Below are 111,576 nucleotides of genomic sequence, written 5' to 3'. Positions count from 1 at the left end.
ATAATTCGAGTCCAGTCAATTACAAATCAAGAATTAAGAATCTCAAGGTAAAATTCAAAAAAGCTCAAGTGGGCTTCTGAAAAGTGAGATTATAAAGTGACAACCACAGTCACTATACAATGTTCTGCCTATTTCTATAGAATGCAGACACAAGGAGAAAAGAGGATTGATTAAGAAAGTCATTAATAGTAAATTAGCGGAGACCAGAGATGAACAGATGAAGGTCACCAGAGAGGGGGTTCTATTGCACAGTTGAAGGTGCTTGGAAAGAGGAATAGGCTACTGGTGAGTCATGGCTGGTAATAGTGAACACCAATAGGTGACAAAAAAGAAAGAAAGAAGGGCAAGAATTTAAGTGACAACAACATTCGTGTTTATTAGTTCTTAGTAATTCAGCTGGGTCCAAACTATATTTGGTCAAATCCAATCAGTCTCTTTTAGTTGCTTTTTGTCATGTGTTTCCTCATCCAAGTCAAATCCCTATCACCTTTAATAACATGGTATGAAACTATTATTTACTTTCATTTTTTTCCTAGTCATTATACATTTCCAGATTAAATAAGATCTTTGGTTAACACAAGCTGAATCGATTTTTTCCCTTTTTTTCTATGTCAGTAAACACTCCACTGGTGAATGGCCAAGCCTTCTGTTTTTCATAGAAACGGCAGTTGCTATCATTGACTAAATAAGCAACTATCCGTCATCGCGCCGACAAGAGTGCGCCTCTATTTTAGCGGCGATGACGCGCAGCCATGAGACAGTGATGCAGTTAGTTTATATTAGCATAACCGTAGCTTTCTTATTTCTCCCAATTGCATTTGCAAATGGTTTTTATATGTGGAGATTATCCTGCTTAACTAAATGTGTCAGGTATCATAAACAAGTTATTGCCTCAAAGTTTAGTTTCTGCAATATACTGAAATCCAATGTGGACATTTTGAGTAGGGAGCTCTTGTGATGTTGACTTCTGGTTTCACCTACAACAATACGTGATTACTGCACCACTCTATTGTTATGGTGGCAAGTTACCTACTGCCAACATCACCGTTAAACTTTTCATTTATTTGTATTCAAGTCATAATTGTTCTTCTGCCCAGCAGGTCCTATGACCAAAGAGCTTCACACTGTATGGCCACTTTAAAAATATAATTTACTAGAACGTTCTGCCTGTTCCAGGAACTACGTTCCATTGCAAACAAAAATATTTTCAGTTTCATAGATACGCTTTCCGTGATTCACAGATTCACGTTCGTGGTCAGTCTGCTGACGCCTGCATAAGGAAGGACACGGGATCTTCACCCCAGAGACCGCTGTTTGTGTTTGGAATGAAATATAATATTTAAAACATAAGCCTGTTACTTAAATGTAACGCTCACTGCTTTTTTGCCAAAGTGCTGACTTGGGCTAAGACATGAGCTTACCTTGTTCATACCGAACAAAAAAAAAAGTGTTAAAAAAGACTTGCTTCTTACAAATCATAATAGAGAATGCAGTTGTTTTTGACTGGTTACGTAGGTTTTTAGGGAGACACGTATGTCTCGTGTTAATTCCAAATTTAGAAAAACGAAAAGCACAAGAAGACAACAAAGAGGGGAACAGTGGATTTAGATCAAATGTCACATTAGCATCACCTGAGAGGCTTCTCATAGACACCCAGCGCTGATGAGTTCTCCAATCAATTTGTGTTGAAACAGATAAATCATTACATCAGAGGTGGACAATGCTGACTTCAAGATTAGCTCTGGATTTTAAAACAGATCAATACCTGGCTCACATTTCACTCAATCACTGTTTCCTGTGCACAATTTAATTGTGTGTGTATATATAGTGTCGAGACAAACATCTAAAACAAGATTTGTATATACACCTGTGAATAAATTGATTTATTTCCAAATCTCTGGAATGATTTTGTAAAAATCCCTCGTGTTTGTTGTTTTATTTTGAAGGTCTTCAAAGGAAGTCCTGCTACATATCCTGTGTAGCTTGCCAATGAGATGGTTGGAATCCAGTCTTCAGAGTTAATCAGTCTGCTATTACCAGTGAACAGCAGCTCACAGTATGACGCCAAGAAAAGAAAGGAGCACCTGTGGGATCTCTTTTATTTCTACTTTCACTTCACGTGTTATTATTTCTTCTCTCTCAATCTGCTTTATGCTACTTTTATTCTGAGATCAGCTTTAACACACTCTTTCCCTATCCTTGTTCCCCATACACCCATTCATCTTTCCCATATTTTAATCTTCTATGACATTCCCTCACACTATGACTCACAGGGGAGCCCCGACTCGCATGTGGCATGATGAAGATATGAGGTGTTTGTCAGCGTGTTTTCTTACATTTCTATACTAATGAGGACCACATTTCCTCACAAAGACATTGACAAATAAGACATTTCTCCATAGAGGCAACAGGTCTGACATTATACAGGTCCTGCTCTGTGGAAAGGATTAAAATGTGGTTTCCTGAGACATTATATGAGCTTGGCATAAAGACTAACAAGAAATATACCAGTGAAAGCAAAAAATCGCTGAAATGTCTGGCTTCGGGGGAGATTAACAAGATATGGTGTTAATTGGCAAGCTTGAGAGATGCCAGTGGGATGATTTTCTTTTTACCTTGGAGTGAGCCAAGCTTGCCTTTTCTTCTACTTCAAGACTTCAAAAAGACCAGTGTGTAGGATTTGGGTGAAATATTAGCAATATTTAAAAACAAATACTTGTTTTTTTTTATTGTGTTTTCATTAGTGTATAATCTACTAAAATTAGGAATCATCTTGTTTTCTTAAACTGAAAATGAGTTGTATTTACAAGTGTTCTTTCAAGGATAATTTATTTTGATGATGCAACACAGGCTTGCACAAAGAAATGTGGCATTATTCCATTTATGCTACACAAGAAAAACACAACTAAACAGAACAACAAATCATAGTCGGCCTCTGTGTTTACAGTAGCCTACAACTGTCCAATGCAACAATGACCAAAAAAAGGGCATTTAACATGTTCACGTTACCTGAAGGCCACAATAGTTGATAGGGGCGAGCGGGAGGGTGTTCGATGTGTTGCTATCTACAACCTCACCACTAGATGCCACTAAATAATATAAAGCATTCCTTTAATCTAAGCTAACAGACAAGACATAACAATTGTCAAGAAATAAACTATTCCGAAAATGTTGAACAAATTCCTAACATGAATAACCTCTTAACATACGTGTTAACAAACATCTAAAAAAGAGTAAGAATCTGAAGTGTTAAAGGCAGTTAAAAGCTAAGTGAGTTCCCTGAAAATATAAATAAATACAATGAATTAATTATTTAAGAGTCAAGGTTGTGCTTTGCATTTTAGTTTTGGGACTGAGGACTACAATTAGTCCTCGATGTTCCTCACAAGTACATAAATACAAACGTGTGTGTGTGTCTGGGGGGAGGATGGCAGGAATATTGATTCCACTCTCTTCATTAGCATGTACCTATGGGGCTAATGTCTCTATGGGGTTCTGGCTAGACAACCTTACACCGCTGCTGTCCCTGTGGTGAGAGACTGGCTCGCTACTCCCCACCTGCACCCCTTGACACTTTGGACTGAGAGAGAGACCAAAATAGAAGCAGTAAAGACAGAACCAGAGACCAAAGAGGAACACAGCTCTGGCATCTATGGCAACCATGCAGAGGAAGATATAAAGCCTCAAATGTGTTCACACATTTTATTGCTTCATAATTCATTACACTCCCAATTACTCATAATGTTAATATCAAATATTTTCTCTCCGGTTTGATGTATGTCCTCATCTCAGCTTTTACGCTGTAAAGCCATTTTAATTACACCACATTGAGGCTCTGTAAAATATAACATTTGATGGATTGAACATGAAACAGCTCAATAGAAAAAAGGAAAAACAAAACTATCAGGTTTAATGAGAGGAATGTATCCCTTCATTTGGCTAATTTGTTGCTTGAGGCAATACTTCCGAGTCCAGGAATTTAAATCACAGGATGTTTTTTCTCAATTGTTTTGGTTTTGGTAGCAACATTTTTCTTATCTATTGAAACATATCTGCATTCATAAAACTAACATTCAAGAGTGGCTCTAGTTTTATTTCCTGCCAACTTTGCAAAATACTTGTACTTTGAATCTTTTAAGGCAGTAATATTTCACGGTTAAGCTTTTTCCCTCCCAACACATACCTGCAGTGACGTTTTCGTTTTTTGGCAGGATGTTTACTCGGTCACAGCCGCTGTCCATTGATCGGTGAACCACCTTGGTTGAATATCAACCCAATGTCTACAGTATATCAACAACTATTAGATGGCCACTTTACCTCCTGAGCCAGCTACCCCAAAAGCTAGCTTGGTTGAGAGGTTATCTACATCCCCTAGCTTAATACCCCTTTAATATCACATTCTAAGGAGAACATATGATCTCAGTAATATTTTTCAATGTCAATATGTTTAAATAACCCACTCACAGCTTATAACCTTATGGTATTATATTCGTTAAAACCTACGCCCTCAAGTTTGCAGGTAAGTTCAAGGCTTTTTATTGGTCATGCGTACATAACTACAGTGTAGTTATGACAATGAAAATCTTAGACGGATAGCAACACATAAACAACAAATGAAAAGCAATAATACAACATTATATGTACTTGTACTTCATTTTAAAATGCCCCTCCCTTGCAAATGCAAATGAAGTACTACTTTTCATAAGGATTGCGCAACCAATAGCCAGCCACCAGATAACACAATTGTTTTTCGATGCCATGTCAATCTTTCTTCATCCTTATTAAATCAAATCGGATTTAGTGGAAGGTAAGAGTTAACATTGTCTACTCTGTAATTACCCGCTGTACAAAATGGAAATCAAACCCTGAATAAAGATACAGCAGGAACCTGATAACTATCGAGATGAATACAGTTGTGAAACAAAGAATGTAAGTCAATAAATAATCAAATATTATACTTAGTATTCTCCTCATGTCTGCACAGTTTGAGACTCCTGCCAAATGTGAGATAATCATTTATTGACTGACAGCAAATAATGATGGAGGCAAAGCTATAAATATAAGCAACTTTCATTTTGACATTTCAGACTGATAAGTAGGACATATTATTTCACTGTGTTAATATCCCGAGTGATTAAAACATAGGGTACATGACATTTCAATTTTATTTGTTATAATCTAACTCAAAAGGTCGGATGAGGAGACAGTAAACCTAATTTGATACTGACTGTGCTCTCATAAAAAATGAGTGCTCACTGCCAGGTCTGGATGAGAGTAATTATGTCTTATGAAGTGAAAGTCACTTTAGCAATCATCAAATTTGTCTTGAATTATTATGAGTGATATTTAATATCAGTTTGTTTTGTAACTTCACGTTTTGCTTTATTAATGTGTTTTTGCCGTTTTATTTAATGTAAGTCTCCCCCTTTTTTCTTTATCTTAAATGTCTGTTAGCTGCTTTAAAGCTGTAAAAGTTGTAGAGGATGTCTGACTGAAAAATGGGGAGTTAAATACAAGCAGAACAAATTAGGGGATAAGGTGCAGGTGGTTGCAGGGCTAATTGGGAACAAGTGGAGTTAATAAGGCCAGGACAATCAATAAAGGCGGGAAACACACAAAGACAGGAAATAGACGTGAAACAGGAGGAGAAGACTTTGAAAATAAAACAGGAAACTATTAAAAAATAGGAACAGGAACATGGTTGTTTTAAGAGAACTGGATTTGAGCCCCGCCTCCTGTTTGCTAATCAAATGAAAAGAGAAGGAACATTTGACGACTTTTAGACCCTAATGATTTAAATAAAGGCTATTCAAGTTATTGTAGTGGTAGCTCCAAAAATATAATCCTGGTACACAGCTATCTCCTTCCTAATGTAAGGAAATGTCACTAGGAAAGTATTTTTGGGCGTAAAATGACGACACAGACTAAAACGTGTAGTACAACCGTTTGGCCACTATGAACATTTGCTTCAACACCCGTCGCTCTTCAGTGAGAACAAATAAAGGAAGAATGTAAAACGAAAAAATAAACTATAAGATGTATTATCATATTTACAATACATTGAATGAGTTTTGAACTTCTTCTTGTGTAATAAGTGTTTGAACTTCTTCTTGTGTAACCTAAACGTAAAATAAACCTAATTTAAAAAAAATATCCAAAGGGACAAAGTGACAGGCAGCAGTGTCCCTCCTCATCCCTCCCCTCAACGAAACTCCCTACCACTGTCCCAGAGCCTGGTGGCGTGGAGCCTCAGGATCACAGGCATCTGGCTTACATCGTAAATGTTGCCTGTACTCACGCAGAGATTGTGCAGACAGGCAGCAGAAGCAACAGAGACAGAAGGCTCAACATTTGGTTTCACCTCCAAGGCCTCTGAGAAAACAATCATGCCCTCCTGCGTTCATCTTCCCAAAGGTCTTCTGTGACTGGAGTGAGCCCTGGGACGGGGCTGGATGTACAGTGTTTGTGTCATGATGGTGTACTCAGTACATGCATACAGAATGTGAGCCTCGCACATTCCCTGTATATGCTGCACATTTCTGCTCAATGCTAACTCTTTCTAAACTGCACAGCTCTTCCCCTTTTAGATTCTGATGTAGGCTACTGCACATATTTGTTGTCATATTGCTATTGTATTTCCTATTTCTATGTAGTCCTGGTGGAAAAAGTCATATTTAAAAAAAATAGTTCTCTATTAGCCACCATTTTACAAACTCATTTATTTTACAGTGTATATATTTATAATTATACAGTATGTAGCCCTTTCAGAAAAAAGTAAGGGATTGAAATAAGAAAGTTCCTATCAAGTTGTATGAAAATAACTCAGAAAGGCAATTCAACTAGTAATTTACTTAAATAAAATTCACATTTTTAAATGATTAAGACATTTTAATCAAAAACAAAGTAATATGTAAATGGTTTATTAAGTATTCAAGGTCATTCTAAACGACATTGGCAAACAAAAAAATAACAATTTTAAATGTTTAATGTTATAATAGTTTTTTAATGGTTCATTTGCCACCATTTTATAAATGTATTCCTCTTGCTGTGCTTATATATCCACGGATAGATCTTCACTAGCTTATTCCTTCCTTCTCTTGTGTACATAATCTGTCATTACGTATCACAAACTGTATGCATTGAGGCAAAAAGTGAGAAATGTTCACATCCATCATACCTTTTACAAATCCGTATAGGCCTGTCCCTACCTCGGTGATCTCGTGCACCTCAGCGGGGTTAGATAAGGCCTCGCATGCTAGGTTGTGTGACAGCTGTCCTTTAAACAAACAGTAGCACGTCCAGCTAGAGGGGTTAAATCAGGTTGTTCATCCACACTGCGAGCAGTCATAAATCTGCTTAAAGGTCAAGCTGCACAGCAAATACACAACACAAAAATGTCTGGCTTACTCCTTGGCAAAATGTCAAATCTTACTTGACATTTTGTAATTGCTGTGGACTCATAAGAAATAGTTCATTTTAGAATGGTTGGAAAAACGGATGTCTGTTTTACCATTGGAAAGATGAACTCTTGATGAGTTTTTTAGGGTTTGGTCCCCTATAGGGTGGTGTAGGAATTACTCCTAAAACCAGGAAAGGAGTTAGCATTTTCCACTTCGGGTTTCCTCTTCTCAAAGTCAAAGTTTTTTTTAACGGGATTTTGGTTAGATAACTGAAATGAGTTCTGTGGTTAACACAAGCTTACGAGATTTACGATCTATTTCTAGGACATAAAATATGTCAGTTAATACCCCACTTGCGAATCTCCGAAGCCTTTATGTGTCATAAAAACAGTGGTTGCAACCAAGTGACTAATGAGACTACTCCATTTCATCCCCCTAACACAAGTCCACCTTTAGCGAAACGTTAGCTTTTAACTACGGACAATGCATTAACGCTTCCAAAATCAGCGAGGTGTATTAATATGTGGAGATAATCATGCTAAACAAACCATGTTAACTATCAAAAACGTGTGTTGGTCACAGAGCTCGTTTGCTGCAATATCGCAAGATCCAGCTGGAAAAATACCACTGCTTTTTATTGAGGGAGGGTCTACAACAAAATGTAATCACTGCACCATTCTATAGCATTATACATGAAAATGGTTAATGGGTATACGAATTGGGTAACCAATATTACCAAAGAAGTACTCACATTTGGTAAATTCACAAGGTTGTGACTTCTCCTTCTAATCACCCTTTTTTTAGCCATCTGTAATTTATCATCTTATAACTGATGAAAAAATGATAAATGCTTTCTGGAATCAATTGGGGTTAAGGTGTTATTAAGAGAATAGTTTGATAATTTTCTTGCAGATTTCGAACACGGACAGCACTCTGATGTCTGAACAATAAATATGATGCTGGAGCCAGCAGGTGAGGTTAGACCGTGAGGTTGCTATGCAACCAGCCGTGACTCCGGGTTGTCACTGGTCCTCATTAGATAGGAAGGGATGTACTCAGGTTGGACAGAGCCAGGCTAGCTGATTCTTCTTGATTTATGCTAAGCTAACCACCTGATATACAGTATATATATATATATATATATGGATACAACATATGTGTGTCTTTGAACAAAATACCATACAGGGACTTATTTTCAGAATCCTCTCAACCTCCACAATACAAAAGAGCAAACATTAATCTGTGTGTTTTATTAATAGGAGAATTTGCAATAACTCTCAACCATTAAGTATTTCTGTTTAGCTCTTTGTATTATTTTAGACCAACTGCACAATTTAATACTTGGCCCATAGGGAAAGAGATGCATGGTATTAAACGCTTTATCATTGGTTCAGCGCCTGTGACCTAACCACACCTGCAAGGAATATTGCAATCTTTTCCTGTGTTGTGGGAGGCGAAATTGGTCAGGAGAGAGCAGCAAAACCCGGTGTCTGCCTGTAATAACAAGCGGCTGGGTGATCAAGACGTGTAATGAATTCATTGTACCACCAGTATCTGGTAAAGGAGAACACGCAGGCAGTGATCAGAGGATGAGGATTCAAGGCCACACAGCTATAAACAGGTCATAATTGGAAGGGCATGAGAACAGGCTGAGCCTAATGTGAATAAAATATGCAGCGTGTCAATGTGATAAGTGTCAAATGTAACGCTTTAAATGCTTTGCTTGCTCAGTGGAAATGTGTTTATAGAACAACAAGATACGAACATTAACATAAAAGAAAATAGAACCCTTGTTAAGAATTGCTTCCCTATTGCAACAGTGTTTGTAATGACTTTAAATGTTCATTATCCTGAGTTAAGCTCCCAAAATCGTGTCATTTCAGCTGAAGTTATGTAACTCAAGGCAGAATTCGGTACTATATGAGCCCTCAGAGCAGCAGTTAAACGAAAAAGTCAATTCTGTGCATTAAATTCACACAACACAATCCTTCATCCACTCACACGCACAAATCATGCACTTGTTTGGAGAATTACTGAGAGATAACAACCACAAAGAAGTGACAAGTGTCTCCGAGGTGGGCGTTGAATTGTTGGAGGCTGCAGCATTTGGGTGAATGCAAGCCAAGTGCACAAAGGTAGCAACAGACTGCAAAATAGTGAGGCATTAAAAACGAGCAGAAGACACAAATGAGGATGTCGACAAACACTTGTGCCTGTAACTCACTGGAAAGCACAAGGATATGTTATCAGAAACGTGGAAAACATGGTTTAAAATAGGCTCTACTACTGTATATCTTGATAGGCTTAATTAAAGAAACGATGTACTTAAGTATAATAAATGTCTGTTGGTTTGAATAAATACATATATTTATCTATTTAAATGAAGGACAAAAAAGCGTAGTATAACATTACACTTGTTTTCAGGTGAGGGCTTCCTTCTGAAGACTCATATTAAATATGTAGTTTGTGCACTCTTGCTGGTACTGGTGCTGGAGAGAAACAATATTTTGATGGACATCCATGCTTTTTCCACTAAAGTAGCATTAATGTAGCTGGATCCCTAATAGGGCAGTAGTGGCCTCAAGGATGGATAATCCACTGGCCGTTGTGAACAACATAATATGTTTCTAGGCTTTTTATTGCATGCATATAGTGAAGTATTATTGACTAAAGTCTCACATTATTTCCTCATTTTCTTCTGTCACAAGTCTCTCTGTTTATTTTTAATGTATTGTGCACCAACTCTCCAAGGGAGGGATCACTCTTTGAAATAAATCTCAGAGGGTTTTCCCTATTGTTTTAAGCCTACTGGGATGATAGTGCGTTCCAATTATTTGATATATACGAACTGTAAACACAATGCACCATATGCTAATTTTCACGGTAGGGTGTTTTGAAGTTAGTATATAAAAAATCAAGTTTAATCAAATCAAGAAATAATGGATGTAAATCAAATCGCAATTGTCAATCAAATTTCCGGAAGAGAAGGCTCCTGTTTTTCAAATATTGAATATGTATCTTTTGTTTTTATATATATTTCTGTCCACTGCCTGCACAATTGAAAACATTTGTTTGGCTTATTTATTTCCTTAATCCATTGGATGGTGGGAAAACAGAATGCTCAAAGCATGTTTAGAATATACTTTTCCAGCGTGAACACACTACAAAATCAGAAGTTTAACTGGTATGAAGTAGGCTTACGGAGTTTATCCACATGGAACACAGCATGTATGAATAAGAGGCTGAAAGCTCCTGTATTCCAATCACAGCACCAGTGGGAAAACGATGTGCTAGGCAGTGTTGTAGTCAAGTCACCAATTCACGAGTCCAAGTCACTCTCGAGTCACCACTCTTCGAGTCCGAGTCCAAGTCCGAGTCACCAAGGGAGAGTCGTAGTCGAGTCCGAGTCCAAGTCTGAGTCACCCAAGGAGTGTCCGAGTCGAGTCCGAGTCATCATTACTTGTGTTCGAGTCCGAGTCCAAGTCCGAGTCAACCAAGGAGTGTCCGAGTCGAGTCCGAGTCACCATTACCTATGTTCGAGTCCGAGTCCAAGTCCGAGTCACCTAAGAAGAGTCCAAGTCAAGACGAGTCACAAGTCTTCATGTATTAACCTTCGTGGATATATGTGTTGAAATGTAGCTGCTCCTCTACATTGCTTTTATCCTGTCATGTTATACTAATCTGTCTATTGAACTGCTGTGAAGCGAGTTTGGCTACAATTCTTGGAATAGGTGCTATACAAATATAAAGCTTATTAATAATATTATTATTATTATTATTATTATTATTGTAAATTACCTTTAATATGTCTAACTATATTTAAAATGAGTTCCCTTTTAGAGAAGTGGTTATATTTGTATGCCAATAAAGTTTTCGTTTTGCACTTTTATTTTGATAGTAATAAGATCAGGACTCTTATGTTGAAGGAACTTTTACCGGTTAAATCGGTTTACTGATAAAGATTTAGCCCCAGAAAGCACATGGCTACTTAGCATGCAAACTGACGTCATTCTGCATGTTAAGTAGCCATGTGCTTTCGTGTTATCGGCTGAATCTTTATTTATTGATTAGATCACGTTACTCTGATGATAGTGTTCGAAAGCCATGTCTGAACTCGATCCTTAGAGTAATGTGTTACGGAGCCTTCTCTTCAATATTGTTTCCACATAACGAGCATTTTGCGCTCTTTTCCAATGTGGAAGTAGAATGTGTGAAAGCATACAGCACGATGCGGGGTGTGTCTCTAGTCTAGACATCTCTAGACTGGAATAGCGGGACCCAGTCCGTGAACTCGCCTCACAGGTGCACATGCCAGGATAGAGGACATCAGACTCCAAAGAAAACTTGCTCGAGTCCGAGTCCAAGTCAGAGCGTCAATGTAGAGTCCGAGTCATCGTGGGGGGAACAATTCACGAGTCCGGGTCCAAGTCAGAGCGTCAATGTACAAGTCGAGTCCGAGTCATCGTGGGGGGAAAAATTCACGAGTCTGAGTCCAAGTCAGAGCGTCAATGTACAAGTCTATTCCGAGTCACGGCCCATCTACACAGCAGCGTTAAAAAAATCTTCCAATGCCCATTCACTTTGAATGGGGGTGACGTCACTTTACCTCGCTTTTCACCGAACTGCATTGTGGGGAAGCAAAGCGAAGATTTCCAGGATTTCCAGGATTTTCAGGATTCAAAAGTTGAGCAATGTTCAACTTTTTAAGCTAAGGTGGAAGCGTCAGCCAATCAAATCCCGTTTATGCAAATCTGACAGTACAAGCGCTAGCCAATCAAACCACGTGTAATCTGGGAGAGACATAGTTCATTTCCTCATATTCCAAACGAGAAATTACGGTAGCAAATCACCCGGTTCTTTACGACCAGTAAATATTTACCGGGATACAAACCGGAGGAACCAGGCATGGAGGGAGGTGGCCAGGGGCGCCTTAAGGGGGTGAAAAGTTAGGACGATTCTAAGGGCCCGTGAATGACAGGGGCCCCAAAAATTGTAGAACATTAAGAAAAAATGTTTAAGTAGCCTTTCATCCATCATCAATAATTAACATTAATATAACATTATATTGATAATATACTCACTAAACTTACGATTCATTTCACTTTTTTTGTTCGAAAAGTTAATTATCCAAAGCCTCTGTATACCCCCCTCTATTTACATGTAATGGTTTGGTCCTGTCTCCAAACGCTGTGCGGCACCGCTCTTTCTAGCAGAGTGAGAGCATGTGAGGCAGGGATGCGAGTACTTACGTGTGTACGATCTCTCAACGTCTAACAAAGTCAGGCTTTCAAAAAAGAAAAGAAAGGAGAGAAAGACAAGAGAGAGCGACAGTATGTCACCCAGTTTTGCTCTGATTTAGCACCACCATCAGGCCTTTTCATTTCCATTTCCGTTTTGTTGTCCATTCACACTTTAACACCCGCTTATTTTGTAGTTGGTATGTATATTTAATTAGATAATCTGCTGCTTATGTTATTAATTTTTTGTGATAGCATTTTTATAAATGATAATATTGGTGTTAATGTTCACTTTGTTTTAATTTAAGTGGTCATGTATATTTAAGTTATATTTATTTTGATTTATGAAGGTTCCATTAAAAAATGTTATTAAAAAGGCATGTACACCATAAAAGATGACTATTGAGGTCTATTGTCAGGAGTGTTAGTGTTATATCAAATAGTGAATTCTACTGCAGAAGAATGTTGCAGTAGAATTTGCAGTCTGCACAGTGTTATATGTTCACAGCTCAGTGTCAGTAAATATTGTGCAGTTAGTATTGGACTACAAGATAGATGCAAGCCTGTACAGGTAGAGTTATTTAAAGCATAAATGAGTGGGTTGGGTTCTGGAGGTGTGGTTACAGCAATTGTGCTTGGTTTGCGTGGCCAGTGCCTGGTGGTGGGGCCGTGATATATTTCCATGGGGCCCAAAATCCCTGGCGGCGCCCCTGGAGGTGGCAGAGACAGTGGGTGAAACTGGTAGGTTTTCGCCTGTTTGGGGAGTTTATATACTGTATATATTGCTCGCATAAAATCCCCGGGGTTTTTTGCTTTGTATGTCGGGGGCAGGAGATTCATGTGATTGGTTGTTGGTCGCGTTGGTCGCAAAAAATCCCCAAGCTTTCAGACACGCCCACCTCCAAGATTTTTTAATATTTTTTTAACGCTGCTGTGTGGACGGGCCATCATCGTGGGGGGGAAATTCACGAGTCCGAGTCCAAGTCAGCGTACGCGAGAATTCTCAAGTCCAAGTCCGAGTCGCTTCAATCAGTGCGCAAGTCCGAGTCAGTCACGAGTCCCGAAAATCGGCACTCGAGTCCGACTCTGGAAAAAAAATATGGAGTTCCTCTCAGCTTGTGGACCTTTTGGCCACATTTTAAGCAGACATGGAATTAATTTCCATTGTTATGCTGATGATACTCCGTTGGATGTGTCTTTATGTGTTGATAATCATTCCCAAACTATGGTTAAGTTAAACCCCAAGGTCCCGCAAGGTTTTTTTTTTTTCACGACACTGTGTCTCAGAGCATCTTAAAGTCCATGAAATGTCCAAAATAAATGTTATTCTGTGTTAATAAATCGCTTCATCACTTTCCACTGTTTCATTTGAAATATCAACATCAATGATTCTTTCCATAAATACCCCCCAAATAACATGAAATGTGTGCCACTTTCCCGTGTTATTCCGCTCCGGTAGCAAAAAGCTTGCCAGCCATTAACCCAGCTGTGTGACGTCACACGTGGCAAACACCAGCCTCGTCTGGATTGTTTGTTTTGTATCCTTCCGCTATTTTCGCTCAACATATGTGTAACCGGACCTCGCTAAACTTTTTTTATCTAACAATTCATGATGGGGAAGCGATGTGTAGTTGTGAGCTGTGAATGTTTTCTGATTGCTATAAACATTGATCATGGGTGCTGGAAGATTGTGCACAAAACTCGGGTCAGAATTAAGTTACTACAGGTGTTATGCCAGCTTGAGCTAAATGTCACCAGAGTACAGTGAACTTGCCTAGTGACTGAAATATATAAAAGTTGAAGTGAAATAAGTAAGGCCAAAAATGAATTACGTCTGAATATCTTTATTATTTTTACCACTTTTAATTATTTGTGGGCTCGCACATATACCAAAATAGACTAATGTACACTGCAATAAAGATCAAATGTTACAAGTGAAAAATTAACAAAAGAACCCTTTTTTATTTATCAAACAGTAAATTAATACAATCTTACAAATTTGTGATTTGGAAAATGTTGTTATATTTACATGTTTCTTTGGAAAAATAATATTGTAAATGATGTACTTTGTAAATTATTTACATCATGCGAAACCATTTTAACCAGTTCAGCTGCATGACTTATGTCAAATTACAGATTTGGCCATTGAAATCCCTGATAGCGGCCTCCCGGTTCAGGGTAAGTCTTCCGTATCTCGGTTACAGCACATGCAGGCAGCGGGACTCTGATTTTTGGGCCGAGTACACCCCAGCACCAACGTACAAACTGTCGATAAGATGTATATCGATGCTTCCTAATGAAAAAAAAGTATACAGATTATAAATATATTTGGAGAAAAATAAAATGTTATGTAGTACTATTATGTAGCAATGGTTACAAATTGGCTTATAACATGATATTTGTATTTTACTTGTACAAAATAAATATGAGGTTATACATGACTGCTTGACAGAATCATAGACCTCTTATATATTTCCTCACCTGTGTAGTTGTTTCTTTTCCCAAGCATACATTGAACTTGCATACACAGAAAAAATAAAAGCCAAGCTGTTTTTGACTGCTTGAAAGAGTTTAATGGTATCTTTAAAAGTGTACCATATCTGTAGCGACTAAAAGTATTATATGAAAGCAAAGCTGCAATAGGCAGTTGGGTCAATCAATATTTACTTACTGGTGTAGTGGGCCATCAACTGCTCTGTGTTGTTGTTTGTATTGAAGATACGCTATTTTCAGTGTCCAAACACTGAGACAGCCTTCTCTAAAGCCTGGGTGGATAATAATGCACCTTGGTTTCTCGTCGGTGTCTTCTATCTGGCAGAGTCCTGCACGGGTCTGATTTTCAAGACCCGCTCCCACCCCGCACCCGTGAAGTGCAGTACCGAACCCGCCCCGCTACCCGCACATATTGCCAATTAGTTCCGCAACCCGACCCGACCCGCCGGCACATGATCCGCAACCCGACCCGAACCCGCATATAAGCAGTGACAACGTGCAATTATTAACACACGCAGTTGCATATTTGGCTCAAAAAGCCTGGGATGTTGTTTATTTTCTCCATCTAGGATGACACCAAAAGCCTCCCAGACGTTGGATTTCGCTCTTGAGGAAGAGTTATTGAAAATGCTGTATTCTCCGCTAGAGAGCTTCACCTCTTCACGCTCAGCAGCAGATTGATGCGCTGCAGAGGTTATGATTATGCTCGGTACCGCGGAGGAGAGGTCTGAGGATTTAAACATTAAACTAAATTATTATTGTTTAAATATATTTATTATGCAACACCCGCAACCGGACCCGCATCATCTTTGTTTTACCCAGAAGCGAACCCGGAAAAAAGCGTTTGAAAAAATACCACCTGCAAATCACCTTTTTTGCGGGTCACCCGTCGGGTACCCGCGGATACCTGACCCGATGCAGGACTCTGCTATCTGGTCAGTAGGTTGCAAACTGTCTATTTGTTCCATCACCTGCCAGATCTCTCTGCAGCATACACATTCATCTGCAGTGGGCATGCTTTCACAGCATTGACATGTACACCTGAATATTGTACATAACATTAAAAAACAAAACAATATCTGCCGGACGTGTGAGGAACAGATGACAAATTAAGATCGACATTTAGTGCAGGTCAAATTAAATAAAACAGAATTTACCATTCAGTATTGCCGACTCGAGTCTCGCCGGCTGCGGAATCCGCTTCTCTTTCACAAGTTTCTGCCTCGTTGTTCGATTGCTGGGCAGGAGGCTCGTACTTATAAGGCAAGATGCCTTGAAGTGAAAGGCTAGCTGGTTCACTCTCTACTTCTGTAACTGAATCCAGATAACCCACTGAATCTGAGCTTGAATGATCGCTGTCGCTGTCGCTGTCTGAAGTTATCGCGTTGCTTGCCATTTGGACTGATTTGATCAAATGGCAATGTTTGCCACGTGTGACGTCACCGCTCGTTCGGGAGTGATCGGGGGCGTACTCGGCAAACTTCGGAACCAACATCGGTTTTTAACGTATATGTCATTTAATTATGACGAAACTTTAAACATTTTTATTTATTTTCATTCTGGTGATATCTAAACTACATGTTAAAAAACACCTGTGTTAGATGCATTACATGGCCTTTAATATTTAAGAACCTATTAATGTGTTATACCAGATTAACGAGAAGAATCTCAGCTAACTGACGATAGAAACCATTTTTACCAAAATAAAACACAATTCTCATAAGAAGCATCTAAATGACCTCTTAGCGAAAAATGCTAACGGACTTTGGCACAGAACTCAAGATAAAAGTACCCTTATTACTTATCGTAGCTGCACATACAAGATATCCGATTAAAGCTGAGGTTCCACAGATTATTTAGGTATATAGTATCATCACTGAGTCATCCGAACTCGCGACAGTGGAAGCAAACACTGACATCAAAACACGTACCTTTACGGAGCTTCTAGGGAGATCGTCTCACCGTAGGTCAATCTGATCAAAAGACGTGTTCAATGGCATTAAAACGAGAAAAAACGCGGCTGAATCGGTTAATCCATAGGTTGATAATATATCTGTGTAATAATTTGTTTAATTTATAATCCATAATTCAATTTGTATGTAAAAATCGGAGGGCAAAAGTTAGCTGCTAATGGTAGCCACCAGAGTGGCTGCTGATTACGGTCTTGGCTATGCGGCAGTCTAACACACACACATGACCAAATAAGGACTGTGTGGGAGTTCCCCTCGATTCCATTGGCTCTGACGGTTAGAAAGAGATGACACATTTCAAAATCCAGCAAGGGGGGCCAGAGATATGGAAAACCCACCCAAATGGCCCCAGAAGAGGGTTGTTTTTGCTAAATCTGTCTAAAAAGGTCAAATATCACTTGTTTTGCATCAATCTTGATACAGGGTATTTATTATATGTTGTACTTTGGATTCCTAAAGCTTTTAGTCTACTAACCCATCATCCAAAGTTAGTTTTCACTATAAGTACAAAATATATTTTGGACAGACACTATAATTTACAGTTTTTTACCATGTTCAATCTGAATTTTCTTTAAAATAAAAAACATCTATATTGATTCTGACTTTTCTACATCCAACTCACAGGTTTATCATTACTTCGAGAAAAAAGATTATTAATTTAACCCTTTTAGAAGGGAGGATATGGTCATTTGTTCTGGGAATGTCATTTTCGAGCCTGAAACCTGAAAAACAGGCTCGGGGTTTAACAGGTTTTTAACTCATTTGTGTTGGGTTACTGGTCACCAATGCAGTGTTTCCTTCTAATACTACATACATGTTTTCTGACGTTAGATATGGACTGGATTACTTCAAGGCTCTGGTCGTGGCCCCCTGATTTTCTTTCTCTATATTTCCAACCCAGTCTCCTCAAAAATTACATCCCCACAGAACTAAACTGCATTGTCAATTACGTTTAGCTAGAAACTTATTTTCTCCCACATTACGTTTGTTTTGGACGTAACTCAAATATATTTATCTACATATCTTTGCCATTTATTCTCTTGCTTTCCTACGCTGACCACGCACGGGGCTTCTTATTAATTTGAACAATCTTGCTGGCCTTTATTATTATTATTATTATTATTGTTATACGTTTATACAAAGAGAAAATAATGTTACAAACTCATTTTACAGTGATATCTGCATTACTCATCAACTCAAAAACACCAGATTATCCTTGTTACACAACATTGATTGGTTTAAATTGTGTACAATGCTTTTGTGTTTTTCCCCTTCGATTCGGAGAAACAAATAGTTTTTTCGGAGTTTAGGAGAGCCGAAGACACTACACTATCCAAAAAATTGAGGTAAATGTGTGATTTGTTGGGGTGTGTTATGAGGTGCAAATAGAACATTGTTTGCTATCACGTTTATCAATTCAATGTTCAGCTTGATATGCTGCTTCCAAGTGGCCATAATGAACTGATTAACGCAGTTTAGGACTTTGGCTTCAATTCAAATCTATAGACCCTCCTCTGCACAGTAATCTAGGTTGGTAGTCATTTAACACTGTCACCAACACATCGTTTTTTCTGGTACATTTCCTGCTTAGTATGTTTCTTGATCATAATTACATGTATTCATTAACACAATTTTGAACCTTGCCAGTGGATTGTGGGTACAACAGAATAGTATGAAATTACATTTTAGGAAAATATTTGCCTCAATATGTCTAACACAAATTGAATATGACTACTGAATCTCTCAAGCTCATTTATCACAAATGAATGAGGCAGGGAGCGCACATGGGGTTATTATTACCAGGCAATTTAATACATAACTGTGAGTGCAAAGACTGTGAAAACGTCACAAAAGGCTACTCTAATTAATCTCCAGTTTACGTCAGACCTTCCAACTGTGACCTCGCCATCCTTTGAGGTTAGAAAATGCAGAGCTCAAATTAACCGTTCCACTTTTTTAATCGGAAATAACTACATTTTGTTCCATGCTTTCTTTTCAAAGCAGTTGTTTTTCCATCCTGTGTTCAAATGAGGAATACTAACTACAATTAAAAAGATAGATAACCAAAATGTGTGGGGACAATATTGACAACCGCTGAAGTAACTAATCACCGCGTTAATTACCACAATGCCTACTAAATGTCAATTCTTCAATTAGTAAAGAAAACAAGGGTAAAGTGTTTTTTAGCAACAATTAAATGAGCAAAAGTCACAAGATGAACCCATGCCAAAGGATATGGGATATAACAAATGGCTTTAAAACCTGAATTAAGTTAAAGTATGCGAGTATAATCAGCTAAATGTACTTTAAGTATCAAGTAAAAGCACTCATTGTGCAGTGAAAACTTGAGAATAGTCTGGCATTTTGGAATAAAACTCACTTTCTTGTGAAGAAAGAGAAGACATCACTCTTATATTTTTCTGTTTAAAAATGAGGTACTACAGCTAGCAGTTGGATAGCACAAAGACTTGTAGCATGCTAACCAAAAACATGTGTTTTACACAAATTAGGTACACTTGTTGGTGGTTGATTACTGAGGTTTTTTAAATGTTATTTTAGAGTCTGAAAGAGCCAGCATAGTTTTGTCCCCGCATGTCATCATTGTGCTAAATTGCTACTTAGCTAACGTCCGCTAGCTTTAGCCGCATATTTAACAGACAGAGTAGTATCAATATTTTAAACAGACCGAAGTGAAAAATAAGCATATTTCCAACAATGTCAAACAATTCCTAAACCAGTTAGGCCTACTGACAATTTAGGCTTTCAGAGTTTCTATATTTGTTCAAGTGTGCATTAAAGGAGAACACAAAGTTAGAAAGTCGCTCAGGGCACTGTAAAGCTCCCTCAGGGTTGAAATAACTAGGTTAACCAAGAAGTGCCTTAAATCCTTAAAGCATCAATAAAATGATCAAATCAATCCCCCGCTGCAATTGGAGCTATGTGAAGCTAAAATTCGGATAATATGGTGTTTCTTCATAATTGTCTGTCAGGAGTTGAGCTTTATATACAGTTCATACAGACAAGTGTACAGGGAGTTTGGATCAATGCTTTTAAAAGCACACACCATTTGTACAATGACTACTTTAGACTGCACTGTTGTGTTCTTTGTTATTGCATTGATTGTGTCTCATCGGTCCTCCTACGTATGTAATGTATATGTTATCCGAGCGTTCTTGGTCGCAAGTATAGGCTTACTGCCTCTCTGATTACCTTCCCCATTCATTTAATCTGGGTTAACAAATCCCACCATTGATCCTTTTACTACTGGGAGAGGAATGAGCGCCCGAGTGGACCCTGGGGAAATTGATCAGCCATATACTGAACGTTAAGCTGATAAAACACTCGGCTTCACAAATGGACGCAGCTCAGATGTTGATACACATTGTAATTTCCTAATTAGCTGCAACATACGCCATGGTACACATTTCTTTGCTCAACTCTGCCAGTAGTACTTACACATAAAAAAATCCTTCTTGATGTTTTATGATTTTGCTGATCGTCTGAAATTCCCTCCTCACCTCAGCACACAAACATTACATTTTCCATCTTGTGTCGCCACCTAAGTTAATTTAGTTTCCTCTGAATTGTGAGCTGCCACCATCAAAGCCCCAGATAAGAAAAACCCAGGCAGACAAACAAGACCACATTGTAATCCACACAACACTGAGCGCCTAAATCACTGCCTTTCAAGTTGAAAGCCTGCAGGATGTTGACTTGTGCTGTCAACAAATCCATCCCTGTTACTGCCTACTGGCCTTTCAAGCACCAGTTTAAGTTAAATGGGGTTGCAGCTCCCTCCAGTGTAAAGTGATGGACAGCAGTGAAATGATTACCTATTAAAACCTGCCTTGAGTCTGGACAAAATGCCCCTGAGCAGCCCTAAAACAAGTCAGCCGGATACATATTTCAAAGTAATAATGTTTGGTTAAGGCTCTGTGTGCTTTTCTGCTGGATTCAGGTCGGAGTTATAACTCAAAATCAGATTACGTTAGCGACACATTTTCTTTCGGAAAGTCTATTCTGATTTTAGCTTTCATTTAATATTTCCCCTCCTGGATTATGTCCTTCTGCCCGATGGATTTGACCGGTTATCTCGAAATCAGGGGTCTGGGATTTCAATAAGTGCCTCTGATTGGAACACAAGGAGGTCCTGCCTGTGGCAACTGAGGCCGACTGGAGACCGAGAAACTGTGCTCAATTCAATTTACCACATTGATTGCATTCATTGCTGCCAAGGTTAGTCTGTAACCCCATCTAATAAAGTGACCGTGTCAGTGGCCTTGTGTTTACCTGTCTGCACAGGTAATGGTATTTTATTAGTATTCACAACAGAGAGCTGGGAAAATATTATATTCACCTGTGTTGGTGGATATTTTTGTATTCAATGCAAAGTGTGGACAAACCTGCATTTATTTTTTTATGACGGTTGCAAAATGAATTTCAGTTGTACATTTCTAAATTGTACTCCGGGAATGCAACTTTACAACAACTGTATTTTTCTGATTGGTAATGTTTCTTTTTTGTTTAGCGTGGTGGAACAGCACAGGAAAGTTCAATATGTTTAAAATATGAGAAAAAATTACTATAGCTTTGATGAAAAGTCAACATGATATAGTAATTCCAAAATGTAGTATAATATGTTGAAAAATCTACAACATGGACATGGTATGATATGTCAAAGCCATGCCACCTTGTTACGCAATGACAACAAATTATCCTTGAATTATTTAATTATAGGCCATATCTTTACAAATAATACACTGGATAATTGTATTTTTTATTATAATAAGAAACAGTGCATCATGACATTGAGAGTTCATTGATTGAATATGTGTCCATTGTATTTATATTAGAAAGTTGACTAAATATTAGACCCCCCCTTGGTATGACGCAATTCAACTTTACCACAAACTACAGCCTTTAAATGGACAATAAAGTAGAGTATTTCCAGCTTTAATATGTTCATAATAACAGTTATGCAGATACACTGCATTGAATAATTGAAAGGCCTGCGTATTAGAATGCATTACCTGTAAATATATTAATATGATGAAATAATAATGTAGAGTATAATGCACTTTTAATGAGCATTTACAAATAAATCCATTATGTATCCATTCTGCATTTTTACGATACACATTATTTGAATATTCAAGGGTTTACTACATTAATTATTTGAGTTGGTGTATTTTGGTTCGCATTATTCATATTTGTAATTTTGTGTGCACTCTCATATTGCTTTTACTTTGTTGCTTTTATTGTCATCTCCTTTGTGATATCAGCTCTGAAGGTGCTATAAACATGAATTCCCTCACTGTTTATCATTCTCATGCATGCTTGCCAAGGATCTTACATGATAGATCAGCTGGCCTTTAAAGGTTACTAGCACAAGCATTCCATATCTTCCAAAGGAACCTAATGAATCCTCAACAGTCACTTAACGCTTCATCACATCAACAAGGATCTAGTTGGGGATGCTTGTGCCTCCTGGCTTAAAGAATGCCGATGCTGAGGTTGTGATGGCATTTGTCATGATGTAATGACATTTTTAAAGGTGGCAATGAACTGAGAAAGGAAACCAATGTTGCCCAAAGTAACCTTTTCTTTCAGGGTTCTTTTTAGACTGACATTTCAAGAGATCCTGGGATGATGGGTTGGAGGTGGGAAGGTTGGGATTCTGGCACTTGAACGCTGAACCCTGAGCTATTTGGAAGCTGAAGAAGGGACTTTCCTGTTTTCCTGAGATTCAACACAAAAATTGAAAAAAGCTAAATAATAAGCCCATTTTGAATGTGTTTATGGTTAAATGCGTGACATAACAAATGTGGTTTGCACAAGCTAAAGCTATAAAATTACCTCGTGAAATTCTAAAGCTTCTGGTTCTTAAAAATGAGACGCCATTTAGTTTAGCAGTAGTGACGTGAATTATTACGTTACATTACATTGCATTTAGCTGACGCTTTTATTCAAAGCGACTTACAATAAGTACATTCAACCAGGAAGATACAACCTTGAAGAAAACAGAATCATATAAGTACATCAGGTTTCATAGAGCCAAACATTTCAAGTGCTACTCAACTGGCTTTAGATAAGCCAGTCCTTTATTAGTATAAGTGCTTTGTTAGTAATTCTATCGCTCAAAGTGGAGTCGAAAGAGATGAGTTTTCAGTCTGCGCCTGAAGATGTGCAAGCTATCTGCTGTCCTGATTTCAATGGGGAGCTCATTCCACCATTTTGGAGCCAGGATAGCAAACCCACGTGTTTTTGCTGACGGGAACTTGGGTCCCCCTCGCAGTGCGGGTGCAGCGAGCTGTTTGGCTGATGCAGAGTGGAGTGCACATGCTGGGGTGTACGGTTTAACCATGTCCTGGATGTAGGAAGGGCCAGATCCATTCGCCGCATGGTACGCAAGTACCAGTGTCTTGAAGTGGATTCTAGCAGTTACCGGAAGCCAGTGAAGGGAGCGGAGGAGCGGTGTGGTGTGGGAGAATTTAGGAAGGTTGAAGACCAGACGAGCAGCTGCATTCTGGATAGCTGCAGAGGTCGGATGGCACATGCAGGTAGACCAGCCAGGAGGGAGTCGCAGTAGTCTCGGCGTGAGATGACGAGAGCCTGGACCAGAACCTGGTCGCTTGACCTGCGTCGCTTTCTGGGTCAGCTGGGGACGTATCCTCCTGATGTTGTAAAGCGTGTATCTGCAGCAGCGGGTTGTAGCAGCAATATTTGCAGTGAAGGAGAGTTTGTTATCTAGGATCACACCCAGATTCCTTGCAGTCTGAGTCGGGGAAACAACAGAGGTGCCGATGTTGATTGTTAGGTCAAGAGTGGGACAATCTTTTCCCGGAAGGAAAAGCAGTTCAGTCTTGTCAAGGTTGAGCTTGAGATGATGAGCAGACATCCACTGAGAGATGTCAGCTAGACAAGCAGAGATGCGTGCGACGACCTGGGTCTCTGAGCGGGGAAAGGACAGAATTAATTGGGTGTCGTCAGCGTAGCAGTGGTATGAAAAACCATGCGGCTAATGACAGATCCGAGCGAGTTTGTGTACAAGGAGAAGAGGAGGGGACCAAGAACAGAGCACTGAGGGACCCCTGTAGTTAATTGACAAGGGTCGGACTCGGACCCTCTCCAAGTAACTCTGTAGGTGCAGTCTTTGAGGTATGAGGTGAGGAGGGAAGTGCAGTGCCAGAAACTCCAAGTTCTTGGAGAGTGTGAAGGAGGATCTGATGGTTCACCGTGTCGAATGCAGCAGACAGGTCCAGAAGGATGATTACAGAGGAGAGGGATGCTGCTTTAGCAGTGTGCAGTTCCTCAGAGACAGCAAGGAGAGCAGTTTCTGTTGAGTGACCTGCCTTGAAACCAGACTGGTGCGGATCCAGAAGGTTGTTCTGATGGAGATAACAGGAGAGTTGTTTAAAGACAGCGCGTTCAAGTGTTTTTGACAGGAACGGGAGGAGAGAGACAGGCCTGTAGTTTATAACATCAGACGGGTTGAGAGTGGGTTTCTTTAGGAGAGGGTTTACTCTTGCCTCCTTGAGACTGTTTGGAAAGTGACCAGAAGTTAGAGAAGTGTTGATGAAATGGGTGTGAAACGGTAGAATATCAGGAGCAATAGTCTGAAGGAGGTTAGAGGGGATAGGGTCCAGAGGACAGGTGGTAGGTCGGGCAGAGGTGACGAGGGTAATAGCCTCATTTGGAGAGAGAGGGGAGAAGGAGGTCAGTGTGTGGGTGAAAGGAGGGTCTGGTGACCCAGCGGTGAGTAAAGGTGAGTCAGAAAAAGAAGAGCGAATATCATCAACCTTTTTTTCAAAGTAGTTAACAAGGTCGCTTGGCCAAAGGGAGGAGGGGGGAGGGGCTTTGGGGGGATCCAAGAGGGTGGAAAAGATTGAAAATAGTTTTTTGGGATTGGAATAGGAAGATTGGATCATCTAATTATAGCTAATGTGATGTAATTTGCTAGCCTAGAAACATTTTGTTAGGACACAAATAGTTTATACCCCACTCGTGAATGTCTGAAACTTCTGTGACTTATAAAAACAGAGGTTGCAATGCTAACAAGGGACTCAATTAAATGATGTCATAATTTCAAACATTAGCTGTTTTTAGCTTAGCGCTGATGACAGGGGTCATGTGACTGTCATGGAGTTTGTTTACGTTAGCTTTTTACTTCTTGTAATAGCATTTATGCATCAACAATTATAAAACTGTTAATATGTGGAGATGTTCCTGCTGAAAATATGTAAGTATCATTAATGTTTGTTTGCCACCGAGCTTATTCTTGGCCATTTTCAATGGAAACAACCAGTTGCAGGAGGCGCCCATGCAACGCTAACTTCCAGTTAGACATAAAGATATCCTACCTGCACCACTCTATTCAGTCTCCTTGAGTATTATTGTATTGTCTACAGTGGAAATGTAGACAATAAGGAAATATGATAATAATACAAGTATTACACAATTGAACAACTAGTAATTGCAAAACCAATGTTTTAATTATATTAACACACAAAGTGAATATGAGTCATGAAATACTTTTTTTAAAAGGTTGATTACGTGCAACAGTTGAAGGAAAAAAAAGAAGCATAAAACAGAGGTCTAACAATCTAATCATATGCAGGCAAATTAATAATAAATTAAAAGGCTTTACAGCAACCAGCAGTGCTGTAGTAAAAGGGAGAGAAATGTACTCGTTTTCCTCGTATTTCAGGATTCCCTGACATTAAAGGAAAAAAGGAAACTTTCTTTAGTAGAGTATGCAGCACTCTAAATCTCATTCACTATTAATCCCTCTTATTGTTAGTGTTTTGATATACTCATGTTCTTCTGTGTGTTTTTACAAGTGGATCAAGTTCTGGGTATGTTATGGAAACATTTGGCACGTAGGATTGGATTTTTCTTTCTTCCAGATTGCATTCGGCAGAGTCTTTGCAGCGCAGTAAAAATATGAACCAACAACAAATAAGACAAGAAAAGGAAAGAGGCACATTCTCAAACAACAAATTTGTTCTTGGTGGTTGAACCACTTTTGGTAGATGTATCTGCGTGAGATTGGAAGCCGATTGTCATCTTCATGGGAATCCCCAAGCGCTCCTTGTAAACTCTCCTGTTGACGGTAAATGACACCATTAGAGGATGTGAAAGATGCCTTCAGCTGCAAATATGATTGTAAATACTTTAAAACTGTATACCAGCCTCACCCAATGTGTGTCACAGCCTCCCGGTTCTCGTAGTCCGCTGTCCACACAGCGAGTTTATCTCCTTTTGTGCGGATGTTGACCACGGCTCCGCAGACCTGATCGCTGTGGTCATCAAAGGCCTCTCCGACTAAGCACAGGAGCTGGTTTGAGGATAGGAAAAAAACTAAAGTTTAAATCCAACCTTCGATTTGACTTGAACTATAAATTCTCCAATTTCTAATAAAGGAGCCTGGACCTGGGCAGTATTAGCTTTCACCTTCATGACATTTACAAGAAAGCTTTTGCTGCCATTTCCTGAAATTCATGTTTTAAGTTCAGTATGGTAGTAACAAATGTGCTTCTTAAAGAGTTTATTACATGACGAATTTCATTTTTAAGTACAAACTTATAGAATTGTTGGGAATATATAGCAAAATATAAACTATACAAATATAAAGTAACTATTTTAACAGAAATCATTGTATGCCTCACCCACTTTTCCCCTTCATTCTTTTAAGAATTCTCATGTTTATTTCTTCCAAAATATTGCCTGGACCGTGGTAGAAAATGTAACACCGTCTGCCATTGAGGCAGGAGGCTTATATCATATACTTATCAAATATTACTAATCTAATCAAGCATTTCTCAAAAACACAAAATCCATGTAATAGAGAAGTAAAGGAATGTTTCCTAAAACCTGGAAATGGGAAAGCATTTGACTACTTCTGGTACTTCTTGTCTTAAAGTCAATCTTTTTTTGGTTGGAAGCCCGAAAGGAGGTCTATGCATGCTTAACACAAGCTTAAGCTTTTTCAGCTTTTGTTCTTTGACATAAAATGAACCGTCATTAGCCTAGCCGTGGTGACGTCGTGAAGACACAGGAACGTGATGTAGTTCGTTTATAGGCTAACTTTAGGACTAAATACCAAAATCCGGTAATGAGTTATCATTTTTGCAACAACCAGTTCTCGAATTTAACTGTTTTTGGTTAGATGCCTGAAATAAGGTCCTTCAACAAAAGCTTAAGATTTTTCATGTTTTGTTCTGTGACATAAAATACGTCAGTAAAAAACACTTTGCGTCATAAAAAATACAATTGCTAGTCTAAACGAGACTACTACACGTAATCGCAATATGTTATGTAATCTTTTCAATTTACACACGCCATCGATTGCACATCTGTCCGTCCTGGGAGAGGGATCCTCCTCTCTTGCTCTCCCTGAGGTTTTTCCCATTTTCCCCTTTAAACTGTGGGGTTTTTCTCCGGAAATGTTTTTCCTTGTACGATGTGAGGGTCCAAGGACAGAGGGTGTCGTATTGTCATACTGATATTCTGTACAAACTTTGAAGTCCACTGAGACAAATGTAACATTTGTGATATTGGGCTATATAAATAAACATTGATTGATTCATGTAAAGCGTTCTAATAAAAAATGTAATGAATTATTATTATTGCACCGAACATTAGCCGCCTTTAGCTAAGCGGTGGTGACCTAAGTCATGTGACCGTGATGTAGTTTGTTTGCTTTTTACTTGTGGCAATTGCATTTACGCTTCAAAAATCATAAAAGTAATGTGAATATGCAGAGTTTATCCCGCTGAACAAAAAGTGATAGTATCAACAAGTGTGGGGCCACATCAGGGCGCCTTTTTCTGCAATGTTCTTAAATCCAAATTAGAAATCCCATTGTATTTTGTCGAGGGAGCCCACCGGTCAATATGCAGTTAGAGATCCATGCAACTGTTGAGACAATCATTACATCAACAGTGTCATTAACAAACAACATTACCCCCTTCCCCGTAGAAACACCAGTAGTAAAAAGCAGTAAAATCAGTGCTGTGTGCAAACTGGTAGGTCACGGCTTTCTTGACGCCTGTATCACTGTCAGTGACCTTTAGAGCTAACACTGTGTGGACTGCAGACTTAGCAGCAAGCAGGCCAATTTTCAGCTGCTCTAGTTAGACTTTTCATCAGCTCAGCATAAAGTCAAGGCCACAGTATATAGTTTCTAGATCTTTCTGACTCACTGCAGGTATGACAGGATCTGGTGATAGAAGTGGTATGTAGGTAACAAATGTACTAGAGGCTCAAGACATGAGTAATAGCATCACAGATTTAGTCAAACGTACAGTTTCCAGCCAGAAGCGGTCCAGGTCTAATCTCCTCTGCTGCTTGTTGAGGGTGAGGAGCCAGCGCCCGCCACGCTTGTTCCTCTCGTCCTCCCACATGGGTTCAATTCCATCCTGCAGCGAAGGTTCAAATTGTCAATACACATCCCAGGCCACTGCACCAAAACTTCAAAACAGCCTTTTTAGTGAAGTTTCAGCATGATCTCAGCACTAACTGCAAGACATTCATCTTGTACTCTTTAATAATCCCAACAGAAACTCTTAAAATGTGATTGCAGGTGGAATACTTAAAGTGTTTTTTCATCATTCCCGCTTAACATTCTGACCCACCCAGCAGGGTATTGTAAAAAAGCTGCATTTTCTAAGAATACAATTAATATGATACACCTTATGTATCTTACAAACTCCCCTGCTGTGAATATAAGGTGATCTTTGCCAGAGGTGATCATGCTAATGATTTCAATAAGAACACACTGATTATAGACTGCAGTGATGATAACTACCTTCCCATTCATTATAATGTCTCACACGGTATAATTAGTGGCTGCAATTTAACTAGTAAACTAAATAATAGCCGAGTTTGACACAGGGAGAAAATCGTGTCTACACTCCAGTAATGATGATGTTTATATTTCATCAAGTCTTTTTTCCTTTTTATTTTGCGTTTTTTCTCATTGCATTTACATTTGTATTTTAAAAAACTGCAACAACTTTGATCACTTGTAAAATGTATAAGGTATTCTTTGCGTGTTATTCTCTAATAGCAGGCTGGTTGGGCTATAATAGTGTATACATTCTGTATGTTTTTGTTGTGTATTCTGAGACTCAATGGATAAATATACATTTGAACTGTTGCTATTTATATATTGATTGCTTATATTTTATTTTTCATTTGTATGCAATGGCTAGTCAACATGCTGATATAACATAACAATTCTCCAAATTGAGATCCATTAAGAATATATAATTATATCTAGTCAAATTTACATCATTTTGATGTTACAATCTCGTTTTGGGGGATTTCTTGTGAACTTGTGATAGGACTATTTTATTCCATGTTTTAATTAAACTATTCTCACAAGGATGTACATTTGAAACTAAATGAATTGAATTTTGTTAGTTAGCTTGCAACATAATGTCTAATGATGTAAATGTAGTCTCTGACTCTCCTATGGTCCTTTTAGTTTCATTGAGAAGAAATAGGGAGAAAACACTGCTGTTAACCTACACTCAACGCATAGTAGACACTGGTGTGACATTTTAAGTATCTAAGCACAAGAGAGGGTATAGGCATAACAATATATTTTAATGAGGACATATTCTGTTAATTTTCAGGTTCATATTAGTATTTATTTTCCTCATACTGCATGTGCTGCAGCACCTCTTTTCACCCTCTGTCTGAAACCAGAGCCCAGTCTGCTCTGATTGGTTAGCTGGCTGTCTCTGTTGTCATTGGTCAAGCACTTAGAGATGTCCCGCTCCCTTAGCCTATCACGTACAATGGGTTGGAGCGCTAGTCAATATAGTGCCACAGTGACACGTCCTAAAACCCGGAATCCGATTCCTTCGACCATAACCCAATGCAATTTCTCCATAGGATTTGGAATAGATTGAAATAAGGTCTGTGGTTGACACACATTGAAGAGACGGATCATGTTTTGTTCAGCCGGATAATCTCCACATGTCTACCCTACTTTTATAATTTTCTAATCATAAATCTAGTCGCCAGAAGCAAAATGCTAACATTATGCTATAAACGAACTACAGCAGGGTCGATGCTTTAACGTCACGCCAACTTAAGATCCATATTCAAACATACAGATTCTAAATGGTAAAAGTTGAAGCGTTTGTTTTAACAGTTTGCAGGAGGCAGGTAGTTGCTTTCAAGCAGAACAGGGCAAACAAACTTAGCGGGAGTGTTTACGTGTTCGGCGTAATGACGTACAACGGCCTTGAAAACTTCTGTAGTCCTATTCAGCCACTTGTCAACAACCATCGTTTTTCAGGCACGTAAACTCTTCAGAAATCACCAGTGGGGTCACTGCTGATGTATTTAATGTCGTAGAACAAAACTTTATCCGTCTCTTCAATTTTTGTCAACCACAGACCTTATTTAGAGCTATTTTCCAAAATCCTATGGAGAAATTGCATTGCTTTTTGGCGAAGGAATCGGAAATGGTAAAATGCTAACTTACTTCCGGGTTTTAGGACGCGTCACTGTGGCATTCTATAGAAGTGCGGGTGTTACATATTGATGTCACTATGTTACGGAAGTAAACAAATGAGTCGAATGAAGGTGTTTCAGGCGGGGGGAGGTTTGTGGGAGAGAAACTCCCTCTGGAAGGACAACAGGGATTTTAGCCTTTGCAGACCATTTACATCCTATAGAACACACTACAGGAAGGGGACATCTCCAAAAGGCAGAATAGGCCTCTTTAATCTGTATTAGAACGTCTAAATCTCATTCACATACATGGTAAACAAATCAAACGTACCTTAAAGAGGGAGTAATCACAGCCTGACATGAGGTTGCTTGACAACTGGATGTGGTTGTAGAGACTGAAATAAAGAAAGCGTAGCATTAACAAAACGGTATTTCCAACACAGAATACAGTGAAAGGAAAGGAGTATGGAGAGATGTATTGCCACTTACGCCCAGAAATCTTCAACTGTGTCGAACTTGGAGATGAGCCGCAGGTTGGCCTGCCATGTTTTGCTCTTGTCATTCTTGAAGAACCACAGGGACCAGCTGTTGAGGTGAAAACAGAAAATTTAATTTGCATAATTGTAACAAGCCCCTCATTAAACACGAGGTAAACAAAAAGTAACCAAAAGCTTTTGATGCAACGTGTGACACAAACTGTTCCATAAATCATGTCATCACTGTCATGGTCGATTAATTGTAAACGCTTTGTCATACTTGTCCGACACCGAATCCTCTTATAGCTCAGCAAGTTCTTTATTTTGAGGAATGATAAAGCAAAATGTGGTTGAAGACACTATTATAAAGCAATAAAAGCAGTTAGTCTAACAGTCGAAAGCACAGTCCAAATAAAGGCAAGAAAATTAAATACTGATACAAATGTAATTCTCTTGAGTGGCATTGTATGAGTACAACAGAACATTAGTTGGGCACATATGACTTAGTTTATGATATTTGTGTATTATATTTAGCTTATTTGACTGTTAAAATATTTAAATTTTTGATTATGGGTTATAATTTAAGGCAGCACATATTGTATAGTCCATTAGACGGAGCTTTACAGGGTTTCTCTTTGCATTCTAATGCGTGCTGGGATATCCTCATGCACAAATGACCCCATAAAGAAATAATAGGCAGAATTCATATATCCTAATGCTGTTTATCCTCACTAATTTCAATCATTTAAAAAGTTCAACTTGGGGTTATAGTTGCCATTAGAATGCTACTGATGCATTTCAAACGGTCATACTTTTCTTTTAGCTGGCTTTCAAGTTGAGTTTGTTTTTTCTATTTGACCCTTTTTGGACTTAAATATCCCAGTGGAATTTAAATATATATAAAATATTCAATTGTTGCTTATTTGTATTCAACACAGGAGGGACTCTGAATGTTTCGGAGTAAGGATGGAGAAGAAAACATTGAAAAACTCTAGACAGGTCACCAGACCATCACAGACAATCTAAGTCTAACTGTGACCGGGAAATAAAGTCTGGTAACACCCACAGGAACTGTAGGCACGACATTATAATCATTAAATGGCATATTTATACATAATAAGTAGCTAAAACCAAATTAAAACGTAAGAAATTATCTAAATGTAATTAGTCTTATATATTTTATTTTCATATAACTTTACTTATATATTTGAAAACTGATTTTTGCTCGTGTTTATTCAACAAAATTTAGCCAGTGCACTGCACAGACAATACTAAGACTAGATTAAGTTGTGTGGAAGACATATCAACCAGTTTTAGCCATAATTAGAGATCCTTACATCACATTTTGTTCCTTGAATTTGATTTATACATTCAGTTTTTCAGCTTGACATTGATCTAGTTTCCATATATTCACATTTGGAAGCAACCCATATAAACCAGTAGGTAAACAGATAAGTGGTGTACCTGATCAGGGCCAATATACAGCTCTGTACACAATTAAGAGACCACTGCAGATGATCAGTTTCTCTGGTTTTGCTATTTATAGGAGTACAGTTATTTTTTTGTTCTATAAACTACTGACAACATTTATCTGTGATGGAATTCAACTAACATTGGAATTAAATGGCTGCCATATATGAAGGGATTGAGGTTTAAAAAATGTTGGAGTGGTCTCTTTTTTCCAGGGCTCTATGCTGATTCTCTATTTTGCCTCATAAGTGAAAGTCCAAACAAATATCAAATGTTTATTTAAATTACATTCTGACCTACATTTTCAATCAAAACCCTGTACATATACCAACGTTTTACAGACAAAACATTAATTTTGTATTCACAGTTAATTAGTCAAATATTTCATTGATTAACCAACAGTTTTTACATAAAAAAACATGTAAAAAATTCCCATGACAAGTCCTGAAAGCCCACTGTGATGTCTGTAAACATTGACACTTCTTAGCCAATAAGATATTTCATTTACAATTATAAAATGTTGAGAGAAGCAGCAAATATCTAGATGTTTTTGCTTGGTTTGAATACAAAACAGAATTAAATATAGCTGTTGTTTCCGCTTGTTCTGTAGCACTCACACAAGTTGATTCTTTGATGTCACAAAGTTATTACCAGTTTACTTGTTCAGGGAGTTCTTATTTGACATTATACCCTCCATAACTTAATAGTGTGTGTCTATCTCATTTTAAATGCAGAGCAAACCTGTTCTGGAGGGGGTGTTTGATGTAGGACTCTGGGTTCACTAGCTCCTGTCCCGTCTCCTCAACTCCATCTTCATCAGCATGGGGTGCAATAGGGTTGATTTCCTAAATAAAAAGAATGGTAAAGGTGAAATGCATGGGAAGTGGCCTAGGCATTTTGATTTATATTCTCGCTGCAAATGACCACACAGAATGTTAAACTGGAGAGACACTCCTGTAACAGTCACATGTAACTACTCTTTTCCCAGTTATCAAGGCAGGGTAACTACATGCTGTTACACGTAAATACAAGTCAACATTTTAAAAGAGCCAACTAAATAAAACAATATTGTTGTTTTTTTAGGCTGGGGTTTTGACCTCAGAGGGATCGGCATTCTTCTGAATACATTTTAAATATGGTTGAAAACATTTGTTTTAAAGCCGTGACATCAGCGTTTACTAGTGAAACCCGATATGAACATCTGTTACACATTTCACTTCTATGAGAAGCTAGTTTGGCTAACTAAAGTGGACTCTACAGCTAACATTGCATACTTTTGGTGGCAACTAACTCCAAAAAGTGTTAATATAATTTTTTTAACGATTGTATTCTGTCCGAATATGTTTGTTTGATAAACGAAAAGAACACAACGCAATTCCCATTCATATAACGCTACTCATCTGCCATGTTAAGTTTCGCTAACGTTACTTGCTTACTTTGTATAAAAGTTCCGCTATGGCATGACCTTACAACGAACCATCTGGACAGTCTTGAATTCGCCTAGCAGTTCGTTTACCACATGTTTTATATCAATAAGAAAAACACTTTTGAAACTACCACTCTAGCTTTCCATCATTTAACATTAGCCAAGTCAACATTAACCTCAACCACCAAAGTGGCCAACGCTGCATAGTAGAGGTCAGCATCGAGCCCTGTCAACCAAGTTTGACAGCTTACATTTTAGCTGCAAACACCCTATTGTAACTTGAAATGTGGCTTATATTACACGCCGAATTAACTGATATCTACTAATTATTATAACTGTTTAGAATAATATTGACTCAGGTATGTACTTGTATGCAGATAACCTAGGTAATAGAAAACTCATTCGTAAATGAAACGCGGTTTGGCTCTCCTCGCTAACTTGAACGGCACGTCGGTTAGCTGTAACGTCAGCCTTAAAGTAGGGAGATCTCCACACACAAGCGTTCGTCTTATACGCTCATGGCACAGAAGACAAATTTGAAAAACTAGTCCTAACAGCACGTGTCATTGTAACAACTATCAATATACTTTTGGAAACTAATGTTTAAAGTTATACATAAACTTTAACTGTAATTTCGCCCTGTTATAGCGGCCAGAAGCCCCCGAAACGTTTTGCTATGTTCTTTAGAGAAAGTGCTCACCGGTTCGGCGGTCGCCATCTTACAAATCTCTGTTGGAAAAGTTTCTGTCTCATTGGACCGGGCAGCTCAACGTGACGGCCCTCCGCGGACATGCGCTGTGTGCCGGCGGTGTCTGGATGCTTTTCCGCGACTCCACCCCTCCTGCAGACGAAGGCATGGCGAGCACCGAAGCTAGAAGGGAGTGTGAGACTGAGGGCTGCAGCGAGGACGCCAAACTCCAGTGTCCCTCATGTATCAAGCTCGGTATTCCAGGTTCCTATTTCTGTTCACAGGTACTACTGCTTTTTCGATTTTTCCGGTTTAAACGTCCGCTGGAGCGTCTCAACGAGGCCCTCTGTGTCATCACGAGGCTGCTAACTGTCAAGCTACGTACACATGGTGATTCGTTAACCGCTAATAACGTATTTGTTATACGTTGTGGTTTCCCCTTTGGCTGTGAAATACTATACAAATGGCAGTATCCATACAGTCATTGATTGTAATTGATGCTTAAGTCATACGTTAACTGTAGGCCGAGGGAGCTAGCTAACTATTGGCTGATTAGCTAGAGTGAGCTAAAATAAAAAGCGTTTATTGGGGTGTTTTTTTTGCTGACAGGGCGAACTGTATTGAATACTTTATTGTGCGTAGGAATTTAACATGTATAGTTATTATCTAGCAATAAACTGCAAGAAATGACAAGTGACACAGAGTTAATGTTGCGTATCAGAGCAGTCAGTGCCACGATGTTTGACCCTCACCCTGGTACTTGTCCCCCCAGACCAAACCCCATTCACAATTCTGTCAATTTAAAGATGGGTTTCTTTATTCAAACTTTATACTCTGCTGATACCCTAAATGGCTTAACAGAATCTACTTTACACTTCCTTTGGATCTGTTCAGCTGAGCGGGATTTTGTCTAAGCAGTATGAGAACTTAAACTACTGTCAGATCTAATTTGACTACAGTTGTACAAGCAGACTTGTAACAAATCACATTTATATCATATTCATACAGAGGCTTGATTCCTTTCTTATTGTTGCTGATCCTACATTGGACATGTCTGTCAATAAAGCGTTAAACGTTAATATACAGCAATAGCTATGTCTGCAGAAGTTTTCTGCAATGTTCTATTAGTCAAAAGCTTTATAAATAGTAAGGTTGGGGGGGGGGCAGTTATGCCATGGTATGTGACCACAGAGCTTGAGCTTGGATTGCATTTTTGTCTGCAACTTGACCATGCTATATATATATATGTATATATTTTTTTTCTGTCTCTATCTGCTGTCCAATTAAAACACCATTGGATCTAGCAATACATGTTAAGATGCTCATGTACGTTTGTAAAGTTCTTTGGGCACTTTCTAGAGTGCAATATCTGTCACAAAATGCAACTAACGTTTTTGTTGATGTTGAATTAGTTTTGCATACTGTATCAGCTTTTTTACATCCCCATTTACATTTTCATCTGTGTTTCTATTCCCAGGAATGTTTCAAAGGGAGCTGGGTGTCTCACAAGTCGCTGCATAAAAAAGCAAGTAAGTACTACAGATCATTGTCTTTTCTGTACTGTGACTTAATCTCCCTCGTACTTAGTTGAGGTTTTTAAAAACAAACAGTTGAACATTGTAGCATATACAGTGGGGCAAAAAAGTATTTAGTCAGCCCCCAATTGTGCAAGTTCTCCCACTTAAAAAGATGAGAGAGGCCTGTCATTTTCATCCTATGTACACTTCAACTATGAGAGACAGAATGGGGGGAAAGAATCCAGGAAATCACATTGTAGGATTTTTAATGAATTAATTGGTAAATTCCTCGGTAAAATAAGTATTTTGTCACCTACAAACAAACAAGATTTCTGGCTCTCACAGACCTGTAACTTCTTCTTTAAGAGCCTCCTCTGTCCTCAACTCGTTATCAGTATAAAAGACACCTGTCCACAACCTCAAACAGTCACACTCCAAACTCCACTATGGCCAAGACCAAAGAGCTGTCAAAGGACACCAGAAACAAAATTACAGACCTGCACCAGGCTGGGAAGACTGAATCTGCAATAGGTAAGCAGCTTGGTGTGAAGAAATCAACTGTGGGAGCAATTATTAGAAAATGGAAGACATACAAGACCACTGATAATCTCCCTCGATCTGGGGCTCCACGCAAGATCTCACCCCGTGGGGTCAAAATGATCACAAGGTGAGCAAAAATCCCAGAACCACACGGGGGGACCTAGTCAATGACCTGCAGAGAGCTGGGACCAAAGTAACAAAGGCTACCATCAGTAACACACTACGCCGCCAGGGACTCAAATCCTGCAGTGCCAGACGTGTCCCCCTGCTTAAGCCAGTACATGTCCAGGCCCGTCTGAAGTTTGCTAGAGAGCATTTAGATGATCCAGAAGAGGATTGGGAGAATGTCATATGGTCAGATGAAACCAAAATAGAACTTTTTTCACTAGATGTGTTTGGAGGAGAAAGAATGCTGAGTTGCATCCATAGAACACTATACCTACTGTGAAACATGGGGGTGGAAACATCATGCTTTGGGGCTGTTTTTCTGCAAAGGGACCAGGACGACTGATCCGTGTAAAGGAAAGAATGAATGGGGCCATGTATCGTGAGATTTTGAGTGACAACCTCCTTCCACCAGCAAGGGCATTGAAGATGAAACGTGGCTGGGTCTTTCAGCATGACAATGATCCCAAACACACCGCCCGGGCAACGAAGGAGTGGCTTCGTAAGAAGCATTTCAAGGTCCTGGAATGGCCTAGCCAGTCTCCAGATCTCAACCCCATAGAAAATCTTTGGAGGGAGTTGAAAGTCTGTGTTGCCCAGCGACAGCCCCAACACATCACTGCTCTAGAGGAGATCTGCATGGAGGAATGGGCCAAAATACCAGCAACAGTGTGTGAAAACCTTGTGAAGACTTACAGAAAACGTTTGACCTCTGTCATTGCCAACAAAAGGTATATAACAAAGTATTAAGATGAACTTTTGTTATTGACCAAATACTTATTTTCCACCATAATTTGCAAATAAATTCTTTAAAAATCAGACAATGTGATTTTCTGGATTTTTTTTCTTCTCATTTTGTCTCTCATAGTTGAGGTATACCTAGGATGAAAATTACAGGCCTCTCATCTTTTTAAGTGGGAGAACTTGCACAATTGGTGGCTGACTAAATACTTTTTTGCCCCACTGTACATATACATTCAAATTACTGTGAACTAACACAATGGTACCAGATGCTTGAGATACCTTCTCCTGTGTTTTGTTAGAGGACGACAAGAACCAGAATGATTCGAAAAACTGTGTGGAGAATGACATCAACACAGACCCATGGCCAGGCTACCGCTACACAGGAATACTACACCCTCACTACCCACTGGTATGTTGCTGTTAAAAAAAAAACGTATTTATTTTGCGTCTTTTGCCATGTTTGATTCCTTAAATGGAAAGAAGTCTCAAGTGCAGACATGCATTAGCAATGCCACCCTTGCCTCCAACTTCTTGTACTTCTTGTGATCTGCCTCTGGGAAGAGACATTTTAACTTTTTAATGTTTTAAAACACATTTTGTCGTAACTTTGATTTCTCTACCCTGACATAATTGTTTAACTTGTTGGTTAAAGAATACCCATTCAAATGTATGGTTTCATGCTTTGTAGTCATTCATTACACAACCATAAATGTGAAACCATGAAAAATCTAAAACATGATCAGAACAGTAATGAACAGTAATATCTGTCATCTTGGATTTTATTTGATCATTATTGTTTTTTTTTAATATCCAATCTTCTACAAAAAATGAATGTGAAAACAGAACTAGATTTTCATTTGACTTTTCTATAACTAATCTGTCCTCTTCTTGCCCCCTGTCGCAGACTCCCATGAGGCTCGTGCCTGGTGACATCCAAAGACCTGACTATGCTGATCATCCCAGAGGTAACAATGCTTCTCTTTTAACAAGGACATTTGTTTTTTGTGAAAACACACAGTTTCATATAAAAAGCAAAAAAAGCCAGTATTTTAGCATTGTTTGTTCCTATAGAAATGTATATGAACAACACAAAATCCTTACTATGTAGTCTTACATATTATTTACCTGGAAGCACAGCTAAAACAATCTGGCATCTGCAAAAAATAAAATGTCATGTGAAAATGCACGCAGAAATGTAAAATTATGGTATTTACATTCACCCGATGCTACCTTATTCCACTGGCAAAGCTCACCTTTGACATTCACACTGCAGTGTAATTACAGAGGAAAGCCATTGTTATCCAAAATGCTGTGTTGGCACAGGGCAGAGTTACTGCCCCCTGCCATAGTTGGTTGAAGTTTTGTGAAAGTGCTGCAGTGTGTGTTTGTCAGCCAGTCTAATTTGTTAGCGCTACGGTTCGCGCTTTTGCTAACATTAGTCACAGAGTGGTTATTCCGTATCCTGCAAAGATTTGTCATAAAATCCCAAAATCTCCCAAACTGTTGCCTTCTTTGAGGAAACTGTTGAAGCCTTCTCTCACTGTGACAATAGCAGACAAAGCAGTAATGCATGCATGGGTTATCCTGTAACTGTATGAAAGGTTTTGCATCACTTCACAGATAAGCTGATATGTCTCGTGCTGTATGCTAAAGATCTCTGTGCACGTCATGTGACTTGAATTTCGAATTGAGCCGTCCCTTATAGATACTATCTCTTTACGTATGCACACCAGGCTTGGATTTTCGTCATTTCAGGGGCAAGGCCATTTGGCCTTTGGTGTCACACATTTTTTCAGGGCGGAAAGGCCACATGCCAGGGCACAAAGGCCATTGAGGGAAAAATTAGGATTTGGAGCTTACAAATAAATAACTTCACTTTCTGATAAGAAAAAAACACGAGTAACATGAAAAACAAATCACTTTTTTAATATCAATAATGTCAAACATTATATCATCATATAGGCCTATGCCTCCTTAGTATTACCGTATATAAAATGAAATACTTTACTTTGAATAATTAGTGTTTGGTATGTTTTCCATCTACTTCTCCCATTCACAAATCCAAAATCAAATAAAAAAAATCTAAAATTCTAATAATATGTAACAAATATATTCCATTTCAGAGCGGAAGAAACTCTTCAAGGGTCAAACTCTGCACATACATCATTCAGCAGTGCACAGTGAAATACAAAAGTGTGTGTGTGTGAGTCTCTAATCAACTCCTCACAGCTCCTCAAATCTGTTCAGAAACTGGACACAAGTTAAACATGTACAAACCACAGACTGTCTGTGTCATGGCGAATACAGTCGCTGCTTTAATTCTGTCTTTAGGACGTTGTTGTGAGTTTGGACGGAGCAGCTACAGGTTAGTTTAGCCTGATCGATCCGATCTCCATTCAGAAAACACGCATTTTAAAAGGTTTTTCGCCTTCCGTCTTGTCTGCACACTTGTCAAAGCATTAAAGCATGGTTTTTACTAACCATTATCAGTATTTAGTTACTTCGGCATCATTTTGAAACATGTATCACAATTAAATCATGGTAAAATAGGTTAATTGTGTCGTAGTTGGTTTCCACCACAGTATTTACATGGATATAAGCACCGCCCCCTCTCCCGCGCGTTCACAACGTCCGTTGTGAACGCAGCATAATGCAGTTCAGAAACCACTGTTCTGACGCTTTTAAAGCAACTTCAAGATTTTAACAGTATCAGCCATGGTGGCCGTAGGACGTACGATTATTTGTGGGGCATAACAGCCAGACCAAGTGGTTACGACGGCCATGGCCGCCTTGAAAATCCCACCCTGATGCACAAACACACAATTTTGAATTGCGCTGTCCCTTATATATATATATATATATATATATATATATATATATATATATATATATATATATATATATATATATATATATATATATATACTATCTCTTTACGTATGCACACACACAATCACATAATCCCACCAGACTCCTTTGCCCCTCCAACAGAGGGAAGTCCTTTTTCCTTTTCGTCATTTCAAACGATAAAAACTTGCGATCTTCTCTCGAATATTTTTTTTTGGACGCACTCGGCTCGAGTTCAGGGCATTCCGAGCTGAATAAGGGCATCAAATGACGGCAAGACGCCCGCGTAGTGGAAACGCTGGCTGACAGCTGCGAAGTGAGGTGTTGCATTCTCTGTAGATATGGTAAAATAATTTCACTGGATTTAAATTAAATCAGTATTACTATGAACACTATTGCTTGATTTGGGCTTTTATATAATTTCCGTTTTTTGCATCGATATTAAAGAGGCCTTATAATGCTTTTTGGGGGTGTCTTTCCTGTCTTTTTTTTATATAGGTTTCTGTGCATGTAAATGGTCTGCAAAGGCTAAAATCGCTAAGTTCCGTCCAGATGGAGTTTCTCTCCCACACACTAAGAAACAGTCATGCTTGTATTGGCTAGCGCTCCAACAAATGTTACGTTATAGGCCAAGGGTCGGACATTTCTCAGCAGTTGACCAATCACAACGGAGACGGCCAGCTAACCAATCAGAGCAGATTGGGCTCTGGTTTCAGACAGAGGGTGAAAAGAGATGCTGCAGCATAGGCAGTATGAGAAAAATAAAGAGCTTTTTTAACATTAAATCATGGAGACATGTCCCAGTAGAGATACAAATATGAACTAGAAAATTTGCAGAATATGTATTTTAACATTTTATTCAATTCCTTAGTTCTTTTAGTATTTGAACACGTAAGAATCATTCAAAGTTATCTTTCCCCTGATGATATTTCTTTTAAACCTTAATCTGGGATCAGTTTTGTTCTGTTAAACAGCTCATCAATCTCCCATTATTGGTTTCAGATTCATCGCAGGTTAAATAACCGGCATTATGTCACACTCAGTTTTTATGACCAGTTTTATCTTCTGTGTTAATAACCTCATTGTAACCTTGTGTATTTACACCTGTTACTCTGGGCTAGTCATTCATTTTGCAACCATGGCAACCTCTACACCCATGATATCTGACTGCATAGATCCACACTCAGGTAGTCATGGTTACAGTCTCCTCTCATTCTCCTGGGATGCCTACTCAGGGACCAAAGCACAATTGTTGCAGGCTAATGTTTTTTAAACACTGTGCTGTTGGTGAGCTGAAAGCTATAGAACTGTTAATATTTTATATAATTTACCTTTGATATTACTTGTAATCTAATGAACATATAAGGAAATGGGCCCTACCATTATAAAGACGTTATAACATTCAACCTTGGGTCTCTGATGGCTTTCCTGTTTTCTGAGCGGCTGTATCAAAGCGTGAGTAAGTCTGATTGATCGCTGCACTCAAGTCAGCGCTGCAGCTGCAGGTCAAGAAGACCACTGTCTTTGACTGCTACACAAACCGGTTGTTGCTAGGCAACTGTTCAACCAGCAATCATCTTGAGTAGATAAATTATACATCAGTGAATTGTTGATTACTCCAGTGCCTTTATATACTGTCCGCTATGCTTTTCAGTTTAACAAATATTGTGTTTAAATTATAGTGAAAATGCAGGTAGTAAATGTGCTGCTGACTGCTCTGACACCTGTGCTTCTGTCCTTCTCAATGAGAGTGTCTTTAAAGGGAAAAGTACTGTCGCGTTGCAAGAAGCCTTTATATTGTTAGAATATGCCATAACAGAACAATGTTTCGATGTATAGAGCATAACAAAAGCCTTAAGTTAGAGATGATTTTAGATGAGGGATTTAAAAGACAATGTTGTATGCCGAAAGCAATCTCGTGAAAGACATCGGGGTACTGCTTTTCCCGGTCTTTAGCAGAAATTTTCGTCGTGTGAGTTCCACACGTTCACTCTACGGTGTTGTTTACCTTCTGTGATACTTCACATCACAGAAGGTCACTTCACGTCAACACGAGTTCACTTTTTTTTCTTCTCAACTTTGTGTGGAAAAATGCGGGAATTATGCAGCCTTTTGATAAATATGCGGCCTTTTAAAAAATCTGTGCCATTTTGCTGATTATGCTGTCGATTCTGGGATCGCAGGATCGCGTTTTTCTGGAGGGTCTAATATAAACATTGTGGACACTTATTTTCAAGTTACTTTTTTTTACATTCATATTATGTTCACACATACACAGAATATACATAAGCACCATATGTTCAGGTGTATAAGTACACAAATGCACTCATATACACCAATACAAATATTACAAGGCAATTTCCAGGCTGAAATAATAATTCAACCGCATCACGATAAAAATAAATAAGAAGGAACAAATAAATAAAAAGTAATGTAAACAATATTAAATAAATAAACAAACTGAGAAGTTATTATTTCCCCCCAAAAAATGTGTTTCTGGGAATACCCAATATTTGTTAGCTGGAGTAATCTGCAAATATACATTTTTAGAATTTAGTTTGGAATTGCTGATGAGAAGTGATACTTGACAGGTCTGGGTGAAGTCCATTCCACGTTCTAACTCCCGATTATGGATAAGCTGTGTGATTTGATGGTTGTTCTACAGGGCTTGCTACACAACCAGTTAGGATGCCTAGTTGGGTATTTCCTGACTGTGGTTTGGAACTGCTTTTGAATGTTATTAGGCATTTTGTTATGGAAAATGTTGTGCATAATCAGTACTGCTTTGAGCTTTACTATGTCAACACATTTTAATAGATTGAGTTTTTTTAAATATGGGAGTTGTATGTTCATATTTACCAACACCAATACTTTTTTTGGGATTTTATTTTTTGTAGATTTGTTGAGTACGTGTTTCCCCATATTTCGGAGCAGTAGTAAAGGTAAGGGAGAAATAGACTGTTATAAAGAGTTCCGAGTATTTTTTCCTAGAGAATGTTCTTAGTATGATACAAAATACCTATTGTTTTTGACAGTTTAGTTTGTACATAATTGATATCGTGCTTCCAGTTGAGTTTTTCGTCAACAAGCAGTCCTAAAAATGTGCATGCACCAACTTTTTCAATCTCGGTATTGCAAATCCGTATAATGCAGTCATTTCTACTCTCAGACTTTGTATTGAATAACATGTAATTTGTTTTGGCCACATTAAGGGATAATTTATTAACTGCAAACCAGTTGCATAGTATTTCTAATTCCGCATTCACAATTTTAACAAGATCGCCAAGATTATGATGGGAGCAGAGAATGGTGGTATCATCGGCAAATAAAATGAATTTGAACAGGTCCGAGGTGTTGATAATGTCATTAATATAAATCAGAAACAGTTTTGGACCTAAAATTGGTCCTTGTGGGACTCCACATGTTATAGGAAGCTTGTTTGATTTCGCCTCGTCTATATCCACATATTGTAGCCTATTTATCAGATAACTCTTGACCCATTCTTTTAGCTTGACCCCTTATGCCATAATGCTCTAATGTGTGTAGCAGTATAGTATGGTTCACAGTATCAAAAGCCTTTTTTAAGGTCAATGAATATCAGTGATGCAAATGAGTCGCTTTTCGGCGCCTCCCGCTTTTTTAACGCTGATTTGGGTGACTTGTGTAATTCGTGGAGAACCGAAGAGTTTTCGTTTTGACTCACGGACTGACGGAGAACTTCTCACTTCAAAACATAGACTCTACGTGGGCGGGCCGCATAGCCTATTAACGGCCGCCAAAGTATATTTTTGTATCCATCCGCGAGCACGACTAGTGGACAATGATCCCTCGCTCCACGCCTCCTGTACCTGTTCTCTTTGCTATCGCGTGAAGGGTCTGCTAACAATAGACCAACAGAAGACAAACAGAGCAGCAGCAGCACCAGTCGGTTGCGTAAAGCAGTAAAGCAGTTAGTAAAGCAGATGTAAAGCAGTAGAAACACTTTCGCAAGCAGAGAAGAAGAAGAAAAACTGAAGCTCTTAAAGTCAAAAGTGTATAAATAATAATAAAAACCCTGCTCCCCCGGACCCCCCTGGAGGAGGTGAGGTCCCCCCACAAATAAACAGGTTCATATGGATGGGATACTAGATAAGTTTGCACACTCATTATATATAATGATAATATATATGTTTCATTGCGGAGGACCCCCTGTTTTGTGACCCCCACTTCTTAAACAAAAGTTACACCCTTGATAATGTCTACCTGCAAATAATAATACAAACCCTTGATTTATAACTTAACATCTCTGTCTCCTATTGATCTGAGTATATTACAAAGAATAGCCAGTTAATTGAAGCATTATAGCACAGGCCTTTGTCAGATGGCATATTACGCTGTTTTTTTTCTGTTCTCTCTTTTTTCACCATACCTGTGTTTGCATAGAATATACCAGCTGTAATAATTTTTTTCTCAATGTTGTTGGTAATTTCTTCAACCAGTTAAATTACTGCTGAAGAAGTAGAGGAATTTTTCTGAAATCCATATTGGCCATAGTATATTAAATTTGCTGAGGAATGACTCCATAGGGTTGTTGAAGAGTTTTTCCAAAATTGTGGTAGTAAAGAAAAGGGTCTATAGTTATTAAGACTTGATTTATCACCAGATTTGAAAACCGGAATCACCTTCTCGATTTTCATTTCATTGGGGAAAATACCTTGTTGGAACGATTTATTGCATATATTTACTAGGGGGGCTACAATGTTTGGTGCAACTTGTTTAACAATATTCATACTTATTCCTAAATAATCCTTGGACTGTTTACTGTGTTGAGTATTGACAATATCAAGCAGTTATTTATTTTCTGTTATTTGGTTCAAGAACATACTATGTTTGTTGCAATTTTTCAGGGAATCATCAACTTTACATGAAGTTGGACTGATTGTACTCGCCAAATTGGGGCCAATTTCAGTAAAGAACTCATATTTGCAACATCTGTTGGGGTTTTTCCTTCGATTTGGAATTTCTTAAATTCATTTCTGTTGTCATTTATTTTCTTCTTAATTATACTATTTATTACCTTCCAAGTGGTTTTCATATCTCCTATGGCATTTTCTAATTTTTCAGAGAAGTATCATTTTTCACAGTTCCTAAGTATTGTAGTCAAATTTGTTTTTATACAATTTATAACGACTTTCATCCTCAGTGCTTTTACTTTTCAAATATTTCCTGTAGAGTGCATTTTTCTTACAACAGGCGTTTTTCAGTCCATGAGTGAACCAGGGTTTTGAGTCATTATTATTCTTTTACAAATCTTAATTTATATATATGGACAACATTCGTTCATGTTTTGCTTGAAAATCCTTACAAACTCATTATAGGATTTGTTTACATCTTGAGTCTCAAATACTTCTTGCCATTTTTCCTTTGTTAAGTTCATATTTAATGTATTTAGAGAAATGTTATTTAATTTCTGCTTGGTCATGTATGTCGTTTGTTCTTTTTTATAAATCCACTATTTATTTAACTTTTCATGTTCAAAATGTATCATCTTATAGCTTAAACATCACAAGTGTGGATAAGAAATGTATGCAAAGCCAAACACTGACTAATTTACCATTTTACATTTTGTTAAACCTAGCTCTCAGACAATGACATATTATCAACTGTCACTTATGATTTTAAAACTAAATCAATGAGTAGTATGTTAGGGTTTTAAAATGTTAATCAATACGACTATTATTTCCTTTTTTCTCCTTCATAATCTTGGCACATAAGTGACATACTCGGTATGGGAGGATCCCCTTCTAGGACCGCTCCCTGGTGCTAGCATCTCCAGTTGTGTCCTTACAGCACCTCTCTCCGTTAACCGGCCCTCTGACTTAAAGCTGGCTGCGACCTCTCTCCCTGCGGTGAGGAACAGGGATGATCAACTTGGCGACTTTCAATGGGGAACCCTAGATTACAAAGAATCTGGCTCTGATGGTCCAAGTTGCTTCTACTTTTAAAAGAGGATTGAATTACAGCAGCAAGGTCCTAGAGTGGTTTAGGAATACGTCTTCAAATCTGGAAATGAGTAAGCATATTGCCACTTCTGGAAAAATATGTCAATAAAATCCCCATTGGGAAATTTCCGAAGCTTCTATGTGGTTGCTAAAAAATGCCCAAATGAGACTACTAAACGTCATCACACCAAACGTTAGCTGCTTTTAGCTTAGCGGTGGTGATGTGCAGCCGTGCGACCATGAACTAGTTAGTTTATAGCATCATTTTTACTTCTGCTGATTGCATTTACATGAAATTCCGTTAATATATGGATATTATCATGCTGAACAAAACGTGTATCATAAACCTGTGTTTGCAATATTTAAAAATACCTGACTGTCTGTCCTTGTTTCCTTTCCTCAGGGATATCTGAGTCCGAGCAGTCGCTGAAAGGGACGTCACAGATCAAGTCCCTTTGTCCTGAGGACATTGAAGGCATGAGGGTAGTGAGCAAGGTAAGACTTTACTGTTGCTGTTCTTATGATGTTGCCATGGTATGCATTGTTAGTTTTTTGTTTAATTTAACTATGTTATTTGCAGCTTGCACGAGAAGTTCTGGACATCTCTGCCTTGTTGGTGAAAGTGGGGGTTACTACAGAAGAAATCGACCATGCTGTACATCTGGTACACAAACAAACTTATCTTAACCAAACACAAAAATTTTCTTGTCTTTCTATATCTGTAACTAACATGCCTTGTCTTTTCAGGCCTGCATAGCGAGGAACTGCTACCCCTCCCCTCTCAACTACTACAACTTCCCTAAATCCTCCTGTACATCTGTCAATGAAGTCATCTGCCATGGAATCCCGGACAGGAGACCCTTACAAGACGGAGATATCCTCAACGGTATGCCAATAATGTAACCAACAGCTGTTTCCTCATGATTGCTTCACTATCAGGAATCTGTTAGAATTAACAAAAGATAACTGATGTTGGACTTAAAATAACGAGTTTCTTGACCATCCTGAACATCTTTATATGAAAGATCTCATCAAACAAACAAACACTAATCTTTCCTTAAGTTTTTAAATGCCCACATTTTCTTACTTTTGTAACATTTTGTATAAGAAACAATGTCCTATCAACAGTAAAACTAAGTTAGGATGAAGGGAAATGTTTTATTAAAGAGAGTGGGGGGAAAAAAACGATTCCTCTGCCTTGACAAATGGTTGTACCAGCATCCTGAAATGGTAACAGCAGGAGTTTGGCCAATTTTAGCCTCTTTATGAATATTTCTGCGAAGGCGATGTCTTCCATCCGCCACTCCCCTCAGAGTGTCTGATGGAGCGCTGGCCAACAACTCATCTCTCGCTGCATGCGCCGACGAGACAAATTGTTTCATCAACCTTTAGCAGTGGGGATGTGCTTGTCAGATCCTCTGCTCTATATTTCCGTGGGAAGAGTCCCAGTTTGTCCTCTAGCAATTCAATTTCCATCAGTAATTTTGCCTTGCAAATAGAATGATGCAGGAATGAGTCCTAAAATCTGGAAATGATTTAGCATTTAACCACTTCCTGTTCCTCATCTCAAAAGTAGTGTGCTGGTAATCTTTTCTGTTTCCTGTAAACTGGGGACATGCTAACCATAATCTGCCGTAGGTAATAGAGTGGTGCAGGAATGAGTCCTGAAACCAGGAATGTTACCACTTCCGATTACCTCGTCTCGAAGACAACGTGTTTTTCTATGTGTTTTGCTTAGATGCCTGAAATTATGTCTCTGGTTAACGCAAGCTTTTGTTCTATTAACATAAAATATGTTCATATATACCCCCCTTGTTAATGTCTGAAGCTTTTATATGTCGTAAATAGTAAATAAATTAAATAACTAAACATCAATGGCCAAATATTAGACGCCTTTAGCTTAACGATCCAATAGAAAGATCCCAATACATCTGTCGAGGCAACACTTAACTAACTTCAGGGTCGGCCTAAAAAAAATAGGTCTTCACTGCACCACTCTATTGGTCGATGCCTTAAAAAAAAAACATGGTCACCCATTCATACCATTACATCTCAGGTTATTCATGACAGTACTTTGTTTGTGTCAAATATAATGGAATCCAATTGGTCTTGTAACACAATGGCGCTCATTCTTACACAGTGGACATCACCGTCTACCACAACGGTTTCCATGGTGACCTCAATGAAACCTTCTATGTGGGCGAGGTGGAGGAAGAAGCGAAGAAACTGGTGCAGACCACGTATGAATGCCTTATGCAAGCCATCGACTCCGGTAGGAATTCCAGCTTTCTTATTTTTTAACCCATGTGTGCAGAGAATACTGCTCCAACAGGGAGACGGAAGTAAACCCACCTTACTGCATTTGTATAGGGTCGTGCAGTCTGTGTGGAGTATAATAAGATGTCGGTATCAGCATATATGTCAAATAACAAGGTTGCGGTTCAGAACTGTACATTTCTAAAAGGTGTCGCCCTTACATAGTTTGGCCACAAGAGAGTGCTGATATGCCAGAAGAAGTTGAGATTTAAAGTTGTTTCTGAACTTTGAAACGGTATTTAACTGTTTGGGACCTGTCTCCAAGAGTCACAATTAACTTTTAATACCAACTTTTATAAAGTTTACATTGAACAAATTCAAGTAAAAGTTATTGGTCGTCATAAATGTTGTTTTTCCAATTGGTACACTCATTACAAGTGTTAATTGTCAGCCTCAGAATTGTTTTAACTACAGTTACGTTTTGTTAGGCTACAGGAATAGTCAACACTTGTTGCAGCTCTGACAGCTGGACTTGAAAACTATCACAATTTTCCGACATTTTATATACCAAACAATTAGTCTAGAAATCTGCTGATGAACCAATAATCTAAATGTTTTTGGGTTTTATTGCATCCCTACCGATAACCCACATGCTAACCTTTTTTCACAGTGAAGCCTGGTATCCGCTACAGAGAATTAGGGAACATCATACAGAAGCACGCTCAAGCTAACGGCTTCTCTGTGGTGCGCAGCTACTGCGGCCACGGCATCCATAGACTTTTCCACACTGCTCCCAATGTGCCACATTATGCCAGTGAGTAGTCACACACCTGCCATCGTACATGTCTTAAATGTATTAAGGTTTTTTTTGTTGCTTGCTCTCGTACAAAAGAATGATTTATTTATTCAATGTTTCCAAGAAAACAAAGCAGTGGGAGTTATGAAGCCTGGCCACGTGTTCACCATTGAACCCATGATATGTGAAGGTGAGTGGTACTGCCTTTGTTTGAGTAATGTGAACAATTATGATAATTGTAACGTCACAATGTGCTCAATTGTAGCAATTATTTGAAACAAATATTGAAGAATAAAGGGTAAACATAAACACGCTGTCCTCCAGAAAACCTGATATGTAGGCTTTCATAAGCAGGGAAAATGATTTCAGCTTTGTCACAATGCATTTTATACATATATTATAAGGGTTTTATATGGTCTATTTGTCTTTAGAATGGTAGTGAAATGAACCTTTCATTCTTCAGGTTGTATGAATTTTGAGACACATTTTTTAGGATAGACATATAACAGTCTCATGGCAAGTTAGTTGGTAAAACAGACTAATCTAAATTTCTTATAATCACAATACTTTAATTATACTGTTTTCTTGCTCCACTTTAGAATTCTTTTTTTATTAAAATCAAATATATTTATATAATCACAAGAAGATAGAGAAAAAATTAGCCATGAATTGAAATGGAATGATCATAGGAAGATGAGTAGAAATGTGCACATTATTCTACAATATTTAACTAATAAGTGAAAATGTGTATATTATAATATATATATATATATTATATAGAGGTTTCTAAGTTATAGTAAAGATATTGACGATAAAAACTAACTAAAAATATATTATTAGGATTATCACAGTTAGAAGTATTTAAAATTGACAAACAAATTGTAATACTTTTAAGTACATTTGGTTGTTAATACTTCGGCTAGTATTTAAAAATAGAAAGGATTCAATAGTTTTTCCACAACAAGAGGTTTAATGTGTAATTCAGCAGAGCCAGCCATGCTTTAAATCACCCTCACAGGTGTCCAGTGAGTCAGGCTCCAAGTGTTAGTTTCGACAGCTTTGTTTAATTGATGCTGTGTAAGCTAAATCTGTGAGTGTGTCATGTCTCAGGTGGCTGGCAAGACGAGACGTGGCCCGACGGCTGGACGGCGGTGACCCGAGACGGGAAGCGCTCTGCTCAGTTCGAACACACCCTGTTGGTGACGGAGACCGGCTGCGAGATCCTCACCCGCCGCATGGAGGACAACGGCCGCGCTCACTTCCTCAACCAAGTGTAGACTCGCACGCATCCAAGGACTGGACTTTTCCAGAACACAAGCCACCCTCTGGGCCTCACACACACACACACACACACACACACACACACACACACACACACACACACACACACACACACACACACACACACACACACACACACACACACACACACACACACACACACACACACTACAAACAAGAAGCACCACTCCTAGAGCTCAGTTTAACTGCCGCTCTCATTGTTCTTTGAATTAAATATCCTTGAAATAAATGGAAGTACTTGAATGTGTCTTATATCAAACGCTTTATTATTGAAAACTGTATCCTCTGAAGGAACGTATTTATGAGATATGGTTTTGCTTAGTGGCCTGTCATGTCACCCAGAGTTTGTTACTGGCTGGCTAGTTGTTGTCTGTGGTGTGTGTGTGGTGCTCAGGGCAGATACACTAGTAACAACATGCTTCTTTTCTCTCTCAGCCTCTGCTCACTTCACACTTCGTACGAATCCCCCAGAGATGGACCGAAAATAATCAGCAATACTAGAGACCGAGGAGGGTTCCCAGGGTTAACAACTCTCAAAACCTCAACAACTTATTTTAGATATAGAAAATAACTCCGGGCCATAAAGCGTACTATTTTTAGTTTAGAGTACAGGCAACAAAAGTCGTTCTCTGCCAAGAGCCAAACAGCCTAAATGTAAAGCAGTAGTTTGATGTTATAAAAATACACTTGGCAGATTTGGGGAAAACCAATACACCTTGGTGTCCATTAAAAATGTAGCAACAGCCAGGAGACGGTTAGCATAAATACTTGAAGCTGGAGAAAACACCTGGACCAGCTCTTTAAAACAAAATACCTTCCAGCACCTCGAAAGCTCAGAATTTAATCAAAAAAACTTGATTTGCGGTTTTTACAATTGGTTTTCTGTTTGGATTAAACAAACAAGATGTAACATGTTAATAAGTGATATTTTGATGTGCTGGTAGGTGGATTTTGTCAACAACAAAAAATTGCATATAAACTCATTTCTGTACTGTTTGTAAAAGTACAACCATCAATTGACTTATTGCGTCATGCCTGCTTGCTGGGTATTCAATCTCAGTACCAGGGAAACACTCACTGTCTTATTTACCTGGCGACGTGTCCACTAGAAGCTCTCAATTGTTACGTCCTGAATGTGGCTATTATTAGTGCAGTCGGAACCTTTTCCAGTAGATTACGTCAGCCACGGTTGCTAGGAGAAGTGTGATGCGACCACAGAGTATCTTCATAGATATCGAGAATGAGAGAAATTACATTGAGCACACAGTTGTTGAAGCGCTGAGTTTGTTAATCTGAGGAGAACTCCTTTAGTGTCTCGTGTTTTCTAGAGCCCTGCTGTAGCAAATCGAGCCTTAATGTGTGAGTCTAAGAATTAAAACATGCTGGATATCTCACGGAAAGTTACCTGATGTTTCCCCTTGTCTCTACGGTCACCATTCATCTCAACATAGGGGTTTTCCCGTTGAGAGCAGCATTCTTTCTATTTTCAGAGGACTAATGTGATCACAGTTTCTCTGCCATCTTTGTATTTCTTCTAATGGAGTAATAAATGACTTCTGTAGCTCTTGTGTGCGAGTTTATCCTTAAATGGTCTAATAGCTTAATTATTCATGGCTTTATTACTGCCTTTTTTTCTTCAGTGAACCATTTTATTCATAAAGTCAAAATGAAGGTTCTCTCCTGCACACATACGATTCTTTAGGCCCATTTTAGTATGTAGTTTGCAGTGATAAATACATTACATTATTGCCCCGCACAGTAGTAAATGGTAGTTTCAGTGCAAACAGCTGTGCTTTCAGCAGAATGAATTAGTAAACTGCTGTTAGATTATAAATCAGGACTGCCAAAGGACCTCAACAACAATGGTACAAAGTATGACGATTGATTATCATCCTGAGACGCAAAGATGGCATAATGAGACAACGTGAACCAGATGTTTCACAAGTAGCCGGTTTACAATGTTTATTTTTTAGCTGATCGAAAGCTAAATTATTGTCAGACTAAAGCCAAAAGTACCTAGAGTGCAATAACGGGAAATGCGTTCCGCCTCTTTTGCTCTCCGCACAGATTATTTACCCGTGTTCAACCAAATCCCGCATGAACGTGATTGGTCAATACTTCTTATACTACAATTGGAAGTCTGAACGCTCCTTCTAACATATAGTATCATCGATCCTAACTTTACAAAAAACCTCACCTCATATCCAACAAATGGAACATCAAAGTCAAAATGTGTGTTTTGAAGAAATACATTTAAAATCAGAATTACTTTTAGGTCGATCAAGCAAAAGGCCCATTGTCCATTCCAACATAATGTGTCCTTTTATACATCTGCCCAACAGACAGCACACATTGTTCTTCACCACAAACAACTGAGGAGGAACACTGACTTTGGCTCTGTGTTCTAGCTACAGAGCAAGAACTGAGCTGATGGGGAACATGTTCCGCCTAACTGAGTCCGACATGGCTGAGTACAAGCTGCTGTAGCTATTCTCTCAAGTCCAACCCAGTTGAAGTCTACATTTTGGAAACTAAAGAGCATCACCCAAGCTTGGGAGGGACACTAACGTTTACAGTGAAAACTTTTAAAGCAGCCTAGTTCTCAAACCCCACAGGGAGAATAATCAAAGGATGTGTTGCGGGTGTTTCAGAAGGCTTGTTTCACTTTCCACAGCTTCATCGGGCCTTGATGTCCAAGCTGCTATTGCAAAGATCCACTTGAAGAATCATCATAGATTAACAACCTTCAAACACTGATGCCATTTGGTTGTTTGTAGTTGTATAGTCTTATTATTCATTCAGTCTAGATCAAAGAATAATCTTGTTTCGTTACCTCTCTTTTTCCTTTCCACAATGTTCTCTCTCGTGTGCGTGTTCTTTCAGGGGCGAGACGCTGATCAAAGAAGTGTCAGAAGTTGTATTGTTCAAATAAGACACACATGAAGAGGGAACTGAAAGATTTATTCAACAGAGCAGGGTAAACTTGGAGTGCGATCATGGTTTCCTGGGCTTCTGTGCATCTAGAGCTGAAGAACGACGCGAATGCTGAAAAGATTAAAATTGGATTAGATTGTGTCCTATTAAGGCTTAAGACATTTGTGATTTAATTAGCACTCCTATTTGAAAAGAGACCTCTCATGGTGCAATCTATTATGAAACCCTGTCATCACATCTCAGCTTTGTCCTCAACAGAGGGCAGCAGTGATGCATTACATTCTCAACAGACAAAACCCAGAGGGACACTAAGGTGCTGTTTACACGGGAACAAAACGGGTTGTATCTGCTAATTTTCTCTTTCGTATAGCCCCTTCACACGAGGCCGTAATGGAACCGCGGAAACCGCCTCCTAAAACGATAACGGGTCCCAAGGTGGGGACGTCCTATACGATAATTTCCCTGATAACGATGAAGCCATAGCCCCGCCTCTCCCCACCTCTGCTGCTCACTGCTGCAGCATGGTCAGTAGCTACTGCTACTGACCATGCAACAGATATTAGTGCAAAATCTACAGCTCCTCTACCACAACCATCAGCAACAAGTGGACATGGAGAACTACATGAACTACATGTTGCTAAATCCACCGCGGAGAATAAACAGGAGGGCTGCCAGGCAACAATGGCAACCATGCTCGGGGTCTTCTTTGCTGCTTTTGGTGTATTTTGTGGCGGAAGTACAGCGCCACTGACAGGCCTAGCATATGTGCTGCAGCGTCTTCAGCGGGTCGAGCGGTCTCGTGTGAAGGGACACGTTTATTGAGCCGTATCCATGTGAACGGAATACTTTTTTTATATCGAATTCGGTTTGTTTGCGCTTGGTTTGCGTTCCCGTGTAAATGGGGCCTAAATCCTCACGTTAACAGAAGAAACAGATTCAAAACACATCTTAAACTGAGGCTTACCATTTCCCAGCATGCATGAGATCAAACCCTTCATTGATCTTCTCAAAGGGCAGAGTGTGAGTCACAAATTCGTCCACTTTGAGCTTCTTTTTCATGTACTCCTCAACAAGTTTTGGAACACTGTCGACACTCTTGTATCCTGGGAAAAGTGTGAAATAGCTCATTAAAGTACAGAAAATAAATGCAGGGGTTCCATCACTAGAGGCTATAGACAGGGCAGATCACAGAATGTCATTTCTTTTTCTCACCTGTCAGAACAAGTGTTAATGCTTAAAGCAGCAAGACAAATTAAATTAAAAGCAGAACTTTTCTAACAACTTTCTAGGCTTATGAAAGACATTCTTTCCTTTGTCGTACTTGCCATGAACTGACATGTAAATCAAGTTCCAGCCTCTGACGTTAACTTCTGAAATATGTTACCCTTGACTCTTTACTCTTGTCGTTAATGCAATTAGATAACTTCTTAAACAACGTTCTACTATACTCCAACAACTTGCTACTCTGCAATGTACTCGCCATACATTTTAGTTGCCAACGTGAATTAAGCCCCATTCTCTGATTTAGGTCTCCGATATGCAGCTCTTGGCTTATCTCAGGCCCCCAAGCTTAACTAACTTTTGGGGCCAAAGGCCGGCACCTCTGCAGTGGTAACTAGGAAGACTTTTTCTACATCAGGATCTGGCCATGGGACTGCCTCGTTTGGAAAAGGGTATATGAGAACTGTTTGTGACTGTAGTGCCAGGTGTCCGTTTGGAATTTCAGGCGACGCATTTTTGTCGAATAGGATGAATTAGAAACCCATTGACATCAGCATCTCAAGAAAGATCAGTCTAAGAACAAGCAGCTTGTTACCCCCAAAAGCAGTTCCTTTCCACGTGCGTCCGGTCACCAGCTGGAAGGGCCGAGTTGAGATCTCCTGTCCGGCTGCTGCCACCCCGATGATGACGCTAGTGCCCCAGCCTTTATGACAGGCCTCCAGGGCAGCTCTCTGCAATCAAGACACAATATCAGACAGACAGTATGAACTCAACCTGATCCAAGCCAAACCAGACTGCTACCACAACATCACCCTAATTTATCTGGACATTGCCAAGAATATAATTGTATTAAAAAGACACTGAATCTGAATTCTAAATCATATTTAATAGAAGTATTTATTGTAAAAACGAACAGTTTTCACACAGAAAATTGAATTGCTTCTTCACCTTCAAGCCTAGCAACTACCAATATTACAGGAAACTCTCCATTTTGTTTTCGGCAGTTACTCTGGTTGTTCAGCCATCTGCTATTGCAACTACAGGGGATAGTAACTCCAAATAACATACATTTTTTATATTTTATAAATACAGGCTTGCGAAGCGGAATTATGAAATCTGCTTATGTGTTTTATTGTTGGTCTACAGACTATACTGCCTGAATATGCTTAATAAAAAGACAGGTTTTCCTATCAGAGAGCAGAGGACATATTTTTGTTACAGAAAAATCTAGTTGTTTTCTTTCTAAGGTTACATTCTTATGTTTTCTTACATAATACACTTAAGTAAAAAAAATCTTATTTTAATGTATTTCTCTTTTATTTATTAGCACTGCCTTTGATATTGAGGTCATCCAAAAGTAATGGGACTTAAAATGTGTACTTGTCTGTCTTTATTAAAAAATTGCAGATAGATGGAAATATGTTTTTTTATAAAGCACTGTCAATAAAGCCATATTCAAGGATTCCTGTGTTTACTCAGCATGCAGAGATGAAGGGAAAAGGAATGGTCAATAATATTGTATAATTCACCATTATTGCCACATTGCCCACGCATTCAAAGGAGTAGTCCACGCCTCCATCTGTCATCTCCACCAGGACCTCTTGGATCGGCCTGCTGTGGTCCTTCGGGTTCACCACCTCTGTGGCACCAAACTCTCGAGCAGTTTTAAATTTGTCCGGGTTGAGATCCACTCCAATAATCCTGGCTGCCCCGGCTGCATTACAGCCCATAATAGCTGCAAGACCCAGCGCCCCCAGGCCAAACACGGCACAGGTGGAGCCAGCCTCCACCTGCAGGGTGAAGGAATGGGGAGGCAAATACAGGTCAGCGCCTTTCCGAAAATCACAGCAAAGATAAGATGTTGTACAGAGTACCTTAAAATGAATGCTACCCAATGGTTAGAACGGTTTTGCATGTGTTTGCTTCTTTAGGCTTTAGTTGCGTTTTAACCAGCTTCAGATATAGGTTAAAAAAACAACAGATGGACATATTAAATCCACATTTAAAATCCTTCAAGCAGATCTGGGAGTCTGTACTTAGGCAAGGGATTCTTTGACCGAATTGCTAAGTATTCCAATATGCTAACAATGAAAATATAACATGCTGATATAGCATTTAGTATCCCATTTTGGTGTGTTAGCCTGTTAGCACATATTGATAGCACAGCAGAGGCTGATGGAAATGTAATTATTTCTGCATGTATTTGGACAAAATTGAAGTATTAGACATATTTTGTTTTAAACCTGCACCTAAAATCTTAAAATGTAACTGTAAAAAAGAATACATATTTTTGCGACACGGTTGTTCAAAATGTTTGCCAATTTAAGAAAGTTGTTGATATTTTACTAGGTAATGACCCTATGGCTTTACTGCACTGCTGCTATTAATGATGCCTCTGTTGTCTTTACCCTGAAAAATAATTATTTGCAGCTCTTTAAATCTATATATTATACTATAAGCTATATCGTGCTGTAATATACTTAATAGACTGTTTAATTTCCTCAAATGTCTTATTACTCCAGTAAAACCGTTTTTGTAAAAAAATGGATTGAAGCACAGAATCCTTTGTTAGCATGATTGCATTGATCTATTTTACAAAAATGTGGGTCAGGGTTAAGGCTTTGGAAAATATCGGAAGCAGGATATTTACTTTGGAGCAAAAGTAATGTGTTATTTTTCCTGGGAATTGGAGAATTAATACAGTCACTGGCTTTCATCACAGCACAGTGACAACAGACTGACCTTGGCAGTGTTTACAGCAGCTCCATAGCCTGTGGTGATGCCACAGCCCAGCAGACACACCTTGTCCAGAGGGGCCATGGGATCCACTTTAGCCAGGGAGATATCAGCCACCACTGTGTACTCAGAGAATGTGCTACAGCCCATGAAGTGGAAGAGGCTCTTGCCTTTGCAGGTGAAACGGGTTGTTCCATCTGGCATCAAGCCTTTGCCCTGAGTGAGCCTGGAGAGTAAGACACAAGAGCAGATGTGACAGCTGACCAGCAACTATGGAGGTAGATTTGTTTCAACATTATGTGTTTGAAGAGTCAGTGTAGTGTATAATCTTCAGATGTGAAACACATTCTACAAATACTAAAAATCGATGTTTGAGAAATATAAATATAGAACTGGCCTGAAAAAAAGAAATCCCACAAATGAAAAAAATAATTCTGTGAATACTTCAAATTGATTTACAAGTAAATGAAAAACTTTTATCAAAAATCTTTTTAAATGGAAAGCTTTCGAACAGGCAATAGGCAATTATAGATCTGAAGTCTATGTTTACTGATTTGCATATAACACACACAGGGTTTTAAGACAAACTTAAAACACAGAAAGAATATCTACGTGTTGCTCAGCCATTTTAGATTGTAAATACTGCTAATGATGGGTTCCCGCATTTACAATAAGAGCACAGTCTGGCTACTTCCAACCCGAAAACAAATGCATAAAAAGTCTGTTGGTAAAAGCACTTAACATGTTATTAGTAGTGTATCCTTACTACTGTAGCAACTGCTAAAAGCAGGTAGAATTCGACAATGGTGTGTATTAGACGTTTGCTCAAGCTTCACACAAAAAAATGTTTTGCCTGTTTTTTCACCAAAATTGATTTTAGTATTCCTTTAGGATTTGCACTTAAGGAATTGGAAAATCTAGGTCTGAGCAAATATCTATGTGTGTCACTCGGCAATTTTAAGACAGGAATTGATAACTGCTAATGTTGTGGTTTTTGTATTTCAAAGTAAGAGCATGCAGTAAAATGTGATAGTGGCATGTAAAACATAGTCGCTTGAACAACACAAAACTCTTTTCTGGTGAAAACTTTATTAGAAAAATATTTACCTGATCTTTTGACACAAGTTGGTTTTGGGATTCCTACAGAACTTGCACTCACCACACTGTGGGATGTACAAGGGTATGACTGTGTCCCCTGAAAGAGAAACAGCATTTTACATTTGAGCATTTACATAAAATGCAAAAATCTGAATTAAAAGAAGATAGATAACCTTTTTGAAACTTGGTGACCCCCTCCCCAACACTCTCCACAATTCCAGCTCCCTCATGGCCCAGCACTACAGGGAACACCCCCTCAGGGTCGGAGCCACTGAGTGTGTAGGAGTCAGTGTGACAGATCCCTGTGGCAACGACCTGAAATATAAGATCTGATCCATGGTCATCCTTTTAAATATTCACCTCACCTCAAAAACTGCTGTAACATGGAAAAATCAGTTCATCAATCAAATGTTTCCATTCATTATTTAAAAAGTATTAGTAGTAAGTTGAAGAATGATTGATTTCGTAGAATACATTAATAGGAGGTTATATCACTAGAGTAAAGCAAACACTTTCCTGATAACCAGAAATGGTGCAAAGTTCACTGTAGTGTTGTCCTGTGCACGAAATGAGGGAAAACCCCACTATAGATAACCTTTAAGGTGCAGCTGGTCTTTAAATTAGGTATGGCAGCCCTGACAAAACATATTGTCTAAGTCTGATAACACTTGCTTTCTGTCCTGTATCTATTTATGCGGATAATCTTTTTAGGTCTTACATTTTTAACCCAGTGAAAACAAGATTAATGTATCTTTGCTTATGTTTTAATTGTTGTAATACTAATTTCAGCCACAAGATGCTGAACTGCACCAAACTGCCAAACTATGCTTTTTACATTACATTGGATTTTTCCCCTACCCTTAGTTTTCTACTTTTTTGCCAGAGAGGGTCTTTAATGGAGGTTCTTAGAGTTGTAAGGGGGAGACAGAGGGGAGGACATTGCCTGATACTGCCTCTTGCAGTAGCGTGTATTTTATATAAATGAGTGTTAATATCACAACATCTGGCTTGTTTCATTACCTTAAGGCGAACCTCCCCACTTTTAGGAGGGGCCACCTCCACCTCCTCCATCACCTGAGGTTTCCCGGCCTCCCATGCTACCGCAGCTCTGCACCGGATCACCTACAACACAACATCCAAGAGCAACTCTGTTGTGATTTAATCCACTTAGTGTTACAGTCAGTTCAACATCAGTTGTTCTGCTCCGTAAACACACTAGTATGACACCCAACAAAAATGTATTCAAGGCAAACATTGATATTTGTAAGAAATAAAATCATTGTTTATATGGCGTAATTTAAACTAAATACACCTTTTTGATTTAAAACTGTTTTATTCTGAACACCGAATGTTCACACATGACTTCCGGTTTTCCACTAGTAAATCTCGTCATTTCCGTTTAGCATTAGCATGTGGCTAATGATACGTTTTGAAACCGTGGCCGTTTCTCAATCTCGAGTAAAGCTGCTCCAGAGCCAGTATTTCAAGCATACTACGTCATCGAGTGCCGCCGAAGTACTGTTCCAATGTCCAGCATACTTGGAATTCTACAGAGCCCGGCGTACTTCGTTTGGAGAAATTTCGAGGCTGCACATGTGTAGACTCCGGTCTTAAAATCCCACAATGCAATGCGCACGGACCAATTTCCCCAAATCTGTGGCGGAAAATGTTAGGCGGGGCCTCTCATATGACGCACAACTGCACACTTGCTCGCCTGTTCCACTCTTCGTTTTCCGAATTCCAGGAAGCATTCTTGCCTCGCTTCTGAAGCAAGATGCTCGGAAGACATGTGCTACCAAGCAAGCGTACTCGAGATTGAGAAACACCCCGTGAAATGACCAAGCCCCCAGGAAGTGCCGGACTCTTATATTCGTTGTGGCCAAACGTCGGTACTACACTTCCGTATGGGTTGCTGGGCCCGGAAACACTTTTTCACATTGACTTACATTGGGAAAGAGTGGTCTGTAAATCATTGGATAATTTTTTAAAAACTAAATAAACTACCCAGTATGAGCATTTGTATAGCCCTTATTCGGTCCTCAAGTTGTAAAATGTGCTAATAACGTTATTCTGAGAGTTATTTTCCTTGCATTATGGACGCCCATCTGAGAGTGGGAGCTCGGGGGCGGGGTTTAAGGGGCGCATGCTCTGTGAGCGCACATACGGGAACTTCTGCTCTGAAAGCCAGGCATGACGGGTAATCTGTGACGTTTCGCTCTCTGTACACTAAACACAATAGGCTCATCTCAATTGAATATTTCACCTCCTCCTTTCCCTCACTTGCGTCCCTTCCTTGCGTCTTAGCTCCGCGCCTCAGGTATTAATTGGGATGTCCTTGTTCACTCAAACGTCACTTTTAAACGACGTCTATTAATGATGACATGTGCACAGCTGTATCCCCTCTCATCGGGCTGACGATATAACCCTTTAGAAACGGCCCACTTATTTTTAAATATTTATTTAAATGAATGAATCTTTCTCTTGTTAGTCAAGGAATCCAATTTAATAATGGTTGGTCCTGCTTTTGTGTTCCGTTTTGGTGTAAAATGTAGCCTACATTTAAATACAAATATAATTATAGTGATGTGAAAGCCTTTACTCTGAAAATGTGTGTCCTGTAGATACCCACATTCACCACAAACCCACATTCAGGACTGTGAATTTTAAATAATTTATCTACTGAATATTTTAACACAAAACTATAAAATAATTGTTATTTATCAAGATCTAGCCATTTATGAAATAGCTTTCTTAATAGCTATGACTTAGTGACGTTCAAGATCATTAAACATGACTTAAATTGTTAAGAAATGAATTGCACATAATAATTCCCACGGAGCTGTGAGCACTTAATACATTTATGTGACGCTTTTCAACTCATTCTTCCAGTTCTCAGTTTTCCAGTGTTGAAATCGAACAGCTGTGAAGGTGGGTTCGGGTGTTTTATACGCGAGTAGTGAAAACACTTCCGCGTAGTCTGTTCTCGTGTATCCTCCCTTTCGTCTCCTCCCTCACCCCTCCTCGACTCCTCCGTGTGCATTTCAAGTATTGGGACGTCCTTCAACATGGCGTGTCTTGATCGATTTACGGGTCAAGTCCCGGAAGAGGGGAAGAGAGGAGTCGAGGAGGGGCATTGAGATGAACCTAATGTCTTTAACACTCATTTATTGACGCCACAATACTGTTATTAGCAGTGGCGGCGCCAGAGTATTTTTGTTGGGCAATCTATGGTAGGGCTAACCCATACAGTGGTGGGGCTCAAGTCAGTATTTGCAATGTAATTACATACACGCTCCCCTTGACAGTGGAACGCCACGCGTGAGGTTTAGATTATTTCCCTGTCTCAATCCAAATTGAACTGTATGAAATAAAAAGGCACATTTGTCTTGTAGTAAATAAAAAGGGCGACCTGGAGCCAATCCTGCAATGTCCCCACAAGTGAAAGAGTTGACATGCTGAAAACCCAACCCCTGCAGGGGGGTCTGGGGGGATTCTCCGCCAGGAGATTTTTTGAAATACTAACATAAAATACACATTCTGGTACTCTCCTGAGAAGAAAAATAAATAAATCTATTACTACACACAACTACTTTGTTCTGAAAGCTGAACCTGCTGCTCCTCACAGAGAGAAGAGGGAAGAGGTTGTGTGAATTACTTTACATTGTGGATAAGGCAGGGCTGCCAACACTCACACATTGAGCGTGAGAGTCACGCAATTAACCCATATCTCACGCACTCACGCCAAACATGCCTTTCTTCGCGCTAAGTTTTCGTCCAAAATAAATGCATATAAAAATAAAGTGAAGGAAAAGCAAACCGAGCGGTCTACGAAATGAGACGGTCTTCTGGCTTAGTTCATTAAGTTGGAACGATATTGGGAGATTCTGATTTCACGGATCAATAACTCATGAACAAAACGTTATTCAGACACAAATGATGTCTCCTAAGTACCGTGGTAAGGTTGACAACGAACTACAATCACAATTTGATCAACAAAAAGCCAATACGCGCCGTCCTCCGAGCTGGACACATTACATTGGTCTCTTATCTGCAGCCGGAGAAGAAACGAGTGCTAAGGGACCGTCTGCAAAGTGCAACTCCGAAAAAAGAGAAAACAATAATATTCAAACACTATTATACAGCTTATTACTACCAAACTCACTACACACATCAATAGTCTCCTGTTGGTCATACTACAGCAAGGAGTTTGGATGAATATGCTTTTGAATAATTTTGGGGAATATTTATAATGTAAAATAAATATTCAATAAATATGGCATCATCTTAAATAACTTTACTATTATACAGTATATTTCTACCAAACTCACTATTTGCATTGTTGTTGTTAGCATCTGGTTAGCTAGCTGCGCTAATGGATATTAGAAGCTGTTTCTAAAACAAGGAAAGGGAGAGCTCTGTCCTGTCAGACTGAGAGAACTACAGCTCAGTGAGGTAAGGGACTCTGTTTAGATAGTTAACTGTAGTCTAGTTATCTTAGTGGGTCTCAAACGTTTTGGTCACCATTTATGAGAATAAATGAGAAACAGTTATGAAATACTATGACAGTAAAACAAGAATAAAGTTTAAAAGGTGAGTGATTTGTAAAATATCCATAAAGAAAAAGAAAATCTGTTTACAGTTCTGTTTCATATGGGTGTTGAGAGATGTATACATAGATTCATTTTTCTCTCAAAGTGCACCAGATTGATGCATTTAACTTCAATATTAAAAAATTAAAAAATCTTCCCGGGCATGGAGGTGAGGACCCCTAGGGGCCTCATTTATAAAAGGGATATACGCTCAAAAAATGGCGAACGCCAGTTTCTACGCAATGTTTGCGATTTATAAAAAACTAACTTGATGGGAAAACATGCGGTCCTCGACGCAAACTCTAACCCATGCGTACGCATTAAGCACAAAAACGGGAGAGACGAGAAACTGCGACACCGTTGGCAGAAGGAAGAATGGAGAGAAATATTTGGAAATAATACCATAAATAAAATGTTACCTCTCATTTATCATATATGAAGAATTCATTTTTCAAACATTGATCGAAGCCAATCTTAAAATGATTAAACAAACGCCTGTTTGCGACTCCTCAATGCACACAAAAACCTAACTTGGAGAAATAAATAAATACGGATATGTAATTTAAAACCACCTCGAATATGTTGTGTTAATGTTATGAAATGTTTTCTCATAAATGATGCGGTAAGCAGGAGGGCAGAATTACGTCTAAACTGACGCCGTTTTGCATTTCTATAGGTTGTATACGAGCATGGTTTTATATATTATCATGTTTAATCATGTTTTATGCTGTTTGCTAAGACTTGATAAGTCACTCATAAAACACAGGAGGTATGGAAACTAAGAACACCATATGTGGTAAATTTTACAGCTAATATAACACAACACATTAGTTGTATTTCCTTTAACTGGTGGATTATGGATATATAGTTGCTGATCGACAGCCTGGAACACAAACCACCAAATACAAAAACATAATTCAGATCCAGTCGTCATGACTCCACTCCGGAGGGATTCCCCAATCCTTTCTTACAGTTTCTCATCAAGGGGGTGTCTCCTGTCCCCGGTACAAACACACTGCCTGAGGAAGGCTATGTGTATGTTTTTTGTCATTAGACTTTTTCGGACCACTAATTTATTTATGTTGGTGACGATCCGACCTCCATGCTGCTACTCTGGTTCAAACTGCATCCAGCAAACAATATGATTTATCTCGACCTTCCCAAAATAACCAAAATCTGACACAGTGTGAGATGTCTTTTTTAGCTGTTCTATCGTCATTTCCTGCGATCTTCTTCATGCAGTCAGTCAAAATGAATGAATGGGCGTTTCTTTGACTATTTATGAGCAAATATGGGCGTTACGTGAAGCCCACAAAAGCTGTACCGCATTTCGAGTCGATTGTGATTTATAAAGGGAAACCGGCGTAGGAAGTGCTGTACGCACTTTCCTCACCGGTACGCAATGTTTGGTGAATCGGAAAATGTCGGAACATTTCTGTACCTATTTTTTGGATTTCTACTACGTACACTAAGTAACCTTCCCACGTGAATCCTACGCACGGCGTTATAAATGAGGGCCCTGATAAGGGTGGAGAGTTGTTCATTAGTTGTCCATTGTTCTGTGTGTCAAAATGAAAGACAGCCTACACATCAAACCGTGGGGTCTTATGTCATTACGTGTTGATACTATCAACACGTAATGTTGTATCGATGTATATAGAGATGTACTACAGCAAAAGTATTCTCCGTCGGGATTTCCTGCAACAACACCACGCCGTTATCTTGATTCTGATTGGCCAGAAGACATTATCAAAGATGTCCTATTGAGAAGACGATCACTACGTGACAAAAGTTTTCAAAACCTTTTCTAGTCTTTGTTATTTCCAGACAAGTGACTACTGAACTCAATCTTACTAACTGCTGTCTGAGCAATTTACTCAGCGCGAGTTGGCGGACTTTATTTTGCTTACTTTAACATCATTTTACATGGTGGGGCTAAGGTGGTGCTAAGCCATTTCTTGGTATGGCTGTAGCCTACCCCAGCCATACCCTGGCGCCGCCACTGGTTATTAGGGAATGTTTAAATAACCAGACATTAGAATGCTGTAATTTAACACCAGAAAAACGATAGGAATTGCCTTGGACCCCGTCGACGCCGGCCAATAGGAGAAGACTACAGGGAGAATCGATCTCTTCTTCACCCTCCGCTGCCCCAACGCGAACGGGACCAACAGCTGGGAAGGGGGGGAGCCGCCAACTCGCAAATGTCATTGTATATCATCGCATAATTTGTTTAATTAAATGCTGTTAACTTTTATAAGCTTCCTTGTACTCTTTTCAGTTGATCCTAGTCCCGGGGCTTAAGAAATCCTAACACCCTCCCCCCACCCCACTTGTGCAAACATGTTTCATCAAAAGAAAGGCTGAACCTTAAGAATGTCAAGGTGTTCTAGTTCTCTATTCAGGTTCTTAAAACATTTGTACCAATGAATATCATGTCCCCCCCCTACTGGAGAACACATTGCCTCTGTTCCATACACTACTAGACTGAGCAGAGGAAGTCCAGGAAATGTTAATTTTTGTCGAACAGCTCAAATTTAACCTTTACAGATATTCCTATCATTGCATGTGAGAAGAAGTCAGCGTTCTTACCTTCCCTTCAGTGGCCATGCTGTTTCACAACTGGAATCTCTCTCACACATGATCAGATACAAGAGGAAGTATTGTCAGAGTTTAGACCAATCACAAAGAAGCTTCCTGCCTGTGTTGGCCCTGTCCAAACACTTTTCTGCCCACCTTCCCAACAATGCTTATTCCCTCCTTTCAATGATTTTGAGGTAAAGATTAGCATAGGGATATTAAAAGATACATGTTCTCAAAAACCTTATGTTTTATTTTTGTTATATCCCAACTAGAATATTTGCCAATTACTTTAACATTTTTAGAAAGTTAGGGAGGATCAGGAAATACAGTTTGGGATAGTTCATTATAACCATAGTGTTGAATACTGTTGCATAGATGAGACACAATTGTATATTTCCATTTCTCCTGAAAACCCAGATTCTGCTTGTATTACTAGTCACTTGGACAACTATAATTCTCTTTTGACTGGTCTCCCTAAAAACATCTTTAAAGAAATTGCAATTAATTCAGAATGCTGTGGCCAGGATCAAATTCCCCTGTGCTGGCATCACTGCACTGGTTACCGGTGTCTTTCAGAATTGCTTTTAGTGATTTACAAGGCTTTACATAACCTGGCCCCTACATACACCAGTTTTTTTATTTTTTATTTAACCTTTATTTAACCAGATAAAAAGCATTGAGATAAAATCTAATTTACAATGCTGACCTGGCCAAGAAGGCAGCAACGTTACACATAACACATAACACAAACATATAAAATACAGAGAACATAACTAAGAAAACAAAAGACGAAAAAAAGCAGTTACTACATTGTGCACATTAGGACAGTAAGAAAGGCACTACTTATTACTGCAAGAGCAGCTGGTGGTAAGGACTTCTGACAACTTCAATTTAAAACAGGCTATAGAAACAAGTGCCGTCAGTTTGAGGCGTGATTGAAGGTCATTCCAAGACCAAGGACCATAATAAAAGAGACTCCTTTTTCCAGCCTCAGTCCGCACAGCAGGAACCTGGAACCGTATCAAGGCACTGGATCTGAGGTTGTAAAAGTCACAAACTGGAGCAAATCTGGCACATATGTAGAGTGGAAGATTTCCTAAAATGGCTTTATACATTAATAAAAACCAATGCTGAATCCTACGCATAGTGAGTGAGGACCATCCAGTTAGGCTATACAGTGTGCAATGATGAGTCCTATAGGGTGCATTTGATATATAACGCAGTGCAGCATGGTAGAGTGGGTCAAGTTTGGCCAAGACAGTGGGACAGGCAAATCTATAAATGGTGTCACCGTAGTCCAGCTGGGACAGGAATAAGCCAGAGACCAACCTTTTACGGGATGAAGTTGAAAAACAACATTTAAGTCTGTAAAGGAAGCCAAGACTGAATTTCAATTTCTTTGTTAGAACTTCGATATGGTGTTTGAAGTTCAGATTACTGTCCAACCAAAAGCCAAGATATTTGTAGATATCAACAAACTCCACAGAGACGCCATCAAGGGTGTCAATGGAGAGGCAAGAGGACGCTGACTTGGGACCAAAAAGCATTGCTTTGGTTTTCTTACTGTTCAAAAGCAGTTTGGAATCAAGAAGTGCATGCTGCAGCGTGATAAAATCAGATTTTAAATTGGAAACGGCCATGTCCAGAGAAGGAGCACATGAATATACAATAGTGTCATCAGCATACATATGATAGGTAGAAAATTGCATCTGATTACAAATATTGTTTACATATAATAAAAAGAGCAAAGGCCCCAAAATAGAGCCCTGTGGAACGCCCTTCTCCAAGGTGACAGGGTCAGAGACAGTGCTACCCAACCTGACGCATTGAGTACGGTCGGTTAGATAACTCTGAAACCAACAAATGGCATTATGACCGAAACGAGACACCAACATAACATTAGACATAATGTGGTGATCTACAGTATCAAATGCTTTGGCTAGGTCAATAAACAATGCAACACAAACAGATTTGTTATCCAAAGCAGCCTTGATATCATCTAAGACTTTCAGACTGGCAGTCACAGTACTGTGCTTTGATCTGAATCCAGATTGCATAGGGTTAAGGATGTTGTGTGAATTTAAAAAAAGTTTTAGCTGAGTAGAAACTAGGGACTCAAGAATCTTTGATAACACAGAAAGATTTGAGATAGGACGATAATTATTTAACTCAGTGGGATCACCAGCTTTCAAGAGGGGCGATACCAGAGCTTGCTTCCACAGAGCTGGCAGTGTGTGAGTGGACAGGGAGAGATTAAAAATATCAGTTACTGGTTGTGCTATAATCTGAGCTGCAATTTTTAAAAAGAATGGGTCGAGGCCGTCAGGCCCGGCAGACTTTTTAGGATCAATTGAGTGCAAACCCTGTAAGACTTCAGAGACCGAGAAAGAAGCAAAATCAAAAACAGGGGAGCTCATCTCTTGACTAGGGCTGTGAGTACGACCATTTAGAGAGTCATGACTTTGCTCATCAAAAATGTGACCAGCCTTTTTGAAGTGAGCATTGAAAGCATTAGACATACCATCTGAATCTGAAATAAAATAATCACTGACCTTCAGTTTTTGTGGGAAACTAGAAACTTTCTTGTTCTGAAGTGATTTAATTGTTTTCCAGAACTTAGAATGGTCATTAAAACAATCAGTGGTTAAGCTCAGATAGTAATCAGTTTTAGCTTTTTTAATAAGGGCTGAACATTTATTTCTGAGGACACGAAAAAGAAGCCAGTCATCACTAGTGTTAGACTTTCTAGCTAAAGACCAGTGACTGCCTTTCATTTTATAAACCTACAAGGACACGCAGATCCTCCAATACATTTATTTTAGAAGTAAAAGAACTATTAAACAATACATCTGGGGAGGCTGCTTTTGTTATGAACCGAGACACAGGACCCAAAAGCAGTTGTCCAAAAATAGAATGTTCTTTAATAACAAAAACTAAATCGTACTTTCAAAAATAGAAAGCAGTTAAATAGCCAAAGTTAAGTTGTACAGCAACACAAAAACTCACTTGGCAAAAGGTCTAAATCTCAAGGTAGGTATCAGGAGTCAAAAAAGGCCCAGGTTCCCACGACATGAAACATAACGAACTGACAAAGGAACAAAGAAACACCAGGGCTATATATATATATATATATATAGGTGAGGGGGATCGGCACAGGTGAAAACAATCAGGGCAGGGCCAAGCAATCTCAAGGGTGGGAAACACACAAAGGCAGGAAATGTGGGATCTGGGATGAGAGGAAAGATTACTTTCAAAATAAAAACAGGAAGTGACAAGATCAAAACACAAAACTAGAGTAAAAACATAACTAAACCTAACATACTGCAATTCCTTAAATCTCTTTCAGATTGTTGGCAGTCCCACTAGACCCAATCTGAAATCTCCTGAAAAATCCTCCTTAATTGATCTAATCCTTACAAATGCTTCTCATAAATACACCCCTGCTTCTGTATTTGCAAATGACATCAGTGACCACTGTGTCATTGCCACGGTACGGAATACAAAAGTCCCTAAGACAAAACCCCGTATCATCATAAAGCGTGATATGAAACATTTTGTAGAGCAGGGTTTTTTCCACGACCTGTTTCTATTTGATTGGGACAAAATCAATCTCATTGCAGATGTTGAAACTGCCTGGACATTATTTTATGATGGTTTTATTAAAATAGTTGATAGGCATGCCCCCTTAAGAGAATACAGAGTAAAAGGCAGAGACAATGCATGGTTCACATCAGATCTTTCTGATTTACTACACGAGCGCAATGTGGCATGGTCAAAAGCCAGGAGTACAGGTCTTGAGTCACATTGGCTGCTCTTCAGGCAGCTGCGAAATGCATTTACCGTTAAAATCAGAAATGCCAAAGCGGATCATCTCCTAACTGAAACTTCAGATAACCTAAATAATCCCCTTAAATTCTGGAAAACTATTAAATCATTAACTGGAAACAAAAATGTTATAGAGCTTCCTGATTGCATTGTGAAGGAGGACTCTGTTCAAATCTCTGATAAGGCAGAAATGCTTGGTTGTTTTAATGAGCATTTTATTGCTTCTGGTTCTCTGTTTACCTCGCAGAACATAGCTCAATGAGCCACTGATCGCTCTGACGGTGGTATCTGGGAGGGTGAACCGTTTAATTTTATTCCAGTAACAGTTTCAGAGGTGCATAAAGCCCTGAAAAGTTTGGAACCAAGAAAATCAGCAGGTCCTGACAACCTGGAGCCGTACCTTTTAAAGTTAGCAGCTGATTTTATAGCTTTGCCCTTGGCTTATCTTTTTAATCTGTCCTTGGAGACAAACGAAATTCCCCTTATTTGGAAATCTGCTTTTGTTCTCCCACTGTTAAAAGGGGGTGACCCCACTCACCTAAACAACTACAGACCCATCTCCAAATTGTGTGTTTTAAATAAAGTACTGGAATCACTGGTCAATTTCCAACTGAAAGAGTTTTTATCAATAAATAATATTTTATCTGAGTTTCAATCTGGTTTTAGGAAAAATCACAGCACTACAACAGCTGCCTTAAAAGTAGTAAATTATCTTATTTACTTCTTAGACAATAGAGAGCATTGCGCAGCACTTTTTATTGACTTGTCAAAGGCTTTTGACACAGTGGATCATGCCTTACTGTTACAAAGACTTGTTAGTATCGGTCTTTCAGGTAAGGCTGTCTGTTGGTTCAAGAACTATCTTTCATGCAGATCACAGTGTGTGCGGGCAGAAGGCTTAACTTCAACATCTCTTCCGGTATCCAAGGGTGTGCCACAGGGATCTGTTTTAGGACCATTGTTATTTATTATTTACATTAACAGTCTTAATAACAATGTTTTGAATGCAAATTTGCATTTTTATGCTGATGATACAGTTATTTATTGTTCTGCGTCCACCCCGAAGCAGGCTCTTTATCAGCTCCAGAATGCTTTTAACATTGTACAATCCAACATGTGTGATTTGAAACTTGTTTTAAATGCTGGCAAGACAAACCTAAAGATGTTCTCGAAAGCAAAAGCCAAGGTCTTGAACCTTCCTCCTATCACCACCTTGCAGGGGACGGAGGTTGAATCTGTGTTGCAGTATAAGTATCTTGGAATTATAATTGACAATTCGCTCTCTTTTAAACCACACATTGTGGAACTCTTGAAAAAATTAAGAATAAAATTAGGTTTTTTCTTTAGAAACAAGTCTTTTTTTTTCCTATGAGGCCAAAAAGAGACTAGTGTCTGCAACCTTTCTGTCTGTGCTGGATTATGGAGATGTGGTTTATATGAATGCATCTTCTCAGTGCCTTCACTCGCTGGACACCGTCTACCACGGTGCACTGAGATTCATCACAAACCCCAGATCCTTGACGCACCACTGCAATCTATACACTTGTGTTGGATGGTCTTCCCTGACCACGCGTAGACTGAAACATTGGCACATCTTTATATATAAGGCTATTCTTGGTGCTCTTCCCCCTTATCTAAGTATGTACATAAATAAAAAATGCACTTGATCCTATCGGCTTCGCTCAGAGAACTTTTTCCTTTTAACTGTACCAAAGGTCCGTACTGAACTTGGGAAAAGGGCGTTCAGTTACACTGCCCCTCAAGCTTGGAACCTGCTTCAAACTGAGCTGAAACTCAGAGAGCTGGTCTCATTAGAAACACTCAAAGCAACTTTAACTGACCTCGAAGCAGGCCGCTGTGTCTGTAAATGCTTTGGCTAAACTTGGTGTATGACTGTGTTGTGATTGTGTGTTTTTTTTTTTTTTATTGTTTGTAACTGTAAAACTGTCTGAAACTGTGCTGTTATCATTCTTGGGCCAGGACTCTCTTGAAAAATAGATTTTTAATCTCAATGAGACCTATCCTGGTTAAATAAAGGTTAAATAAATAAATAAAATATCTGTCGAGTCACAACAGCTTTCTGTTTTTATGGTCCCAAACTGTGGAACAGATCCATTGGATATTAGAACAGCAAACTCCATTGGAGTTTTTAAAAGTATATTGAAGACCTATCTTTTGAATTAGCCTATTCATTTGGGGTCATTTTAGTTGTATCACTGTTCATTTTTTATTGTTTTATGGTTCTGTGATATAACTCTTTCTGTTTGTTTATAATTATGTTTTTAATTACATTTCCTAACTCTTTTATATTATTTGTATCTAGTCTTACTTTGTAAAGTACATCGGGCTACATCTTGTATTAAAGTTGCAAAAATAAATAGTTGTATTATTATTATTATTTTTCCCGCAATATTTTCTTTAATTTCTTCTCCCAAATTTTAAATCTAGTGCATTTCTTATTTTTGTATATATTTTTTTTGTATGACTTATTATGACATATGACCTAGGTGTAAGGAACGTATGGAAATATATTATGTATGTATGTTTATTTAATTTTAAAACAAAGAAGTATACAGTTAATTCAAATGTGAGTTATGACCACATTTTAAAGTAGGCTATAGCTGTAGGTTTTAAAACCAGTAAGTAGTGTAGTGAGGACAATTTTTTTGTGTGATCCCATTACATTTTCTATGGAGGCTCGGAGCGGCCATAATCATAATCTTTTTTATATTTTGTGAGATTGCGAGATTGAACCCCAGCAATCCACAGTAAATCCAGTGTGTAAACCTAAACTAGAATAGCATAATTTGTTTTCCAAAAACCTAAATAATGTCGAACACCTGTATCCAACCATGGCTGCTTTCCACTTTCGTAGAAAAAAGAGCAATCTTTAACTGTAATTTCTTGAATATGAAACTTCACGGTGCGCAACATCAGCTGCTATTATATGTACTTATATCCTTTCATTTAGTGTGCCTGTTGTTTACCTGCAATATTAGATCCTTTATTAAAACGTATTCAACAAACTGTCTGAATCCCTGCTTGGGGACAAATCCCAGAGACCATCCGAAATATGGAGTCAGATTTGGGTCAATATTCTAGCGCGCAAAACAAGCTACTCACGGGCGGAAAATGTGCTTTTACACGCGCATGAAATGACCCTCGCGTGCAGATTAAACCCCCGCGAGTGGCTATGCGCTCGCTCGAGAGAGAGAGACAGCCCTCTTGCTCGCTCGCGCGAGTGTCAGCCTCACTCGCTCGCGGAGTCTGTCTGCGCGCACGTGAAAAGTTTCTGACACTTTAGGGCGGAACCACTGGACTTTGATTGAAAGCTGCCAGGAAGCCCGGAGTTGCCAGGTTTGATAAATGCCTGAACTACCAAGAGCCGAGGAGTGACAGATCAGTTGGACGACATTGAATGGTAAAGTTGTCCATAAAAAACTATTATATTCGTAAAGTGTACAGCTAATATAAACATATATCAATTAATTTGGTCTAAAAAAATTACACATTCATTCTAGGAGTGTAATACTTTTACAAACACTATAGTAATTAAAGCTGCAAGCAGCGTTGAGCGGGTCTTCCACATTCCGCAGGCTGTTGTCCGCACGTCGACGTGTGTGTCTAGGTGTCTCGAGGACTCGGCCGTTGGCAAAAGTGGGAAGTTTCAGGCCGATCGGACAATGTATTTAGGAGTTACAGCAGTATCATAAACATTGTGTTTGATGGCGGGTGATCTGTCGCCATGGCAACGGCATTTGATGACATCCCCTAATACGCCTCGATGTGTTGAGGGCTGCATCGTTATCAAACCTGTGAAGTCTTGGGCCGTTTGGAGCATGTTAACTGGAGTTATGAGCAAACCGTGTTTCACGGCGACCATTTTGTTACCATAGCAACGAAATTTGACCAAATCTCAAAACTGACACATATATGTCTCGAGGGCTTGACGGTTAGCACACATGTAATGTTTGAACAGTTTTTGACCATATACACAGGACTTATAGCAATATCGTGGTTAACGGCGAGGGGTGTGTTGCCATGGCAACAGCTTTTGGGTAAAACTCACTTTTGTCATATTGAGGTTTTGAGGGCCGGACCATTAGCCATCATCTGAAGTCTGGTGCCGTTTGGATGATTTTCCATTGAATTAGGACAACACCGTGTTTCATGGCGAGGGATCTGTCGCCATGGCAACGGCATATGATGACATCCCATAATTGGCGTAGAGCTGTTGAGGGCCGGACCATTAGCCATCATCTGAAGTCTGGTGCTGTTTGGACGATTTTCCATTGAATTAGGACAACACCGTGTTTATTGGCGAGGGACACGTTGCCATGTAAACGGCATATGAGGACATCCCATAATTGACATAGAGCTGTTGAGGGCCGGACCATTAGCCATCATCTGAGGTCTGGTGCTGTTTGGACCATTTTCATAGGAGTAACAGCGACACCGTCTTTCATGGCGAGGGATCTGTTGCCATGGCAACGGCATATGATGACATCCCATAATTGACATAGAGCTGTTGAGGGCCGGAACATCAATGATAGTCTGAAGTCTGGTGCTGTTTGGACGATTTTCCATTGAATTACAACAACATCGTATTTTTTGGCGAGGGATGCGTTGCCATGGAAACAGCATATGGTGAGATCTCATATTTCACGTAGAGCTGTTGAGGCATTGACCGGTGATATAAAAGTGAAGATTGGGGGACGATGGGACCTTGTCCATTGGAGTTACAGCTACACCGTGTTTTATGGCGAAGGATCCGTTGCCATGGTAACGCCAAATTAAGTAACATCAGATTTCACCTAGAGCTGTTCAGGGCCGCAGTGTTAACCATCATGTGAAGTTTGGTGGCGTTCTGAGAATGTCAGTTGGCGTTATGACATCATCGTTTTCCATGGCGAGGGACCGCCTAGCATTGAGCGAACGCGAACTTTGGCGCCAAATCACGGCTACGCCTTGCAAAAGAAAAAAATTTCCGTGATAACTTTAAATTGCCCATGTCTCGAGAAGCTACCCGACGAATTTCGAGTCGTACGGACAAAATCCCTATGACAAGATAGATTTCGTACGGGGGACGAAAAATGCCAAATTCAAAATGGCCGACTTCCTGTACGTTATTTTATACCCCTCCAAGAGGCTTTTTGGTTCGTCTCCGCACCCTAGATATACGTAGCGAGTTTCGTTCGTTTACGTGAAAGTTAAAGTGGGGGGAGTTTACGTTAAAAACGGAAGTGGGCGTGGCCTACGCACTTTTTTACGCAAAGTTCCGGAACCAATTGACCTTTCGCAAAGCCACGCCCCTAAATGCCCGTTGTCCAATCATATTCGATCACGTGCGCGGCTCCCTGGGGAAGTCCGACAAGCTTAGCGTTCAAATTCATTGCGAAAATGGTGAAGCGTTGTGCTTATGGTCTTTGCAAATCGGATAGCAGATATCCCATAAGCTTAGAGGGGGGGGCTGATATTTTACCCGTTTCCTAAACCCAAAACCCGAGAGGAGAGATGCCGCCAGTGGATAAAGAAATGCGGCAGGCCCCATGCCCAGCTGAATATGGCGAATATCAACAAACACAAATACGTTTGCTCCAAGGTAAATACGTGCTAACGTAGCTAGCTAGCTAGCAAAGATTACATTCACAAATTAACTAACTAATTTAATTAACTAATTTCACTAACTAACGTTAGCTAAAGTCACACGACTACAGCTGTAAGCTGTGTGCTTCTAGGTCGTTTTGACCATGTATATCACTTGATGCATAATAATGTCTGAACAGCTGAGCTCCGTTATTAGTCTACCTGTGGTCAAAGTACAAACAAGAAAGCCAACAGGCAATCATTCATTTATATTTTGCTTTAATCTTTGTAGCATGTTGTTAATGGAAAGCCTACTGCCGACTTCCCTAATCCTGCTGCACAAGTGGGCGAACCCGACCCCCACAAAGGAACAACAAGGTGGATGCAGAAAGCCACCAAGGAAACGGTAGTTAACTTTAGACAAACTACAACATTTAATGCCTCTTGTGATTGTATTGTTTTATTCCAAAATAATAATAATAATAATTCCGTCGAATTTGACATACAGCTCATGTGGTTTTTCACTCTTGCACTGCGACCTGTATGCAAGTGCCTCTATTGATGTTGTGCCTCCCTCTTTTCTAATGTTTATACTGTGGATATAACCCTCCATAGCGTATTGTAGCCCCTTTTGTCGGGACCTGGAGGATATTGCTGCGTTATTGCTCCAAAATGAGTCTGTTAAGGCGACTCCGACGTTACGGAGACCCTCCATTATGGCTTTGTTTAACGCATCTGGCTCTCAGCTTGTCGGACTAGCAACAGTAACCAAGGGGGGGCGTGGCTTTGCGAAAGGTCAATTACATATTTCAAGTTGCCACACTTCTGACGCGCGTGCAACATTTGGTGAGTTTTTACATAATGTTGCGGGTGTCAAAAGTGCGCGCAAAATGTTCAAATAATAATAATAACAAATAATCGGTCCGATCTCAATAATGTGCTACGCCCACCTCACTGTAGGAGCATGGGCTACCTACTGCCATGATTTAGGCCACTTTTAATGGGCTTTTGCCCCTCGTTTTCCCTGTTTTTTGTGGGTTTTGCATGGTTATCGCTCGCTATGCGAGGGACTAAATTGATCGTAACGATATCAATTATGCGAGTTGCGGCCTATCAGCCGTCATGATTTCCGAACCTTTTCTGTGCTTTTGCCGGTCGTTTTCCCTGTTTTTGGGTGTTTTTCGCAGGTTTATCGGTCGCTGTGCGACCGATTTCAACAGGGTCTTCGCCGACCTCTGGTCTCAGACCCTAATAATATGCATTCTTTATGACAATATCATACTATTACTATAGGAGTGTTCAAAAAACAACTACAGAAACACTATATATTATACTATAGTAGTACTATTTAAAATAATATAGTCTTAATACGGAAACACCAAAAAAACCACTATAGTAATACTTTTACAAACACTAGTAATAATATGCATTCACTATGACAACATCATGATATTACTAGGAGTGTTCTATAGTGTGTTCAAAAAACAGAACTACAGAAACACTACAGATGGAGCGATTCATTTCGGACAGTTTGAAACGCGAGGGCCGTGATTGGTACGTGATCTGCCCTCGCTCAAGGGAAAACCTCCAGCTTGACTTGAGACCGCCCCCGTGATAGATAAATGTATTTATAATGAAGCCAGCTGCAATGGATCATTGATCCACCAGGAAGTGCAGTGGGGTTCCACACTGGAGCTCATGTGAAATAAAGTCAGATACAGTACGCTGGATGTACAGCGGAACTTTGTTAAGATCCATATGTCACGGATATCATACTCTGTGCTAAATAAGAGACATGTAATCATTTACAAAACATCAACATGTTGTTATTTAACAAAATAATTTTGTTATTCGAAAAAAACTAACGGGAGGAAATGCAGCCCGGCTCTCGATTTTTAATCCTAATTTAATCATCATCTTCACCACAATCATTTATGTTTATGTTCGCCGAATTGACATGAAATCACTGACACATATGAATATACTGTATTCAACTTCATTAAAACGTTATTAACGTGCCTAAACTCAGTAATTCACCAAAAATATGTATATTTTAATGGAGTTTCGTCGGTCGATCAGGATCCCAAAGTGTAGCGGAGGGATCCTCATCTGGATGAAGGGTGTTATTTTCCCCATAAAGAACAAGTCGCTGCAAATTATCCCGCTTATTACATGGCCACATTCTCAAGAAAGTAACGACATGACTCCCAATATTAATTGAAATGCTTTTATGGATTTAGAAAATGTTTTTATTGATTTAAAAAATAGTTGTATGTATTGATTTAAATTCACATGCATCCGTTAAGAAAAATAGTCCGTTGTTACAGTTTTTTAAACAGTCTGAATGAAACGGCAGCTCTCAGCTGTGTATTTACACAACTAATGGCCCATCAACCACAGCTCTCTCCCCCCCTCCCCCCCTGATCTTTCTTCTCCAGCAGCTAAATTAACAGTAGGTTACTCTGAGTGACCATAGACTGTATGTGACAAGCTTACAGTTAGTGACGTAACAACACCATAAAAGCTGGTGGGTTGAAAGCAATACGGGAGGTAAAAATAACTACAATAATTGTGACTTATTTATTGTGGCTTTTATGTTTTTAGGTATAAAATGTTATGTAATTCAGGCTTATAGTTCACCCTTCTCTAAAAGCCTTCAACAATGACAATATTCATTGTAATTTAATAAATCCTTCCAACACACATTGTAAAAAATAGCCTACTGTAAGTTAAGAAATCATTTCAATATGTACATCTTCTGATGTAACAACAATAACATTATAAATAGTAACATAGCTGAACATGTTATTGCACATTTAGCTTTGAGTGTTACTGACCTGAGATGTTTTTATTACATGAATTAAGGTGACTGAGGCTTTTTAACATACAGGGATGCAAACTCATCAGGTATGAAAAAGGTGACAAGGATCCGAGCCCCCGGCTCCCCCACCCCACGGAATGAAAGAGGATTTTAGCAGTCAGAAAAACTAAAGCAGCAGTGTTAATAATAACAGAAACGCCAAAGAGTCACATAATAGAAATATATAAAAGCATTTATTTCAAATTGTGGAACAGTCAGTTTATAATTTTGGCAGCACTGTTGAGCATTTTGAAAATGTATTTTCGTGCCTCTGTGCAAGGCTTAATTCTTTTTATCTTTATAGCCACATGGTGTAAAGTAACTAAGTTCATAAACTCAACAAGTACTATACTTGGGCACAATTTTGAGATACTTGTACTTTATTTAAGTATTTCAATGTTTTGCTACTTTGTTCTTCTACTCCACTACAGTTCAGAGGTACATGGTGTACTTTGACTCCACTACATGTATTTAATACCTTTAGTTACTTCACAGATCTGGATTAATTAAGTGAAATATAATCAAGTGTTAAATCAGACTTTAGTTCCACCTGGAGTAAATCCACAAGCTACCCTGCATTATACAAAGTCATTCAAACTAGCTGCACCTTTATTAGCTTTGAGAACACTTTCATGATCAATCATTATAAAACATATCATATCTATTATTCTGAAATGGACCAATCTGCACAATGACTACTTTTACTGTCGCTACTTTCACTATATTTTGATGATAATACTTTTCTACTTTTACTTGAGGAACATTTTGAATGCAGGACTTTTACTTTAACAGAGTATTCCTACACTCTGGGACTATTACTTTTACTCAAGTACAAGATCTGAGTACTTCTACTTTTACTCAAGTACAATAAATATACTTATACCACCTCTGTTTATAGCCTATGAAAAAAACTATTAGAAATAGAAGGCTAAAGCTAACGTTAGCAGATAGTGACAATGTATGCTAGCTAGCTAGCTCAACGATTCCTTAAATAATATTGCCACAGAAAAACTTTTCAGTTCACATCACGCTCTGCCGCTCCAACAGGGAGCTCTGCTCTGGACACCTGAACGGCCCGTTCTAACAGCTGTTCACCAGCGTTCCAGTCTGTGCCACAGTGACTCCGGACGCACAGTTAATATTAACGAACGCACCCGTAGGTAATGTAGCTGCTGAAGCTAGACCATCATCTCGGAGCAGCAGAGCCTTATTATACATCCATGAGCAGAGCCGACAGGCAGGAAGACTCGTGCACACAGCTCGTACTTCATTATAATATATAAAAAAAGAACACCATGCGTGTCATGATGGCACATAACAGCTCACGGCCGCAGATTACTGCGGGTCCCAGCCCCCCCCATACCCCAAAAATATTTGTATTGCAGATCTACATGAATCACACAAACGACTTATTTTGGATTCAAAACGGCGAATTTCGCCAAAAGGTGACAAGTTTGCATCACTGAACATAGACAGAGCACAACTGAAACATAACATCTGAAACGATGTAACAACATAATACACTTGTGGGGATGCTTGGGATGTGAGGAGTGAGGGACACGGCTTAGAACGGGCGTGTCGCCTGGCAGGACAGGAGAGTGTGTGCACCAGTCTGCCTTGATCTATGAATTCATGTCCCTGACACTCACTGCTGCCCACAGCTGTTTTATAGAAGGAAATTCCTTCACTTCATGAAAGTGTTTTAACCACACACACCTCTACTACACACACATGACGGGTGTTATTTTCCCCATAAGGAACAAGTCGCTGCAAATTATCCCGCTTATTACAGGGCCAAATTCTCAACAAAGTAACGACATGACTCCCAATATTAATTGAAATGCTTTTATGGATTTAGATTTTTTTTTTATTGATTTAAAAAATAGTTGTATGTATTGATTTAAAAAATAGTTGTATGTATTGATTTAAATTCACATGCATCCGCTAAGAAAAATAGTCCGTTGTTACAGTTTTTTAAACAGTCTGAATGAAACGGCAGCTCTCAGCTGTGTATTTACACAACTAATGGCCCATCAACCACAGCTCTCTCCCCCCCTCCCCCCTTGATCTTTCTTCTCCAGCAGCTAAATTAACGGTAGGTTACTCTGAGTGACAAGCTTACAGTTAGACACAACACTGTCATTGCAAGTGACCCTCAGTTAGTTGACTTTTATGTTCAACTGCTAAATTCGTTACTGATAAAAAAAGGGCTTCTACTGTACCTAATTACCTTAACACTAGAACCGCCAGAGGTTTTTGTATAGGCCTACCTAAACCCGTCAAATCCTGCTATTAGAATGCAATTTTTAACAACATAGGGTGCTACATAACACACTTTCAGGAAAAGTCAGGGACTGGGAGACTTTAATATTTTATTGAAAAAAAGTTACATTGCACACACACAACAACACATCACACAAATTGACCCGATTGGCGGTTCTAGTATTAAATAAACTCACTAATTAATGAAACCAGTTCAATACGCATTATTCTTATTCTTATCATTCTTTATGAGCGCAGAAATAGTCATAAAATCAGATCTGTTTTTTAAATGAAATCTGACGGCAGGCAGTTAGCTCTGATCACCTATGATAAATGCGCCGCACCAAATCGCTGGCCATTCAGCCACAGACACTGTTCGAAATGGGGGGGAGCTAGGAGGAGCTTGGCTCCCCCGAAGAGGGAGGGAGCTCCCCTGAAGGCTGACTTTGAGATAAATAGGGGGAGCCCAGAACAGTCGTGCATATTTGTGTCACACAGATTAGAAATGTTGAGTTTCTGTAAATAACAGTTCTTGAAATAAATAATAGTTATTGTTCATTACAGTTTCTGAATATTTGTTTTATATTTGTGAATATGTCTGGGTGTTGCCATCTGTATGTGGCGGCGCTGCATTCTTACTTAGGCCTACGTTGCTATGATTATGGCGGTGATGCCGGCGCGGTATTTGAAATGTTCATATTGATATTTTTTTAACTCTGGCTGTGTAATAAAAAAATATGGCAAAACGAAAACAGCCAAGCGTCACAGCTTTTGGATTCACAAGCAAAGAAGCGAAGGAGTCTAAAAATGACAACGTGAACGGAAAACAACTTTTAGTTGGCCGGCTGTAAGCGGCGTTAGGGTCGAGTTTGACAGCTCCACACCGAGGGAGAGGCCTGCCAATGCGGAGCCTGAAGAGGCTTCAACAACGGCCACATCCGCCGGCATAGTGACACCGTCTGTATTAGTAGAAGAGTGTTTTTATAGCAATTGATCGCATCCGCGCTGCTGCGCCAGTCAACAGAGCGTGCGTGTGACATATTTAGTAGCAGGATGTGCTCTGAAAAATAGGGCTCCCCGAAAGCAAATGGGTAATTCGAAAACTGACAGAGCTGCCTCTATACAAATCAAACTGTAGAAGGTGTGAAAGCACCTATTGTTTTAAATAATGGTCGGAATGTGACCTGTGAGCCTTCTGAATTACCGTGGGACAGCACATTCTAAACTAAAATGTTCAATCAATAAAGTAACATCTTATCTTATCTTAATAATATCTTCATATTAATAATAATAATAAATCATACAGTATGTGTCCGAAAGTGAGCAGGAGGAAGCAAACACAAAAATATACTGCATATTAAAGCAAACGATTGTAAAGGTTAAAGTATGAGTATAACAAATAAAGAAGTGTAATGTAAACATTTACATTATAATTATGATTATTTAATATATAAAGACTATATATTATTGAATTACAAGATTAGATATACTTTAGTTGATCTAAAATATTGATGTGTTAAAATGCTCTTCAAAACACAACTGAAAGTCCATGAAACTTGTCTTTCTGTATTTGTGAATGAAGCGCCATCTCCTGGTTAAAACCTGAAATTGAAAATCTGGCAACGCCCTCTTGGAAAATAGTGGGAGGGCTTAACATTCCTCTATACTGGTCTTTGGCTGGTGGTAGGCAGGAAGCTGTAAGCTGGAGTCCGAAATTCAGTGCTCCATCTGTATATATTATACTATAGTTATACTATTTAAAATAATATAGGAATACTACAAATATCTAGATACATAGTATTACTATTGAAATAGTATAGGGCTACTAGAGATAATAAAATGGCACTACAGAAAAATCTATAGAAATATGATAGCTGGTGAAAAATACTACAGAACACTACAAACTTACATTAGGACACTATACACAGTGCTTGAATTGGGCCGGTACTCACCGGTACGCAGTACCGGCACTTCTGATTTTTACCCATGTGGTACCGGCACTTCTTACTGAGTACCGGCAACGTGCCGGTACTCAGTAAAATGCCTGTACTCAGCCGCCGGCAATATACGTATATATAGTGCAAAGCAGCGCAAATGTGGGTCTGACTCTGCCTCACAGGGGGTGACTGGCTGTCTACATGACGTGGCCTGCCGACATTGCCACTTTCATACAGATCATACTAATGCCCTCCATTGGTCTCTGTGTGTCATTCAAGCTCGGGAGGGTGTGTGTTGGTGTATGTGTGGCGCGAGCGAGCGAGAAAGCGTGCGCACCGGTTACGTGTATTGTTGTTAGCATCTGGTGCTAGCTAGCTGCGCTAACGGATATAAGGAGCTGTTTCAACAACAAGGTGGAGGGAAAGTCCTTTGCTGTCAGACTGAGAGGCTGATAACTACAGCTCTGGTGAGGTAAATTACTCTCTGAGTCTTTAGATAGTTAACTTAGTTTAAGTTATCTCAGTGGGTCTCAAACGGTTCGGTCACCATTTATGTAAACACATATTTCCATTTGAGGGGTTAGTGATTAGTAAAATATGCATGAATAATAACAACAATAATAACAAAATGTTAACTAGGTGAAAAAAGGTAAGATAAACTTGTTGAGAGCTAATACTAGTCTTTGCTGTTGCCTCAAAGAGGAGCAGGGGGGAGAGGAGGGAGACAGGAGAGGCCGATTCAGGAGCCCAGACACACTCACAACTATAAATGAACCAAAAACAAATAAATAAACAAGTTTCAATGTTTTTTCATATTGGATATTGTATGTTATTGGTTATGGCCATGTACTTATTATTTTATGATTATTTAAATGTATACATTTTTGTTTCATATGGTTGTAGTCTCTTTATTTCCCCCTCAAAATGCACCAGATTGATGCATTTAAGTCCAACATTTAAAAAAAAAATCTCACCGGGGGAGCATGTCCCCGGACCCCCCTATAGGATTTGAGGCCCGTCCCCACTGTTCCCAAATAGATTTGCAATTTTTTTTAAATAGTAACCCATCTCCATATGTTTCTTTTTTAAAGATTTAAAACTAGAGGGCTCTCACTTTGTGAAGCAACGCTATTGACAAATAAATCCAGCAAAATGGCACCAAAAACTGGTAGTGGCCTCAGGGACGAGGACTCATTTAACCAGCCAGTAGGAGTCAAGCTTTACTTTCTTTTATATCCATAAAGAAAAGGTAAATCTGTTTACAGTTGTTTCATTATGGATGTTGAGAGGTATCCATATATCTCTTCATTTTGCTCTCAAAGTGCACCAGATTGATGCATCTAACTTCAATATTTAAAAAAAAAATGTTCCCGGGGGAGCATGCCCCCGGACCCCCCTAGACTAGAGGGTGTCAGGTCCACTCCCCACTTATAAAAATAGCACTTTACCACTGCACCCCCTCTAATCTCAGATGCACCCTGAGTCATTTTGTTTAAGTACAGTGAGCCTTTCTAAAATATACAGTAAAGAGACAAACCCACCAGCATTATAGGATATACTATGACTTTGTGCCAAATACTTGTTACGACTGATTAAACGGGTATGAACTCAAATGCACAACTCACAGAATTTAACAAAAAAAAGGTTTTATTCAAACCAAAGCTCAACGATAGTGGTACAAAAACAAAATCACTCTTAAAGAGGAAAAACACTAGGAGCATGAACAACAAAAATACTTAAACAAGACGTGGCTCAAAGCTCTGCTTGGGGTTAATCCTGGATTGCTAATGCTGGTGGTAGTCACAAGGAACGAAACGAACTGGCACAGGACAAAGGGAGACGAGGACAATAAATACACCAGGTAATGGAGAACAGGTGGAAACAATCAGTGGCGGGGTCGACAATCACAGGAGTGGGAGACACACAAGGAAGGGAGGTCAGAGTATCTGAAACGAGAGGGAAGGTTACTATTCAAAAATAAAGGGGAAAATCACTAGACCAAGACAAAAACTAACTAACATAATTTGCGAGACATGACAGTACTCCCCCCTCTAGGGACGACTCCTGACGGCCCAGGAACCTGAGGGTGCTGGCGAAAAAAGTCATTCATGAGAGTTTGATCCTCAACAAATCTTGATGGGATCCAGGAGTGTTCCTCTGGTCCATAACCCTCCCAGTCAACCAGGAACTGTCTCCCTTTGCCTCTGTTCAGGACCGCCAACAGGCGCTTGACCGTATAGACCAGGCCGCCGTCGAGCATTCGGGGGGGTGGAGGGGGTTTGGCCGCGGGAACCATGGGGCTTTCCTTTACCGGCTTCAGTCGTCCCACATGGAAGGTGGGATGAACCCTCAGAGACCTGGGGAGACGAAGGCGAACAGAGACAGGGTTAATTACTTTGGCCACTGGGAATGGGCCTACGAACCTAGGTGCCAATTTTTGTGACACCACATGAAGGGGAAGGTCCCTGGTAGAGAGCCAGACCCTCTGGCCGGGCCTGTACTCCGGAGCTGGCCGACGCTTCCGATCTGCCGCCACCTTCATGCGTTCCCCACTCCTTAGAAGAGCCCTGCGGGTGGCGGACCAGATCCGGTGACAACGCCGAACCAGGGCATGGGCGGACGGGACTGTGACTTCCTTCTCGAGGTCCGGGAAGGTAGGAGGTTGATACCCATAGGCAGCCTGGAAGGGAGTCAACCCAGTAGGGGCCGTGGTGAGCGTGTTGTGGGCGTACTCTACCCATGTGAGATGCCTGCTCCAGGAGGAAGGGTTCTGGAAGCTGAGGCAGCGGAGCCCAGTTTCTAATTCCCGATTAAGGCGTTCGGTCTGGCCATTGGACTCCGGATGGTACCCGGATGACAGGCTCACCGACGCCCCGATGAGGTTGCAGAACTCCCTCCAGAAGCGTGAGATGAACTGCGGACCCCGGTCTGAGACAATATCTTTGGGGAAACCATGGACACGGAACACATGAGTCATCATGATCTCTGCCGTCTCTTTGGCAGATGGCAGCTTGGGTAAGGCAATATAATGAACCATCTTAGAAAAACGGTCCACCACCGTGAGTACGGTGGTGTTACCTTCTGACATTGGGAGCCCAGTGACGAAATCCACGGAAATCTCAGACCAGGGCCGGCTGGGAACCGGAAGCGGCTGGAGCAGCCCCATCTGTGCCCTGGAGGATGTCTTGTTGCGGGCGCAGACAGGACAGGCCTCCACATACTCCCGGACCTCACGCTCCATGGATCTCCACCAAAAACGTTGCTTGATAAAGAATATGGTCCTCTTGACGCCAGGATGGCAGGTGAGCAGCGATGAGTGAGCCCAATGGACGACCTGTGGACGTACAGTAACAGGCACAAACAGACGGTTTGGCGGACAACCACTAGGTGCTTGGCTCTCACCGTTAGCTTGCTTCACCACAGATTCTATTTGCCAAGTGACCGCCCCTACCACACGGTTCAGTGGCAGGATGGATTCAGGCTTCTTGGCAACCGGCTCGGGGTCAAACAAACGGGACAGGGCATCCGGCTTGGCGTTCTGGGACCCCGGCCTGTAAGACAGAGTGAAGTTAAAACGGTTAAAAAACAGAGACCATCTTGATTGGCGAGAATTTAGTCTTTTAGCCTTCCTAATGTACTCGAGATTCTTGTGGTCGGTCCACACTATAAAAGGGAGCTGAGCCCCCTCCAACCAATGTCTCCATTCCTCCAGAGCAATCTTTACCGCCAACAACTCACGGTTCCCCACGTCGTAGTTCCGCTCTGCAGAGGAGAGTTTCTTGGAGAGAAATGCACAGGGATGAAGTTTGTTGTCTTCCTTGGACCGCTGCGACAGGACAGCCCCCACCCCTTCATTTGAGGCGTCAACCTCTACAACGAAATGACGAGTTGGGTCGGGGATGATGAGGATGGGGGCTGAGGTGAACCTCTCCTTGAGACGGCGGAAAGCCTCCTCGGCCTGAGGAGACCATACAAAAGGCACCTGAGGGGACGTGAGAACATGAAGGGGAGAAGCAATGGCGCTGAAACTTCTGATGAAGCGCCTGTAAAAGTTAGCAAAGCCTAGAAAACGTTGCACCCCCTTGCGGTTGTCTGGCGTAGGCCACTTAGCCACCGCACTGATTTTGGCCGGGTCCATCTGGATCAGACCAGGAGCTATGATAAAGCCTAGGAAGGATACAGTCTTAGCATGAAACTCACATTTCTCTGCCTTCACATACAGTTTGTTCTCCAGGAGTTTTTGGAGGACCTGACGTACATGGTGAACATGAGAGTCTTTGTCAGGTGAGTATATTAAAATATCGTCAAGATATACAAACACAAAACGGTTTAAAAACTCCCTTAAAGCATCGTTAATGAGTGCTTGAAAAACTCCTGGAGCATTGGTGAGACCAAATGGCATGACGAGATACTCATAGTGCCCTGTGGGTGTGTTAAAACCAGTCTTCCACTCATCCCCCTCACGAATTCTCACCAGATGGTAGGCATTACGCAAGTCTAACTTGGTAAAAATGTTAGAGTCTTGAAGTTGTTCAAAAGCAGTAGCCATGAGGGGGAGAGGATACCTGTTCTTTACCGTAATGTCATTTAAAGGAGAATAATCAATGCATGGCCTAAGGGACCCGTCCTTTTTTCCCACAAAGAAAAAACCCGCCCCAGCCGGGGAGGAAGACGGGCGGATCAGACCTGCACGAAGAGAGGTGTCAATGTACTCCTTCATAGCCTCCTTCTCCGGACCCGAGATGGAGTATAACCTACCCTTCGGAATTGGAGCCCCAGGTAACAGATTGATGGCACAATCATACGGCCTATGAGGAGGAAGGGAGGTGGCGCTCACTTTACAAAATACCTTGGCCAGGTCATCGTAACAGGGGGGAACAGAAGTTAAATCTGGGGTTTGATTCTTGCGGTCCAGGCTATGTTGAGTATTAGTAACCCGATCGGTACTACATTCCCCAGAAACCCCTCCTACGCCATGTTTCCCACACACTTAAAACAATCCTGTGAACACTCCTGCCCCCACCCCTTAATTTTACCTGACCGCCAATCAACATAGGGGTTATGCTTGGTTAGCCAGGGAAAACCTAGGATGAGAGGATGTTGAGCAGAATTAAACAGGTGAAACGACATGAGTTCACAATGATCATCAATCATGATAGTGACGGGTTCGGTCTTGTGTGTGACATGAAATAGAAGTTTGCCATCCAGAGCACTGGCTTTCAAAGGGGACGACAAAAGTTCAGTATTAAGTCTCAGTTCATGAGCTAATCCCCAATCCATCAGGCTTTCGTCAGCCCCAGAGTCAATTAACACTTTTTGAGAGTTACTTCTTTCATGGCAGATTACCTTTATGTTGGTCAACTTGCGGGGAGGAAAGTCTGCCGTGGAAAGACGGCTCACCAGTGCCCTCCCTTTCACTGGTGAGCCCCGTCTTTTACCGGGCATCCAGAGAGAAGATGACCTTGTTGACCGCAGTAAAAACATCTTCCCTCCAGCAGGCGGCGCCGCCGCTCCTCCGTGGACAGCTTGGCACGTCCCAGCTGCATTGGCTCCTCGGCCTTGTTGGGGGACGCTGATCTCTGGGATGGAAGGAAAGAGGAACGTGGCATGGCAGTCTCCTGAGAGTGAGAAGAGTAGGAGTGCCCTCTAGGGTGGAAATAGGGTAGTGCAGCCCTGTCCTTCTCCCGTTTCCTCTCAGCAAGTCTGTTATCAATCCTTATGGACATGGCAATGACAGAGTCTAGTTCCACTGGCAGATCCAAGGGTGCCAGCTGATCCTTAATATGGTCAGAAAGCCCATTAATAAAGGCATCGAACAAAGCAGAAGAATTCCAGCCACTATCGGCCGCAATGGTGCGAAATTCCACTGCGTAGTCTGACACACTGCGTCTTCCTTGACTTAACTTGTAAAGAGCCCGAGCTGCTTCCCTGCCTGGGGACGTGTGGTCAAAAATGTTCGTCAGGGAGTCCGTAAACTGTCCCAAAGACTCGCATATCGGCGAGTCACGTGACCATTCAGCCGTAGCCCACGCCGCCGCTCGTCCGGTGAGATGGGAAATCATAAAAGCCACCTTGGATCTCTCCGTGGGAAAGGCTGTCGGTAGTTGGCTATAATGTAAGCTGCAATTCACCAGGAATGGACGGCAGTCATGGGATTCCCCGGAAAACTTCTCAGGCGGAGCCAGGCGGATTGACACGGTGTGGGAAGCGGGCGCCGGGTCCGCATTCGCTTCGGGTCCGGCCGGAGGTGGGTGTGAGGGCTCAGTCTTGAGGTGAACGAGCAGGTGGTGGATCTGCCCCGCCAGGTGGTTAATCTGGTTTGTAACAGATGACTCGAACTCCCTCTGGCTGTCTGTGACGTGTGATACTCCCTGCTGGATGGCATTTAACTGATCCTCCTGTTGAGCGAGGCGGCCTCCCTGAGAGCGAAGCGCTGCTCTCAGCTGTTCAGAGTCGGCTGGGTTCATGTTTAGGCCAGTTCGTACTGTTAAGACTGATTAAACGGGTATGAACTCAAATGCACAACTCACAGAATTTAACAAAAAAAAGGTTTTATTCAAACCAAAGCTCAACGATAGTGGTACAAAAACAAAATCACTCTTAAAGAGGAAAAACACTAGGAGCATGAACAACAAAAATACTTAAACAAGACGTGGCTCAAAGCTCTGCTTGGGGTTAATCCTGGATTGCTAATGCTGGTGGTAGTCACAAGGAACGAAACGAACTGGCACAGGACAAAGGGAGACGAGGACAATAAATACACCAGGTAATGGAGAACAGGTGGAAACAATCAGGGGCGGGGTCGACAATCACAGGAGTGGGAGACACACAAGGAAGGGAGGTCAGAGTATCTGAAACGAGAGGGAAGGTTACTATTCAAAAATAAAGGGGAAAATCACTAGACCAAGACAAAAACTAACTAACATAATTTGCGAGACATGACACTTGTTGCTGATTTAGAGTACTGGCACCTTTTTTATTCCAATTCAAGCACTGACTATACAACTCTTATAGTATAGTAATATAGTTCATTTATAGTTCATTTCGTAAGGGAGGTGCGTCCAGCAGACATACTGTAGCTAGCAGTTTTCGACAGATACAGCCCACTCAAAAATATATTGTTTTATATGAAATAAATGTTTATATATATATATATATTAGCTGTACACTTTACGAATATAATAGTTTTTTATGGACAACTTTACCATTCAATCTCGTCCAACTGATCTGTCACTCCTCAACTCTTGTTAGTTCAGTTTATCAAACCTGGCAACTCCGGGCTTCCTGGGAGCTGTCAATCAAAGTCCAGTGGCTCCGTCCCAAAGTGTCAGAAACGTTTCACTCGCGCGCAGACAGACTCCGCGAGCGAGTGAGGCTGACACTCTCGCGAGCGAGCAAGAGGTCTGTCTCTCTCGCTCACGAGCGCATAGCCGCTCGCGGGGGTTTAATCTGCGCGCGAGGGTCATTTTATACGCATGTAAAAGCACATTTTCCGCTCGTAAGCAGTGTTGTGCTAGTTACTGAAAACCAGTAACTAGTTACCATTACTAGTTACTTCATTTCAAAAGTAACTCAGTTACTTTACTGATTACTTACACCCAAAAGTGTGAACAGTAACGCATTAGTTACTTAAAAAAAGGGCTCCCATTAATGCCCTTATAGCCTTCATTTCAGTACTGTTATTGCATTGGAGAATAATACAATCTGTTGATCAAGGAATAGCAATAGAAATAGTAGAAATAGCCTGCATGTGATCTACATCATACCGTGCAATGGCTTTATCAACTGTTCCCTGGCTAGCAGTCCCTCGGTTAAAATCCAGACGCTGTTGCTTAGGTGGAGGTGGAGTGGCGTCGGATGAGTCTGGGTCTGTGGTCTATAGGCTACTAGCTTCGTCCCAGCATGTTGTTTCTGCAGATGTTTCAACATATTTGAATTGCTGTTTTGGGCAGTAGATAGGATCTTTGGTCCGCCAAGAAACAACTTACATTTAACTAAAACGTTATTTTCTTTTTGCTCGACAAAAGTGAAATAGTGAGAATATCTCCAGGCGGAGAAACTCGACTTGAGCTCCGCCGCCGCCATGATAGTCTTGTTAGTAAACACAAACACGCCCACAGCGCGTCTCCGCATGTGACACAGGAAATATCTAAGTACATTTACTCAAGTACTGTACTTAAGTACAGTTCTCATCTCTGTTCGCCTCGCTGTTGGCGCCGCTCACCAACGTCTGGGAGCCGAGACTATATTAAAAAAATAACGGAGTAACGCACCATAGTAACGGTAACTGAGTTACGGAATTAAAAAATAACGCGTTAGAGTACTAGTTACTGCCAAAAATAACGGCATTACAGTAACGCGTTACTTTGTAACGCGTTAGTCCCAACACTGCTCGCTGCTCGCGAGTAGCTTGTTTTGCGCGTTAGAATATTGACCCAAATCTGACGATATACTAAAATAATAATTACAAACACTGTCTGCCAGGGACGCGGGAAGGGGGGGGGGGGGGGGGGGGGGTGCTGAGGGGGCTACAGCACCCCCATCTGTTGGTGGAGAGTTGTAACTGCATTGCCAAAAAGTTCACTAAACACATCAATACAAAAGTTTTATTTTGAGTTACTATTTTTGAGTTAGCATTTTAGTGTAAGCAGTCTATAAAAAGCTTCACTATATAAGAGAAAGTGATAATGCGGTGCGCTTTTTCTGTTGCTCTGCTATAAAGTGGCGAAGTCACGCCCATCTACTTCCGCCCCATGGGACCTTATTTCTGAAAAATTATGTATTGAAGTCAATGGGGAGAGGAAGATTATCTTTCGATCCCATTTGAATTGTGCCACGAATTACACATATGATGTTTGTCTATCATAAAAAATCATTTCCATGTCAAAAAAGTCACAGTTTGTCTTAAAACTGTTGAAATATAAGACTATGAAAAATACGCAACTAGAAAGACTACAAATCCCAGAGTCGGGTAAGTGAATTTAGCTAGCTGACATTAACATTACACATTACACTTGTGTTACTCACCGAAACCTTGTAAAGCCGGTCCCGCATGCTGGAACCGACTAACTCCCCTTTTGTGTATGTACAGTTCTCAACATGGCCAGACTTGTAGTGATTTTCACCTCTTTTAATACTTTTCGCTTCATTCTGAAAGAAAGAGGTGAAATGTGCTAACGTGACGGCCATCTTGGTGTTGGTGACGTATGCAAGACCAGAGTTGTAGTTCATTGAGCGCTTCACACAAAAAATGTGTTACTTCACAGTTTTACGGCACTTTCTTTTTTTTTTAAATTATCTTTTAAATTGAAAAACATCATATGTGTAATTCGTTGCACAATTCAAACGGGAACAAAAGATCATCTTTCTCTCTCCATTGACTTCAATACATACTTTTTCCGAAATAAGGTCCCATAGAGGTCCCCTGGAAGGGGAGGACTTTGCCACTCTATAGAAAATAAGCTTGTCAGTGCAGACAAGATCAGGGATGGGAGTTTTGTGAAAGGAGGATTTAAGAACTGGCGAAAGGCAGGGGAAACATTTAGGGAGCATGAGAAGTCCCATCAACACACAGGCCGTCAACAAACTGGCAGCATTAAAACGCACACCGATGAATGCACTGCTCTCACAAGCTGTTGCTAAAGACCAAAAGACTGCATTTAATATGACGTTATTATACAGGACCAAAGCTCCAAATGTTTTTTCTGTAGCCCCGGACAATTCTCCCTCAATAATATAATACATTAACAGTGCTTTACCTGAACCTCATCATGAGAGGACGGCAGAATAGTAATTTCCCTTGTTCAGTGAATGCAACAGAGGCAAGACACCAGACCAACCAGAGAGTTGAATGGAAATAAACATCTGTCTTATTGGCTGACAGGTAGAAATAAAATAGAAATGCAAAATGACTTCAACATTCCGGCCCCCAATTGACCACTAGAGGGCAATTCCTTCGATCACAATGTTTAAGATTATACAGTGTCCATTCTTAATCCTTCATAAAAAAAAAATCTTTCAATGGTAAATTGGTCAAGAGTAAAAAAAAAAAAAAAGTTCAAAGTTCATCAAAGAAGGATTTAAAAAAAAATAGTCCCCGTTTTTGTTTTTTGAAAGCGTCTTTCCGATGGCAAGTATTCAGAAAATAAATGCATTTTCATAATCGTGTTTAACAAAACATTTTAAATCATTTTCCAATAAAAACTGAAAATAAACATTTAATTCCATATTTGAGTAATCATTTTAAGCTTTTAAATCTTTTAGATTCTAGCCTACCTTTAGTCAAAAAAAGTGTAAAATAAGACTGGTAGGTTAAGGGGTGGTTCAGTATGTCAGGTCTGTCATGTCTGTGTTCTCAGGCCATATCTCTCAACAGACACAGCTTTGTAATCGGCCTTTCCAAGGTGCCATTTTTTGTCTTGACCTTGACATGGCATACAAATCCATTTTTGTCTGGTAAGGTTTCCGTTATGCGTCCCAATGGCCAGGAGTTTCGAGGTGAGCTTTCATCCACTATCAGCACTATGTCTCCAGGCTTCAGATTTCTCTTGACCTTGTTCCATTTCTGTCTTTCCTGCATCAATCAATGAAAGATACTCCTGTGTCCAGCGCTTCAGGAGAGGTCCGATATATACTGGACTTGTCTCCATCTTCTCCTGGAGTAGATGTCATTTTTCTCAAAAATTCCAGGGGAAAATGTGGGCATTCCTTTCAACTGAAGCAGATGGTTTGGTGTAAGCAGTTCCGGGTCTTTTGTATCTTTAGATACCAGGGTAGTGGGACGGTCATTCATGATCACCTCCACTTCGCACAGAGCCATTTGGAGACTTTCATCGTCCAGGGCTTGTTCCTTTGTGACTGAGTGGAGGATTTTTTTTAATGATTCGGATGAGGCGCTCCCATACACCTCCATGATGAGAACCGTAAGGAGGGTTGAATGTCCACTTTATACCCTCAGCTTGTAACGTATGCTGAATCTTATTCAGATTGAGTAGGGCAAGTGCTTCTCGAAGTTCTCTTTTGGTTCCAACTAAATTTGTTCCATTATCGGGGATGATCTCCTTTACTTGGCCTCGCCTGCAGATAAACCTCCTGAGTGCTGAGATACAGGAGTTGGTATCAAGAGAGTAGGCCATCTCCAGGTGTACAGCTCTACAGGCAAGGAAGGTAAACGAGGCTCCATACCTCTTCACTTTGGCTGCGGGCCCTCTTTACTTCAATTGGGACAAAGTATTCCAAACCAATATTGGTGAAGGGTGGCAGGTCAGGTGTTACGCGGTTTAGAGGTAAGTCCGCCATTTTTGTTTCATTGTAGTGCCATGCCATCGCCTGCATAGTACGCAATCCTGAGTGATCTTTCTCGCAGCTGAATTGGCTTTGATGATCCAGTATTTTCTTCTTACTTTTGAGAGCATTTGGTTTCTCCCACCATGACCAACCAGTGTGTGAATCAGTGTTAATTTCGTCAACGAAAACTATGACGAAAAATGTTCGTCAACGACCTTTTTTACATGGCTAAGACGAGACGATGACGAGCTAAAAATAGATTCTTGATAACAAAAACTTTGAAGAAATGTATATTTAGTTTTCGTTGATGGGACGAGATGGGACAAAGGTGTTAATGGTGGACTATCGGACATTCAAAATGCAGGGTATTTCCCCCCAATTGTCCGTCTTGTCAAAATGCATCTTACGTTTTTAACTTGCAATATCATTATTTCTGCTCTCTTCACTCCAGAAGAGCAATCTCCCTGTGTCTCTCTGTGTGCGAGGAACGGGGCCTAACCATAGACTGTATATATAAATGGACGTAGGGTCCGTGACGTCACCCATAGGATTCTGCAGAGTTGCAGAGAAGCCCTTAGTAGGCGGAGTCGGCCACTAACGGCTCGACACTGACGTCAGAGTTCAACTCCTGCCTACTCCAAATAAGGGCAAAGAGGCGGGACCTGCTGCCACCGAGCTGAAAGTTCCAGAGCTAGCTGAAGCTACCAAGCTAAGCTAACATGCTCCCCATCTGCACACTGCCGTGGCGTTTTACGTTTCTAAAGTAAGCGGACATGAAACTATTCAGCAAAACTATAAATAATAATCTAAGTTATTGAGTTTTTAGCATAATACTTCAGAATCTTAAAATCCCTTAACGTTTGTATGCAATTGTGCTAAATTCAACACTTGAATCAAGTAAATATTAATATGTTTGCATGACATTAGTTATTTATATTTTGATATCACTTAATTATACATTTAAGTCAAGCTAAGGTACATGTGATGGTAGCTAGTTAGTGCTCTTACCTGTGAGGCCTCTTCCAAACAGCATAATAACCAGACTGTATCATTAAAACTAAGTACCAGTTCTAGATCCTTGACTTTAGACAAACAATTCAAAAGACAACATGTATTTAAAGACCAATCTTTATTTGAATGTTCCTCTTAACCTGATATATTAGTTATACAGTAATAGTATTGACAATCTAAAAAAATTGAGCAACTCAACAGTCAACATTATGTTTCTTATTGTCTAAAGCATTTATTATTTTCATTTCCCCCCTCTCATATTCAGTGTGGATGGATTGAGACAGCGTGGTGTTCAGAGAGCTGCAGAGACTTCAGGGAGAAACCTCCGTGTGATGGACGTCCTGTCTGTTGGTTTGGAGAGGACTGATGGAGGAGCACATGCTGGGCAAAGCTGATACCAACTGCACAGGGCTAGTTTGTCACTTTATTTGACTAAATGTGTTTACTTATACATTTAATAGGTTTACACCTTCTGTCCATTTGTGCTTTTTATTTAAAACATGTTTGATTAACTTTTGGTTCACATTTCAATAAATTGTATTTGTATTTGCACTCCTTTTGTCCATTATTCTTACTGAAAATGTTAGATTACACATTCACATCTGACTGAAGGTTGGCCCCATTTATTTGTGACGTTGCAAACTCTGCGGTACAAGGCACAAGTGATGTGAAGCTCATAAAGTGAGGCAAATAGAAATAATCAGCTGATGGAGTGTAGATGTGGAAATAGGTTCATTCGATCAGCTGACTGTTTTTACAATAAAAGTAGTTTCTTAGTGTACTGGTCTTAAAATCTCATAGCATCAGCTTTTAATGTTCCTCTTGGATGTTCTTCTTGACCCTCAGAGAAGTAGAAAATATCGTGTCTTTCAGGCATGTCCTTTCCGAACAAAAATTACAGGAAACATAAAAAAAATTATTGCAGAACAAGTGTGTTATTTATGAAAGCGGTGTGTTTGTGTGTTTAGGGGCTGTAGATATAATTATTTTTTAATTGTAATGTTTTATTTTTATTTCAACAGTGAGCTACAAAGACAATCAGATTATGAATGAACAGTATGAAGTTCATCAACATTGAAATATATGTTATTATCAAAATAATATTTAAATGTTATCAAAACGTAGTGCAACTGTAGAAGCTTGCTCTGTTGTCTCACTGAAAGAATAACTTTTACCACGTTTTTTACAGACAACATTCAGAGATAAATAGTAGCAGTTCTCACTATGTGTTAAATATCTTTGCGTTCAATACATTAAATTAGAAAGCTGACAAAATCATATTGCTTGTTAACATCTAAATGTAACTTTTTGCATGGAAAACCCCCTCAACTTCACTGATGTGTAGGTGATTTAGTATTGTTTAATCATAATAGAATGTATATCAGTGTATTAAAGTCAATACTTCATTCATTTAAACCAGCCTTTCCCAAACTCAGGGTCGCGACCTTTTGATTGGGTCGCAGTTAAATGCATTGCTACACACACACAGCGTCAGAGCTGATGGCTGCGTTGCAAATACAATCTTTTTATAATTTTTTTATTTTATTTTGAAAATGAAATTATGCAATATAGCATTGTATATTGAATGATTTAATTTTCTAAATACAAATAAACTAAAAATAAAAGATAGTATTTGTATCAGCTCTGACGCGTCCCCCTCGAAAGTTTTCGCGCTGTCTGTTTATTGTCTGTTGATTAATCCCGATAGTACATGATGGCAAAAAGATGATACAAAGAGGAGTTTTAAACGTTGGCTTCACAAAAGCTGTTAGAAATGGAGAGGAGCGGCCTCAGTGTGTTTTATGTGGAGAGGTGCTCAGTAACAAAAGCTTGAAAATGAATAAATTGGACCGGCATCTCCAAACAAAACATCCTCTGCATCGGGACAAATCGAAGGATTTTTTCATCTGCAAAGAAGAGTCTTTCAAGAAGAAATGTTTTCGACGGCAGAAAAGTAAGTCACTCATTTTAATGATTTGTTTTGTGTGTTTGTGAGTTTGTTAGGGTCTGTTGTGAAATTGTTTCGTTAATGCAAAGTTGGATGAAATGCTGACTGAGCCCCGGAGCGGACTGCCAGCTGCGCGCTCTCGCGCGTCCCCTACTCGCTCCCGCGAGTCCACTACATTCTGCAGCGGCATCGAGCGGTGTTTCAACTTTTATGAGCCTGAAATGTTTTTAAAACGGCCGCGAGAAAAACAGAGAAACAATAACCACAGGTACAGAAGTAGCAATGAATTTCAGACTCCAGCTTACAGCTTCCTGCCTACGACCTGCCTAAGACCAGTATTGAGGAATGTTAAGCACTCCCACTATTTTCCAAGAGGGCGTTGCCAGATTTTCAATTTCAGGTTTTAACCAGGAGATGGCGCTTCATTCACAAATACAGAAAGACAAGTTTCATGGACTTTCAGTTGTGTTTTGAAGAGCATTTGAACACATCAATATTTTAGATCAACTAAAGTATATCTAATCTTGTAATTCAATAATATATAGTCTTTATATATTAAATAATCATAATTATAATGTAAATGTTTACATTACACTTCTTTATTTGTTATGCTCATACTTTTACCTTTACAATCGTTTGCTTTAATATGCAGTATATTTTTTGTATATTTTTGTGTTTGCTTCCTCTTGCTCCCTATTCGGACACATACTGTATGATTTATTATTATTATTAATATGAAGATATTATTAAGATAAGATAAGATAAGATGTTACTTTATTGATTGAACATTTTTAGTTTAGAATGTGCGGTCTGTCCCACGGTAATTCAGAAGGCTCACAGGTCACATTCCGACCATTATTTAAAACAATAGGTGCTTTCACACCGTCTACAGTTTGATTTGTATAGAGGGACCTCTGTGGCTGAATGGCCAGATTAGGTGTGGCGCATTTATCATAGGTGATCAGAGCTAACTGCCTGCCGTCAGATTTCATTTAAAAAACAGATCTGATTTTAAGACTACTTCAGCGCTCATAAAGAATGATAAGAATAAGAATAATGCGTATTGAACTGGTTTCATTAATTAGTGAGTTTATTTAACACTAGAACCGCCAATCGGGTCAATTTGTGTGATGTGTGTTGTGTGTGTGCAATGTAACTTTTTTTCAATAAAATATTAAAGTCTCCCAGTCCGTGACTTTTCCTGAAAGTGTGTTATGTAGCACCCTATGTTGTTAAAAATTGCATTCTAATAGCGGGATTTGACAGGTTTAGGTAGGCCTATACAAAAACCTCTGGCGGTTCTAGTGTTAAGGTAATTAGGTACAGTAGAAGACCTTTTTTATCAGTAACGAATTTAGCAGTTGAACATAAAAGTCAACGAACTGAGGGTCACTTGCAATGACAGTGTTGTGTCTAACTGTAAGCTTGTCACTCAGAGTAACCTACAGTTAATTTAGCTGCTGGAGAAGAAAGATCAGGGGGTAGGGGGGGAGAGAGCTGTGGTTGATGGGCCATTAGTTGTGTAAATACACAGCTGAGAGCTGCCGTTTCATTCAGACTGTTTAAAAAACTGTAACGACGGACTATTTTTCTTAGCGGATGCATGTCAATTTAAATCAATACATACAACTATTTTTTAAATCAATAAAAAAAAAATCTAAATCCATAAAAGCATTTAAATTAATATTGGGAGTCATGTCGTTACTTTGTTGAGAATGTGGCCATGTAATAAGCGGGATAATTTGCAGCGACTTGTTCCTTATGGGGAAAATAACACCCGTCATGTGTGTGTAGAGGTGTGTGTGGTTAAAACACTTTCATGAAGTGAAGGAGGTTTTCCTTCTATAAAACACCTGTGGGCAGCAGTGAGTGTCACGGACATGAATTCATAGATCAAGGCAGACTGGTGCACACACTCTCCTGTCCTGCCAGGCGACACGCCCGTTCTAAGCCGTGTCCCTCACTCCTCACATCCCAAGCTGCATCCCCACAAGGGTATTATGTTGTTACATCGTTTCAGATGTTATGTTTCAGTTGTGCTCTGTCTATGTTCAGTGATGCAAACTTGTCACCTTTCGGCGAGATTCGCCGTTTTGAATCCAAAATAGGTCATTTGTGTGATTCATGTAGATCTGCACTAAAAATATTTTTGGGGTATGGGGGGGTCTGGGACCCGGAGTAATCTGCGGCCGTGAGCTGTTATGTGCCATCTTGACACGCATGGTGTTCTTTTTTATATATATTATAATGAAGTGCGAGCTGTGTGCTCAAGTCTTCTTGCCTGTCGGCTCTGCTCATGGATGTATAATAAGGCTCTGCTGCTCCGACATGATGGTCTAGCTTCAGCAGCTACATTACCTACGGGTGCGTTCGTTAATATTAACTGTGCGTCCGGAGTCACTGTGGCACAGACTGGACCGCTGGTGAACAGCTGTTAGAACGGGCCGTTCAGGTGTTCAGAGCAGAGCTCCCTGTTGGAGCGGCAGAGCGTGATGTGAACTGAAAAGTTTTTCTGTGGCAATATTATTTAAGGAATCGTTGAGCTAGCTAGCTAGCTAGCCTACATTGTCACTATCTGCTAACGTTAGCTTTAGCCTTCTATTTCTAATAGTTTTTTTCATAGGCTATAAACATAGGTGGTATAAGTATATATATATATTGTACTTGAGTTAAAATAGAAGTACTCAGATCTTGTACTTGAGTAAAAGTAGAAGCACATAGATCTTGTACTTGAGTAAAGGTAGAAGCACACAGATCTTGTACTTGAGTAAAAGGAGAAGTACTCAGATCTTGTACTTGAGTAAAAGTAAAAGTACTCAGATCTTGTACTTGAGTAAAAGTAGAAGCACATAGATCTTGTACTTGAGTAAAGGTAGAAGCACACAGATCTTGTACTTGAGTAAAAGGAGAAGTACTCAGATCTTGTACTTGAGTAAAAGTAAAAGTACTCAGATCTTGTACTTGAGTAAAAGTAGAAGCACATAGATCTTGTACTTGAGTAAATGTAGAAGCACTCCAGTCTTGTACTTGAGTAAAAGGAGAAGTACTCAGATCTTGTACTTGAGTAAAAGTAAAAGTACTCAGATCTTGTACTTGAGTAAAAGTAGAAGTACCAGAGTGTTGGAATACTCTGTTACAGTAAAAGTCCTGCATTCAAAAATGTTCCTCAAGTAAAAGTAGAAAAGTATTCTCATCAAAATATAGTGAAAGTAGTGACAGTAAAAGTAGTCATTGTGCAGATTGGTCCATTTCAGAATAATATATGATAGGTTTTATAATGATTGATCATGAAAGTGTTCTCAAAGCTGGTAAAGGTGCAGCTAGTTTGAATGACTTTGTATACTGCAGGGTAGCTTGTGGATCTGCTCCAGGTGGAACTAAAGTCTGATTTAACACTTGTTTATATTTCACATCATTCATCCACATGTGTAAAGTAACTAAAGGTATTAAATACATGTAGTGGAGTAGAAGTACACCATGTAACTCTGAACTGTAGTGGGGTAGAAGAACAAAGTAGCAAAACATTGAAATACTTAAATAAAGTACAAGTATCTCAAAATTGTGCCCAAGTATAGTACTTGCTCAGTTTATGAACTTAGTTACTTTACACCAGTGGTCACCAACCTTTTTAAGCCCAAGATCACCGACCTCGGCCTAGGTGACAGGCGAGATCTACCTATTGCAGAATTGAGTGGAAAAGACGGCCCAGACAATGCTTCCAATTTGAGGCCTTTTATATAGGCTAATTGCATCTGAATTACTCTTACAATGAAGGCTCCATAATCAGCTCACGGCATATAGGCAGGGATAAAGTGCTATTGGGGGGCAGAACTCACCTCCTCAAGATTTTTTTTTAAATATTGAAGTTGAAAGCATCAATCCTGTGCACTTTGAGAGCAACATGAAGAGATCTATGGATACCTCTCTCAGCACCCATATGAAACAGAACTGTAAACAGATTTTCTTTTTCTTTATGGATATTTTACAAATCACATTAAACTGTATTCTTGTTTTACTGCCATATAATAGGCTATTTCATACCTGTTTTTCATTTATTCTCTTATTGTTTGTATAACTATAATGATCATATCAAGGTGTGCCGCGGAAATAATCTTTTGAATAATTTGTGACAAAACTGTTCTAAACACTCAAGAGTCCTTTAGCTCACCTGAGCCCCTCAGTCTGACAGGAGAGGACTCTCCTCCAGCTTGTTGTGCAAACAGCTCCTTATGTCCGTATGTCCGTTAGTGCAGCTAGCTAACCAGATGCTAACATCACGGTCCATGCTAGCACCGGTCCCTCTCTCTCCCTCACTCCCTCTCTATCACACTAAATGCGCTATCGCCACACACACACAGAGCCGAGCTTGAATGACACAAGCACACGTGTATTTCCATGCAACTCTCTGATTGGTCTGGTGTGTTGCCTCGGTTGCGTTCACTGAACACGGGAAATTACAGACCTGCCGTCGTCTCTTGTGTCATGATGAGGTTCACATAAAGCACGGTTAATGTATTATATTATTGAGGTGTCTCAAATATACGTCAATCAAGTGGCACCTGCTAACGGGGTGGTGGATGATAGGTTTACATCTAAAAACGTATTTTTCAAACATTATTATTTTAATTTAATTTTGTTACTTTTTTTTTTACGGTCCGCGATCTACCCGCACCATACTCACGATCGACCGGTCGATCGTGATAGACTGGTTGGCGACCACTGCTTTACACCATGTGGCTATAAAGATAGAAAGACTAAGCCTTGCACAGAGGCATGAAAATACATTTTTAAAATGCTCAACAGTGCTGCCAAAATTATAAACTGACTGCTACACAATTTAAAATAAATGCTTTTATATATTTCTATTAGATGTGACTCTTTGGCGTTTCTGTTATTATTAACACTGTTGCTTTAGTTGTTCTGCTAATATCCTCTGTTATTCCTCATTTTAAAGCCGATATTCCGTGGGGTGGGGGAGCCGGGGGCTCGGATCCTTGTCACCTTTTTCATACCTGATGAGTTTGCATCCCTGTATGTTAAAAAGCCTCAGTCACCTTAATTCATGTAATAAAAACATCTCAGGTCAGTAACACTCAAAGCTAAATGTGCAATACCATGTTCAGCTATGTTACTATTTATAATGTTATTGTTGTTACATCAGAAGATGTAAATATTGAAATGATTTCTTAACTTACAGTAGGCTATTTTTTACAATGTGTGTTGGAAGGATTTATTAAATTACTATTAATATTGTCATTGTTGAAGGCTTTTAGAGAAGGGTGAACTATAAGCCTGAATTACATAACATTTTATACATAAAAACATAAAAGCCACAATAAATGAATCACAATTATTCTAGTTATTTTTAACTCCCGTGTTGCTTTCAACCCACCAGCTTTTATGGTGTTGTTACGTCACTAACTGTAAACTTGTCACATACAGTCTATGGTCACTCAGAGTAACCTACTGTTAATTTAGCTGCTGGAGAAGAAAGATCAGGGGGGGAGCGGGGGGGAGAGAGCTGTGGTTGATGGGCCATTAGTTGTGTAAATACACAGCTGAGAGCTGCCGTTTCATTCAGAATGTTTAAAAAACGGTAACAACGGACTATTTTTCTTAGCGGATGCATGTCAATTTAAATCAATACAACTATTTTTTAAATCAATAAAAACATTTTCTAAATCCATAAAAGCATTTCAATTAATACTGGGAGTCATGTTGTTACTTTGTTGAGAATGTGGCCATGTAATAAGCGGGATAATTTGCAGCGACTTGTTCCTTATGGGGAAAATAGCACCCGTCATCCAGATCAGGATCCCTCCGCCACGCTTTGGGATCCTGATCTGCAAACGAGGCTCCATTAAAATATAAATACTTTTAGTGAATTACTGAGTTTAGGCACGTTAATAACGTTTTAATGAAGTTGAATACAGTATATTCATATGTGTCAGTGATTTTATGTCAATTCGGCGAACATAAACATAAATTATCGTGGTGAAGATGATGATTAAATTAGGATTAAAAATCGAGAGCCGGGCTGCATTTCCTCCTGTTCGTTTTTTTCGACGAAACAACATTATTTTGTTAAATAACATGGAGATGTTTTGTAAATGATTACATGTCTCTTATTTAGCACAGAATATGATATCCGTGACATATGGATCTTAACAAAGTTCAGCTGTACATCCAGCGTACTGTATCTGACTTTATTTCACATGAGCTCCAGTGTGGAACCCCACTGCACCTCCTGGTGGATCAATGATCCATTGCAGCTGGCTTCATTATAATTACATTTATCTATCACGGGGGCGGTCTCAAGTCAAGCTGGAGGTTTTCCCTTGAGCGAGGGCAGATCACGTACCAATCACGGCCCTCGCGTTTCAAACTGTCTGAAATGAATCGCTACATCTGTAGATTAGAGGGAAAGTGACCGGCAGTATGAGAAGGAAAGCGAGAGAAAGTATCAGCCGCACGGACGTGACTGCTGCAGTGTGATGCACATTGGAATACATATGGGGGTTATTCCCTATCTTTATTCAAGAGCATGCAAATTTGAGAGCATACTTTATTGATTTCACGTTCAGAATATGTATTTATTTCCCTCAAACCCTGTCCTCACACTCAAATAGTGCCTGCTTGCGCTTAGATTTGCTCTGCTTCTGCTCAAACTGTACGCTTGCACTCAGATATATTTCTGCTTTCAGATTTCCTGTGTTCCAGCTTAAAACCTTCTCCTCGCACTCAGGCTGTTTCTGTGCGCTCGTGAAATTTCTGCTCTCCGATTTCTTCTGTGCGCGCTTGGATCTTTTTGCAACAACCGTGTCAAAATCCCTCTGTGGGGATTCTCCACAGTATTGAGTATGTAAGTCGCTTTGGATAAAAGCGTCTAATGTAATGTAATGCGTTATAAATGCGGTTACCAGGTCCACATTCGTACACCGGCTGGGGTTAAAAATCACCCAATAACCCAGCATTGTTAATGATAATACCTTCTCTGTTATTTCCAGGCATTCAAAGGGAACAGAGGGACAATGAGGGCATCCTATCAAGTCAGCCTCCATAAAAAAAAAGTTAATCAGTTGCCAAGTGTTGGAGTTTCTTTGTCTCTCTCTCAGTGTTTTACAACAGCTCTGTTCATTTAAAAGTGTTTCAAAAATGTGTGTACATAGTTTTTGATCTAGTGACAAACTTAATGTTGCACTTCTGATAATTTAAATGTGGTTTCACCTTCGATGTACTGTATACACTTGACTGCACTTCATATAGTTAGTGTTTTGTCCCTTTCTGTTTACAACATGTTTGTTCTTTGTTCATTTAAAATAGTTTAAAATGGTGTGGACATAGTTTTTGAGCTAGCGACAAACTTAATATTGCACTTTTGATAATTTTATAATAAAAATTTGATTTGTACTGTATATACTTGACTGCACGTCTCATGTTTCGTCTTTCTGCTTTGATCCTTATTTTTTCTGGGCAAGCTCAAAGGGAAGGTTGTTATTGTGAGAAACCTAATTGCTGCGATGCACTTTTATAATTAAATAAATATTTTCATTTACATTTTAAATTCATGGTGTGTTGCATTCTTTGTTTATAACTGTAGATATTATGGAAAATCATGATATTTTTTGAGCTTGGGACCCTTAGGACCACAACATTTCTGTTTTGGGTCTCATGCTGAAAAAGTTTGGGAACCCCTGATTTAAACCAATATCTTTCTTGATTCTTTGTACAGTATGAACAATAGAGTCTTTGTACCTGTGCTGAAGTTCACTGCTGTGAGGAGTCCAGTTCTGTTTCTCACTCTCTGGTCCAGCCTGTCTGCATCACCTGGACACCTTAAACAAACATATATATATTTAAAGTACCATGTGTACAAACAATATAACTGATTCTCTTCTGTTGAACATGTTGGATTGTGTATTGTCCGGGTCAGGGTCCTTTTTATTTTACTGTAACTTTGGAAGTTGTGTTACCAATGCTTACTGTTTATTTGATACCCATTTGGTAATGCAATTAATAAAAACAACAAGGTCTGGGTTCGTTCTTCAGATGACTGTGACGTTAACGTGTAAGCTCAATAATGAACTCCAGCTCAACCAACCATATTGTAATATCTAAGTAATCATCTTGAAATATGACATTAATAATTGTAATATATACACATCTTATTGTGAGGTTGATTTCACATAGACTACTACTTCGACATTAGCTTGTCTACATACTTGAGCATAGCCAATTTAAATAAACCTTAGTGATGCATACAGTTCCTACCTACATAATTATCATCTCTCTAAGTTACAAGGATGACCTTATTTTGTCAACCTCAAACAGAAGCCGTTTGTTGTACAGTATTATCCCACTTTACACTTAACACTTCTCTATTTCGTTTTAACATTTATATATACACAGTGCATGACATTAAGGATTTTGGGCTTAGATGGCCTAATTTACAGATGGCCCTGAGCCCAATAGAGATTGCCCTGAAAATGCACGCGGACGAAATTGCACAAAGGTTTTGAGGGGCCTCCCCCAAGAACATTTAGATTTTTGCAGGTCTTACTGTAGATGCTGTCTGGTGCATTCTCTAGACTGAATTATAAGATGAACCACCACAATATTATATTGCACAATTTCAATTTTATTCTTAATTTCACCTGTTTGTGTTTGCTCTCTTGCATGCCCTGCATAGCTATAAGAAATACTTAATTTGTTGTTCAAGACACTTTCCATCTGATGAAGGCAAATGCCTTCCCAGATGTAAAAAAGTAGAAAACATTACATTCAGTTATAACTGCCAAAACAAACATTATTTACACTATTATGGCCCCTGTTAAAAATATTTGTAATGTTATCTACTGTAAGTTGGTCGAATGAATGCTTCCTCATCCGGAAGCTGACCGAGCAGACCCGAGCAGCAGTCGAGAGGAGCTGAGAGGAGCCGAGCGCATCCGCGAAGCACACAAAATGGCGACGTCAGAGTTCCCTTTAGCCGGCAAATCTAAATCTCTTCGGTCAAAATAATTTCCCTTTAGCGCCACTTATGTGACAGACAAGAAGAGTATGTGACAGACAAGAATAGTCAATTCTAATGTCTAACACTTAATGTGGAGAAAGAGATGTCCTGTATGGGTTGATTGTGCGTTGATCTGTTGGTAATGCCTCGGGGTTCCTGTGGGCATGTAAACAAATGCATAATGCTGCGCTATACTTTGTGGCCTCACCCAGTTGCATAGTGACGCTTATTGTTTAGGTGTCTTTTAATAAGCAGGTAGTCATATCATTAGCTAGAACTAGCTAGATCTGATCAATATGGACATAAGCGCGAGTGAAGTCTAAACTGGCGGGAGAGAGAGAGATCAGCTGCTGCTGACGAGTCGACACGCAGCTCCGCATGATCACATGCAGCAGTGAGCGGACAAAACACACACTTCAGGTTAGAAAATCACACGTAGTTATTTTAATTACCTCTCAAACTACCTAAACTAGTTATAGATATGTTTACTTTTACTGTCGGGTCACTCATTACTGGATCCGCGAGCTGCATGATACTAGCATAATAGATTGCCCGATCGGGCAACCAGCAGGTGAGGCTTCATTGCCCGAGCTAAATACTAGATGGCCCCGGGCCATCGGGCATTCCTTAATGTCGAGCCCTGATACAGTCTATGATTTTAACTTGGAGGCTACGATTAGCATCGTTAGCACCGATGTAGCTACCACTCGCGTAGCCTTAACATTCATTACGTCGATTAAAATCATTAACACATAAATAAAGCACTTGAATCTCACTTACCACAAAACCGCATTCATGCACCGTCTGTTTCAACCGCAGAGCGAGTCACAATAGCCCGATATATAAGCATGAAGAACAAACAACCACGGCCGGCTTCAAGTTGTGTTCCCTGGATGAACTGACCAGGCAGAGTCCCTGTAGCTAGCTTCACGGAGCAGCTAGCAGAGAGACAAGAAGCTAGCAGTAGCAGTCACTTCACAGAGCCGTCACTCAATGTGACCACGCCCTAATTTATGCAAAAACTTGAAGACCTAATATAAATAAAAGGGTTGTGTTAGAAAACAATTCACTCACGGATTCATAATCATGAAGGTGGAATCTAACTATATCGATAATAAAATGTATGGAGCCAGGGGTAGAAACCTGTTTTTTTCTGCTGTAAAATTGGGCATTTTAACATGGGGGTCTATGGAAATTGCTCCTTTCTGCAGCCATCGCCTGTTGGCCAATATATGAACTGCAGTATGTAGCACTTCCGTATTGGCGTCCCGGCTCTTCCCCAGAGTTTGCCGCTTGGGCCTAACAGACACGCTGCAGCGGCACACAGAGTTCTGCTGGGGACAGAGCATTCAAAAGTAAAGAGATACTCTACAAGGCTCGATGTGGACAATGCTTGCTTGCCACTAGTGTTTTCGCGTTAGCGCGTTGACACGAATAGAGTAGTCTGTCCAAACAGCCGGCCAAAACGCATCATATTCAGTCGGAGAAATGCACAATTTTCGACTTCCTTAACTCGTATCTCTGTTGCCCCAATTACGAGTAACGTTATCACATCAGGTGTGCAGAGGTGGGAGAAGTACTCAGATCTTGTAGTTAAGTTAATAATCAATCTTGAATTACTAATAACTCTAAAGAAGGCAACAATTTACAATGTGAACAAGGTGAATACTAATCCAAAGTGTGTGTGTGTGTGTGTGTGTGTGTGTGTGTGTGTGTGTGTGTGTGTGTGTGTGTGTGTGTGTGTGTGTGTGTGTGTGTGTGTGTGTGTGTGTGTGTGTGTGTGTGTGTGTGTGTGAACAGCCTGTCTGCCCAAGGTTTAAAACATTTGGGACAGCAGTGAGAATGTTATGAGAAACAATGTGTTGCTTAGACTGAACTCGAAGGAAGCCAGACTGCAATTTTTTAAAGAAATTAAAACACTTGTACATTAATTAAAGACATTTGACATTTAGCTTGAGCTGGGTTCAATACTTTCTTTATGGTATTTAAATTGGGCTTGAGTAGAACCCCTTCATTGATTTGGCTTGCAACACAAAGTGATACTGATCTCTGTCTGTTAGGATTTGGAAGCCTCATGATTTATTGTGTGGGCCTGTGAAGGAGAGGCCCTTGGAAAACAACTATTTTTGAACTGCAATTACTGATCTTAAAGAGATTGCAACATTATACTTCTTTAAAAAATTACTCAATTCATTTAGCACATTTATTATACACACATTTATTATAAAAACTTCAATAAATATATTGATCCTGGCTTAACCAGCGACCTTTACTCTGTTGTTCATAAGCTCGGGTTCAGAAAATGTGTCAGCAAAGATTTCTCACTTCTGAGCCCTGTGGCTTCCAACCATCTTTTCGTTCCATCGAGACATGACTCCACCTTTCAGGACTGGCACGGGAAGGGTATCAGTCAATTTAAGGATATGTTTACAAATGGTAATTTCATGTCTTTCGACCAACTTTCAGAGAAATACAATCTACCTAAGACACATTTCTTTCGATATCTACAGGCTAGGCACTATGTGCGTTCTGTCGTGCCGTGTTTTCCTAAGGAACTGGATAGTAACCCTGTTGATATGTTCCTCTCCTTTAACCCAATGTCTCAAAAGGCTATGTCAACCTTATTCAGAAACATCTCCATGTTGATTCAGGCACCCTTGGTCAGTATTAAGCTGGCTTGGGAACATGACCTGGGGCAGTCCCTGGATGATGACCTATGGGACACAATCCTCACATCAATTCATAAATCTTCACTCTGTGCAAGACACTGCTTTATACAGTTTAAGATAGTACACAGGGTGCATTTTTCAAAGGCTAAATTGTCCAGCTTCTTCCCAGATGTGAACCCTACTTGAGATAAATGTAAAAACAATGTTGCTAGCCTCTTTCATATGTACTGGCTATGCCCCCGCCTACAGGAATTCTGGGTAGACATTTTCCTTACCTTGTCCAACATCCTAAATCAAAAACTAGACCCGGACCCCCTGGTGGCTATGTTTGGTACAACCACTGTAGGTGTGCTGCACTTGACACCCTTGGAACGCCGCATGATTGCCTTTTCCTTGCTTCTGGCCAGACGTGCAATTCTACTTAAATGGAAGGACGCTGCCCCGCCCACATGCAATCAATGGCTTCGGGACATAATCTCCTGCCTTAACTTAGAGAAGCTGCGCTTCTCAATCAGAGGCTCTGATGAGAAATTCTATAAGACCTGGGGTCCCTTCTTGGCTTACTTTAATAAGACCAGAGTAACTTGATGTGGTTACTTGGCCCTTGACATGAAAACAGTCTGACTCCATTTTAATATACAATAACATATATTAATTATATTCTCTACTCTGGACAATGTGCTATATAATTAGTTTGATCATCCACTGGAACGGGGAGGGATGGGGAGGGATGGGCCATCTCCGGCATAATTATTTGTTCACAATACTTTGCTGGTGGTGTTTTTTTTTCCTTTTTTCTATAAAATGTCTTAACTTTTTCTATGTAATGCTACATGTTTGTACAACTCACTGCATTGTGACACTGTTTTGGCCAATTTGTGGGATTTCTGTGTTGAACAAGAAAATTAATACAAATATTTTGAAAAGAAAATGTGTCAGTAGTTTAACAACTATTAGAATTTTAGTAATGTCTATGGAGACCAATTGGTTGATACCAGAAATAATTTGAAGCAGTTTAATAAAGAATGTTAAACTATATCTAAAACTGTAATTGAACTTCAATTTATATTAATGATCTGATTCCAGTGGCCAGTTGGAATAGATAATCAATAAAGTTTCCATTTTGAAGCAACAGCGCAAAAGGTTTCTACAATAATTAGTATTATGTCTGAGTCTAGTTCTGTCTTATCTGCTTTGTTTCGGAATTTGTTCAATACATTACGTTTTTATTCATTATTACGATACAATACATAGATTTAAGAATAAATGAAACAAATAATTCAACATTGACCTAAAATAACAGACAGATTTTGCAACACTGACCTCCTCATGCAGGCTTTTTTTACGACCAGCAGTGATGCCTCTGAGGGTCTCGGGACGCAGGACGGGGCATAGGGTTTATACAAGGTCACAAAGATATCTTAATCTAGTAATAAACTGGTTTATCAAGATAGCTGGATCCTCCCATTCCTTAAGAGAGATAACAGACTCAGGGTTGCTCATAAACTTCAACAGGCGAGAATCATTCCCTCACACTTATGGATTATCAGAAATAATTTCAAAGGGACACAGACACATTGGATTAACCTATGGATTAACTTCAGCAGCGTTTTTATCGTTTTAACCTGTTTAGCCCTGAGCCTGTTTTTCAGGTCTCATGCTCGAAAATGACATTCCCAGAACAAATGACCATATCTTCCCGCTCTAAAAGGGTTACATTAATAATCTTTTTCCTCAAAGTAATGATAAACCTGTGAGTTGGATGTAGAAGAGTCAGAACAATATAGATGTTTTTTATTTTAAAGAAGATTCAGATTGAACATAGTAAAAAACTGTAAATTATAGTGTCCGTCCAAAAATGATTTTTTACTTATAGTGAAAACCAGGGACGTGCACAGACATTTTGAGGGGCGGGTGCTCAAGTGAGAAAAAGGGCACTTCCCATAATCATTTATAAAAAAATGTTTTAAAACAAAAAGTTAAATATAGTTGCACATCTCTGACTTACTGACCAATTTATTTTAATACCCTCACACTCACGTAATTGTTTAATACTCTACTACAGAATTGTACAAAAATAATCAGCTAACACAGAGACAATAGGCGCTTTCACACCAGAGTAGTTGCGTTCACACCACTTTCAGGGGAGAAAAAGGTTCCCATTTCTGCTTGGCTGGGCGGATTGCAAACCACGCCCCGTAAAACTCCCAAAAAGTTTTGTGGAGCCGCCATTTTATTATCCTTGCATTAGCATTACTAGCATTAGCATTAGCCCAGCGCACCAACGGAGAGAGACTAACTCAGGGTTGCCAACTCTCACGCATCTGGCATGTGACACACGCTTTCACTCTCAATCTCACGCTTTCACGCTGCCCAAACAATTCTCACACTAAAATAAGAATACCGAAGGCTAGAAACGGTTTTGAAAACTTTTGTCACGTAGTGATCGTCTTCTCAATAGAGAGGCGAAGTCCCTCCCCTTCCGGGAGCCTCCATGGGACCTTAATTTGGAAAAATTATACATTGAAGTCAGTGGGGAGAGAAAGATTATCTTTTGATCCCATTTGAATTGTGCCACGAATTACACATAGCCTATGATGTTTGTCAATCTTAAAAAAATAATTTCCATGTCAAAGAAGTCACAGTTTGTCGTAAAACTGTTGAAATATAAGACTATGAAAAATACACAACTAGAAAGACTAAAAATCCCAGATCCCATTATGGGTCGCGTAAGTGATGTCATAGGCGATAATGCTCCAAGTGGTTGCGACTCGCAATTAAAGCAAAGAAGAAGAAGATGTCATAACTGATTAATTCCCTCCAATAAATAGCCTATAAGAGATTTCTCAAATAAATTAACTTTTACAAGATGCCTGTGTGCTTTGTACCAGGTTGTAATCACAACAGTAATCATACCTCTTGCTCGTTCTATCGCTTCCCGTCTGATGAAAGGACCAGGAGTCGCTGGATCAAACATATCAGGTAATATACATGTTGTGCATGGAATCATCAAGTTAGCTACCTAGCTAGTAGCGAGCACGTTAGTTAGCATTACATTACATTACTTAGCCTTGTCATTTTTATTAGCCTCAATATGAAGTAAACTAAAATGTTAAACAGTAAGAGTAGTCATGATGGCAAGTATTTCGTGAAACATTTGAAGAGTAGCCCAATGCCCCCTCCACCGGGTGCTAAGGAGGCGGGAGCCGATGCTAATGTAGGCATCGGCAATCTTTTCTA

At 39.7% G+C, this 111,576-nt stretch overlaps 3 protein-coding genes across 5 annotated transcripts; 1 reads left to right on the top strand and 2 right to left on the bottom strand.

Annotated features, from left to right (window-relative positions):
* Nucleotides 1-25,570: 25,570 nt before the first annotated feature.
* On the bottom strand, nt 25,571-34,781 carry eif4eb (eukaryotic translation initiation factor 4eb). Its single transcript, XM_079692559.1, has 7 exons — nt 34,643-34,781; nt 33,258-33,361; nt 31,060-31,155; nt 30,902-30,965; nt 28,407-28,520; nt 26,298-26,437; nt 25,571-26,203 (listed from the first exon to the last, which is right to left on the bottom strand). The coding sequence occupies exons 1-7, from the start codon at nt 34,658-34,660 to the stop codon at nt 26,089-26,091; spliced, it is 651 nt and encodes a 216-aa protein (XP_079548685.1). The 5' UTR covers nt 34,661-34,781; the 3' UTR covers nt 25,571-26,088.
* metap1 (methionyl aminopeptidase 1) lies at nt 34,669-52,339 on the top strand. Of its 2 annotated transcripts, none has more exons than XM_079692554.1 (11): nt 34,669-34,914; nt 36,108-36,159; nt 37,892-38,005; nt 38,501-38,561; nt 46,828-46,919; nt 47,005-47,088; nt 47,172-47,310; nt 48,565-48,696; nt 49,351-49,494; nt 49,601-49,666; nt 50,587-52,339. In XM_079692554.1, exons 1-11 carry the CDS (start codon nt 34,733-34,735, stop codon nt 50,751-50,753), a joined length of 1,233 nt encoding a protein of 410 aa, XP_079548680.1. In that variant the 5' UTR covers nt 34,669-34,732; the 3' UTR covers nt 50,754-52,339. The 2 variants fall into 2 exon arrangements, with proteins under 2 accessions (XP_079548680.1, XP_079548681.1); XM_079692555.1 differs by having other exon boundaries at nt 34,675-34,914; nt 37,896-38,005.
* A 1,381-nt stretch (nt 52,340-53,720) lies between these two features.
* On the bottom strand, nt 53,721-104,459 carry LOC307046247 (alcohol dehydrogenase class-3 chain L). 2 transcript variants are annotated; one of them, XM_079692558.1, is made up of 9 exons: nt 104,410-104,459; nt 59,788-59,889; nt 58,941-59,082; nt 58,777-58,864; nt 57,676-57,895; nt 56,463-56,723; nt 55,529-55,664; nt 54,677-54,815; nt 53,721-53,823 (listed from the first exon to the last, which is right to left on the bottom strand). In XM_079692558.1, exons 2-9 carry the CDS (start codon nt 59,836-59,838, stop codon nt 53,799-53,801), a joined length of 1,062 nt encoding a protein of 353 aa, XP_079548684.1. In that variant the 5' UTR covers nt 59,839-59,889; nt 104,410-104,459; the 3' UTR covers nt 53,721-53,798. The 2 variants fall into 2 exon arrangements, with proteins under 2 accessions (XP_079548684.1, XP_079548683.1); XM_079692557.1 differs by lacking the exon at nt 104,410-104,459 and adding an exon at nt 65,949-66,003.
* Between the last annotated feature and the right edge of the window lie 7,117 nt (nt 104,460-111,576).

The sequence above is a fragment of the Notothenia rossii genome (assembly GCF_949606895.1).
Source record: "Notothenia rossii genome assembly, chromosome: 7".
Classification (NCBI taxonomy): domain Eukaryota; kingdom Metazoa; phylum Chordata; class Actinopteri; order Perciformes; family Nototheniidae; genus Notothenia; species Notothenia rossii.
Note: the sequence above shows the minus strand (reverse complement) of the source record. Positions and strands in the feature narration are given on the sequence as shown.

Bases quoted from the DNA above. Each gene is read 5' to 3' on its own strand.
- metap1 (XM_079692554.1), top strand. From the start codon at position 34,733: ATGCGCTGTGTGCCGGCGGTGTCTGGATGCTTTTCCGCGACTCCACCC. The intron at 38,562-46,827 runs GTAACAATGCTT...TCCTTTCCTCAG, and splicing joins CTATGCTGATCATCCCAGAG to GGATATCTGAGTCCGAGCAG. The intron at 49,667-50,586 runs GTGAGTGGTACT...GTCATGTCTCAG, and splicing joins TGAACCCATGATATGTGAAG to GTGGCTGGCAAGACGAGACG.
- LOC307046247 (XM_079692557.1), bottom strand. The intron at 55,665-56,462 runs GTGAATTATACA...TCTTGATTGCAG, and splicing joins TGGGCAATGTGGCAATAATG to AGAGCTGCCCTGGAGGCCTG. The intron at 53,824-54,676 runs GTAAGCCTCAGT...TAATCTTTTCAG, and splicing joins CTCATGCATGCTGGGAAATG to CATTCGCGTCGTTCTTCAGC.
- eif4eb (XM_079692559.1), bottom strand. The intron at 30,966-31,059 runs GTAAGTGGCAAT...TCTTTATTTCAG, and splicing joins ACAGTTGAAGATTTCTGGGC to TCTCTACAACCACATCCAGT. The intron at 26,438-28,406 runs GTACGTTTGACT...TCCTCAAACCAG, and splicing joins ACCGCTTCTGGCTGGAAACT to CTCCTGTGCTTAGTCGGAGA.